Source organism: Meriones unguiculatus, chromosome 6 (assembly GCF_030254825.1).
Source record: "Meriones unguiculatus strain TT.TT164.6M chromosome 6, Bangor_MerUng_6.1, whole genome shotgun sequence".
NCBI classification, from domain to species: Eukaryota; Metazoa; Chordata; class Mammalia; order Rodentia; family Muridae; genus Meriones; species Meriones unguiculatus.
This window is the reverse complement of record NC_083354.1, coordinates 63,855,199-63,999,377: the sequence shown is the minus strand read 5'-3', so window position 1 is coordinate 63,999,377 and position 144,179 is coordinate 63,855,199. Positions and strand designations below refer to the sequence as shown.

The window sequence follows — 144,179 nt, the reverse complement described above, 5'->3', positions numbered from 1 at the left end:
GTCCTATGCATGCTCTCTGTTTGGTGGTTCAGTCCCTGTGAGCCCCTTTGAGTCCAGGTTAGTTGATTCTGTAGGTTTTCTTGTAATGTCCTTGAGCTCTTCAATCCTTCCTCCTCCTCTTCCTAAGGATTCCCCAAGCTCAGCCTAATGTTTGGCTATGGGTCATTGCATCTGTTTTCAACAGTTGCTGAGTGAAGCCTCTTATAAAACAGATATGCTAGGTGCCTGCCTGTAAAAGTCAAATATCATTAATAGTGAAAGGAGTGGGCTCTTTCTCATAGCATGGATCTCAACCTTATGCATTCCCTCAATTTCTGCTTCATATTTACCCCTGCACATCTAACAGGCAGGACAAATCATGGATAGGTTTCCCCCTACTGGAAGTCTTGTGTGGTTACAGAAGATGGCCATTTCAGGTTCCATATCCATATTGCTAGGAGTCTTAGGTAGGGTCACCCTCACAGATTCCAGGGTGCTTCCATTGTCCCAGTTTTCTAGCTTGTCCCATAGATGCCGCCCACCAGGTTCCAGTTCTCTTACCCAGTACTCTTTTCCTCTGTCCTCCCCAAATCTAATTCCTCCTACTCTCCTCCCCAACCCTTTCCTACCCAGTTTCTGCCCTTTATCTACCCCTGATGTCTATTGTATTTCCTCTTCTGAGTGAGATTCAAGCTTCCCCCTTGGGTCCTCTTAGTTAGCTTTGTTGATCTGTCAATTGTTGCATGATTATCCTATATTTGATGGCTAATATCTACTTATGAGCTTATACCCTGTTGTCTTTCTGGGTCTGGGTTACCTCACTCAGGATCATCTTTTCTAATTCTATTCATTATCTGTGAATTCCATGAGGTTTTTTTATTTTAATAGGTAAATAGTATTCATTGCAGAAATGCACCACCTTTTCTTTATCCATTCTTTGGTTGAGGAACTTAAAGGATGTTTCCAGTTGTGGGGCTATTACAAGTAAAGCTGCTTTGGACATAGCTGAACACGTGTCCTTATGGTTTGGTGGAGCATCCCTTGGGTATATGTCTAGGAGTGATAGAACTGGGTTGTGAGATCTAATTGTTAACAATTCTGAAAAACTACCACATTCATTTTCAAAGGGGTTCTACAAGTTTGCACAACCACCAGCAAAGGGGGAGTGTTCCCAGTGTTCCACATCCCCACCAGCATGAGCTGTGGCTTGAGTTCTTGATCTTAGGCATTCTGAAGGGTTTAACATGCAATCTTAGTTATTATAATTTGTGTTTTCCCGATGACTAAGGATATTGAACATTTCATTAACTGCCTCTCAGCCAGTAGAGATTCCTCTGTTTAATTCTATGTTTATATTGTACCTCATTTTTAATTGGGATACTTGGTGTATCGATGTTTAGTTTTTTGAGTTCTTCATACATATTGGATACCAGCAATCAATGCGATGGAGGGTATACAATGTGTTTTTATTTCAAAACACCACATCTATAAATATGTAAACATTTTAGGTATCAGTTAAAATACTTAAAAGATGTATAGGCATATACTCAAACCATTTATCCCTTTGGCTGTTTTTATGTAGAAAAAGGTAAGTGTAGTGGATTTGTTACAACCGGTACTGAAGATAGGCTTAAAGCAAGGTTTTATAATTAATGGAACAAGAATATGACATTTAATGTGTCCTCATTACTTAAAGATTTAGAAAAATATTTCTGAAGTGTGTTTTGTTGAACCCTAGTGCCTTGGAATGCACAGCACAGAAACATTTGTTTAAACGTGAAATAATGAATGCTGATTTGAAACTGAGCATCAGAAAGGGAAGGCACTCAAAAGTTCGACAGGAGAACAGCTGGTTTAATTTTATTTAGCTCAGGCTTGCCCAAAATGTGACTTTCCCCACATTGTTTCGGTCATTTATCCCTCTGAAATCACAACAATTATTTGTAATGCAAATTGTAGTCCTTAGTCGTGTGTTTTAAAATGGTATATTAGTGAGTAGTGGAAAGTCATCTATTGAAGTCATGTGTGTCTCTTGACTGTTAGTGCACAGGGAGGCATATGTGTTCACTGTCAAGAGGGCAGTCTCTGAGTTGAGAGGCCAGTAATCCACCTCGGTATGGTCACTGGGAGAGGAGGTATGAGATATGACCAGGAGGGTGAGGAAAGGCATCATGCTTCATGGGAGAAGCACAATAAAATCATGCTTTTTTTAAAGATGTAAGAAGAAAAAGCATTGCAGGCTAAGGAAATTTTTAAAAGCTCATTGTGAGGATCTCATTAAAATCATTTATTCGTCTTTGGGTTTAGGTTAGGGTTTTGAAACTGAAAGGACTAAGATTTAAACATCTTCATGTCAAAAGGAAACCTCTGCTCCATTTCATCCAGTCATCAAGTCATCCCAGAAGGCAGCATTTGTAATATTTCTGTTTTATGTGCAGGTTGACAGTGTTGAGGATTAAACTAAAGCCTCCTGCATGGCAGGTAAACACAACTGACTACATCTTCAGGTTGTAAGTTTTCTAATTTAAAAGTTGAGTTTGGTTTGTGATGTGCATGTGGTGTATGTGCAAAAGTGTGGGGGTTCACTGTGAATGCGCACACGTGTGGGGAGTTTTGCAGGGGTGTATGTGCACACATGTGGGACGGTTTATTGTGCTGAGGTATATCCCACTTATCCCTAAAATTCCCAATTCTTATTCCCTGAATAGGTGCTGGATTTGGTCAAAAGGCCTTTTCTGCATCTAATGTGATGAGATGATCATGTGGTTTCCTTCTTTCAGTTTGCTTACATAGTGGATTCCATGTTTTGCTTTTTGTTTATTGAGTTATCCTTAATCTCAGGGATGAAGCCGTCTTCATCATAGTGGATGATCATTTTATGAATTCTCTGGTGTAGTTGACAGGTATGTTGAGTCTTTTGCACCTATGTTCATACAGGAAATTATTTTGTAATTTACTTTGTTTGAGATATTTGTGGTTTGGGTAAATTGATACATTGGCCTCATAAAAGGAATTGCACAGTGTTCCTTCTGTTTCTAATTCTGAGATATATTGCGGAGTGTTGCCATGATAAGTTTGAAAGGATAGTAGACTTCTGTGCCAAAATAAACTTTTCTGGAGTTTTTGTTATTGTTGTTTAGAAACCTATTTTTCAAAATAGGGTTTTTCTGCCTAGATTTGTGTTGCCCTGGAATCAAATTGTAGACCAGCATGGATTTGAGTTCAGAGAGGTTTTGAGAAATTTAGTTACTGCTTCTATTTCCTAACAACTTATTGGTCTATTTCAACTGTTTAACTTGCCTTTATTTTACTTTGTTAAGTGCTATTTATCCAGAAAATTATTTTTTTTATAGATTTTCCAATTTGGTGAAAGGTTTTAAAATCATGTCTTAGGATTCAATGGGTTTCCATGCTGTCTGTGGTTACGTGCCCATTCTCAACTCCAATTTTGTTAGTTTTGATCCTGTCTCTCACCCTTTTAGTGAAACTGCGTAATGGTTTGTTATTCTTCTGATTTTCTCAAGCAACCAACTCATATACCCCAGGGATACATGTGAGACTATTTTTCACCATCCATGAGTCTCAGAGACCATCTGGAAGAGGGGTTGAAAGATTTTAAGATCCATAAGTCAGAGAGTTTGATGCAGAAGTCAGAAAGCAGTATCTCCTGTATCTGCAGTACTGAACTCAGGAACACACTCTGAGATCAAGACAGTGACTATTCTAGCAGGGGAGAGAAAGGGTATCACTGACCACACCCCAAAGTGAGAAGTTGCTGACAGTTTGGCTGTTTCTAGAGGAGGCATCAGGATACTAGGATTCCATTGTGAACCCTGAGATTGTGAACTGTGAAAACCTTTTTTATCTGGTGTGGAGTGGTTCAGGCATAGCACCCAGCTTTAATCTAAGAACTTTCTGTTTATTTTTAACAGATAGCTGTGGTGTGGTTCAGCCCTATCATGTAACTTTAATCCAAAACCTTTCTGTAATCAGGATTAAAGAAAGTTAACTCTGGAGGAATTCACCTGTTTAAGAAGGCCACCTGTAGAGATATTTTTAAAACTCAACTTTATTTGGGGTATTTAGGCCTCTACCTTTCTTCCACCAACACCCCAAAATTAAGTAGGATAGAAGAAGTGTTAGTGGGTAGAGTGTGCCCAGACAACCTTACTCCTCCCAGCAATTTAGGGTCAAGGGTTTCTTTTAGGACTCTATACCTATATCTGTCAATTACAAACACAGCTAAGAATCACCTCCATGCTGCTGTGCCCTGGAGAGTTTCTTTCTGTCTGATTCAAACCAGCACACCATCTCTGGCCTCTGGTCTCTCCAAACTGCTCCATGCCAAATGCCCAGACTGACCGTCACCAAAAACAGCACTTCTTCTCTTTCACAGCCTCATATTTATACTGAGTCCTAGAACACTCCCCTCTTTGTGCAGCAAGTGGAAGGCCCTTAGCAGCTGGCAAAGATCACACCCTGCACTTGACAACTAAGAGGTGTGGACAAACTATGGCCCAACTAAAATCCCACACATTTAATTAAAACAAAAATATGAGATTGCAAAGAAACCAAAATTTCCATTCCAGTAACCAGCTGTCATAGACTAACAGAAAAGAGGGCCTTTTGATTTCAAGGCTGTTTAAAGCAGTATGGAGAAGAAGGTGGAGAAGGTGCTTTTGGCCTTTTCCTCTGGGACTTGAGCTGAGTAGAAAGGCTTCTTCCTTCTGGGATATCGACAAGTCAGGAAGGTCAGCAGGGTGCTTTCATAGGGCTAGTTGGCTTTGACCTCAGCATCTGGCTCCTGAGTCTTTAGGGGTAGAATCTAATGATTTGGGACTCTTGTTTTTAAAACAACAGCCCTCTGATGCTGGCCCAAGTGCATTGCATTCAGGGTCTGCAAGCTGCTTTCCAGGAGTGGAGGCAGTGCCCTGTGACCCACACTGAACCTTCTGCTCCTACTCTAACTCCCAAGCCCTTCATCAGCATTCTCTAAAAGTTGGTGCTCATCTGATATCAGCACTGGAAGGGGTAGCTAGCAGCCCATCCAACAAGGAGATCTTAACTCGGTGAATGTAAGAGTAGATGTGTGTTCCTACCTACATCACCCATTGCACTATTGATTGTTGTTGTTTCTTAAGAAGGGCAAAGATAAAACCCCCAAACAGATACATTGATCTTGAGAATGAGGTCTGAGCATACAGATATTTGTCTTACTTGTGGAGCCTCCTATATTTGTGAGCAACCATCTCAGCCTGTTCTTAAGTAATTCAAAGACTGAAAGGATCATTTAGAAACATAGGGAAAGATTGAATTAAACATTTCAGGATGATCATGTTAGCATATGAAACTTATTTTTATATTATATACACAGTGGTAGGATATTTCCAAGAAAGAATGATATAAGATTACAAGTCTTCAGAAATTTTAAGAGTGGCATAAAATCGATATATAAATTTGGACACTTCTAGGTAGGCCCTGCAAGGGCTTAAGGAATCTTTGGCAATTCTGTCAGTGAGCATGTCCACAAACATGGCTTCAGAGGAAGATTTCAGGGTTGTTCATTACACATCTGCACTGAAGTTGTGTCTGGGTCATCATTTTGTTAATCCACAGATGACTTGATGTTTCTGGTCAGGTCAGGTTGAGGACCAAAGTCAACAATGAGTACCCAAGGTGTCAGGACATGAGGGTTCGAACCATAGTCTGGAAGTCTGTGAGGGTGATGTCACACATCAGACACCAGATTTGGTTGTTCTGTCTACCATTTCCTTTGAGATCTTGTTGTTCACTAACACAGAGAAGATCTCTTGTCTTGGATCTCTTGAAAACAGCTGGAGCCTATAACATATCTGGGTGGGGTCCACACACCCAGCATGACAAAGTTGCCCATATGGTTTCTCTGCTGTGGTCCAGACATGATGAAGGCCATGTATTCTGCTTGTGGTTCTAAACTGGAGCACAACTCCTGGGTTGGATGAAGAGAACCATTGAAGTTAAGCTGGACCCTGTGTTGTCGGTAAACATGAAGTTGGCAGGACTCATTTGATGTCACTTTATGGCCTTTGTCATTGTGTCATTCTTCAGACATCCACCTCATGCTGTTAAAGTGTGTCCATCCTCTTCGGAGTGGTGTGTTACCTAAGTCAGAGTTGAGGTCAATTTGTTGTCCTTCATTTGTAGTGTTCCAAATAAGACCAGGACACAGAGGGTTCCCTGGGTGCGGCCCACACACCTTTGTTCCCACAGTGTCCCATGTTCTCTGATGTTTATATGTGGTCCAGATTAATTAAAAGCCATGCTGTTGTCTTGACACACTTGAGGTGAGAATGTTGTCTGTGTTGTTAAAATGGCAGGTACAGCCCAGAAACCACACTGTACCAAAAGGATCGTCTAGGTTACTAATGATTGGTGTTCATGGCCATGGTCCGATGGCACTCATCAATGGTGAGTCCAGATTTCTGTTAACATTGCATGAAATTGGTCACTAATTAGGCTGTGGTTGGTTTAAGAAAATCAATTAACATAAAGATAATGCCTGGCTTTACACCAGGTCAGGGTCATGGTTTTGTCCATTTCAACTGGTCATTCAGATGAGGGTGGTCTATTTAAGGCCTGGCTCCTTAGTGGTGAAATTCATCCTGGGTAGGATAGAAAGGGTCAGCCCGCACACCCTTGTTGACAATATAGAATGAGGCTACTTGGTGTTCAAGGAGCTGCCAGGTTTCCTTGGATGTCATGCATGGTACTACACATGTGTTCATAATCAGGTCATTATCAATGTCTTGCTTCTTGGAGGATAAAATGTTTCCAGATGTCAGTTCATTGGAACAAGAACAAGTATGAGCCCATGGTTCTTCAGAATTACAGAGAGGCCGAGGGCCAGACCAATTGTTATTTTGGCCTAAGACATTTAGAGGTTAGGGAAGTCTCAGGCCCATTTATCTTCCCCTTTGGATCCAGGCCTCTTCTGGGATATGGATAGGCCCAGGCCCACTTCTCTTCTCCTTTGGGCCCAGGCCTCTTCAGGGTTAGGTATAGGCCGAGGCCCTTTTCTTTTCTCTTTAGGGCCCAGGCCTCTTTGGGGTTAGGGATAGGCACAGGCCCTTGTCTCTTCTCTTTTGGGCCCAGGCCTCTTCAGGGATAGGGAGAGGCCCAGGCCCTTGTCTCTTCTCTTTTGGGCCCAGGCCTCCTCGGGGTTAGGGATAGGCCCAGGCCCTCCTCTCTTCTCCTTTGGGCCCAGGCCTCTTCAGGGTTAGGGATAGGCCCAGGCCCTTGTCTCTTCTCTTTTGGGCCCAGGCCTCTTCAGGGTTAGGGATAGGCCCAGGCCGTTCTCTCTTCTCCTTTGGGCCCAGGTCTCTTCAGGGTTAGGAATAGGCCAAGGCCCCCTTCTCTTCTCCTTTGGGCCCAGACCTCTTCAGGGTTAGGGATAGGCCCAGGCCCACTTCTCTTCTCCATTTGGCCCAGGCATCTTCAGGGTTAGGAATAGGCCCAGGCCTTCTTCTCTTCGCTTTTGGGCCCAGGCCTCTTCAGGGTTACGGATAGGCCCAGGCTCACTTCTCTTCTCTTTTGGGCCCAGGCCTCTTCAGGGTTAGGCAAAGGCCCAGGCCCACATCTTTCCTTTTTAGCCCATGCCTCATTAATATTACTAATAAAGCCAAGCCCACATCTCTTTTTGGTAGAGCCCTGTGTTTTTCAGCTTTGTGGATAATTTCATGCCCACATTTTTTTAAGTCTTTACTTCTTAAAGTCACAAATTTTTCTAGGCATACCCTTTTCTTAATTTTCCTAAATTGTGTCTTTACTAAGAGGCATCAATGTAGCCCCTTATATTTGTATTTTTGCATCCTGTCATCCTTTCAGACAGAATACTTGTTTTTCCTAATGATTGAGGTTCTGCACCCTTATGAATCCTCATATAGATGTAAACACATTTCACCTTCATATATAGTCTATATTTTGGGGAAAAATAAAAGAAAAAGACATTAGATGATTAGAAGCTTTGTTTTCCTTGTATGTTATGTAACTATGCTTTTGTTTTTAATCGGATGTGTGAGATTTCCGTTGGGCTATACTTTGAGCCCAAATAGACAAATGGATAAGACAGACCACTGGCATTGCCTCTCAGCAACATCGTGCCAATATCACATGAGAGCTGAACCTAAAAATCTCAAATATCAAAATGCCCAGTACTTTAATTGTGGTAAATTTGGTTAATTTCCAAGGAAATTATAAGGCTGGAAAATTCAAAGTTCAAAAAAGCAAGAGTATTAACTCAGAGCAAACAGGCTGATTCTGGCTGCCATGTTCAAATGCCCAGATTCCCTGGAACTTTTTGGAGTTGTAAGAATGGAAAGCACTGGAGTAATGAGTGTATATCTAAATGGGATTTAGAAGGTCATCCCTCTTGCCACCATTAAACAGACAGAAGGGCCTGTCAGCTCGAAGTCTAAAAACAAACATATACAGTTTATAAAAACAACTAATTGAATTTTTCCATGTATTGTAAAGGTGTTCAAAATTAATAACAAATATCCTAAAAGCAAACATATACAGTTTCTGAAAATAACTAATTGGATTCTTCCATGTATTGTTAAGGGAACACCAATTCCTGAGCCACCAACATTGTATACTGATGAAAACAAGATGGGAATGGCAGGTTATAAATCAAACAAAATAAGCAAGGTAATCAAAATCCCATATTCTTCATTTCAAAAATCAGAATTGTATGTAAAATAATGGTATTATTAGATTTTCCTAAACCTCTTAATATATTTACTGACTCTCAATATGCAGAGTTGTTTTACATATAGAAAATGGATGAATTTGTTCCTGCTAACTCAGAGTTAACTGTTATTTATGCAATTGCGCCAAGCCATCAGAAGCAGAAACTATCCAATATTGATTACTCATATTCTGTCTTCCACAGGTTTGCCAGGTCCATTAGCACAAGGAAATGAAGAAATTGACCAGTTACTGATAGGAAATGTATAAGAAGCTTCAAAATTTCATAGAAAAGGAAAGCCATGTTAACAGTAAGACTTAAATGTCTAGAACTCTGGGAGTATAAATATGCAGCAGAGAAACAAAGGGTGTGGCATTGTGTGGCATTGAGTGTTGGTGTGTGCCGTGTAGCAGTTTGGAGAGACCAGAGGCTGGAAACCAGAAACTGGAGACCAGCGATGCTGTAGTGGTTTGAAGCAGAGAGAGGGACAGAAACCCTTCAGAGTGCAGCAGCATGAAGGAGACTGCTGTGCCTGTGGTTGGCAGAGATTGGTACATAAACCTTAATGAACCCCTTTACCCTAAATATCTGGGAGAAAATAAGAAGTCTTGGTCTCCTCTACATATGAAACATTTCTATCTGCTATTTAAGATTGGTTGGTTGAAAGAAGGAAGGAAGAGGCCTAACAACCCAAATAAAATAGAGTTTTAATACGGAGCACCACAGGTGGCATTCCACTACAGTTAGACGTGGCTGTGCATACAGGAAAACTTGGCTATCGTTTTCTGTCATCTCAAATGTTCTCAGAGCATCACAGACACTTACTACTGAGAGTCCAGATGAAACAAGTCATACATCCAATATTTAGGGGAGAGAAAGTTGGGAAAGATCCTCTCATTCCTCATGTGACTGTACATGGGATGGTTGGGCCCATGAACACATGTGTAAAGACTGATGATTCTAAGTTGTAAGACCCACAAGAGGGACTCAACAAGGCAGCACCATGATGCATTTCCTTCCTCCTGTGTTGAGATCCCATGATGAAATATCACAGCTAGTTAGAGAGACAATAGATGTTAGTCCTCCAATGTCTAGAGGATGCCTTGCTAATTAACTGGAGGCTTTGTCCATCTTCACATGACCTCTTTCTGCTGTGTGGGCATACTGTCCCATCTCTCCAGTTATGTTTGACCACGCTCTACCAGGGAGTCGCTGTGGTCCTTGCTACTGACCCTCTTCTCAGGTTCACATGTGTCCTGTATAATAGAAACCCTCAGACCTTGAACTATGCTGTTCTCACCCTTCTTTAAAGGTGTTTGACAAGTTCATACACTGATTTGAGTCACTTCTTCACCCACAGAATTTTCTGCACTGACTTACCTGAAAGGCATCCCTGCCGACCTTGTCCTGGTTCCACTCCAAGCCCTAGCCCACTCTAGGAGGCTCTGATGCTTACAGACCTGGGACACACCCACAATCATGATAATGACTTTCATGTGAGGTCACAGAGGCCAAGGCTATCTCTGTTTGGGAAAGCTGAAAGGCTGTCCAGGCACACAGTGTCTTTTGGACTAGTATTTGGGGACAATAGCTGAAGGCTTCTCTTATGATCATTTCCTATTAAGAGACTCACACCCAGTCCTCTTGTTCCTCCTAGGAACTTTACTTTTGGGTCAAGCAAGGTCAAAGCAATTGGTCATCGCTCAAGTGAGCAACATTTAAGACTTGATCTATCATTTCTGCTCTTCAGTTTATCAGCAACTTTCTCTTGTCATGAGACATGAAGTGTACTCTCTTCAGCATTCTGGGTACCAAAATGATTGAAAATTTGGCCTGCACAATGTCCATTCACCACCATTAAACACAGCTTGAAGTAGGCTTGCCCAGGTAGCAGGATATCATGAAGTTTCCCTCCCTGACCCTACAGAGGTAGTCTGTGACTTCTGAGGATGTCATTCCCTGGAGAACAGCATGACAGAGAGCTTCATCCTGTCCCACTTTGGGAACTGAAGTCCTGTGATAGGTGCTAGCGCTGCCTCAGCTGTTGTCACCTATTCTCACAGATACAGGTAGAGACTACTAGAAAAACACACCTGACACAATTTCTCTCCCACACATGAACACACAGATTCATCCACAAATACATTAATGCTTGTTTCCTAATGAAGTTATAAGGATGAAGTTAGATGAAGAGAGAGGGAAATCAGTGTCTGTGTCTGAGCAGGGTAGGGTCCGTGAGCTGAATGTCAAGATGGCTGTTTCCAGGAAAGTTCATGTGTAGGGCAGCCCGGGAGAAGGTCCTGGGAAGCACTTCCCTCCCACTTTGAGCTCCAGGTGTTGGCTGAGGTTGGGTAGTGGAAGTAGTTGGTCTTGAACTTTCTGTGTGCTCCAGCCTTGAGTCTTAGACCAGGTACTTACTTGACAGTTTCTTCCAGAGGCCTCTCTTGATATCTTGTGTATAGTGGCCTCACCCCTAGACAGTATATACATGGCACTCTGCAGACTTGCTTGTGCCCACTGAGTTTTCAGCTTCTTACAAGCTCTCCTGTTGTGTTACATAAGGAACACCTCAACAACTTCCTTGAGACTGAATCACAGCATTTCTGGTTTTGCTCCTACTATTCCTAGTGTTCTTATGTACCTGAAGGTACACACATGCACACACACACACAATTGCACCTAGATATATGCACTGTAAGTAATGTACAACTTAAATGGAAATGTGTAGAGTGTGCTGGCTAAGGTCGACTGCTCATACTGTACAGAGTTTGGGAGAGTGTTGGTAGTCAGTGATTGTACACACCTTCAAATACAGCATTTTAGAGGCATTAGCAGGTGAATCTCAGAGCATGAGAATAATTTAGGGGACAAAGAGAATTCCAGGGCAGCCATGGCTACACAGAGAAAACTTATCTAAGAAAACAAACAAGAAATGAAATGTATATAATGTACAGAGTTAGGTTTAGTGCTAGAGTGCAGAGTCCTATAGAGTGCCTGCCTTCAGTCATGCTGGGAACAACTCAAGGTGCAAATACAAGAGTCCTGCTGGGAAGAAGCTAACTCTCTAGAACCCCAGGCAGGAGGACTCTGTGTAGCATCTCCCAACTGCCCTGTGCACTATGGCTGCCAGAGCTGACAGTTGCCCGTCTTGGGGCACAACAGCAGAGCTTGATGCTCTACCAGTCTGTGCTATAGCACAGGTGCAGTCCAATGTCACTTTGGGACACTGGGCCTCATACACTATCACCCTCCACTTCCCACTATAGCACTCGGAGGTTAAATAAGGACTTCATCCCAGGAATCTGTATGTATTTGTCCCATCATACACACCAAACTTTCTTGTACACCTGCAATTCATTCTGATTTTTAGCCCACATTTGTACACAGAGTTCCTTCACATCAACACCACAGCCTTTACCTTGGCAATGAGCTATGCTATGAGGCAACAGAGGCCTGACCACACCTCTCTCCTGCTTCTTCCTATGTGCCTGAGTGTAGTGTGTGGAACGAACATGCTTTCCCACACTCTGCTGAGCACACAGCAAAGTGGGAGGCTGTACCTGTGGTGATGAGGTTCTCATCTTATTAACACAGCCTAAACATAGATTATTCTCTCATGTAACCATGTGAATATTTGTAGGGGAAGTTACGGGACATTTTTTCACACATATGAACATGGACCTGCAGCCATGAGCACACATACAATGTGAAAATATGTCTGTCAGTACAAAATGAGAAGGGAGAGGATTGCCATGCTATTACCTGTGATACTGACAGTGATGTTTATTTCCATATTGTATCAGGTATCTGAATAGAAATGAAAAGTTTGCTACTGGCCAGTACTAAAGTATCACAGTTCAGTGCTAGGGTACTTGGTTTATTTTCCCAGAACAAGCAATGTGTGCTGGACAGATGTGGACATGACAACCTCAGTTTATTATCCTTCCTCACCTATACTAGAGGATTGAATCCCAATCCAGATATACCTGTGTGGCATCATTCTGAAGCCTCTCTTCCTCAGAGAGGAATCAAATGATTCCTCTCCCTGTGGTCTTTAGAGGCCAGTCCACTGCTATGGAACTTCTGATCCCAGCTGTTTCCTGCTCTTCCTATGCTGAGGATCATCCCTCACGACTCAGTTCCCTCACAATCATGTCCTATTTATTCATGTCCCACACCATGTTTAGTCTTCCCACCTCACAAAGACTCCAGTGAAGAAGAGGCTCATACTGAGAGAGTAACTCACATGATGAAGTAGTGTCCATCCTAGGAAAAAACCCACAGCTATGCAGACACTGGGGCTTGCTGTGAATCTCAGCCCTCCTTGGTGGACCCCGAGTAGTCCTCAGGCCAAGACCACAACTGCTTCTGTGGCAGGGATGTACCCTGTGAAGTCACAGAGACCTCACCTCACTTCATTCTGAGAATCACAAAGGGCGTCCAGGCCTCTGCTAACTCCCAGCTTGATCCAGCCTTGTTGTCTACCAGCCTGTTACAAGCATCATTAGAAACAGTAGCTAGAAGTGTTTCTCAGAGACACCTCCCAGGAATCATGTATCTCCTGTCAGCCCCACCCCACACCCATCTTCCCATAGGCACAATTATCCTTGAGAGGAGGAACAGGGTGAACATGCTTCTTCATGCTCAAATGTCTGAACCTCACACTCTGCCTCACCATCTCAGATTCTCCGTTGCCATTGTGGTTTATTGCTGCCCCTTAGCCTGCAGGATGCCATCATCTCCCCCTGTATATGACTCCAATACTAACCATATCTTGTTTCCTACCTCAACTCTGTGCACCATTAATCTCAACTTGAGTTAGGCTGTGGGTTATTAGCTATTCATTACCTGGCATGTCCATGAACCTGGGTATTAGAGGGAAAAGTGGTGATGGTGGTGGTGGTAGTGGTGGCCTGCCTGGACTGAACTCAGATGGAGGGGTGTCCAGGACACTCACAACTTAGAGGCCTGGGAAGGTATCCCAGCTCTGAGGTAGGACAATATCCCAAGGGAATGCTGAGACACAGGAGCCCAGGAAACTCTCTGAGAGGAGGCATCCTCAACAGAGACACTGCAGCTCCCAGGACAGGGTTGCCCCAACCCTTATGAGCTGAGGAGTTTTGTAGCCTGAGTGCTGCTCCTTTTCTGATTCTTTTTCCTTCTCTTCTTCCAACAAGACAGTCACAACAGCACCTGTCTTAAAAGAAATTTATTGGATGGATGAGACCAGCAGTGGCTGTCTTTGCTCCTGTGAGAAGGCAGAAAGGAACTGGGCAGACATAGCCTTTGTATAGGATTCATTCAGGGGTGGGGCTTTCTAGGGCATGGCTGTCCAGAGTATGGATTTGTTGGACTTCAAGTCCTGAGCTTGGAAAGGACAAAACTATGAAAACAGAAAAAAGGATTAGCTGTGGGCTGGGGAGAGGGGAAGAGGAGTGCCTAAGGGGAGCTTAGAAGATTTTCACGGCAGTAAACCTGGTGAGCACATGGTGCTGGATCTTTCGGAAGCAGAATTCCAAATTGTCTAAGAAAGCACCAGATTGATTTCCAAAGGGGTTGTACAAGTTTACATCCCCACCAGCAATGAAGGAGGGTTCTTTTTTCTCCACATCCTCTCCAAAACATGTTCTCACTTGAGTTTGCTGAGACTCATAGCCAAACTTTGGGCAGAGTTCAGGGAATCTTATGAAAGAACAGGAAGATAAGAAGACCTTGAGGGGACTGGAACTCTACAAGGAGAGCAAAAGATAAAAAAATTCTGGGCACGGGGGTCTTTTCTGAGACTGATAATCCAACCTAGGACCATGAATGGAGATAACATCTGCACAGATGTAGCCAATGGCAGGTCAGACTCCAAGTGGGTTCCCTACTGATGGGAATAGGAACTCTCTTTGACATGAACTCAGTGGCTGACTCTTTGATCACCTATCCCTGATGAGGGAGTAGCCTTACCAGGCCACAGAGGATGACAGTGCAGCCCTTCCTGATGAGACTTAATAGGTAGGGTCAGAAGGAAGGAGAGGAAGACCTCCCGTATCAGTGGACTTGGAGATGGGCATGGGAAGAGATGAGGGAGGTGGCTACAGCAGCGATACAAAGTGAATAAACTGTAATTTATAAATTTATGAATAAATTTAAAAAATAAGAGACTAGAACATGGTTTGCATCTAAAAGGGGAGATTTCTTCTCTTGGTCAAAGCCATTACCTCACTCAAAATTATAACCACTATTATCTTAAAATATAAAGGTATAATATGGAAGATTTATAGAAATCAGGCCTGACTTTCCCTGCAAACTGTTTCTTCTGTGTGTTAGTGCACAGGAACTGCTCTGGTCTCCACACTCAGCTGCAGTCTCAGGGAGAGAGGGGTGTGACTCATACTCCAGTTTTCTGCTTAGGCTTTCATTGTAAAAGGCATCTGAACTTGAGATTGGAAGGCTGGCTCATTAGTTAAGAAAGCCTTACAACTGTCATAGTTCCAGTTCCAGGGTATCCAGCAACCTCTCCTGCTTCTGTAAGCCCCAGGCTTTTTCAAAGGTCACATCCACACATGGAGGCAAAACACTAACAAAGAGAAAATAAAAACAAATGAATAAAAAGAATTATCTGAAGTCAAGCACACGAGTACACGGGGCAAGTGAAGGGCTCTTCAGAGAGGAGACCTGGCTCACCCCTCCCATCCTGAGCGCAGCAGGGCAGCAAGCAGAGGCAGAGGGCACCCAGGTTCCACTAAGTGCTGTGGCTTTGCCTATGTCTTCCCATTGTTTGGCTAGCTAGGTCCATTGGCTCTGTGGAGACAAGGTCTATCCAGGTGAGAAAAACCTAAGCCTGGTTCTCCCACACTGTCCCCAGAGCCAGGGCACCGTGCCCTTTCTGAACTTGAAAAGTTAACACTTGAGGGGCAAGTGTCCCTTTACAACCTGATGGAGGCTATGGACCTTCTCCTTGGAGAACGCACATACCCATGTAGCTTTAATAATGCCAAGCACTTTCAGGAGCCTCCAGACTCCAGATTAAAGACCTCAGCCCTGGGATTTCATGTGCCATCCTGTCCTTATTCCACACAAGTGTGTCTCTATCCTCCTGATCTCCTCTTCTTTGTGATAAAGAATGCTGAGGCTGAGCCCCTTTTAGTCCATCCATCCCTTCTTTGCAGTCTTAAAGGTACACCTGATTTGTGGAACCTGGCTTCCCTCCCCAGACATTTCCAAGGCTCCTGCACTTGGTTCCTGTTTTCCTTTTTGTGTCTGCCAGGCTGTGACATTTTACAATGGAGCCCTCAGCTTAGTCATGGCTCTACTTCACTGTGGAGTCTCAAGGGGAGGTTGGACTGCTGAAGGGATGGTAAATCATTTTCTCTGTCTATCCCAGGGAGAAAGAATCCATTAGCCACATGCTGGCCAGGTGATCAGCTCCAGGCAGGTGTTACCTGCGACAGTGAGGGTAGAGAGGCAACAGAGCCCAGCACATGGTGCCTGTAGGTCTAGGCAGTGGGAGATGACAACAAAGGAGTTGTGTGTGTCCTTAAATGAGCATGTGGGTCTTCGCCCATTGCTGATCAAGGACTCATATCTTCACATGTCAGCAGGTCATTTGAGAGCCCACAGATGTTCCTGTCCTTCTCTACAGTGAACCACTGGTTAGGAATAGAGATTGCTCTTCCCTACCTGGGCTTGAGAGGAACCTGTGGATTCCTGACCTGGGGTCTAACTGTCGGTATCCCACATGCATTTTGGGTTATTGATTCTTACTGAACCCCTATGCCTTTTTCTGGGGTCACCAAGTATTCAAAGAGATCTGAGAAAGGGGAGGCACTCCCCATCCCCACTAGCTTCCATGCTCCTCCTTTCCTTGGCTAACTTACTGAAGCCCTTACCATGGCCCTCAGGTAATTGCCCAGCTTGTCTCTTCCCTACTGTAACTGGACCATGCCTTCCCCTGTACTGCTCTGAAATGTTCTTCCCCACCCTCAACCCTCCCTTATTCACCAGGGCTAGACTCCAGGCCCAGGCTCCTTTGTAGGAGTACCTAAGTTAACACACAGTGTCTCCCTAGATTGTTATGTGCTGTTTAGTCCTCTGCTTGTCTCTTCTGTATGTGTGTTTATAGGTGCTGTGTGTACTCATGTGCACCTTGAGTCCCCAACTAGACTGTGAACTCCCTGGGGGAAGGGGCTGTCATTTCTTCTTCACCCCCTATTGAGTCCAGCACAGGGCTGGGATCCCAGCTCTCAAGAATACACTTGTCAACAGGCTGATGAAACAAATGCTGGAGGTTGTCAGGGGTGGGGGGGTTGGAGATTGTGTGCAAGGGGAGAGTACACACGGGTTAGCTAGGTTGATTTAGGATGTGGGCTGACTCCCTGGCTCCATAATGGATGCTCAAGGCCTCTGGTCCTTCATATTGGAGTTGGTACTAGCAGGAGGGACACCCTACCAGACACAACACACACATCATGGCTATACAGGAGTGCACATGAGTGGATGTCCAGGTTGGATGTTCCTGGGGACCCCTGACATAAAAAAAAAAAAATGTGACTCAAATAAACGAGATTGACCTCACCTCATCCTCAGCAAAGTGAAACAATGACTCTTCGGGTGTCCACAGCTTTGTCCACAGTTTAGGCCAGGCCCTAGCAGTGGAACAGTTGGGGCAATCTTGCCCAGTGGTTGGCATACTACAATGCAGAGTGCTTGTCATCTGTCATTGTACCCAAATCTGCTCAGAGACTTAGGGTAGCAATTTTTCACTTTGATCTTCCTCCTGCTTGTCATCTCCTGGCTGACCAAAGCAGGACAGCTCCTATTTTTTGCTGTTGGGCCTCGAGATGAAAGGCCCCTCTGCCTGTTTAATGATGGCAAGAGGTGACATTCTGAATCCCATTTAGATATAAACTCATTACACCAATGCTTTCCCTTCTTACAATGCCTACAAATTCCGGGGAATCTGGCAATTGAACATTGTAGCCAGAAGCAGCTTCTTTGCTAGGAGTGAAATAACTGTATTTTTCTGAGTTAAGAAAATTGGCGGCTGTTGGAGCTACCACCAGGGCATTAGCCATGAGTCATACTGGGCAGACTGCTCAGACCCTGAATAATCATTTAGCCAATGTAGCTCATGCCTTAGTTGTACATAAAGGAATTAATGCTCAACTAAAAGGAAGCTTGATGGTGTTCAATCAGAGGATTGACCTCTTGCAGGAGCAAATTGATACCCTATGGCAAATCACTCAACCTGGCTGTCAATGAATGTATGCTGGACTTTGTGTCACTAGCATACAACATGAGAATTTTTCCTGTGCTGCAAATCTGTCTAAACAATTGTCGAGCTATATTTTAGGTAATTGGACTGGAGAATTCGATACTATGATGGAGCAGCTGAGAGTGGCCATTGTCACAGTAAATTCTACCAGAGTGGACGCAGGACTAGCCACAGGATTATCAACATGGATTGCTGCAGCGATGAATCATCTGAAGGAATGGGCAGGCATGGATGTAACACAATTTCTGTATCCATTTTTCAGTTGAGGGGCATCTGGGCTGTTTCCAGTTTCTGGCTATTACAAATAAAGCTGCTACAAACATGGTTGAGCAAATGTCCTTTTTGTGTACTTGAGCCTCTTTTGGATATATGCCTAAAAGTGGTATGGCTGGATCTTGAGGAAGCGCTATTCCTAGTTGTCTGAGAAAGCATCAGATTGATTTCCAGAATGGTTGTACAAGTTTACATTCCCACCAGCAGTGGAGAAGGGTTCCCCTTTCTCCACAACCTCTCCAGCATATGTTGTCTCTTGAGTTTTTGATCTTGGCCATTCTGATGGGTGTAAGCTGAAATATTAGGGTCGTTTTGATTTGCATATCCCTAATGGCTAATGAGGTTGATCATTTCTTTAAGTGCTACTCTGCCATTTGATATTCATCTACAGAGAGTTCTCTGTTTAGCTCTGTTCCCCATTTTTTAAGTGGATTACTTTTTTTGCTGCTTTTCAGCTTCTTTAGTTCTTTATATATACTGGATATCAGAAGAAGAAGAAAACAGGAATCAACCTAGGAACCTGCCACAGAGGGCCTCTGAAAGCCTCTTCCCTGCAGAATATCAAAGCAGATGCTGAGCCTGAGGGCCAACTGTAGCCAGAATGAATGGAATTTTATGTAAGAAGTAGGAAATAGCAAGAGCTGGAGAGGACAGGAACTCCACAAGGAGAGCAACAGAACAAGAAAATTTGAACACAGGGAACTTCACAGAGACTCATTCTCCAACCAAGGACTATTCATAGAGATAACCCAGAACCCCTGCACAGATATAGCCCATGGCAGTTCAGTGTCCAAGTTGGTTACATAGTAATGGGGAGAGGGACTGCCTCTGACATAATCTGATTGGCCTGCTCTTTGATCACCTCTGCCTGTGATGGGAGCAGCCTTACCAGGTCACAGAAGATGACAATGCAGCCACTTCTGATGAGAACTCATAGTCTAAGATCAGAAAGAGGAAGAGGAAGACTTCCCCTATCAGTGGACTTGGGGAGGGGCATGCATGCAGAAAGGGGAGGAAGGATGGGATAGGAAGGGAAGGAAGGAGGGGTTTATTGGAGGATACAAAATGAATAAAGTGTAATTAATAATAATAAAAAAATTAAAAAAAATAAAAAAATCTGCCATTTTGAGCTTTGAAGCTTCTAACCTAATAATTTCCTTGCAAATTATTAAATGAGGTGGTTCTTTTACCAGACTCCTCAACCAAATGCCATGCTCTTCATGCTGCAACACAACATTGTTCAATCACTACCTCATCAGATGGGATTTGTTCTCAAAAGTCAGCATAATGCCCTTCACCAAGCTGTTGATCTTTGCCAACATTTATCCCCCTTGTTATATTTTGTTGTTATATTTTCATGGCATCATTCTTTCACCACAATAATGATTTTAATTACTGACCAGCTTCTAACACAGCTGACACCAACCCTTTCCAGTCTTGGGGAATAAGTTTATATTTCATAGTCTCATTATTTAACATATATTTAACCAAATTTGAATGCATTCCATACCATGTGATAGACTTTTAAAATTGCTTTTGATCTAACATTTCTACTGGACTCCATGTCATCTCATTGTCAGCCTCACCACCATCATTAGCAGGCATATGTTGCACAAAGCCTGGGAAAGCTCATGCTACCTGTGTAGTCACAGGTACTTCCTCTAGTGGAGCCCTTGGCTCCAGAGCTGTTTTGGCCTGATGGGCTTCCCATTCTTACCGGACTCTTGCCCCCTTGCAGGTACTCTGAACACCTGGCTCATGGAGCAGTGCAGAGCAGCAAGAGAGGGTAAAATCCCATTTTTCAGTAGCGCTTTTTGCTTTCCAAGAGCTTCAATCTCTACCCATAAACTTTCCCGTTAAACAACCAGCTCTGTAATCCTTTCCATAACAGAATTTAGTGACACCTCTAGTCTTCCTATCTCATCTGTCATTCTTTAAATCTTTTAAAAAACAGAATATAGGAAGAAAACAAAGCAGCAACAGAATATTCTGTCTGGGGGCATTTTAGGAAAGAACTACACAACAGCCACTGCTATAAACCTTTTAGTGACATCTTGAAACCTTACATTCACTCTTTCAGAACTTGCCATCTCTTGTTTACAGCTCCACAACCAAGTTCCCCATCATTGTTAAGCCATGTCTGGGTGTCACTTGTTAGCCCATTTTATCCTAAACCATGTGGGTCACCACCTGTGGCAGAATGCCCCCTGCAGCAGTCTTTAAAAACTCTCCCTTATGTAGCATGCTTACACTTCTACCTCCTTTCCACTAACTCCCCCAAAGAGAGAAAAGAGGTGAGTAGGGAGAGGGGGTCCAGACCCCATTACTTCTCCCTGATAGTTAGAGTCAAGGGGTACTTTTAGGACTCTATAGAAATCTTAGGGCTCTATAGAAACCTGCAGACACAACTAGCAGTATCCTCCATGCTGCTGTATCCCAAAGCATTTCTCTCAGTCTGTCTGCTCCAAACTGTGACACCATCTCTGGTGTCTTTTCTAACCCAATGGCTACAAGCCACATGCCAATACCAAACATCACATTGTCTCTTTTTTGACCTCATTTATACTCAGAGTCCTAGACCACACTCCTGTCTGTGCCCCACAAGGAAGGCTATTAGCAACTGACAAAGATGATGCCCCACACATGACAATTAAAAGGTATGGACAAACTATAGCCCAACTGAAATCTCACACTTCAGATTAAAACAAAAGCATAGTAACATAACATACAGAGACACAAAAACTTCCATTACATCTACTGTTTCTCTTTCTTTTTTATCCAAAACCTGGGCCCAAGGAAGAAAGTATGTATGCCTTGGACTATAACTAACCATGAATAGGCCTGGGCCCAAAGAAGAAGAGTTTTGGCAAGGGTCTATCCCTTACCCTGAATTGGCCTATCCCCACCATTGAGGAGGCTTGGGACCAAAGAAGTGGTGAGGCCTTGGGCCAATCCCTAACCCTGAAGAGATGTGGGCCTAGGCCAATCCCTAAACCTGGAGAGGTATGGCCCCAAAGAAGAAGAGGTGTGGGACTGAGCCAATCCCTAACTATGTTGAGACCTGGGCCCAGAGAAGGGATGGGGGCATGTCTATAATTCTGAAGAAATAAGTGCCCAAAAGAGAGATATATGCCTGGGCCTAAAGATTAAGAGATGTGGATCTGGGCCAATCCATGTCCCTGAAAAGTCATGGGCTCAAGGAAAAAAATGTGTGTGCCTGGGCCTATCCCTAACACTGTATAGGCCTATGCCCAGAGAAGAAGTTTGTGCCTGGGCCCATCACTAATCCTGAAGAGTCCTAGGCACAAAAAAGCAATAGTGAATTTGGCCTGTCCCTAAACCTGAATGGGCCCAGACATAAAGAAGAAGTGATGTGGGCCTGGGCCTCTGCAATAAGAAATGTGGGCCCTGGCCTATCCCTAAACCTGAAGAAGACTGTGCTCAAAGAAGAAGAGGTTTGGCAAGGGCCTATCCCTAACCCTGAAGTTGCCTATCCCTAACACTGAGGAGGCCTGGGGCCAAAGAAGAAGAGGTGAGGCCTTAAGCCATTCCCTAACCCTGAAGAGACCCGGACCTAAGGAAGAAGAGATATTTGCCTGGACCATTCCCTAAACCTGAAGATGCCTGGGCCCAAAGAAGGAGAGGTGTGGAACTGAGCCAATACCTAACTATGTTGAGACCTGGGCCCAGAGATGGGATGGGGGCATGAGCATGTCCCTAAACTTGAAGGAATCTGTGTTTAAAAGAGAGATATATGCCTCGGCCTATCCTATTTCTGAAAAGAGCTGGGCCCAAGGAAGTAGAGATGTGGTATTGGGCCTGCCCCTAACTGAAAAGTGGCCTGGGACCAAAGATTAAGAGATGTGGGTCTGAGCCAATCCTTTACCCTGGAGAGTCATAGGCCCAGGGAAGAAGATATGTGTGCCTGGGCCTATCCATAACACTGTATAGGCCTGGGCCCAAAGAAGAATTGTGGGCTTGGGCCAACCCTTAACCCTGAAGAGACCTGGTCCCTTGAAAGAGGAGATGTGGGTCTTGGCCAACCCCTAACCCTAAAGATACCTGGAACCAAATAAGAATATGTGTGGGCCTGGGCCTATCCCTATGCCTAAACCAGCCTGATCCCAAAGCAGAGATCAGGATCTGGGCCAGTTCCAGACCCTGAATTGGCCTGGGCCCAAATAAGAGTTGTTGGCCTTGACCAATCAATAACCCTGAAGAACCCTAGGCCCAAAGAAGAAGAGATGTGGACTTGGGGCTATTTCTTACCCTGAACAAGCCTGGGCCCAAAGAAGAAGAAATGTGGGCCTTGGCCTATCCGTATATCTGAAGAGTCTGAAGCCTAAAGAAGAAAAAAGGTTGAGAATGGTAAAGACCTTGGTGAAAGCCCTATAGTCAATGGGACCATGGCCTGACCTCCAAACTCAACTTGCAGCCCTTGTTTCCAGGTGAGTGGAACTTCTGTGCCTCCACGAGGGTTTACCCTGCAATCATTTGGATCCCTTCACTAACTGTCTTACATATGACCTATGAACCCGCTGACAGTTCCTCACTGAACAACCATGGGTGACCAGTATCACACAGATCTAGCCATCTTCTGTGGACAAGAGCCTGAGTCCTACTCTCCAGAGACCTTTTTGCTACACAATGAGGCTTCCAGGAGGCAGAGCCTGAAATGGCTCTCACTTGACAGGATGACAGTTATTAGGAAGGTTGCAGAGAAAGAGAGTGTCTGCAAACAGCCCAGGACAGAGACAGGATGACTCAGTATGTGTCATGGTATACCCCCTTCCACTGAGTTCCCTGGAAACTCTGAGCACAAGACACACCACAGAGCTCCTAGCCTCCCCTGCCAGCTTCTGGTTACCATGTAGGGAAGGGTTGGGGGGACCCCCAGGTGTTGGAGATTGGTCTGATCCTAGTTACTGGCCCTCTGTGTCAACCTGCCTAAGTCATTAATCCTGATGGGCTAATTAAACGGCCTATACCTGGACATTGCAGAAAGGGTTAGGTATGGCTCCATTTCCCCTGTTTGTAGACTCCCACAAGGAATCACGAGAAGGACAGAGGGACAGGAAGAGAAGAAGGAGGATGCCAGGATGAGTTAGCCTATTTACAAGCAAAGGATCACATATCAAACCCCTGATAAAATTGATTATCGTTACATTCAAAGGTTGACTTGTGACAACACTGCACTTAAAAGTTCTATGTCTAATTAATGTAGGAGGCTTGACTAGTTCACACTATTCTGTATAGAGTTGTTATCTGGGAGAAAAGCTGCTGCCATCCCTGCTTCTGTGCTGCCTAAAACCTAGCATGATATCTACACTTTGATCAGCTCCCTTGTATGCTGAGGCAACCATGAAATAGGATGCTGAAATGGGAAGTTAGGAGTACATGTCTATAAACATTCACAACCTTTAATTCTAGCCTCTAGGTTCTTTTTCCTTCCTTTTTTCACTCCTTCCTTACTTTCTGCCTTCCTTTCTTCCCTCCTTCTTTCCTTTCCTTCTTTCTTTATTCCTTTTGGAGATACTAAATTCCCACATTATACTGGGGCTCCTGTAGCTGCAACCTCAGAGTCAAATGGGAACTTGTTGTAAATGGCAATCTTGGATCTACTTCAGACCTAGTGAATCAGAATCACTGGGGAGTGAGTCTAGCAGTCTGTTTATCAAGGCCTTTAAATCAAGCTAATGAATACTAAAGGACACAGCTGGAGGGAAAAGGTGAGTGTCCTAGGTTAAGGTTAGGAGTTCTTGTATCTCTAGCTCTGTGCAATTTCTATACATAATGACCTAGTCATTTCCTTTAAAGATTTTGTCCTGGTTTGCTTTGTCTTGTTTTGACAAAAGACAGATCAAAACCAACTTAGGTGTAGAAAGGTTTATTGTATCTTACAACTTTTAGAAAATCATCCACCAGTGAAGAATCCAGTGCAGGGACTCCAGCAGGAGCAGAGGCAGGAACCATGGAGGAAAGTGGCACACTGGCTTGCTCAGCTTGATTTTTTCTACAACCCAGGGCCATTGCTCAGGGGTGGCACCACGCACAGTGTGCTGTGCCCTCCCACATCAATCATCAAGTAAGAAAGTACTGCTTCAGGCGTGTCTATAGGCATTGAGGCAAGTTCTCAATTGAGGATCTTTCTTCGCAGATGACTCCAGGTTTTATTAATTATAAACTATGCAGAACTTGTTTAAAGTGCATTGGAAACTTTTGACTAAAAAATATGATAAATATTTGATGGGATATACTTACATTTCAACATTATACAGTATGTTCCTTTTTAGAGCATAAATTCAGTATTTTATTTCTTTTGCCTTCATTTATTTATTTTTTAAACATGGAAGCTTAGTTTTATGTTTATTTACTTTTTTATTAATTAAATTTTTTTCCCTTTGTATCCCAAACTTTTGCAACTTCCTCCCTCTCTCTATCCCACCCATACCCCTTCCTCAGTCCACTAATAGGAGAGGTCTTCCTCCTACTTCTTCAGATCCCAGTCTATCAGATATCAGGAGTGGCTGCATTGTCTTCCTCTCTGGCCTGGAAAGGATGCACCCCCCTGAGGGGGAGGTGATCTAAGAGCAGGCCAATCAGTTCATGTCAGTTCATGTCAGAGACATTCACTGTCCCATATCTATGGAACCCACGTGGACACCAAAGTGCCATGGGGTACATTAGTGCAGGCCATGAAGATTACCTACTTGGTTGGAATATCAGTCTCAAGAAAGAAAAAAAAAAAACCCTGTGCAAGATTTTTTGATTCTGTTGCTCTCCTTATGAAGCAATTAAAAACAAGGAAATCATGAAATCTGCAGGCAAATGGTGGGAACTGGAAAAGATCATGCTGTGTGAGGTATCCCAGAAACAGAAAGACACACAGGGTATACTCATAAGTGGATATTAGACATATAACATAGGATAAACATACTAAAATCTGTAAAATTATGAAAATTAATTAAGAAGGAGGTATATAATCAAGAAGGAGCATCTGGGTAAGATGCTCAATTCTCATTCAGAAAGGCAAAGAGGATGGACATCAGAAGAGGAGAAAACAGGGAACAGGACAAGAGCCTACCGCAGAGGGGCTCTGAAGGTCTTTTCCCTGCAGGGTATCAAAGCAGATGCTGAGATCTATAGCCAAACTTTTGATAGAGTGCGGGGAATCTTATGAAAGAAGTGGGAAAAGAGAGAAGCTCTAAGAGGAGAGTAACAGAATGATTTATTTATTTTTATTATTTTACATCATAATCGAAGCTTTCCTTTCCTCCTTTCTTCCAAATACCTCCTTCTCACCAAACCTCTCACCCATCCTCCATCTTCCCTTTTTCCAAGGAAAAGGGGAGGCTTCACATGGATATCAACCAGCCTTGGCATATCAAGTTACAGTAGACTAGGGCATCTTCACCTATTGTGGCTAAACAGAGCAACCCTGTTAGGGGAAAGGGATCCAAAGGCAGGCAACAGTCAGAGACAGACCCTCCTTGAGCTGTTAGGAATCCCACATGAAGACCCAGCTGCATAACTGTTACATATGTGCAGAATGCCTAAGTCTGTCCCAAGCATGCTCTCTCTTTGGTGGTTCAGTCTCTGTGAGACCCTATGAGCCCAAGATAATTGATTCTGTAGGTTTTCTTGTAGTGTTTTTGAACTCTTTGGCTTCTTCAATCCTTCCTCCTCCTCGTCCTAAGCATTCCCCAAGCTCAGCATAATGTTTGGCTGTGGGTCATTGCATCTGTTTCCATCAGTTGCTGAGTGAAGCCTCTTATAAAACAGATATACTAGGTGCCTGCCTGCAAATACAGTCAAATATCATTAATAGTACAAGAGGTGGGCTGTCTCTCATAGCATGGGTCTCAAGCTTGGCCATTGCCCCAGTTTCTGCTCCATAACTGCACATCTAACAGGCAGGACAAATCGTGGATAGATTTCCCCCTACTGGGAGTCTTGTGTGGTTACAGAAGATGGCCATTTCAAGTTCCATATCCCTATTGCTAGGAGTCTTAGGTAGGGTCACATTCACAGATTCCAGGATGCTTTCATTATCCAAGTTTTCTAGCTTGTCCCATAGATGCTGCCCAACTGGTTCCAGTTCTCTTACCCAGTACTCTTTTCTTCTGTCCTCCCCAAACCTAATTCTTCCTGCTCTCCTCCCCAACTCTTCCCCCTTTATCTACCCCTGATGTCGATACTATTTCCTCTTCTGAGTAAGATTCAAGATTTCCCCCTTGGGTCCTCTTCTTATTTAGCTTTGTTGGTCTCTCAGTTTTAGCATGGTTATCCTATATTTGATGGCTAATATCTACTTATGAGCATATACCCTGCTGTCTTTCTGGGTCTGGGTAACCTCACTCAGGATCATCTTTTCTAGTTCTATTCATCATCTGCAAATTCCATGAGGTTTTTGTTTTTAATAAGTGAATAGTATTAATTGCAGAAATGCACCACATTTTCTTTATTCATTCTTCGGTTGAGGAACTTCTAGGTTGTTTCCAGCTTGGGGCTATTACAAGTAAAGCTGCTTTGAATATAGTTGAGCACTTGTCCTTATGGTTTGGTGGAGCATTTTTGGGTATATGTCCAGGAGTTGTAGAACTGGGTTGTGAGATAGAAATGACTCCAATTCTGAAAAACTACCAGATTGATTTTCAAAGGGGTTGTACGAGTTTGCACTCCCACCAGCAATGGGGGAGTGTTCCCAGTGTTCCACATACCCACCACCATGAGCTGTGGCTTGAGTTATTGATCTTAGCCATTTTGAAGTGTTTAACATGCAATTTCAGTTATTATAATTTGCATTTTCCTGATGACTAAGGATATGGAACATTTTATTAACTGCTTCTCAGCCATTAGAGATTCCTCTGTTTAATTCTATGTTTAGATCTGTACCTCATTTTTAATTGGGATACTTGGTGTGTTGATGTTTAGTTTATTGAGTTCTTTATACATATTGGATACAAGCATTTAATGCAATGGATGGTATACAATGTGTTTTTATTTCAAAATACCACATCTATAAATATGTAAAGTTTTTAGGTGTCACTGAAAATACTTAAAAGATATATAGGCACATACTCAAGCCATTTATCCCTTTGGCTGTTTTTACGTAGAAGAAGGTAAGTTTAGTGGATTTGTCACAAAGGGTACTGAAGATAGGCTTAAAACAAGGTTGTATAATTAATGGAAAAAGAATATGACATTTAATGTGTCCTCATTACTTAAAGAATTAGACCAATATTTCTGCAATGTGTTTTGATGAACACTAGTGCCTTGGAATGCACAGCACAGAAACATTTGCTTAAATGTGAAATAATGAATGCTGATTTGAGACTGAGCATCAGAAAGGGAAGGTGCTCAAAAGTTCCACAGGAGAAAAGCTGGTTTAATTAGATTTAGCTCAGGCCTGCCCAAACTGTGACTTTCCACACATTGTTTGGTCATTTATCCCTCTGATATCACAACAATTTTTTGTGATGCTAAATGTAGTCCTTAATCGACTGTTTTAAAATGTTATATTAGTGAGTAGTGGAAAGTCATCTATTGAAATCATGTATGTCTCTTGACTGTCAGTGCACAGGTAGGCATATATGTTCACTGTCATAAGGGTAGTCTCTGAGTTGAGAGGCCTGCAATCCACCTCGGTAAGGTCACTGGGAGAAAAGGCATGAGATATGAACAGGAAGGTGAGGAAAGACATCATGCTTCATGGGTGAAGACAATAAAGTCATGCTTTTTTGAAGATGTAAGAAGAAAAAGCATTGAAGGCTAAGGAAATTTAAAAAAGCTCAGTGTGAGGATCTTATTAAAATCATTTATTGGTCTTTGGGTTTAGGTTAGGGTTTTGAAACTGAAAGGACTAAGACTTAAACATCTTCATGTCAAAAGGAAAACTCTGCTCCAATTCAAGTCATCAAGTCATCCCAGAAGGCAACATTTGTAATATTTCTGTTTTATGCAAAGGTTGACAGTGTTGAGGATTAAACTGAAGCCTCGTGCATGGCAGGTAAACACAACTGACTACATCTGCAGGTTGTATGTTTTCTACTTTAAAAGTTGAGTTTGGTTTGTGATGTGCATGTGGTGTATGTGCACAAGTGTGGGGGGTTTACTGTGAATGTGCACACGTGTGGGGAGTTTTATAGGGGTGTATGTGCACACATGTGGGAAGGTTTATTGTGCTGAGGTATATCCCTCTTATCCCTAAAATTCCCAATTCTTATTCCCCGAATAGTTGCTGGATTTGGTCAAAAGGCCTTTTCTGCATCTAATGTGATGAGATGATCATGTGGTTTCCTTCTTTCAGTTTGCTTACATAGTAGATTCCATGTTTTGCTTTTTGTTTATTGAGCTATCCTTAATATCAGGGATGAAGCCTACTTGATCATAGTGGATGATCTTTTTATGCATCCTCTGATGTAGTTGACAGGTATGTTGAGTCTTTTGCATCTATGTTCATAAAGAAAATTATTTTGTAATTTACTTTGTTTGAGATATTTGTGGTTTGGGAAAGTTGATACATTGGCCTCATAAAAGGAATTGCACAGTGTTGCTTCTGTTTCTAATTCTGGGATATATTGAGGAGTGTTGCCATTATCAGTTTGAAAGGATAGTAGACTTCTTGCCAAAATAAACTTTTCTGGAGTTTTTGTTGTTGTTTAGAGACCTATTTTTCAAGACAGGGTTTTTCTGCCTAGATTTGTCTTGCTCTGGAATCAAATTGTGCACCAGCATGGCTTTGAGTTCAGAGAGGTTTTGCGAAATTTAGTTACAGATGCTATTTCCTAACAGGTTACTGGTCTGTTTCAACTGCTTAACCTACCTTTATTTTACTTTGTTAAGTGCTATTTATCCAGAAAATGATTTCTTTTTCGATTCTCCAATTTGGTGAAAGGTTTTAAAAGCATGTCTTAGGATTCTATGGATTTCTTTCCTGTCTGTGGTTATGTGCCCATTCTCATCTCCAATTTTGTTAGTTTTGATCCTGTATGTCACCCTTTTAGTGAAACTGTGTACTAGTTTGTCATTCTTCTGATTTTCCAAAGTAACCAGCTCATATACCCCAGGGATATATGTGAGACTATTTTTCACCACCCATGAGTCTCAGAGACCATTTGGAATAGGGATAGAAAGATGTTAAGATCCAGAGATCAGAGAGTTTAGAATAAAGCAGCATTTCCTGTATCTGCAATACTGAACTCAGGAACTCACTCTGAGATCAAGGCAGTGACTATTCTAGCAGGGAAGAGAAAGGGTCTCACTGACCACTCCCCAAAGTGAGAAGCTGATGACAGTTTGGCTGCTTCTAGAGGAGGCTTCAGGATTACAGGATCCCATTGTGAAACCTGAGATGGTCAACTGTGAAAACCTTTTTTTCAGGTGTGGAGTGGTTCAGCCATAGCACCCACCTTTAATCTAAGAACTTTCTGTTTATTGTAAACACAGGGCTATGGTGTGGTTCAGCCCTATCATGTAAGTTTAATCCAAAAACCATTCTGTAAGCAGGATTAAAGAAAGTTAACTTTGGAGCAAATCACCTGTAGCAGAAACCCACCTGTAGAGATCTTTTTAAAACTCTACTTTATTTGAGGTATTTAGGCCTGTACCTTTCTTTCACCAACACCCCAAAATTAAGTAGGAGAAATAAAGTGTTAGTGGGTAGAGAGGGCCCAGACAACCTTACTTCTCCCAGAAAGTTAGTGTCAAGGGGTTCTTTTAGGGATCTTTACCTATTTCTGTCAACTACAGACACAGCTAGCAATCACCTCCATATTGCTGCACCCTGGAGAGTTTCTCTCTGTCTGTCTGATCCAAACCAGCACACCATCTCTGGCCTCTGGTCTCTCCACACTGCTCAATGCCAAAGCCAAGACTGACTGCCACCAAAAACAGCACTTCTTCTCTTTCACAGCCTCATATTTATACTGAGTCCTAGAACACTCCCCTCTGTGCAGCAAGTGCAAGGCCCTTAGCAGCTGGCAAAGATCACACCCTGCACTTGACAACTAATAGGTGTGGACAAACTATGGCCCAACTAAAATCCCACATATATAATTAAAACAAAAATATGAGATTGCAAAAAAACCAAAATTTCCATTCCAGTAACAAGCTGACATGGACTAACAGAAAAGAGGGCCTTTTGATTTCAAGGCTGTTTAAAGCAGTATGGAGAAGAAGGTGGAGAAGGTGCTTTTGGCTTTTGGCTTTTTCCTCTGGGACTTGAGCTAAGTAGAAAGGCTTCTTCCTTCTGGGATATCGACTAGTCAGTGGGGTTCTTTCCCAGGGATAGTAGACTTTTACCTCAGCATCTGGCTCCTGAGTCTTTAGGGGTAGAACCTAATGATTTGGGACTCTTGTTTTTAAAACAACAGCCCTCTGATGCTGGCTCAAGTGCATTGCATTCAGGGTCTGCAAGCTGCTTTCCAGGAGTGGAGGCAGTGCCCTGTGACCCACACTGAACCTTCTGCTCCTACTCTAACTCCCAAGCCCTTCATCAGCATTCTCTAAAAGTTGGTGCTCATCTGATATCAGCACTGGAAGGGGTAGCTAGCAGCCCATCCAACAAGGAGATCTTAACTCGGTGAATGTAAGAGTAGATGTGTGTTCCTACCTACATCACCCATTGCACTATTGATTGTTGTTGTTTCTTAAGAAGGGCAAAGATAAAACCCCCAAACAGATACATTGATCTTGAGAATGAGGTCTGAGCATACAGATATTTGTCTTACTCATGGAGCCTCCTATATTTGTGAGCAACCATCTCAGCCTGTTCTTAAGTAATTCAAAGATTGAAAGGATCATTTAGAAACATAGGGAAAGATTGAATTAAACATTTCAGGATGATCATGTTAGCATATGAAACTTATTTTTATATTATATACACAGTGGTAGGACATTTCTAAGAAAGAATGATATAAGATTACAAGTCTTCAGAAATTTTAAGAGTGGCATAGAAATCGATATATAAATTTGGACACTTCTAGGTAGGCCCTGCAAGGGCTTAAGGAATCTCTGGCAATTCTGTCAGTGAGCATGTCCACAAACATGGCTTCAGAGGGGGATTTCAGAGTTCACTTCAGTCCCTGGTCTTTGGTTCCAGTGGTCCCAGAGTTCACCTTGGGACTTGGCCTTTGATCCTTTGAGCCATCTGAGAGTTTACCTTAGGACGCAGGTGTTGTTTGCTGTGGTCCCAGAGTTTATCTTGGAAAAATACCTTTAGCTCCAGGGTTCCCAGAGGTCATTATAACAAGGATTTTGGCCTTAGCTGTCCCAGAGTTTATCTTTGAGCCAGAAATTTGGTTATAGCAGCTCTAGATTTCACCATGTCATAGGGGTTTTTGTTCTAGAGGTCCTAGCATTGATCATTGTTCAAAGGAAAGGCGTTGGTTCCAAAAGTTCTTAGAGATCACTACTGGACTGAGGATTTGACTCCTTCCCAATCAGTTCAGAGTTCAGGGTGAAACTGTCATTTTGACTGCAGCCCCTAGCAGGTTCACATGCCACTGGGGCTTTTACTCCATGTGGTTACTCTAGTAGTCAGTGTGTGGTGGTCCTGTTGTCACCCAGCCAAATGTAGGTCACCTCAGTAAGCCCACTTTGGAATCAATGCCAAGCCTCACCAGGCTCCATAGCTGAGTTTCATGAAGACACACAGATAAGACAGCAGGGAGTTGAAAGACCTGAAAACTGTAAGATAAATTCAACCAACATATGTGCAAAACACAAAAAGAAGTTTAATAAATAGCACAGCTACCCATTGCAATACTCATTCCAAACCTCCCAACTCCAAATGGAAACCAAAGTCATAAAGGAAGCTGAAAGTTCTGAGAAGTTTCTTACTTTTAATAGGAATTAATTACCATAAAGAATTCAAGCAAGAAGTTGGATGAGTTAAGTACATCTGTCCAAATCTTCTGAGGTAGTGTTCAACGTGAATGAAAATTTAACAAATTGGAGGCAAAAGTTCAATATAAGAAGGGAAAATTTAGCAAGAGAATTGAAATGTTAAAAACCAAATTGAAATACTGAAAGTGAAGGAAATTAACTAAAAACTGCATCAGAAAGCATCATCAACAGACAAGACCATGCAGAAGAATAAAAGGGATGCGAAGACGGGGTGGAGGGGCAGTTAAACAGACATGCATAAGGAGAAAAGGATCATGAACAAGTTTTCCATGCAGTTGGGGATACATTCAGGAGGTCAAACCTGAGAATTTGTGGTATAGAAGAAGGAGCAGAGATGAAGTCAAAAGGAATAGAGTGCTTAATGAAATTATACTAGAACTGTCTCAAACCCAGAGAGTGAAGTAAACATGCAAACACAAGAGGAATTAGAGTCCTCAGTCAGTATGGCCTGAGAAAAAAATAACCATACTTCATAGTCAAGATGTCAGACATACAAAGCAAAGAAGCAATATTAAAAGTATGAGAAAATATTAACTCAGCTTACAGAAACAGGGATATGTAAGTAACAGAACATTCATCTGCATCCATAAAAGCTAGAAAAGCATGAAATGATATATTTGCACTTCTGGAAAAGTTAACTTTCACAATTGATGAAGAATAAGAATATTTCAAGACAAATACAAATGGATGCTATTTATGACAGTCAAACCAACAAGCCAGGATATTAAAGGAATGCTAGAGAGCCATGGTTCTCAACTTTCCTATTGCTGAGACCCTTTAATATAGTTCCTTAAGTTGTGATAACTCCCCCAACCATAAAATTACTTTGTTGCTTTTATGAGAGAGGTTTCTCTGTGTAGCCTTGGCTGTCCTGGACTTGCTAGCCTCTGAACTCAATAGAGCTCCTCCTGCCTCTGCTTCCCTGTGTGCTGGGATTATAGGCATGCACCACCACACCCAGTGTGTGTTGCTACTTTATAACTAATTTTGCTAATGTTATGAATCATAATGTAAATATCTGATCCAAAGGATATCTGATATGTGATCCCTGTGAAAGGGTCATTCAACTCCCAAAAGGGTTGCAGTCTACAGGTTGAGAACTATAGAGGGAGGAAGAAGAATGACAGCTTCTGTGATAGTCCATGAAAGTATGTGCTCCATGAAATAAACAGATTAACAGCAAAAAAAAAAAAGACAAAGAATCAAATATGCCTATCATAGCAAAAAAAAAAAAAAAAAAAAATCCCAAAACTAATAGGGGAGAAAGAAAAGAAATAGCAGTTGTTGGAGTTGTTGGTATAATGTTCTTATAGAATGCATACATTTTATCTTTGTTCATTCAAATACTGATTTCTCTACCCCACTATCTGGTTTCAATCTGGACATTGCATTGTGATCTTCATTCTAAGCATCGTTCTAAGCATGTGTATTCTCTGTAATTCAATAAAACAACCCATCAATGCTGAGCAATGGGAAGAATAGGGTGGGGCCTCCTGGTCCAGAGGGGAGGAGAAAGAAGCAAGTGGGAGGAGTCAGAGAGGAGGGGTCTAGAGGAGAGGACTTGGAACCACAAGGAGAGATGAACCAGACCTAAGTTATGACTAAAAGCAAGTATAATGGGTGAAATCTGAATGGTAGGAAACTATGCGGGCTTGGAGGTTTAGGATGGAGTAATCGTTGCCCAGCATTGTGCTCTAGATTAATTAAATAAATCCTAGTCTCTGTGTGGTGATTTGGGCATACAGATGGTTTAGAAATAAACACTGTTTAACTAAAAGACAAATCAATAATAAACATTAGTAACCCATAACAAGCAGTAATCCAGCACACTAAAACATTCCCTAACAAATCTATAGGGAGTAGCAAACCTTTTTCATTAGTAACATTATATGAAAATGGTCGGTCAGCTAGGCAGTGGTGGTGCATGCCTTTAATACTAGCATTTGGGAGGTAGAAACAGGCAGATTTCTGAGAGTTAGAGGTCAGTCTGGACTATAGAGTGAATTTCAGGACAGCCAGGGCTATACAGAGAAACTTTGTCTCAAAAAAACCATCCACTCACCCAACCAACCAACCAAACCACCACCAACACCACTGCCAACAACAAAAAGGAAATGGACTCTTATCACCAATAAAAATATACAGACTTAATGAGTGGAATAAAGAAAAGGTCTGTTGGGTATATTGGTACCCAACTTTAACCCCAGCATTCTTCTGGAGGCAGAGTCAGGCTGAGATCTCTTTGAGTTCAAGGCTAGCCTCATCTATGTTGAGAGCTCTAGGCCAGCGAGGGCCACATAGTGAGACCCTGTCTCAAAAACAAAACAAGACATCAATATTCAACTACCTCTTTGTACCTTTGTGTAAATATCTGATGGTGGAGTAAAAGGAACTGACTGTACTTTGCAGAGATTTTGAATTAGTTCTTCCTTTTCTCCCCTCATGCCATTTCTTCATCCTTCATACTCAGTTTTCTCCAGTTCCAGGATAGAGTTTTCTGTAAGGCAGGGTGCTCAGCCTATGGTTTCTTCTGGCTTGCTTCATTGTTACTACTATTTAGTTTCCACCTCCCAAAATTTTATTAAAAATGTTCTATGTGCTGATGGTTACTTTTCTGTTTCTTAATTTGTATGTACTCATCATAATGTAAAAAAATCTCTTCAATATATATTTCTCATAATAAGAAACTAAGTTTACTTAAAGAATATAAAGAAATAAATGTACACACATTTTTTTGCATGAAATGAATGGTTTTCTACATCAGTTGTACAGTTTTTGTGTGGATACCAGTGAGGTGAGCATGACTTCAATTTGGTACTACCCAGAGATAGTTTATGCCAAAGGACTGTTCCCAATGAGCTCTCAGCTGTTGCCTTTGACTTTGAAGGTAACTTGGAGTCATTTTCTGAAGTGCTTCTCTGACATCTAGCCTTTCTACAGGTAATCTAATCTGTTATCCATAATGTAAAAGACCCCAAACCTCCAAATCACAGAAGATGCCATTTATTTATTTATTTAGTCAGAGGATTCCATAGTCTAGACTGGCCTAAAACTATCTGTGTTAGCCAAAAATAATCTTGAACGTCTGATCCTTTTGTCCCAGCCTCTGAGTGCCTCCTTACCTAGTTTTTGTTGGTGTTAGGACCTGAATTAGAAGTTTATTCATTCTATCAGTCAATCGAGCAACTGAGCCACATCCATGTACTCTCTCTGGTACAGGGCCCGGAACTCCCACGTGTTAGACAACTGTTTGACCACTAGACTTCACCAGGGCAAGTTTTGCCTGAACTGCTTTGAAATTGTCCAGTTGTTAAACCAAGGATCACTACATCTGTGAGGATAGCTGATAGTCTGAAAAATAAGCACTGAGGTAAATGGTAACAATCTTGGAAGAAACAGACAATTCCAGAAACATGTGAACTTAAATAATATCGTAGGAGAGAGTCAAGCAGAAAGAATTAGATGATGGGCTGAGGAGATGGTTCATCTGTAGAATGCTTGCTGGGCAAACCTGAGGACCCGAGTTTGGTTTGTCAGCTTCTATGTAAAAGTAGGGCAGGGCAAGACTCCTGAAATCTCAGCTCTTCAGGTGAAGAGCTGAAGACAGGCTGATTCCTGAGGCTAGCTGCCCGCCATTTCAGCTGCTTCAATGAGCCCCACGTTCAGTGACTGATCCTATCTCACAAAGTAGGTGGAGAGTGATTGTGAGTCTCTGGCCTTAACATGCATGCGTATACAGTGCACCCCAACACATGTACACACACACACACACACACACATACACACACACACACACAAATGGAAATGCAGGAAGGAGAACAGAACCATGGACAATTACAATTGCTGAAATTTAAAAATACTACCACAAGTCAGGAATCATGATGCCTGTCTGCCTGTGATGCCATCACTTTGGAGGTGGAGGCAAGTGGATCAGGATTTAAAAAAAACCCTGAGCTCCACAGTCAGCTCAAGGCACTTGGGTTTACAGTATGAGACTGTGTCTCAAAATCAAACCATGATAATTATATATTGTGTGATAATATATTATCAGAAACTAAATGTGATAGTACACACTATAATGTCAACCACTCAAGAATCTGAGCTAGGAGGATAACCCTTTTGAGGTCTGCCTTGACTACATAGAAAATTCAAAGCCAATGTGACAAATGCATGTGTGTGTGTGTGTGTGTGTGTGTGTGTGTGTGGGTGTATGTGTGTGTGTGTTGCAGGGGGTTGAGGGTATAATATAGTGGGGAAATGTAGCTTTGTGGTAGAATACTTGTCTGGCATACACAGGGTCTGGGTTCAATCCCAGCAGCAAACCTACCCACCTCCCACAAAATCAAGGTACAGAAATGTAGTAATCAGCACAATATTGAGAAAATATGAGGAAAAAAATAAGGTAAGAATGTAAGTTATTAATTTTCTTTCCCGAAAATGGGGATACTACAGAGAAAAAGTCCAAAAAAAAAACAATCAAATAAATAATAGAAAATGATTTCCTGTACTTGATGGGAGAGCTAAGTGTACAAATTGAAAAGGTCCCTTGAAGCCGGGAATGGTGCTGTGTGCCACCTAACACTTGGGAGGCAGAGGCAGATAGATCTCTGTGAGTCTGCAGCCAGCCTGGTCTACAAAGCAAGTCCAGGACAGCCTGCACAGAGACCCTGCCTCTGAAGACAAAACAAACAAACAAACAAACAAAACACACAAAAAAAAGAAAGAAAAGAAATGAAAATAGAAAGGCACATCGAGTATCTAGTACAATGGCTGTAGAAAGACCTATAGTTAGACACATTTAGGAAATTTATAATATTAAGAATGACAGAATCTTTTAAAAGCACCATAAAGATTTAGGTGTGGTGGCCAGTACCTGAAATCCTTGAACTTAAGGGGCTAGGTCAGAGGCCAGCATGGCTACATTATAATTTTAAGGTTAGGCTGGCTATAATGTGAGACCTTGTCAGAAACAATATCAAACAAACACTCCCCCCACAGACAAACAAACAACCCAACTAACCAGAAAAAAAAAAAAAAACACACCAGAAAGTAGGAACTGTTTCTATCAAAGACACAGGATTACAGTAGCACATTTAACTATACCCCTGGACTGCCTAATTTTTGTCAGCTTGACATAATCTAGAGTTATCTGGGAAGGGAGAACCTCAACTGAGAAAATGCCTCCTACACAAGTCTGTTTGGGTGTTTTTTACATTAATGATTAATGCGAAAGGACCCAGTTCACAGGGTAATGCTACCCCTGGACAGGTCATCTTGGGTTGCGTAACAAAGCAGGTGGAGCAAGCCACAGACAGCAAGCCCCTAAGCAGCATTCTTCCATGGCCCCCGCTTCAATTTCTGCCTCCAGGTTCCTGCTTTGAGTTCCTGCACTTGCTTCCCTTGATGATGGATTCTAACCTGTAAGCTGAAATAAGCCCTCCCAACTCCAAGCTTTATGTCATGGTGTATCCCACAAAAAAAGAAAGTAAACTAGATGTTGTATAATACTTTCCTCTGACACTAAAGTTGACCTGGACCAGCAGGTCATTTCTTCAGTGCAGAGTCCTAAGGAGAAGGACAGGTGATGAGAAAATAAAGAAAGATTGCAATCAGGAGGTCTTGCACAAGCTAAGGCTCATGGAAACTTAAGTACAGCATCAGGCCATATGTGATGACATACAGTTTTAATCCCAGCACTTGGGAGGCAGAGGCAGGGGATCTCAGAGTTTGAGGTTAGCCCAGTCTACTTAATGAGGTCCAGGACAGTGGAACTACACAGACCCTGACTCAAAACAAACAAGCCAGCAAACAAACAAAAACAAGTATAGCATCTTCCAGTTTGTAGAGGAAATGGGACTAAACAGAAAGCAATCATATGGTGGGATGGTCAGCAGGAAGGTAATCAAGAAATGTTTCACAAAGGAAACATGGATTTCTTGTTATGGGGTTCTCTTAGATCCAACGTAACTCAAACACTAGGTCAATACAGGTGACACAAATGTATTGTAATCAAGCTGCTACTGATTGATCAGGGCCACAGAACAGGCTCATGAGCTAAATTGCAACCCTGAGCCAGAATATCACAGAATACTTAAGCTTGCAAACTACAAGTATTTGTGCCAAATGATTGTTATATTTTCCCACCAATCAGGGTAGGAGGAGTTGGTTCCTGGGCCTGGGTACATGAACTTAGTTTGATCCTGCCAGCAAGATGGAGAAGCTGTCCTTGAGATGGATGGACTCAGACAACTGTCTCCTTACAACAGGAGCTGTTCAGCTATTGGGAGGTCCCCAGTTCCCCTAGGGCCTGGGACCTTGTACACTTTCCAGCCTGCTGAGCTGCCTGCGGGTAGAGGGTGTGCTCTGGGTCTCTAGCTCTGGGGAGCTGTCGCCTGTGCTGCAACAGGCTTTTGGTGAGTCCTTTCCCCTCCCCCATCTTTCTGTAAGTACCTACAATGAAACTAACTGGCTCATCAGTTAGACTTTTTAAGCTTAATTTTTAATTATGTGAATGTGTGTGGTCTGTTTGTGGGTTTGTACAAGTGAATTAAGGGTCCCATGGAGGCCAAAGGTATTGAATACCCTGGAGCTGGGGTTATAGGTAGTTGTGAGCTGCCTGATGTTGGAGGTGGGAATGGAACTCCTATCCTCTGCAGGAACAGTCCTCTGTAAGGGCAATAACCACTGTTAACCACTGAGCTATCTCTTCAACCCCCAATTTTTTTTTTTTTTACTGCATAGATCTGTCTTGCTTGGAACTTACCATGTAGACCTTGACCTCACAGAGATCTACTGCCTCCACCTCCCAAGTGTTGGGATTAAAGGTGTTTACCAGCACTCCTGGCCCCAGGTTGGACTTGGGCATTCTGTGATGTGATACCATTCTCGATTGCATTCTGTGGTTGGGTCTCTATTTGGGGTTGGTAAGTGTTCATGTCTCCCTAAGAATAGTGTCACAAAAAAATTAGAACATCCCTAAATGGTTCAAAATGAAATATATATGACTTACTCTTCTGGGGTCCTGACTAGCCATCTTAGTACAATATAGAGCCTTAACTGGTAGTTTCCATAATTGTGCAATTCGACTTTTAGTTCCTCCAGCACTTTCTGGGTTTCTCATTAAAGGGCTTCTGTGAGATCCTATACTAAAACAAAACAATTGATTGGAAAGATAGCCATCCCCCAGATTTGCCTAGCTGAAGGAGAGTTCTGATGTTCACCACACTCCTCCACTATGTGGCATGTGTATACCTTACCACAAGCTCATGCAAAATAAATAAAATGCAATAAAACTTTTTTTTATAAAAGGAAGAGGAGCATAAGGATGGGGTGGGAAAGGAAAGTTAGTAGAGGGTACTGGTTCTTGATTATTATGACATGATTGTAAAATAGTCCTTATAGGCAGCTCATCGGTTTGGCTATTCCTTGTCCAGCTAGAGCCCTTTGGGAAGTTTGTGGAACCTTTAAAAGGTGGAGCCTCCCTGGAGGAAATGAGTACTTGGTTACAGCCTGAAGGGTTTATAGCCTGGCCCAACTTCCTAGTTTCTTTCTCTCCTTCTTCCCTGAGGATGAAATGTGACCAGTAACCTCTGCTCCTTCTCCCACCCTTTCCCTGCCACAATGGAAGTTAGGACATCAACTGTCTTCATTAAGTCGCTTTTGTCAGGGTATCTTGTCCCAGCAAAAGGAATGCTGCAGCTTGTGTGGGCAAACATGAAGTAACTAAGCAGAGCTGCCAAGTCATGGCCAGTTCCTTCTACAGAGGCATGGAACAGGAAACCAGAATTGGGCAAGTGTGTCTTTTGTCTCATCTTCATTAAGGGGACTTTATGGAGAGGGTATCGGGGGACAACTAAAAAGAACCAAAGAGGTGAGTAGCTGTTTGGTCCTCAGAGGAGTGATTCCTCTGTGATAAGGAGTGATAGGAGTCTTTCAAAAATCTTATTAGGTATTCTTGAATGTGATCATTTCTACATGATGTAACTTTTCATTACCTTCAAGGTCTGCAATTTAGCATGGTGGCTAATGCAGAGAATCCCAACACTCAGGAGACTGAGTCCCCAAAATAAAATAAAAACAGATGGAAGAAATTAAAGCCTTCAGTTTGCTGCAGTTTTTTTGTAGAAATATGGGTAGTAGAAAAATTTCAAACTGGATGAGATAGATCAAGGTAGAGTGTGTAAAATATGTGATAAGGAAGGTCTGTCCAACTGTAGCTCAAGTGTTAAGCTGGATACTCCTGTGGGATACTGAAATACTGAGAATGCAGACAAGGCTTGAGGATTGCTCTATGTGTATAAAGGGTGGAAGAGGAAGCTGCAGTTGCACAATTGTGTCTTTTGGCTTATGCCTTTGGTTTAAGTAACGATTCATTTTTCAGAAGTTCTCTAAGCAGATGAACTCTACATATGGGTCCGATGTTGGAGGAAGATGAGACAGGCTGTTGTAGGCTAAATTGGTCATTTGCTACAAATTGTGTTGTATGATGATCAATGAGAATGAAAAGATCTCAGGTCTAGTAAGCCAGATGGTAATGTGCAGGTGAATCCTTAGACATGACATCCAGAAAGGAGGAAAAAAGTGGGGTTACTTCTGAAATTTCAAATGATGTGATAATTTATGCCAATGACTGGCTACAGGGTCTGTTTCACCAACTCCTCCAACTGTCAAAGCACCAGGGTGAATTTCTAATTTATTATAGTCTTACCTTCTGATGACACAACAGCAGAATTTGCAGTTTCCTTAAAGCAATATGATGGTTGCAAATGGTGGAAAATCCCCATTTTTCCCAGCATTCAGGAAATGGAGGCAGGAGAACTTGTGGATTATATGCGCAGTTCCTGTCTCAAATGTATATATGAAAGAAACAATCAAAGATCTGTTGTGGTTATTTAATATTTATTGTTGATATATCTTTTAGTTAAGTATCAGTTAGTCCTAAACCAAGTGTATACCCAAATCAGCACACAGAGACTGGGATTTCTTTAATTAATCTAGAGTACAATGCTGGGCAATAGTTATTCCATCCTAAACCTCCAAGCTGACATAGTGTCCTACCGTTCAGATTTCACCCATTATACTTGCTTTTAGTCATATCTTAGGTGCAGTTCATCTCTCCATGTAGTTTTGAGACCTATCCTGCAGACCTCTCTGCTCCTAGTCTCTGGCTTCCTTTCCTTCCCCTCCGGACCAGGATGTCTCATCCTCTCCTCTCCATTGCACAGCATTGGGGCTGGTTGTTTAATTGACAATATAGAGAACAAATGGTGGCATGTTTACACAAACCTGAGATAGGTTATGCTTAGAATAAGCATCACAATGCAATGTCCTAATTCAACCCAGATAGTGGGGTAGAGAAATCAACTTTTGAATGAATGAGGGTAAATTGTATACATTCCAAAAGAACATTATACCAACAAAGATCCCAGTAGGCAGTTCTTCTGTTAATGCCATGCCTGCTGCTGTCTTTGCAGTGTACAAGAAATTTCTTTTCTTTCTAAAATGAAATAAAACAACAAAGAATATAAAATGAAAATGCACTTATAGATTTTAGAGTGAAAATACCCACACTTGAACATAAGATCTAAAACAATATAATCAAATCAAATTACTTGATAAATATGATTGGAAAAATAAAATATGACATATATACACAGCAATATAATATTCTTTAACAAGGGAGTAGACGTACTGATGCATGCTGTATAACATGGATGAATCATGGAAATATTATGCTAAGTGAATATAACCAAATAGGAGGACCACATATTATAGTTTAGTTTTGTGAACTCTCCAGAGTATGCCAATTTAAATAGACAGAGCAAATTAGGTACCTATCACTCTTTGCTTCCTGACTGAAGACACAATTTGACCAGCTACCTCAAGAGTCTGGCACCATGATTTCCATGCTGTGATGACTGTACCCGGAAATGGTATTGTAGTTTCCTGCCTGAATAGTTTATATTCTGGGATGAGGAAGAGTTAAAAATCAGGCTGGTCAGGACAGTTTAGGCTTCTCTGAGACATAACCTGGAAAGTATCTGTTTCTCTAGATGATTCTCCTTAATATATATATATATATATATATATATTTTAATTATTTTTATTTTTATATTAATTACAGTTTATTTATTTTGTATCTCAGCTGTAGCCCCTCCCTCATTCCCTCCCAATCTCACCCTCCCTCCCTCATCTCCTCCCTGCCCCTCTCTAAGTCCATGATAGGGGAGGTCCATATTCCCTTCCATCTGACCCTAGCTTATCTGGTCTCTTCAGGACTGGCTGCAATGTCCTCCTCTGTGGCCTAGCAAGGCTGCTCCCCCCTCGAGGGGGGAAGGTTAAAGAGTGAACCACTGAGTTCATGTCAGAGACAGTCCCTCTTCCCTTTACTAGGGAAACCCACTTGGATGCTAAGTTGCTATGGGCTACGTCTGGGCAGGGGTTCTAGGTTATATGCATGCATGGTTCTTGATTGAAGAATCAGTCTCAGACAAGACTCTTGTGTACAGATATATTTGGTCCTTGTGATGCTCCCATCCTCTCCAGGTCTTCCTAACTCCCCCTTCTTTCATATGATTTCCTGCTTTCTGCCCAAGGTTTGGTTATGAGTTTCAGCATCTGCTTTGATACACTGCTAGGTAGAGTCTTTCAGAGGCCCTGTATGGTATGCTCCTGTCCTGTTTCTTGTTTTCTCCTACTTCCAATGCCCATCCCATTTGTCTCTCTAAGTGAGGATTGATCATTTTATCCTGTGTCCTCTTTCTTGTTTAGCTTCTTTAGGTGTACAGATTTTAGTATGTTTATCCTATCTTATAGGCTTAGTATCCACTTATAAGTGAATATATACCATCTGTGTCTTTCTTCTTCAGGATGATCTTTTCAAGATCCCACTTTTTTCCTGCAAATTTCATGATTTTCTTGTTTTTACTTGCTGAGTAGTATTCCATTGTGTAAATGTACCACAATTTCTGTATCCATTCCTCCGTTGAGGGATATCTGGGTTGTTTCTACGTTCTGGCTGTTATGAATAAAACTGCTAAAAACATGATTGAACAAATGTTCTTGTTGTGTACTTGAGCATATTTTGGATATATGCCTAGGAGTGGTATAGCTGGATTTTAAGGAAGCACTATTCCTAGTTTTCTGAGAAAGCGCCAGATTGATTTCTGAAGTGGTTGTACATTCCCACCAGCAATGGAGGAGGGTTCCTCTTTCTCCACAACCTCTCCAGCATGTGTTGTCACTTGAGTTTTTGATCTTGGCCATTCTGATGGGTGTAAGGTGAAATCTCAGGGTCATTTTGATTTGCATCTCCCTGATGGCTAAAGACATTGAGCAGTTCTTTGGGTGTTTCTCTGCCATTCTATATTCCTCCACAGAGAATTCTTTGTTTACCTCTGTACACCATTTTTTAATTGGATTGCTTGATTTGTTGTTCTTTAACTTCTTTATTTCTTTATATATTCTGGATATTGGTCCTCTGTCAGATATAGGTTTGGTGAAGATACTTTCCCAGTCTGTAGGCTGTCGTTTTGTTCTGATGACAGTGTCCTTTGCTCTACAGAAGCTTTTTAGTTTCATGAGGTCCCATTTATCGATTTTTGCTCTTAGAGCCTGTGCTGTTGATGTTTTGTTCAGGAAGTTGTCTCCTGTACCAATGAGTTCTAGGCTCTTCCCAACTTTTTCTTCTAACCGATTTAGTGTGTCTGGTTTTATGCTGAGGTCTTTGATCCACTTGGACTTCAGTTTTGTGCAGGGTGATAAATGTGGATCTATTTTCATTTTTCTGCATGTAGACATCCAGTTGGACCAGCACTATTTGTTGAAGATGCTCTCTTTTTTTTCCATTGAATGGTTTTGTCTTCTTTGTCAAAAATCAAGTATCCATAGGCGTGTGGGTTTATTTCTGGGTCTTCTATTTGGTTCCATTGATCCACCATTCTGTTTCTATGCCAATATATGCAGTGTTTATTACTACTGCCCTGTAGTACAGCTTGAGATCAGGGATGGAGATACCTCCAGATGATCTGTTGTTGTACAGGAACATTTTGGAGATTCTGGGCTTTTTGTTTTTCCATATGAAATTGAGAATTTTTCTTTCAAGGTCTGTAAAGAATTGTATTGGTATTTTGATGGGAATTGCATTGAATCTGTATATTGCTTTTGGTAGGATGGTCATTTTCACCATGTTAATCCTACTGATCCATGAGCATGGGAGATCTTTCCATCTTCTGATATTCTCTTCAATGTCTTTCTTTAGAGACTTGAAGTTTTTTTTTTTTTTTTTCAAACAGATCTTTCACTTGCTTGGTTAGAATCACACCGAGTTACTTATGTTTTTAGTGGCTGTCATGAAGGGTGTTGTTTCCCTAATTTCTTTCTTGGCCCTTTTATCTTTGGTATACAGTAGGGCTTGTGATTTTTTTGAGTTAATTTTGTATCCAGCCACTTTGTTGAAGGTGTTTATCAGCTGAAGGAGTTCTCTGGTTGAATTTTTGGGGTCACTTATGTGTACTATCATATCATCTCTGAATAGTGATATTAGACTTCTTCCCTTCTGATTTGTATTCCCTTGATCTGCTTTAGTTGTCTTATTGTTGTTACAAGGACGTCAAGTACAATGTTGAAGCAATATGGAGAGATTGGGCAGCCTTGCCTTGTCCCTGATTTCAGTTTAGTGTGATGTTGGCTATAGGCTTGCTCTATATTGCCTTTACTATGTTTAAGTATGTGCCTTTTTTAACTTAATGTTTGAGAGTCTCAAGTATATATATTTGATTAAAGATGTGTCATATCTTTTTATGTATGTTATATACATATATATTTTATTTTTTTTCAAAATTTATTGACTATACATTCTGTGAGTTTGTGTGTTAAAATTCTTTGTGTATTTTCTTTAAAGCTTTTAAATTTTATTCTTTGAGATTTCATACATGCATGTAATGTGTCTGAATCATACACACCGTGAGGCTTGCTCACACATCCCACACAGGTCCCTTTCTCATCCTCATTTTCCTCCATCTCTCTCTCTTTCTTTCTCTCTCTCTCTTTCCTTCCTTCCTTCCTTCCTTCCTTCCTTCCTTCCTTCCTTCCTTCCTTCCCTCCTTCCTTCTTTTTTTTTAACATAATCAACTGAGTTCAACTAGTGCCATCTGTATGGGTTTGGGGCCATCCTCTGTACCATAGAGAACCTACAACTGTCCACATCTCAGGGAGAAGAAAAAAGAAAAGACTCTGTCCCAAAGCACCGATAAACTGCCAATATGCTATTCAGTTGGGGCAGGACCTTCTGAGGCACTCCCTTGTCTGTGCTAGAATGTTGACGGGCTTCATCCTATAACGTCTTATGCAATTAAATACAGGTGCTGTTGAGTTCATGAGTTCAATGTCCATGTCATTAAAAACATTTTCAGCTTCTTCCTCATTCTCTAGCTCTTAGTTTCTTTTTGCCCTCTCATTTATGATGTTCTCTAAGCCTCATGGGGTGAGGTCGATATAGATATCTCTTTTAGGGATAATCATTCAAGAGTTACATATTCTGAGCACTTTGACCAGATATGAATATGTACATTGATATGTATATGAATTTTACATGAATCTATAATCTTCTGTCAGCTGCAAGAGGAACTCTTTTGACCAAGACTGAGAGCAGAGCTAATCCATGGGAATAAATATTAATACTCAGACAGCAGTTTGATTTACCTAAAGTAAAACATCAGTAAAAGCTCTGGTTGGCTTTGGAGGTCAGCTTGACACAGTCTAGAATTTTTCTAAGTGGCTTTTGGCTTTTGGTCATGGTATTTATCACACTGTCATAGAAGAAAAGCAATTAGAGCAGTTTCTCCCTAGGGTCTATGACCTCTCAGCTCCACGCATTTTGAAAATATTTATTTTTACAAAGGCTGTCACTCTGCAGCCTTAGCTGGCTTGGAACTTGCTATGTAGACTAGGCTTACCTCTAATTCATAGAACTCTTCCTGCCTCTGCCTTCTGTGTGCTGGGATTAAAGCCATGTGCTACTTACTACACACAGTTTAACCAAAGGCTTTTAACTCGGTTTACAGTACCAGGTATGAATTTCTCCCAGGTGGAGCAGGCCTCAAATCTAATGAGAAAGCCATTCACTACCCCTGTAACAGTCATGCCACTATGTCACCACTGTGCCTCTCTCACCAGAGATTCTATTGGTGGCTACATGGGAACCCAGAGTAAAGTTACTACCACTGTTAAAGATAAATAACCCCTAAAAGCAACATATAGAGAGAGTAATGGAATGGGTTGACATGTAATAAAGGAGAGTTAAGATGCTCCACTGCACAGGTGGACAGAGGGGAGAATGTACAGATTCACAAATGGCCTGAGACAGGGGTTCATGAGAACAGTTAGTTCTGTGACTTGTTTTGACCCAGAGACACTGAGGAAGTACATGACAAATTGGCCTTTCCCCGCCTCCGTGAGCCGATGGGGTTCACTGTCTCTTTATCTGTCTCATACACATCTGAGATGAAACACCATTCTTGTTTTGTTTTGTTTTTATTTTTTATGTTTTTTTAATTTTTTTTATTTTTTTTTACTATTAATTACACTTTATTTATTTTGTATTCCCCCATAAGCCCCTCCCTCTTTCCCTCCTGATCCCACCCTCCCTCCCCCTTCCTCATGCATGTCCCTCCCCAAGTCCACTGATAGGGGAGGTCCTCTTCTCCTTCCTTCTGATCTTAGTCTATCAGATCACCTCAGGAGTGGCTGCATTGTCATCTTCTGTGGCCTGGTAAGGCTGCTCCCCCTTCAGGGAAAGGGAAACACCATTCTTACATAATATCTTTAGATTTTTTTTTTCCTCACAATTACAGACACTCAATAGATATTCTGCAGACATCAATAACTTTGTTTTCTTTTAGTTTTTTCCTTCTCTGTGTGGTGTGTGGTGCATGTGTGTACACTATGAGCATTCAGAGGCTAGAGGTGAGGCTTGGTGCTATTTCTCAGGGATATCCACCTTGTTCATTCAGGCAGGCCTAAGGTTACCAGTTCATTGCCTTGCCTATCTGTCCAGACAGACCTAGAAATCCACCTGTTTGTCTTTCTGTACTGCTGGGATAAGAAGCATGCATCATCATGGCTGCTTCCTTTTAGGTGGATTTCAGGGGTTGAACTTGGGTCATCATGTTCTGGAGGCAAGCACTTTCACCTCCTGAGCCATTTACAAAGCCTAACTTTGTTCTTGCTTTTGTGCTCATGAAAATGTTTCTTTTGTTCAGTGCTCAGTGATATAACCCAGGAGTCCTTGAACTGTAGAAATAATGGTAGGACTCTTAGGTGGCAAAAAATGGATTGAAGGGAGCTGTGGATGAGGTGGTTTCGGTGAGAATGACTCATAGGTTTGTGTGTTTGAATACTTGGTCCCCAGTTGGTGGAACTGTTTGTGAAGGGCTAGAAGGTGACTTTGTGTGTCACAAGGATGGCCTTTGAGACTTCAAAAGCCTAACCACTCTCAGTGCACTCTCTGTTTCTTGCTCTCCTGCCTATGGTTTCAGATGTGAACTCTAGGCTGTTCCTGCCATTCTGCTTTCACTCCACCATCAAGAACTCTAACCATCTGGAGCCATGAACCCACTTAAATACTTTCTTCTATAAGTTGTATGCCACTAACTTGTATACCACCAACTACTGGAAGGATTGACTTAGCTGAACACTTTTCTAAGCCATTTAGCAGGGAGAGAATTAAGGAGCTGCCTGTTACAGACCACAAGAGAGTGGCAGCTTCTCTGTGTGGGATAAGAAAAGGAAACAACTCAGCATCTTCCTGATGCTATTGCCAGCCCAAACCATCCCAAGCAGGTGGTTCTAAAGCATGGGTATTCCTTACTCCAGACAGCTGCCGAGTATTTCTCAGAATCAGTCACACCCCAGCATTTCAGGCCATGAGTTCACCAACATAACTGTGTGGATACAAAATTAGTTGTGCACATAGGAAATGCCATGTGGAGGCTCAGTGTGCAACTACATGAGCACTGATATCCACTGAGGTGAACGTCGGGGTCTTTGTTTCTGCCCAATAAATGTGGCTTGTGCAAGAAGAAACATGGTGTTTTTCTCATGTTGCTGTTTTCAAATAATTGAATGTCTGCATTACCTTTTCCTGGAAAACTGAAAATAGAGTGAATTAGAAGTTTTGTAGGGCTAAGAAGATTGAGGAGAAATGGAAAGCCATCGAGTACTAACAGATGCAGTTCTTTCTTTTGGGAATAGTAAGTTGTTTGAAAATCACTGATTGTACCAGTCTGTGAATGTCCTAAAATCTATTAACTGCATAGAGGAGAATGTATAATGTGTACATTGTGTCCCAATAACATTGTAATATTAATAGTGAAAATGCTTGAAAGTAGGAATTTATGTGATAAACTGCATGATTGTGTCTTACCTGAACTACTAGAAAGGATGATAAGGTGTCTGAATGGAGAACCTACCCCTGATCCCTGCTCCGAGGAAAGAAAGTTCATGAATATCTACTTTTTGGCTGTTTGCAGGTGCTGGATAGAAACATTTTAATAACTGAGGCCTACTTACATATCTACTTTGAAACACTCTATTGTAGTGCTTCTCATCTTTCTTAATGCTGAGACCCTTTAATACAGCTCCTCCTGTTGTGACCCAGACATAAAGTTATCTTTGTTGCTACTTTACAAGTCCAACATTGCTACTGTATGAATCATAATGTAAATATCTGTGTTTTCTGATGGTCTTAGGCAACCCCTGTGAAAGGAGCCTTTGTCCACAAGGGTTCGAGGCCCACAGTTTGAAACCTATAGGCTCTCTGGGGAATGTCAAGAGATGCAGCCTTCATTGAAGACACAGTATATTTGATAACCGTTATGAATTATTTAAAAATCTTTTATGGGGTGTGATAAAAAGTTGATGATACAGCAAATGAATTGTAGACGATAGTGGATGTACTAAAGTGTAACTTTCTACTTGCTTCATTCTGAACTGATAGGGTTTTAAGAACGTATTGTCTAGATAGCTCAGCAGGTAAAGGTACCTCTGTGGAAGCCTGATAACAAGAGTTTGCTCCCTGGGATTCACCTGGCAGAAAGAGAGACCTGATATGCACTCTCACACACATACTTTCCAAATGTAATAAAAAGAATTCATTAAGTTTTCTAGGATTTGGGAGAGCAAGAACAAGTTCAAGGCTAGCCAAGACTATATAACAAGAGTGTCATAAGCTTGGGGACACTGGTGCTCTAAGCAGCTGGAAAAATGCTTTCATTATTATTAACCCTATTTTAGCAAAAAAGTAAAAATTAAGCCTTGCAAGAGGAGAGGATTTAAGATGTTCTCAGAGGATATTCACTTATTTGTTTATTATTCTCTTTTGGGAGAAGGGAGGTTTTTTTTAGCTCTGGCTGTCCTGGAACTCGCTCTATAGACCAGAATAGCCTTAATCTAGGCTTTTGCTCCTGAGTGATGGCATTTGGGGTGTGTACCACCACACTGGCTATTCCAGAGGCAGTAGAAACCCTCTTGCTTACTGCTACAAACTGTTGATGAAAAGTGTACATTTGATTCAACTGGGAAGCACAGCCTCATTGCAGGAAGGAATCAGGTTGAACTGAAAGTTCCAGTTCATCAGCTAACCAGTAGGAGGGGCTGGTTGGCTGAGATAAACAAGGCTTCACAAATGGGAAAAATTTTTATTTGGGTTACTCTAAAAAAACCCCAATTTTCGAATTATTTTACTAGATACAAGATGGAGATAAGATAGACCAAAAATTGGCTTTGTTTCTTGATTGCTGGAGAAATCACATATCATGTTTGAAAGTTTTTGCAAACCTCTATTTTCAAAGTTACCCAAGTTGGCTTGAATGGGTGTTTAGAGTAAACTTTATATGTGGCTTTGAAGAACAGGAGGTTCTTTGGGAACTTGAAATAGCCACTGACCAACAGATTATGATGGAACCACACAAGCTCAGTTTCACTTACTTATGACAACGAGTGGAGGCCATGCCTGTCCCCCAGGATGACCACTGGGGTGCTGGACTTGGACGTCATTGAGATGCCTGACCAGGCTTTTCCCTTGGGAAATCAGTTTTTGGTTTGTAAGCAGACTTTAATTTCTGTTACAGAGAGACATGGAATTCTGATATGTGAAACCTCATTGCAGGAAACCACCTGAGAAGAAGCAGGACCCTGACCTTACTGAAGGTAAAAGGAGCCCAGATGACCATAAGCAAAGCCAGTGCCTGACAGACACCCAAACCCTTAAGAGGATGCATGTGTTTGACTCAGCAATTCTTATTTCAGGAATTTACTCTGAGAAAATGTTTAAACTTGAGGAAAGGTTTTGTTTTTAGCATCTTGAACCCATCTTTGTTTATGAATAGAAAATGGCAGTGGCATAAATGCTCCATTGTAGGGGAGTGATTAGCCATTCAGAAGTCAATGAACTAAACAACATACAAGCAATAAAAGCTCAAAGCAGTGCAGGTAAAAGAGATTGCCTTGCAAGCCTGAGTTCAATCCCTGGGTTCCACTGTGGAGGGAAAAACCAGCCTCACAGACACACTGTGGCCTGGGGCGCCCACACTCACAAATCACAAACACTCACACACAACCTATTAGGGGGAAATCAAGGTTTCCTTCGTGGGTTCTTGGTCTTGTTAATTAAAAAAAAAGTTGAGATCAGAAGGAAGCTCAGGGATCATTTTATTAGAGTTTCAGAGAAAAACGATGAGGCAGGCAAGGTATAAATCACAGCAGCTTCCAGAAGGACAGACATGGAGAAGAGGAGAGAAAGTTACACCTTTGAGTTAGGACCCAAGGACACAGACAAATTCAGCAGTGGAGTTCAACAAGCAATGTGTGGGTTGGGAGTGGAGGTCTTCAGAGAAATGGAGTCTAGTGTGTCAGGAGCCCATGCTTAGGCTTTTGGTCAGTATTAAAAAAAAAAAAAAGAAAGAAATAGGAAAAAGGGAAAAGTTACAGGCTTATGGAATTTTATTTATTCATCATTTATTTTGGGTGTAGGTGTGTTTTGTTTGCATGCATGTCTGTGCAACCAAGGTACATTCCTGGTGTCCATGGAGGCCTGAAGAGGGTGCTATATCTGGTGCCAGGCCAGAAGAGGGTGCTAGATCTCCCTGAAACTGGAGTAGAGACCTTTGTGGGCTGCGACTTGGGTTTACTGGGAATGGAACCCAGGTCCTCTGGAAGAGCATCCAGTGTTTGTAACCCTGGACCCCCTAAGCTACAGTTTCCCTGTTAGAACTAAGAAAATCGGGCAGGTTCAGCAGTGCTGAGGGGTGAAAGCTCTGTAAATACAAACATTATCCTCTGAGGGAATAAGTATGCCTCCCAACTTAGCATATCTTCTGGTGAGTCAGATTTCCTGTGGAATGGTCTCTTGGCTTAATGATTGGCAAGTGACATTATCTGTAACATTCTAATCTTATCTAAGTTCTCAGATAGAACTCAGATAGAAATCCTGTTTGCTCAAGCCTTGACTGCAGGGCTGTCTCTAGTAGCTAGGAAACCAATAAATACACAGTGGGAAAATGAGAATTGTTTACTCTTGCAGGAAACCCAGAGACTTGTGTCTCTGTCTACTATTACCCTGCTATGTCCCTCTACTGCCCATGGCTGTGCTGGCTGAGGCAGCTCAGAGGTGGGGTACTTTCCTGGTATACAAAAGGTCCTGGGCTCACTGCTTAACACCCACCCTGGACTACTGAAGGGACTAAGGGCTTTGTTAGTTCAAGTGTGTTAGGCAAAATAGAGGACCTGGGCTCGATCCCTAACAGCCACCCCAGTACATTGCAGGTATATGTACATTTATGCATATGTCTATGTCTGTCTATATCTATGTCTATGTCTCTGTCTATGTCTATATCTATGTCTCTGTCTCTATGTCTATATCTATGTCTATGTCTTTGTATGTCCATGTCTATATCTATATAGGCTAATGGGACAATGCAACATTTTAACTTAGAGAAAAATAATTGATAAGATAAATTCTCTAGCAACTATAATAATAATTATGTTCTACTAATATAATAATAGAATAGGGAATAGTGTTGAGGAGGAGTTTCCAGAGATTAATAGAAAAGACAGCGACAGTGGAAGACTGGAAGTCTTTCCTGACCTGGGCTTCATTTCAACCAAAGGAGCATGCTGAAGAAGAGCTAGCTTTGTAAGAACACTGGGAGAGGCAAATATTGTGTGAAGTTTCATGCAGAGCTGTCCCTTTCCTCTCTTGGGTCTGGGTCACAGTCCAGGCAGCATTCTTAGCTGATTAGAATGTCTCCTTTAATAAACTATCTCCTTGCCTGTAAGCATCCCTGTGCTTCATACAACCCACGGTAAAGAGGTATAAGATCTTGGGAAGCTCAGTGGCTGCCTGCCAGACTAAAATCCTCCCTTGCATCTGGAGTTTGTAAGCAAGGGTGAGCAAAACCACTGAACTGGACCACCCATGGGTAAAAAAAAGTTTCTTTGGGAAATTAAAGTGCCAGGTGTTCACTTGTAGGCCAGGGAACAGTGGTACAGAAAAAGCCATGTCAATCTTAAGAGAATAGGGAGGAGAGGTGTGGCTCAAAACAGCCTGAGAGTTAGTGCAGGCTTTGGTGTTCCGTTAACAGGAACTAAATGTCTGTGCCCCAGGTAGGTGACTGTTAGGGACAGCTGGATAAAGGACGTGGTGATTTTCCTGGTAAACAGAAAGGTGCCTTTGAGGTTCCTGCGGGATGCTGAATTTACCCTCTGGTTTACTCAATAAACTTCTGTTTCCCTGGCCAGAGTCCTGCCTGAGATAGGACATGGTTATTGGTACCACCACTGTGGGGGCCACTGTAGACAAAACACAGCTTACACGCAGAGCACTAGCCCAGAAAAGAAGAGAAGGGTTTTAAAGAAAAGGGTGATTTTAACACATTTTCTCTACGAGGCTATGGGATTTTGTGTATATTTTTCTCTAAGATGCATGGCAAATATGTGCCCACATCACAACAATGGGGCCATTATTCACATTTGGAACAGGTCTTGGTGATACAAACTGTGTAGCATCCTATAGTCTGATGTGGTCTGTCTGTTTTTAAGCTCTTGGCCTTTAATTCAAACAACTGAAAACAAAGGCTCTAAGATTTTCAAAAGAAGCAAATAAGTTCATCTGGAGCAAAGTGAAGCTACAGATTAGAGCAGGATACACTGTCAAGATGGACAAATGGCTGTGTGAATCAGAGTTCTGACACACCCTGATTATTGCTTGGGCTTTCACTCATGGGGTTGAGGAAATGAGGGGTCGAGTACAAAGGAGACAGGTACTTTGTTTTGTCTGACAGGCTGAATTTAACCAAGCCTTTAGTCTCTGAGCATGTCCTTCACAGAACACATCTGACTTTCTTCATATGCATATGTAGTTATGCAAAAGATAAGATGCTCAATAGGGAACTTCCCATAAACGTGAGAAAGTAGTTTTACTTTCCTGCATATGCACCTCAAACCAGTGAGCAGGTGAGATCAGCCTGTCCATTTTCCCTTCCTAATGCATTGGTGCCACACCTGACTAGAGACTGCCTACACTTGACTGTCCAAAAGAAGAAAGAAAAAAATCCAAAAGCCCAGCAAGTGGCCCAATGAAAGTGGCAGGGTGTCTGTGGTATATGTAGGTTACTACAAGAAGGAGATGTGCACAACCCAAACCAAAGAGGGTCCCAGGATTAACACCTTCCTGTGGCATGTGCCTCAGCCACAAGTTCTAGACCAGCATGGAATACATAGCATAATTCTATCTCAGAATAACAAACAAAGAAACAAAGGGTGGGCAGAGCCTTTATGGATGGAAACAGGCCTATTTTTCTTGTTCATAGATGGTCCTCATGGCCTAGTCCACTTGCTTGAGACACAAGTGGATACAGCAATTATTTCTTCTTAGTCCCTTTGTTTTGACATATGGGGCAGGGGCATGAGTGTGTGTATCCCCATGTTCATGTGGAAGTGAGACGACAACTTGTGGGTGTCAGTTCTCTTCTTTCACATTCCTGGGATTAGCTGCAGGTGTTTTTACCCTCTGAGCCACCTCATGGGACCGAAATTCATGTTCTTTATAGCAAAGCATTGCTATCTCCATTATCTGTTTTTCTTTCTCTTTTAGAAGATGGCCGAGCACGGGGAGGCCGCTGAGGAGCCAGTTACTGAGTTTGATTATGATCATCTCCATGAGCTCTCTGCTCTTCTCGGTGTGGATGCAGTGCAGCTGGCCAAGAGCCAAGATGAAGAAGAGCACAAAGCACGAATGAAAATGAAGAAAGGTTTTAACTCACAGATGCGCAGTGAAGCCAGGAGATTAAAGACTTTTGTGACCTATGACCCATATAGCTCATGGACACCTCAAGACATGGCAGCTGCTAGGTTTTACCTTACTGAGGTGAAACCTGGGGTGCAGTGCTTTTGCTGTAGTTTTCACACCAGCCTCAGGAAATTTCCCATAGAAATCCACAAGAAAGTTCGTCCTGAATGTGAGTTACTGTTGGGCAAAGATGTCGGTAACATTGTCAAGTATGACATAAGGGTGAAGAGTCCAGAGAAGATGCTGAGAGGCAGTAAAACACAGTACCATGAAGAGGAGGCCAGGCTGGAGTCCTTTGAGAAGTGGCTGTTTTATGCCCATGGGACCTCGCCAGTGGACTCTCCACAGCCGGCTTTGTCTTTACAGGTAACTAACTGGGTCCCATTTTGTGAGGTTTTCTGTGGTGGTTAAGAGTTAGGTTCCATTGTGTGGGCAGTAAAATGTTGCTGTTCTTTACATATAGACCTTAAGAGTACCGGCAGTGGGCTCAGTGTGTAGCTGAGTGCAAGATCACCTAGTAGGACCTCCAAAGCCCTGGGCTGTGTCAATGGAGGATGGCCATGGCTAGGATGGGAGGTCGAGACTCAGGAGTGAGTCATTTAGGGCAGTGGGATGTGGCCAGGGATTCAGCCAGAGGGGACACGGAAGAGCAAGCATGCTGGGGTCTGTGTTGCTCTGGTTCAGTATGATCAGCTCCAAGACACACCTGGTGCCATCGCTTCCCTGCATCTGTAGGTGAAAGGGACACTGTGCAGTGCTTCTCCTGTGGTGGATGCCTGGGAAACTGGGAAGAAGGAGACAATCTCCTGGAAAGAGCATGCCAAGTGGTTCCCCAAGTAAGTGGATCGTATTTTATGATTAAACATTTTAATGTTTTACAGAGCAAAATAAAACTAGAGATAAAAGAGCCACATTGTTGGGGTATTCCCTTGAGTTCTGATCTTCCTCCTATCCTATACGTGGTCACCCCAGAACTTTTTAAGTCGTCACATAGTGATAAGTTTGAATCACATGAACTTAGCTTTTTCTTCTATTTATAAAGTTATTATTATCATTTTTTTGCTGGATTATTGAGTGATTTTATTAGCTTGATCCATAAAGGTTATTTTTAATACATTCTTAGTTTTTTTTAATCATCCTTATAACCACTACTTTTTTTGCCTTTCTTTGTCTAATTTTTATTTTTTATATTAATTGCAGTTTATTTATTTTGTATCTCAGCTGTAGCCCCTCCCCCATTCCCTCCCAATCTCACCCTCCTTCCCTCCTTTCCTCCCTGCCCCTCTCTAAGTCCATAGTAGGGGAGGTCCTCCTCCCCTTCCATCTGACCCTAGCTTATCAGGTCTCATCAGGACTGGCTGCAATGTCCTCCTCTGTGGCCTAACAAAGCTGCTCCTCCCTGGGTGGGTGGGTGGGGGTTGTCAAAGAGTCAGCCATTGAGTTCATGTCAGAGACAGTCCCTGTTCTCCTTACTATGGAAACCCACTTGGATGCTAAGCTGCTATGGGCTACGTCTGAGCAGGGGTTCTAGGTTATATCCGTGAATGGTCCTTGGTTGGAGAATCAGTCTCAGACAAGATGACTGTGTCCAGATATATTTGGTCCTTATGGCACATCCATCCTCTCCAGGTCATACTTACTCCCTCTTTTTAAATATGATTCCCTGGACTCTGCCCAAGGTTTGGTTATGAGTCTCAGCATCTGCTTTGATATACTGCTAGGTAGTCTTTCAGATGTCCTCTATGGTATGCTCCTGTCCTGTTTCTTGTTTTCTCCTACTTCCAATGTCCATCCCATTTGTCTTTCTAAGTGAGGTTTGATCATCTTACCCTGGAACCTCCTTCTTGTTTAACTTCTTTAAGTGTACAGATTTTAGTAGGTTTGTCCTATCTTATAGGCTTAGTATCCACTTATAAGTGAGTATATACCGTTTGTGTCTTTCTGCTTCTGGGATACCTAACTCGGGATGATCTTTTCTAGATCCCACTATTTGTCTGCAAATTTCATGATTTCCTTGTTTTTAATTGCTGAGTAGTATTCCATTGTGTAAATGTACCTCAATTTCTGTATCCATTCCTCTGTTGAGGGACATCTGGGTTGTTTCCAGGTTCTGGCTATTATGAATAAAGCTGCTACAAACATGGTTGAGCAAATGTCCTTGTTGTGTATTTGAGCATCTTTGGATATATGCCTAGGAGTGGTATAGCTGGATCTTGAGGAAGTGCTATTCCTAATTGTCTGAGAAAGCGCCAGATTGATTTCTGAAGTGGTTGTACAATTTACATTCCCACCAGCAATGGAAGAGGGTTCCTCTTTCTCCACATCCTCTCTACCATGTGTTGTCACTTGAGATTTTGATCTTAGCCATTCTGATGGGTGTTAGGTGAAATCTCAGGGTCGTTTTGATTTGCATATCCCTGATGGCCAAGGAAGTTGAGTGTTACTTTAGGTGTTTCTCTGCCATTCTACAGTCCTCTACACAGAATTCTCTCTTTAGCTCTTTTTTGTTTACTTGATTTGTTGCTTTTTAACTTCTTTATTTCTTTATATATTCTGGATATTGGTCCTCTGTCAGATATAGGGATGGTGAAGATCCTTTCCCAGTCTGTAGGCTGTCATTTTGTTTCTGTTGACAGTGTCCTTTGTTCTACAGAAGATTTTTAGTTTGATGAGATCCCATTTATTGATTGTTGCTCTTAGAGCCTGTGCTGTTGATGTTCTGTTCAGGACATCTGTGTTCTCTGACAAAGAGTTCTAGGCTATTCCCCACTTTTTCTTCTCACCAATTTAGTGTGTCTGGTTTTATATTGAGGTCTTTGATCCACTTGGACTTTAGTGTTGTGCAGGGTGATAAACATGGATCTATTTTCATTTTTCTGCATGTGGACATCCAGTTGGACCAGCACCATTTGTTGAAGATGCTGTTTGTAGTGCAGCTTGAGATCAGGGATAGGCATACCTCTAGATGATCTGTTGTTGTACAGGATCATTTTGGAGATTTTGGGTTTTTTATTTTTCATAGGAAGTGGAGAATTTTTCTTTCAAGGTCTGTAAAGAATTATGTTGGTATTTGGATAGGAATTGCATTGAATCTGTATATTGCTTTTGGCAGGTTGGCCATTTTCACTATGTTAATCCTACCGATCCATGAGTATGCGAGATCTTTCCATCTTCTGATATCCTCTTCAATTTCTTTCTTCAGAGATTTGAAGTTTTTTTTCAAACAGGTCTTTCACTTGCTTAGTTAGAATCACATTGAGGTAGTTTTATGTTTTTAGTGGTTATTGTGAAGGGTGTTGTTTCCCTAGTTTCTTTCTTGGCCCTTTTATCTTTGTTATACAGGAGCGCTTCTGAGTTTTTGAGTTAATTTTGTATCCGGTCACTTTGATGAAGGTGTTTGTCAGTTGAAGGAGTTCTCTGATTGAATTTTTAGGGTCACTCATGTATACTATCATATCATCTGTGAATAGTAATACTTTGACTTCTTCCTTTCTGATTTGGATCCCCTTGATCTCCTTTATTTGTCTTATTGCTCTAGCTAGGACTTCAAGTATAATGTTGAAGCGATATGGAGAGAGTGGGCAGCCTTGCCTTGGCCCTGATTTCAGTTGGATTGATTTAAGTTTCTCTTTGTTTAGTTTGATGTTGGCTGTACGCTTGCTCTACATTGCCTTTATTATGTTTAAGTATGTACCTTGTATCCCTGGTCTCTCCAAGACTTTAATCATGAATGGGTTTTGGATTTTATCAAATGCTTTTTCAACATCTAAGGAGATGATCATGTGGTTTTTCTCATTCAGTTTGTTTATATTGTGGATTACATTGATGTATTTCTGTATATTGAACCACCCTTGCATGCCTGGGATGAAGCCTACTTGGTCATGATGGATGATATTTTTTTGCATTCTTGGATTCAGTTTGCAAGTAATTTATTGAGTAGTTTTACATCAATGTTCATAAGAGAGATAGGTCTGAAATTCTCTTTTTTTGTTGGGTCTTTGTGTGGTTTAGGTATGAAGGTGACTGTGGCTTCATAGAATGAGTTTGGTAATGTTCCTTCTGTTTCTATTTTGTCAAATAGTTTGAAGAGAATTGGAGTTAGCTCTTCCCTGAAGGTCTGGTAGAATTCTGCACTGAAACCATACGGCCCTGTCTTTTTTTTGGAAGAGAGACTGTTGATGACTGCTTCTGTTTCCTTGGGGCATAGAGGACTTTTCAATCTTTCTGCCTGATTTCTATTTAACTTCGGTAAGTGCAATCTATCAAGAAAATTGTCCATTTCATTTAGATTTTCAAATTTTGTTGCATATAGGCTTTTTTAGTCAGACCTAATGATTGTTTGGGTTTCTTCAGTGCCTGTTGTTATGTCCCTCTTTTAGGTTATCTATGCCTTTTAGTTAGTTTGGCTAAGGGCTTGTCTATCTTGTTGGTCTTCTCAAAGAATCTGCTCTTGGTTTCATTGATTCTTTGAATTGTTTTATTTGTTTCTAATTTATTGATGACTGACCTGAGCTTGAATATTTCCAGCTGTCTACTACTCTGGTGTGTTTGCTTCTTTTATTTCCTAGGGCTTTCAGGTGAGCTATTAAGTTGCTTGTATAGGATGTTTCAAATTTCTTCTTGCAGGCACTTAGTGCTATGAGCTTTCCTCTCGGCGCTGCTTTTGTTGTGTCCCATAAGTTTGGATATGTTGTACCTTCATTTTCATTGAATTCTAGGAAGTCTTTAATTTCTTTCTTTATTTCTTCCCTGACCCAGCTGTCATTGAGTAGGGAGTTGTTCAGTTTTCATGAATGTGTAGGCTTTTTGCTATTTCTGTTGTTGTTGAGGTCCATCTTTATTCCATGGTGATCAGACAGGATACAAGAGATTATTTCAATCTTCTTGTATCTGCTGAGGCTTGCTTTGTGACCAACTATATGGTCTATTTTGGAGAAGGTTCCATGAGGTGTTCAAAGAAGGTATACTCTTTTGAATTTGGGTGAAAAGTTCTGTAGACATCTATTAGGTCCATTTGATTTAGGAGCTCTGTAGGTGCCCTTATTTTCCTGTTTAGCTTCTGTGTGGATGATCTGTCCCTTGGTGAGAGTGGAGTGTTGAAGTCTCCCACTATTAAGGTGTTGGGATGGATGAATGATTTTAGCTTTAATAATGTTTCATTTACAAATGTAGGTGGTCTTGTATTTAGGGCATAGAAGTTCAAAATTGTGATGTCCTCCTGGTGGAATTTTCCTTTGATGAAAATGAAGTACCCCTCCTCATCTTTTTTGATTAATTTTGGTTGAAAGTCTCTTTTATTAGATATTAGGATAGTTACCCCCAGCTTGTTTTCTGGGTCTATTTGCTTGAAAAACATTTTTCTAGCCCTTTACTCTGAGGTAGTGCTTATCTCTGTTGCAGAGGTGTGTTTCTTGGATGCAGCAGAATGTTGTATCCTGTTTCTGCAACCATCCTGTTAGTCTGTATCTTTTTATTGAAGATTTGAGTCCATTGATGTTGATGGATAATAGTGACCAATGACTGTTAGTTCCTTTTATTGTGGAATTGGTGGTCTTACTGTGATTCTTTGCTTGTTTTCTTGTAATTTTTGTTGGGAAATTATCTGTATCCTATGTTTTCTTGAGTGTAGTGTTTTCATTGGATTGGAGTTTTCCTTCTAATATCTTCTGTAGGGCTGGCTTCCTGTGTAGATATTGCTTAAATTTTGTTTTGTCATGGAATGGTTTGTTTTCTCCGTCTATGTTGATTGAAAGCTTTGCTGGGTATAGTAGTCTGGGTTGGCATCTGTGGTCCCATAAAGTCTGCATGACATCTGCCCAGGCCCTTCTGGCTTTCATAGTTTCTGATAAGAAGTCTTGTGTGTTTCTGATAGGTCTACATTTATATGTTACTTGGCCTTTTTCCCTTGCTGCTTTTAATATATTTTCTTTGTTCTGTAGATTCAGTGTTCTGACTATGATGTGACATGAGGAGTTTCTTTTCTGGTCTAGTCTATTTGGTGTTCTATAGGCCTCTTATATGTTTATGGACATCTCTTTTTTTAAGTTGGGAAATTTTTCTTCTATGATTTTCTTGAAGATATTTTCTTGACCTTGGAGCCTGGTATGGTATGGACTTTTTTGTCTGTTCCTATTATTCTTTGATTTCGCCCCTCTTCACAAGAAAATCATAACAATCAAAAAACTAGCATGACCAAAAAAAAAAAAAAAAAAAGGAGTGTGTTTTGTGTTGGCAAGTATTCCTGGGCATAGGCCTGCCCTGAAGTGTGTGGTTATACCCAGGGACACTGCACTGGAGACTGATTGTCCCCTCATCATCAGGGATCAGTTGGAAATAGCTTCTTGGTTAGGGTCCTTGTGTCCATTTCCCTGCTCAGTGCTGGGTCTCCATCTGGCTGGGACCTACTCATGTCTTGTGTTTGCAAGTATTTTTCCTGACAGTATTAGTGACATATAAAGTCCAATAATTTGAGAGGTTTTATCAAAAGGTTTTTGCAGTGTAGAACATCTCTGTTTATAGAGTTTTTTTAATAAAGAAAATTTTCTTTTATTTAAATTCATTTATATTACATCAAGGGTGACCCTTCCCTTCTCTCCTCTCAATCTCCTCTCCCCCTCCTTTCTTCTTCCACTCTCCCTTTACTTCCAGAAAATGAGAGTCCTCTTCCCTTTTATCAGCCCTCCCCAAGACATCAAGTCACATCAGGACTGAGCATATCCTCATCCACTGAGGCCAGGAAACGCAGTCCTGTCACGGGGAGCTGATCCAAACCAGGTGATAGAGTCCATATTAGAAGTTTTCTGTGTGTGTGTTTTATTGATTCTAATTCTGTTTTTATGCCTTGCACCATTTCCTTCATCTTTTTGAAGGTAGATTCCTGTCTCTGTATGATGGCCTCAATTATTTTGGTTTCTTTCCTCTCTATATTCCAGTAACTGTGCCACTACTTGTGCCTCTTTTTGTTTGGCTATATTTGACTGTGTTAGAAGTTTTCTGTGTGTGTGTTTGTGTGTGTGTGTTTTATTGTTTCTAATTCTGTTTTTATGCCTTGCACCATTTCCTTCATCTTTTTGGATGTAGATTCCTGTCTCTGTATGATGACTTCTATTTTTTTGTTCATTTTCTCTCTATATTCCAGTAATTGTGCCTCTTTTTGTTTGGCTCTATTTGACTGTGTTTCTTTGAGAGCTTTGTTCATTTCCTCTTTATTTGCCTCCACTTGTGTGGCCAATTCTTTGAGAAATGTGTTCATTTCCTCTTTAACTGTCTCTATTTGTATGGTATTTCTCTGAGAGATCTGTTTGTTTCCTCTTTATGTGCCTCTAATAACTGGATAAGCATAGCTTTACAGTCATTTTCCTGTGTTTTAGATGGGTTGGATAGCCATTGATTTGGGGGGTTGCTGGTGTAGCCCTAATGTCCTGATTTTTGTTGGATGTGTTCTTTCTCCGACCTCTGGCCATTTGCTTATCTGTAACTGTCACTGTTTGTTCCTGGATTCTGTAGTTCAGACTGAACAGTCTTTCTCTGGAATCTGGAGAATTCTTCAGGAAGATGAGAGAGGTCCAGTGGTTTCAGCATGTGCATTGGTGTTTCAGCTGTACCTGTGGGAGGAAAGTCCGAGGGTGCAGCAGGACAAGTTTGGGCAAGCGTGTGCGTTTGCACGTGGGTGGAAGTGTACCTTGAGGGACAGGGTGGTAGATAATGTAGAAGCCTTGAGTGTGTGGGAGGGGTGCTGCCTTGCAGGCACCAAAGGGGTTGCAGGCACTGAAAGTGTCACACACGCTGGTGATAATTGCTTATGTAAATTCCCTGAGTACCTCAGTGTCCTACAGGCTACTGGTATCTGGCTCTGTCTGAGCTCCAGATGTTATTTGCCTGAACTCCACTGGTGGACCCCGCAGAGCAGGGGCTTCAATGTCCCAAGAATCCCTCTGTTTCCCATAATGGATGGATGGGTGGGAGGGATCTGATGACCAGCTGCTATCTTAGAAGGACCCTGGATCTGGGACTCTGCAGGGACTTGAGGGCACACTCTCTCTCTAGCAGGTCAATTTGGCAAGCACCTTGGTACCCCTGCTCTCTACTCCCATGTTTGAACCTGCTGAGTCAAACATGGGAGGATGAGCTCCGTCAGCTCAGTGGTGCTGCAACCATTGAACTAGGGAGTCCAGCAGCAGCCTCAGAATGGGAGGCTGGTCCAGGTGCCTGCTGGGAAGTCCTGGGGGACCACAACAGTCGTCCACAGACCTAGGTGGCCTGGCGCCTGGTATACCTGGTTCTTTTGGTGGCTCTATGGCTGGTTATCCGCCACTGAGGGGTTGGGCGGCCCATACAGTCACTGGCTAGCTGGCCCTGCAGAGTCTGTACAGCTGCTTGCAGACCCAGGACCTGGGACCGGGAAGGATGGTACCTTGGATCTGGGACTCAGAAGGTGGGTATGGCTGGCAGCTGGGTGGCTGAGGAGCTAGGAGCTCTGCCTCTGCTGTCTCAGTCCCCAGGCAGAGTTCTGTGCTGAGAGTCTCTGGCACTGTGGGCCAACTCTGAGGGGAGGGAGGCCCGAAAAACGGAAGTGCAAGGGTTCAAAAGTTCAATTCTCCCGGTCCCCAGAGAAGTTCTTGGGTGACCTGAATCTAAAGGTCTCAACTCATGTGATGCCCCCTCTTGTTCAGGAAGCCTCAATGGCGATTTTCAGGATTTAGCTGCCCCTTCACTCACCAATTTTGGAGTTTCAGGTCCTCAGCCTCTCAGATACTATGCTGCTGGTTACCGCCATCTTGGATCCCCCTTGGGGTTTTGGGTTTTGTCAAAGGCATTTTCACCATCTAATGAGATGATCATGAGTTTTTTGTTTTTCCTTCAGTTTGTTTATATGGTGGATTATGTTGATGGATTTTCATATGTTGAACCATCCCTGCATTTCTAGGATGAAGTCTGCTTGATCATGGTGGATGATATTTTTGATGTGTTTTTTGATTCAGTTTAAGTATTTTATTAAGTATTTTTGAATCAATGTTCATAAAGGAGATTGATCTGAACTTCTCTGTTGGGTCTTTGTGTGGTTTCGGTATCAGCGTAACTGTGGCCTCATAGAATGAGTTTGGCAATGTTCTTTCTGTTTCTATTTTGTGAAGTAGTTTGAGGAGTATTGGTATTAGTTCTTCTTTGCAAGTCTGGTAGAATTTTGTGCTAAAACCATCTGGGCCAGGGCTCTTTTTGGTTGGGAGGCTTTTGATGATTGCTTCTATTTCCTTAGTGGTTATAGGTCTATTTAAATTGTTAACCTGATCTTGAGTTTACTTTGGTAAGTGGTATCTATCAAGAAAATCATCCATTTCATTTAGATTTTCTAATTTTGTGGCATACATGTGTGGAAGTATGATCTAATGTTTCTTTGGATTTCCTTGGTATCTGTTGTTATATCCCCTTTTTTATTTCTGATTTTATTAATTTGGATACTCTCCCTCTATCTTTTAGTTAGTTTGGCTAAGGGTTTGTCTATCTTGTTGATTTTCTCAAAGAATCAGCTCTTGGTTTTGTTGATTTTCTGTATTGTTCTCTTTGTTTCTAGGTTATTGATTTCATCCCTGAGTTGGATTATTTCCTGATGCTTACCCTTCTTGGGTGTGTTTGCTTCCATTTTTCTAGAGCCTTCAATTGTGCTATTAAGTTGCTCGTATAAGCTCTCTACATTTCTTTATGAAGGCACATAGTGCTGTGAACTTTCCTCTTAGTACTTCTTTCATTGTGTCCCATATGTTTAGGTATGTTGTGCTTTCATTTTCATTGAATTCTGGAAAGCGTTTAATTTCTTTATTTCCTCCTTGACCCAGTAGTCATTAGCTAGAGAGTTGTTCAATTTCTGTGAGTTTGTAGGCATTCTATTGTTTCTGTTATTGTTGAAGTCTAGCTTTAATCCATGGTAGTCTGATAGAATACAAGGTGTCATTTCAATTTTCGTATATTTGTTGAGGCTTGCTTTCTATCTGAGTATGTGGTCAGTTTTGAAGAAGATTCCAAGAGGTCCTGAGAAGAAGGCATATTCTTTTGTGTTTGAGTGAAATGTTCTGTGGATCTCTGTTAGGTCCAATTGACTCATAACATCAATTAGTTTCATTATTTCTCTGTTTAGTTGCTGTCTCAATGATCTGTCTTTGGTGAGAGAGATGTGTTGAAGTCCTCCCACTGTTAACATGTGATTTAAGCTTTAGTAATGTTTCTTTTATGATTGTGGGTGCTCTTGCATTTTGGGCATATATGTTCAGAAATGAAATATAATCTTGGTCGATTTTTCCTTGGATGAATATGAAGTGCCCTTCCTCATCTCTTTTAATTAATTTTGGATGAAAGTCTATTTTACTAGATATTAGAATAACCACTCCAGCTTGCTTCTGTGACCATTTACTTGGAAAACCTTTTTCCAGCCCTTTATTCTGAGGTAATGTCTATCATTGTTGCTGAGGTGTGTTTCTTGTTAGCAACTGAATGAGGAGTTCTGTTTACATATCCATTCTGTTAGCGTGTGTGTGAGTGTGTGTGTGTGTGTGTGTGTGTGTGTGTATTTTTAACAGGGAGTTGAGGCCATTGATGTTGAGAGAGATTGATGACCACTGGTTGGTGATTCCCATTATTTTGATGGTGGTGGTGGTTTTGGTGGTGGTGGTGTTTGTGGTGCTGTGTGTGTGTGTGTGTGTGTGTGTGTGTGTATGTGCCTCTTCCCTGTTTTGGTTTATTGTTGTGGGGTTATTTGTTTTCTGTGTTTTTCTGGGTATGATTAGCCTACTGGGGTTGCAGTTTTCCCTCTGTAGTTTTCCTTCTGTAGGGCTGGTTTGTGGTTAGGTATTGTTTAAATTTGTTTTTATCATAGAATATCTTGCTTTCTCCCTCTATGTTGATTAATGTTTTGCTGGACATATTAGTCACGGCTGACATATGTGGTGTCTTAGTGTCTGTAACATAGCTGCTCAAGCCCTTCTTGATTTTAGTGTATCTGGTGAGAATTCAGATTTAATTCTGAATTCACCTTTCAGCTTTCAATATTCTATTGTGTTCTGTACATTTACTGTTTTAATTATTATGTTATGGGAGAATATTTTCTCTGGTCCAGTCTATTTGGTGTTCTGTAGGCTTGTATATTATAGGCACCTCTTTCTTTAGGTTGGGGAAGTTTTCTTCTATGATTTTGTTGAAAATATTTTCTGGGCCTGGGAGCTTCAAGTCTTCTCCTTCGATTCCTATTATTCTTTTTTTTTTTCCAATGCAGTTTATTCAGGAACATTGAACAATCCTCGGAACCTGGGGAAAGCCAGCCCACAGCTTAAATAGCCTCTGGGTAGCCAACCCAGGCGTGCCACGGGGGCAATGCAGATAGGTCCACCTACATGGAAGCAAGCCAGATCCTCGGCCTTAGCCAAATGTGGAGTTGTTCGTGACAGAGAGCACTCACCATCGGGAAGGTGGAAGGTGGAAACCAGCTCCATCTTTAAGGCATAGCATTCCGCAGCTCTCTACAGTTCCCCCTTTTTGTTTTAGGCACATCAGGCAAGAGTAGAGGTCTGATCTCTGATATTAGAAATAAATTGGGACTTTGTACAGATGTTCATTTAGGTGTCATCCACCCAAAGAGCATCAGACCCGTCCGATACCTTTTTCTCAGAGGCGGGACCTGGGGCATCAACCCGCATGCAATCAGACATGCTCTTCTCTGGGTCCAAAGCAGCTGACCCTGAGTGCAGTGCTTAGCCTCGCATCCTGAGCGTATCATTTTAGCTTTTTATGGTATCCAAGCATGCTTGGGGAGAATGTCCTGCTTCAATGGCTGTAAAGGCCTGAATGATCATGGCTGCATCACACTGTTGTGAGACTCTAATCTTGCATATATACCACAGGCAAACCAAGGAGACCAACACCAGAAGGCCTGCTAACACTCCCATGCCCGCCCATTCCTTCAGATGATTCATGGCTGCAGCAATCCATGGTGATAATCCTGTGGCTAGTCCTGCATCCACTCTGGTAGAATTTACTGTGACAGTGGCCACTCTCAGCTGCTCCATCGTAGTATCGAATTCTCCAGTCCAATTACCTAAAATATAGCTCGACAATTGTTTAGACAGATTTGCAGCACAGGAAAAATTCTCATGTTGTATGCTAGTGACACAAAGTCCAGCATATTTTCATTGACAGCCAGGTTGAGCGATTTGCCATAGGGTATCAATTTGCTCCTGCAAGAGGTCAATCCTCTGATTGAACACCATCAAGCTTCCTTTTACTTGAGCATTAATTCCTTTATGTACAACTAAGGCATGAGCTACATCGGCTAAATTATTATTCAGGGTCTCAGCAGTCTGCCCAGTATGACTCATGGCTAATGCCCTGGTGGTAGCTCCAACAGCCGTCAATGAGATGGTAGTAACAATGGTGGCTGTAGTTCCAAGATCCCTTTTCTGTCTGAAGAGAGTCATAGCGTGAGGGGCATCAATGGGCACAGGCACCCAGTGAGGCATGCGAGTAACCAGGGCATACCTAAATTTACTAGCATTCCAGCATTGGGCAAAAAAGCAAGTATCATTACCACAATTACTTGGCTCTATCTGGTTAATAATGAATAAAAATGGGGGATATAGACAAACAGGTGTGGGCTTATAGGAAATATTATGAGAAGCCTTAACCCCTCGTTGGAACATCCTGCGTCAGTTCTAGAACTAGCAGTGGTGGTGTCCGAGGTCTGAGTAAGTTCAGGAGACCATTGCCCCCAGGGGCGAGACGTGCTCCATGCCAATTGACTAACTCCATGTTTTCCTCCAATTTTGAAAGTCATTTAAGGTTCTTAAATTATTTTTTTCCCTTTTTCTTAAATTTTTCATCAATTACACTTTATTCATTCTGCATCCCCCATAAGCCCCTCCCTCCTGTCCTCCCAATCCCACCCTCCCTCCTCCCTCAGCTTGCATGCCACTCCCCAAGTCCACTAATAGGGGAGGTTCTCCTCTCCTTTCTGATCTTAGTCTGTCAGTTTACATCAAAAGTGGCTGTATTGTCCTCTACTGTGGCCTGGTAAGGCTGCTCCCCCCCCCCCCAGAGGGAGGTGATCAAAGAGCAGGCCAATCAGATTATGTCAGAGGCAGTCCCTCTTCACATTACTATGTAACCCAATTGGACTCTGAACTGCCCTGGGCTACATCTGTGCAGGGGTTCTAGGTTATCTCCATGAATAGTCCTTGGTTGGAGTATGAGTCTCTGGGAAGTTCCCTATGTTCAAATTTTCTTGTTCTGTTGCTCTCCTTGTGGAGACCCTGTCCTATCCAGCTCTTACTATTTCCCAGTTCTTACCTAAAATTCCGTTCTCCTGCCCAACAGTTGCCCATCCGGCTCAGCATCTGCTTTGATAGTCTGAAGGGCAGAGGCTTTCAGAGGCCCTCTGTGGTAGGTTCCTAGGTTGTTTCCTGTATTCTTCTTCTTCTGATGTCCATCCTCTTTGACTTTCTGGATGGGGATTGGATGTTTTAGTTAGGGTCCTCTCTCTTGCTTAGTTTCTTTAGATGTACAGGTTTTAGTGGGTTTGTCCTATGTTGTATGTCTATATGAGTGAGTATATACCATGTGTGTCTTTTTGCTTCTGGGACAACTCACTCAGGATGATCCTTTCCAGATCCCACCATTTACCTGCAAATTTCATGATTTCCTTATTTTTCATTGCTGAGTAATATTCCATTGTGTAGATGTACCACAATTTCTGCATCCATTCTTCAGTTGAGGGGCATCTGGGTTGTTTCCAGGTTCTGGCTATTACAAATAAAGCTGCTACAAACATGGTTGAGCAAATGTCCTTTTTGTGTACTTGAGCCTCTTTTGGATATATGCCCAGTAGTGGTATGGCTGGATCTTGAGGAAGCGCTATTCCTAGTTGTCTGAGAAAGCGCCAGATTGATTTCCAGAGTGGTTGTACAAGTTTACATTCCCACCAGCAGTGGAGAAGGGTTCCCCTTTCTCCACAACCTCTCCAGCATGTGTTGTCACTTGAGTTTTTGATCTTGGCCATTCTCATGGGTGTAAGGTGAAATCTCAGGGTTGTTTTGATTTGCATTTCCCTAATGGCTAGTGAGGTTGAGCATTTCTTTAAGTGCTTCTCTGCCATTCGGTATTCCTCTACAGAGAATTCTCTGTTTAGCTCTGTTCCCCATTTTTTAAGTGGATTACTTGCTTTGCTGCTTTTCAGCTTCTTTAGTTCTTTATATATACTGGATATGAGTCCTCTGTCAGATAAAGGGTTGGTGAAGATTCTTTCCCAATCTGTAGGTGGTCGCTTTGTTTTGATGACGGTGTCCTTTGCTTTACAGAAGCTTTTCAGTTTCATGATTTCCCATTTATTGGTTGTTGCTCTTAGAGCCTGTGCTGTTGGTGTTCTGTTCAGGAAGTTTCCACCTGTACCAATGAGTTCTAGGGTATTTCCCACTTTTTTTTCAAGCCGATTTAATGTGTCTGGTTTTATGTTGAGGTCTTTGATCCACTTGGACTTCAGTTTTTTGCAGGGTGACAAGTATGGATCTATTTTCATTTTTCTACATGTAGACATCCAGTTAGACCAGCACCATTTGTTGAAGATGCTATCTTTTTTCCATTGTATGGTTTTGACATCTTTGTCAAAGATCAGGTGTCCATAAGTGTGTGGGTTTATTTCTGGGTCCTCTGTTTGGATCCATTGATCCACCATTCTGTTTCTATGCCAGTACCATGCAGTTTTTAAAACTGTTGCTCTATAGTACAACTTAAGATCAGGGATGGAGATACCTCCAGAAGATCTTTTATTGTAGAGGATTGTTTTAGCAATTCTGGGTTTCTTGTTATTCCATATGAAGTTGAGAATTTTCCTTTCCAGGTCTGTCAAGAATTGTGTTGGTAATTTGATGGGCATTGCATTGAATCTGTAGATTGCTTTTGGTAAGATGGCCATTTTTACTATGTTAATCCTACCAAGCCATGAGCATGGGAGACCTTTCCATCTTCTCATATCTTCTTCTAATTCTTTCTTCAGAGATTTGAAATTTTTTTCATACAAGTCTTTGACTTCCTTGGTTAGGGTTACTCCGAGGTACCTTATGTCAATTGTGGCTATTGTGAAGGGTGTTGTTTCCTTAATTTCTTTCTCAGCCCTTTTGTCTTTTGTATACAGGAGGGCTACTGATTTTTTTGAGTTAATTTTGTATCCTGCCACTTTGCTGAAGGTGTTTATCAGCTGTAGGAGTTCCCTGGTAGAGTTTTTGGGGTCACTCACGTATACTATCATATCATCTGCAAATAGTGATAATTTGACTTCTTCCTTTCCAATTTGTATCCCCTTGATCTCCTTCAAATGTCTTATTGCTCTAGCAAGGACTTCCAACACTATGTTGAAGAGATATGGAGAGAGTGGGCAGCCTTGTCTTGTCCCTGATTTCACTGGGATTGCTTTAAGTTTCTCTCCATTCAGTTTGATGTTGGCTATAGGCTTGCTGTATATCGCCTTTACTATGTTTAGATATGTGCCTTGTATCCCTGATCTCTCCAATACTTTGAACATGAGTTGATGTTGGATTTTGTCAAAGGGTTTTTCAGCATCTAGGGAGATTATCATGTGTTTTTTTTCTTTCAGTTTGTTAATATGGTGGATCATATTGATGGATTTCCGTATATTGAACCACCCCTGCATACCTGGGATGAAGCCTACTTGGTCATAGTGGATAATATCTTTGATGTGTTCTTGGATTCCGTTTGCAAGTATTTTATTAAGTATTTTTGCATCAATGTTCATAAGGGAGATTGGCCGGAAATTCTCTTTCTTTGTTGAGTCTTTGTGAGGTTTAGCTACCAAGGTGACTGTGGCTTCATAGAATGAATTTGGTAATATTCCTTCTGTTTCTATTTTGTGGAATAGTTTGAAGAGAATTGGTGTTAGCTCTTCTTTGAAGTTCTGGTAGAATTCTGTGCTGAAGCCATCTGGTCCTGGGCTTTTTTTGGATGGGAGACTTTTGATGACCGCTTCTATTTCTTTGGGGGATATAGGTTTATTTAGTTGATTTACCTGGTCCTGGTTCAGTTTTGGTAAGTCAAATCAATCAAGAAAATTGTCCATTTCATTTAGATTTTCAAATTTTGTGGCATATAGACTTTTGAAGTAAGTCCTAATGATTGTTTGGATTTCCTCAGTGTCTGTAGTTATATCCCCCTTTTCATTTCTGATTTTGTTGATTTGGGTGGTGTCTCTCTGCCTTTTAGTTAGCCTGGCTAAGGGTTTGTCTATCTTGTTGATTTTCTCAAAGAACCAGCTCTTGGTTTCATTGATTCTTTGAATTGTTTTATTTGTTTCCAATTGATTGATTTCAGCCCTGAGTTTGATTATTTCCAGCCGTCTACTCCTTCTTGGTGTGTCTGCTTCTTCTTTTTCTAGGGTTTTTAAGTGAGCCATTAGGGTGCTTGAATGGGCTGTCTCGAATTTCTTCTTGAAGGCACTTAGTGCTATGAACTTTCCTCTTAGCACTGCTTTCATTGTGTCCCACAAGTTTGGGTATGTTGTGTCTTCATTTTCATTGATTTCTAGAAAGACTTTAATTTCTTTCTTTATTTCTTCCCTGACCCAGCTGTCATTTAGTAACAAGTTGTTCAGTTTCCATGTGTGTGTAGGCTTTTTGTTATTTCTGTTATTGTTGAGGTCCAGCTTTATTCCATGGTGATCAGACAAGATACATGGGATTATTTCAATCTTCTTGTATCTGTTGAGGCTCCCTTTGTGACCCACTATGTGGTCTATTTTGGAGAAGGTTCCATGAGGTGCTGAGAAGAAGGTAAATTCTTTTGTGTTTGGGTGTAAAGTTCTGTAAATGTCTGTTAGGTCCATTTGATTCATGACCTCTGTCAGAGACATTGTTTCTTTGTTTAATTTCTGTTTGGTTGACCTGTCCTTTGTTGAGAGTGGGGTGTTGAAGTCTCCCACTATTAATGTGTGGGGATCTATATGTGCTTTCAATTTTATCAATGTTTCTTTCACAAATGTGGGTGCCCTTGTATTTGGGGCATAGATGTTCAGGATTGTGATGTCTTCCTGGTGGAATTTTCCCTTGATGAGTATGAAGTGTCCTTCCCCATCTCTTTTGATTAATTTTGGTTGAAAGTCTATTTTATCAGATATTAGAATGGCTACTCCTGCTTGCTTCTTGGGTCCGTTTGCTTGGAAAGTCGTCTTCCAACCCTTTACCCTCAGGTAATGTCTATCTTTGTGTCTTAGGTGTGTTTCTTGTATGCAACAGATTGCTGGGTTTTGTTTACGTATCCATTCTGCTAATCTGTGTCTTTTTATTGGAGAGTTGATTCCATTGATGTTGAGAGAGATTAATGACCAGTGGCTGTTATATCTCTTGAATTTGATGTTGGCTGTGGTCATCAGGTTGTGTGCTTGGTTGCTTTTTGTTTTACTGAAGTGAGGTTATTTATTTCCTGTGTTTTCTTCAATGTAGCTAGCTTTCTTGGGTTGTATTTTCCCTTCCAGTGTCTTCTGTAATGCTGGATTTGTGTGTAGGTATTGTTGAAATTTGTTTTTGTCATTGAATATCTTGTTTTCTCCATCTATGAGCACTGAGAGTTTTTCTGGGTATAGTAGCCTGGGCTGACATCTGTGTTCTCTTAGGGTCTGCATGATATCCGTCCAGGCCCTTCTGGCTTTCATAGTCTCTGTTGAAAAGTCAGGTGTGATTCTAATGGGTTTGCCATTATATGTTACTTGGCCTTTTTCCCTTGCAGCTTTTAGTATTTTTTCTTTGTTCTGTATACTTACTGTTTTGATTATTATGTGGCGGGAGGATTTTCTTTTCTGGTCAAATTTGTTGGGTGTTCTGTAGGCCTCATGTATTCTAATTGGCCTCTCCTTTAGCTTGGGGAAATTTTCTTCAATGATTTTGTTGAAAATATTTTCTGGGCCTTGAAGAAGGGAGTCTTCTTTTTCCTCTATACCTATTATTCTTAGGTTTTGTCTTTTCATATTGTCTTGCATTTCTTGGACAGTCTGTGTCAGGAATTTTTCGGATTTAACATTTTCTTTGACAGATACATCGATTTCTTCCATTGTATCTTCTACACCCGAGATTCTTTCTTCCATCTCTTTTAGTCTGTTGGTTATGCTTACCTCTGTAGTTCCTGTTTTCTTCCCTAGATTCTTCCTTTCCATTATTTCTTCCATTTGTGTTTTCTTTAATTTTTCCAATTCTATCTTCAGGTCTTGAGTTGTTTTGTTTACTTCCTTCACCTGTCTGATTGTACTTTCCTGTTTTTCTTTTAGTTCCTTCAACTCTGTTTCTATCATTTCATTCAGTGTTTTAAGCATTTCCTTTCTAAAGGCCATAAACTGTTTGGCTGCAGCTTCCTCTATTTCTTTATGGATGGCAATATTCTGTTTGAGTTTATCTTCCTTTATGTCTTTACGAATCTTATTTGTTTCCTCTGTTATCATCTTCATGAGCATACTTGTTAGGTCATCTTCTTGGATTTCAGTTATGGTGGGGTGTCCAGGGCTACTTGCCCCTGGGTAACTGGGTTCTGGAGATGCCATATTGCTCTGTCTTTTGTTGCTTGAGCTTTTACGCTGGCCTCTACCCATTGTGTTATCTTAGGAGTTTGGGGTTATTTTCTGGTGGTTCCTGGGGATCCTGTTTTGGAGAGAATCCCCTTTGCAGAAAGCTGGTTTTTCCTGAAGGATGTCTTCTCAGCTTTTTGGGTATAGTCCCTGGATGGCTGGTGTTTTTTCAGGAGTTGCTCACCTCAGGGATATAGACCTGAGTGGTAACTGTGGTCTTTGTTAGTCGAGAGGGTTCTCCTCTCACCCAGGGAAGTCCTGAGGGCAGCTGCCCTGTTTCTGGGTTTCTTGTTGCAAATTTAATGATCAGCTGCTGTGACCCAGTTGGACATCAGGCGCGCCTCAACTGTTTGTGCTTGTGTCTGGAGCACAGCTGAGTGCTGGCGCCTCAGCCCCACTAGACTGCTAGACTTTTTCTAGGGAAGGATTGGGTGATTTAGATCAGTACAGTTTCCTTCCTTCCCTGTGGATTCCCTAGTGTCTTTTTTTTGCCCTGGTGCACACTCCTCAGTGTCCGCCAGCTGGCTGGCCACAGAAATTTGCCTGTGCCTGGAGCACAGCTGTGTGATGGTGGCTCAGTCTCTGCCAGCTGTCTGGTGCGCAGAAACTGCCTGTGTCTGCCTTTGCGGCTTTTGGGAGCCCGAGTGGCTCCCTAAGCTGGGTAATTTTCCGGGGACCTTTTCAGGTTGGGGGTGAGCTGAGTGCTCTGAGATCAGACCCGCCGTTTCTATCTCCGGCGGCGAATCAGGCGCGCAGGCAGGCAGGGCTCTGTGCTGGAACCTGGGTCCCTGGCTCTGGCTCCGGGCTGGCTCCTGGGGTGCCTGTGGAACCCGCCTGAGTCTTTTCCAGGGGATGTCTGGGTGACCTAAGGCCGGTCCCAATCGTTTCCTGTACCCTGGGGTTATCTCTCGACTGAAAATTCCAGTCTCTGATAGTGTGTTGCCCAAGGTTCAGTCTGGGACCCTGACCAGAGACACTGGCTTGTGGCTCTGGGCTGGGGCTGGGGCTGGCGGCCGGCAGCCAAGTGTCTGGCGGAACCAGGATCTCTTCTGCGGTTTAGCCGGGTGAGTTAAAAGTTGATTGAATCCCCCACCGTGGGGTATCCTCTCACCTGGGAAACACAATGACTGTGTTTTATGGCCGAGAGTTCTGATTGCTGTTCACTGTGCTGATCCTGCTGTGCTGCTGCTCAGAATGAGAGTCCTCCTGGCGCCGCCATCTTGCCCCTCCCCCCCCTATTATTCTTAAGGTTGGTCTTTTGCTATTGTCTCAGATTTCATGGATGTTTTGTGTCAGGAATGTTTTATATTTAACATTTTCTTTGGCTCATGAATCGATTTCTTCAATAGTATCTTCTACAGCTGAGATTCTCTCTTCCATCTCTTGTATTCTGTTGGTGATGCTTTTGTCTGTAGTTTCTGTTTTCTTCCCTAGGTTTTCCATCTTCAGGATTGCCTCAGATTGTGTTTTCATTATGGCTCCTATTTCCCTTTTTAGGTGTTGGACAGTTTTATTCTTTTCCTTCTCCCATTTGGCTGTTTTTTTTTTTTTTCTGTGTTTCTTTGAGGGATTTATTCAATTCCTTTACCTGTTTGATTGTATTTTCCTGAATTTCTTTGAGGGATTTATTTACTTCTTTTAAGGCCTTAATCATTTGTTTTCACAACCTCAGATTTAAGATTGTTTTCTTGTGCTTCTGGTGTGATAGTATCTTCAGGGCTTGCTGTGGTAGGATAGTTGGGTTTTGGTGATGTCACGTGGACGTGGGATTTGTTGCTTGTGTTCTTGCCCTGATTCTTAGTCATTTGGTTGACTTTGGTATTAGCAGGCCTGGTGGTCTCTCTGATGGTAGCAGGTCTCTGGAGTTATAGGTGGAGATCTTGGTCCCAGATGGCCTCAGTCTTCTGGTTTTCCTGCTGCTCCCTGATCCATGCTGGTCTGCTACTCTCTGATCCTCGATGCTGCTCTCTGATCAATGCTGATCTCCAAGGCCACAGATTGGAGCAGGTCCCGGTAAATGGCACAGGCTGGGGAAACTGAGGTTTAGGGCTCATAGGGAATTGGAGCTCAAGCACTCTGGGCAGACCAAATCACTATTACTGGCAGGCCACTAGATGGGGAAGTGTGGGGGAGGTTTCACCTGTTGGTCCCTCATCTGTGCTGGTCTCTAGGACTGCAGATTGATGTGGGTCCTGGGAAATGGTACAGCCCCAGGAACTTGGAGTATATTTTAATTATATTTTTAATTATAGATGTGAATTTCTTCAAAGCAAGAAATTGTCAGAGGAAATTGCCTAGTATATTCAAAGCTACGAGGGATTTGTTCATGTGACAGTAATTTACAAGGGCCAACTCTTTCTACTAGCATATGTTTGTTACCTAATAATATGTGATTCATCAGGGTGATGTTCATTTTTGTTTGTTTGTTTGTTTTCCCAAATACTCTGTATTTTTCTTCCTTTCTCTTGTCATTGTCCTGCCTCTTCTCTGCAGAGAGGAAACAAAACTCTTGTCTTGTGAAGCTGGAACCACTTAAGACAGTTTCCATGCTGGCTTTGGGTTCCTTCTGCTGCCTCCTTCGTCTTCCCTCTGAGTGAGTCCACTCACTACTCTAGCTATCTCCTGCCACCTCCATCTCGATGTCTGATTCAGTCTTCTGTCTAGTACATGGCAGAGGCAGGGTACTCGAAGCTGGCTCCTGAACCTGGTTATTTACACCCTTAAACTAGTAAGGACATCCTAGTGGCAAACAGTGGGAACCTACCTCAAACTGAAGCCAAAGGAGACTGTATTGTGTGACTGGGCATGGGCTGACAGTTGGGGTGCAGTTTTCTTAGCGGGAGAGCTGCTTGGTTGGAGAGGTTCTTTTGATCTAGGCTCCCTTCCCATATCTAAGTTCCTCATGAGTCAAAATACACCCCTGTATGTAACTGCAGTTCTGTAGTTGAGCAGGGTGTATGATAAGAGTGACCCTGAGAAGCTTTCATTTCACTGATGTTTTGCACTGCATAAAAGTTTACAAGATCAATAGAAATCAAACCAAAATTAAGGGGCTGCTTTGCTCAAATTCTCCTGCTTGAATGAAAATTCACTTCAGTTTGGGAAGACCTTATGTTGCAGGCCACAGATAGATGTATATTTTGTAAGTCAGCCAATCAGGCAGTAACCTGAATTTCTTTCCACAGGGAGAACATTTTGTGAATTCCTGGGTCAGAAGAGAATTACCTACGGTATCAGGTAAAACCTCAGGCACATTCCAAAGGCTTTCTTTGGTTCTTTCTTTTTGTGCTTCTCTCTCTCTCTTTCTCTGTCTGTATTTCAGTCTCTGTCTCTCTTTCTCTTTGTTTCTCTCTCTCTCTCTCTCTCTCTCTCTCTCTCTCTCTCTCTCTCTTTCTATGTGCACACACTGCACATATACAGGTGCTTTTGGAAGCCAGACAAGGGCATCAGATCCCTTCAAGGTGGAGTAACAGGCATTTGTGAGCTGTCTGATGTGGGTGCTGGGAACCGAACTCAGGTCCCCTAAAAGAGTAGAAAGTGCTTTTAACCACTGAGCCATCTCTTCAGTCCTCATCATCTTTCTTCAAGAAATATTTTTATAAGTGATTTCTCCATCATGGTATGACTTTGGTTTGTTTTTTGTTTTCTTACTTTATGGCTGAGCAGTTAATGTGCTTCACGCTCCTGAGAAGGACTCAGGTTAGGTTTCCAGCACCTTGTAGTAGCTGACAACTCTACAAGTCTATTTCCAGAGGATCCAATACCGTCCTCTGACCTCCTTGGCCACTGCACACATGTGGTACAGTCAAACACGCAGACAGGACACCTACATCAAAAATAAAAATAAGTGAATCCTTAAAAGTAAATCTTTATGAAATTGACACCCAGTCAGGCACTGTGGCAAATGCCTATAATCCCAGCACTCAGGGAGGCAGAGGCTGGTGGATCTTTGAATTTGAAACCTGCCTGGTCTACAAAACTAGTCCAGGACAGACAAGTCTACACAAAGAAAATCTGTCTCTAAAACAAAGAAAAACAAAACCCAATTTACACTCAGTTATTTCCTTAATGTATATGTGTATGCATGGGTCCATGTGTGAAGGTTGGATGCTAGAGGACAACATAGTCCCGAGATAGCATCCAAATACAGGTGAAGGAAATGATCAGATAAAGAAGGAAGCCAAAGAAAGACACAAGTGCCAACCTGCTCCAAACAGAGAAACATACTTGTGAGAACTAAGAAAAACAGTAGAGCAGGCTAATCATTTCATGTCAGAGGCAGTCCCTGTTCCCATTACTATGGAACCCACTTGGACACTGAACTGCCATGAGCTACATCTGTGCAGGGGTTCTAGGTTATCTCAATGCATGGTCCTTGGTTGGAGTATGAGTCACAGGAAAGACCCCTGTGCTCAGATTTTTTTGGTTCTGTTGCTCTCCTCGTGGAGTTCCTGTGCTCTCCAGATCTCACTATTTCCCACTTCTTTCATAAGATGGCATGCACTCTGCCCAACAGTTGGCCATAAATCTCAGTATCTGCTTTGATAGTCTGCAGGGCAGAGCCTTTCAGAGGCCCTCTGTGGTTGGCTCCTAACTTGTTTCCTGTTTTCTTTTTCTTCTGATATCCATCCTCTTTGCATTTCGTGGATGGAGATTGAGCATTATAGCTAGAGTCCTCCCTCTTGATTAGTTTCTTTAGGTGTACAGATTCTAGTAGGTGCTCTTTGATCACCTCCCTCTGAGAGGAAAGCGGCCTTACCAGGCCACAAAGGAAGACAATGTAGCCACTGCTGATGAGATCTGATAGACTAGAATTAGAAGGGAGGAGAGGAGGACCTCCCCTATCAGTGGACTTGTGGAGGGGCATGTGTGGAGAAGAGGGAGGGAAGGTGGGATTGGGAGGGGAGGAAAGTGGGGTTTATGGGGGCATACAAAGTGAATAAAATGTAATTAATAAAAATTAAAAAATAATATATATAGGATACATTGTTGAAAAAAAAGAAAAACAGTAGAATCTATTCGCTATGAATAGATTGTGGCTTAATAGAAGGCAAAAGTCAATAAAAGGTTCTAGACACTAAAAATATTTTTCTGGACATTTTAGTTAGGGTCCTCTCTCTTGCTTAGTTTCTTTAGATGCACAGGTTTTAGTGGGTTTGTCCTATGTTGTATGTCTATATGAGTGAGTATATACCATGTGTGTCTTTTTGCTTCTGGGACAACTCACTCAGGATGATCCTTACTAGATCCCACCATTTATCTGCAAATTTCATGATTTCCTTATTTTTCATTGCTGAGTAATATTCCATTGTGTAGATGTACCACAATTTCTGCATCCATTCTTCAGTTGAGGGGCATCTGGGTTGTTTCCAGGTTCTGGCTATTACAAATAAAGCTGCTACAAACATGGTTGAGCAAATGTCCTTTTTGTGTACTTGAGCCTCTTTTGGATATATGCCCAGTAGTGGTATGGCTGGATCTTGAGGAAGCGCTATTCCTAGTTGTCTGAGAAAGCGCCAGATTGATTTCCAGAGTGGTTGTACAAGTTTACATTCCCACCAGCAGTGGAGAAGGGTTCCCCTTTCTCCACAACCTCTCCAGCATGTTTTGTCACTTGAGTTTTTGATCTTGGCCATTCTCATGGGTGTAAGGTGAAATCTCAGGGTTGTTTTGATTTGCATTTCCCTAATGGCTAGTGAGGTTGAGCATTTCTTTAAGTGCTTCTCTGCCATTCGGTATTCCTCTACAGAGAATTCTCTGTTTAGCTCTGTTCCCCATTTTTTAAGTGGATTACTTGCTTTGCTGCTTTTCAGCTTCTTTAGTTCTTTATATATACTGGATATGAGTCCTCTGTCAGATAAAGGGTTGGTGAAGATTCTTTCCCAATCTGTAGGTGGTCGCTTTGTTTTGATGACGGTGTCCTTTGCTTTACAGAAGCTTTTCAGTTTCATGAGGTCCCATTTATTGGTTGTTGCTCATGGGGAAATCAAAATTCTCTTATTGTGGTCAGAGTACATGTCAGTGGAATTGCTTTTGCAAAGCGCTTGCAAAATATGAATAAATGCATTTCTGTCTTTAAAAAAATATTTTTCTGGTTAAAGTGTAGTATTTCAAATTCCAAACAAATACTTAAAGCAAAAGAAAAAAAAGGGGGAATCTAGGATTATGTGTGAACAAAGCAAGCTTTCATCTTGAGAAACTTGTCAGACCGAGGTTAGGACACTTTAATTTTCAAGTCCTCACAGTGTGGAGAAGACCAGTGGCCCAGGGCCAGGATGAGTGTTCTTCCCAGTGTGGTGATCTCAAAGAACAAGCCATGAAAATGACTGTTTTTAAGAAAGCCACAGGAGAAATGACCTTTCTCAAATCTTTACACTGACTCTGGAAATAGGAATCTCCTCTCAATATTCTTCTATCCTGATGCTACATGACCAGGGGATAGTATTAAGTTACACTTTAACACAATGACCATGCACAGAAATGAATCGAATGGATGGAATACCCCAGTGTTTTCCACTCTGCTCCAGCAGTTCTAACATGGTCTTTCTTGTACCTCTTATTTCTTCCTGCTCTTCTAACCACCCTCAATTATTCTGACACAAACACAGATCATGACATCATTCCACCTATACACACAACTAACTTGAACTTTGTTATCAAAGCCTGCTCTTCTCACCCACATCTTTTTACAGAAGCTTACTGCAATGACAGCGTCTTTGCTAATGAAGACTTGAGGAAGGAGACTTTTAAGGACTGGCCCCACAAGTCACCTGAGGCTGTTGAAGTTCTCGTCAAAGCAGGCCTTTTCTACACAGGTCAGTCGGGGTTTTACCCTTTAATTTTACATTTCTATGTGTGAGTGTTGCCTGCATGTAAGCACGTTTGCCACATGCCTACCTGGTGCCCTCAGAGGCTAGCCAGGGTGTTGGATCCTGGAACTGGAGATATAGTTGCCATGAGCCAGCATGTGGTACTGGAAACTAACCTGACTCCTTTGCAAGAGCAGCCAGTGCTCTTTATGCTGAGCATCTCTTTAGCACCTGAAATAATCAGTATTTTGTGTCTGACAAGTAGTCTAATCCCGGACTTGCACTTTTCTTTATTTTCATTTGTCATAGATCTCTTTGGGGCCTCATAAGACCTTCAGCTTTCCATAGTTCCCTCGGTACTCAGCCTCTGAGCTTGAGGATCCTGAGGTCACTTCATCTGACAGGCCTATTCCACTGTCACAAAACTCACCACCTGGTCTTAATACATTGTCTTCTCTTGCCAGCCTTGCCTGAGTTTCACCAATGAAGTGCTCCTATTTCTAGGGGAGGAGAGCTGGCAATAATGTGAGCAGAGACAGGGATTCTTCATGATCTGCCTTTCATAGAGGCTCCTAAGTTTGCTCTTCCATCCTGCCCCAGCTACAAGTATATTCTTCCAATTTACTCAGTAAGCAATCTTGTTGGTTGCCTACGTCTGTGAATGTCCCATATGTCATCATTGTCCAGAACAGACAGAAATCTCTGCTCTCACGGAGCTCCTACTCCAGACCCTGATGGCAAATCTTTCAGGATGATGGTTTGGGAGAAGTTTCATCAAAGCACACGGTGCACGGGAACCTTCAGCAACTGTTGCTGACCACCCCACGGAAGGACCAAGAGTCCTGTGTGAACTCTTGCCTCCTTTGCGTGGTATTGCCACATAATCCAACTGGAGGAGCAAGCAGGATTTCACTAGTGAAATCTGGTGTCGAATTCTTGTGAGTTGACAGGTGTATGTGCTGTTGAGCTGACCCCATCTCCTTTTCCTAGGCATAAAGGACCTTGTCTGGTGTTTTTCCTGTGGAGGATGTATGGAGAAGTGGGAGGAAGGTGATGACCCATTAGCAGACCACACCAAGTTTTTCCCAAAGTGAGCAAAGTGAATTCTGTTGGCTTTGAACTCACTTCATCTGTTATTCCCTCACTGTCCAGGTTTCTTATCTGTGGGTAGTGTCCGCTCACTCTCTGGTTCCCACTGCGAAGAATACATCCATGTATCTTTCTTTCTTTCCCCCCTTGATACTCTCCCTGTCTAGCTTTTTTTCTCATTATAGTAAGATCTTAGTTTTTGTTGGATCTATGTACACACTTTTAAAAACAGGATCTGTGTAGCACAGACTGTCATAACAATTCTAGTAGGACTTGATCTCATGATCCTCCTGCCTCAGCCACCTAAGCCCACTGCTGAGAGCACATCATGCCTGCCAGTTCTAGGCTTTTCTGATTTTTTTGAGTACAAACTAGTTTTTCTTTTCACCTCCTTTTAGAATGCTTTGCAGATTTCTATTTCTATTGTCTAAGATTTCCTCGGTGGTTTTTTTCCAGTGTTGGTGGTAGAAGAACTTATTTGAGCACACCAGGCAATCACTTTACTATAGAGCTACTCTCACCCCTTTTCTGTCAGTCTTCAAATGTATTTTTATTCCTCTTCTACATAAGAAAACCCTAGAAAGGTCCACTTGCACAATGAAATTTGTTATTGTGTAGTAATTAGAATTTTCAAAGCTAAATATCAATATGCATAGATTGAAAAGTGGGTATTTCTGGGCAAGGTGGTTGACACATGAAGTCCTAGCTCTCAGGAAGCTGCATGAAGAAAAACGTAGTTTTGTTTTATATTAAATACTTTCATATGAATTACCCTAAATTTGATCTGTTTTAAAATCCAACACTTGTAATTAAGAAACAAGAGTCTTTTGATCTGGTTTCCCTTGGAAGACAGGAAAATCTGCAACTGTGTTGGTACCTCTGCAGTCTGTGTTCAGTTCCACCAGTGTGTTTTCTTTCCATCCAACACATACCTAAAAGTGTTCTAAATTGATTTAAGTTTAATTATTAACATTTAAATGTAAAGTCTTAAATAACCATCTTGTCTTGAGATAGGATGCTAATAGTATCTGAATCACTTAAAATATTCCTTAAAAATGTTTTCTTAGTGTACATTAATAAATACAATAACATTGCATATATATACATTATGTTTTACATATATGTTATATGTATTACAGTTTACTACAATCATGCTCACCACCATCCTCCCATTACCTTCTCTTATCTCTCTCTAGCTCTTCTCAGTTCTCTTCCTTCTAAAATCACATGTTTTGTGCTAGCCCAGGGCTATATAGCAAGATTTCTCCTGGTTTTAAATAAAAAAATAAATACATAGAACATTTCCATCTCATTTTAAGTTAGAACATGAGTGACAGCAGTGGTCACTTTTTTCTTTTACTTTTCAAAGTATTTGACTTTTGGGTGTTTTGTCTGCATGTATATCTGTGCACTGCTTGCATGCCTGGTGCCCTCAGAGGTCAGAACGAGGGCATCAAATATCCTAGAACTGAGTTACAGGAGGCTGTGAACTGCCTGATATGGGTGTTGGGAAGCAAGCCTGAGTCCTCCGCAGGAGTAGTGACTGTTCTCCCACGGAAACATTTTCAGGCCCCACTTTTTTTTTTTTTTTTTTTTTTTTTTTTTTTTTTTTTTTAGTTGTATGTAGAAAATAGTTGAGAATGCCAGGGCCTTCTTCTCAATTCCTGTGTGGCAAATTGGAAGAGAATTTGGTTGTACTTAAAACTTGTTCTAGAATCTATCAACAAACTTTGTTTTATTTTAATTAAAACTAGCATATGTAATGTGTATCTACTGTAGTTACGGATCTAGTTTAAAGGGCAATAACAATAAAGCCTAGGAGCTGAGTGCTAAAGTCAAGAAGTCAAGGTCTCTCAATGCCTCAGAGGCCACCTTGCCACTCCCTTGTCCTGAGGATGCTGCCCTCCTCATCCAGGGGGAAACATAGTCCTGATTTTCAGTTCACTGTCCTTTTACCAAACATACACACACACACACATCTACATGAACCTTCAACTTTGCCTGTTCTTCTTCAGTTCTTTGTTGTTTCTTTTTATTTTAGTTCTATGTCTGTTGTGTGTGTGTGAAAGGGGACAGGAGGTTGAATCCAGAGTGTCATGACTGAGAAGCAGCACATTGCCACTGAACTACTGCTCTAGCCCTCACATTGTTTAAGACAGAATTCTAGTATGTCTATAGAGTAAGTCCCAGAAAGCCAGGGATAAACAGAGAAACCCTGTTTCAGAAAAAAAAAAAAAAACAATTAAAAAATTTGCTGTGTAGCTGATCTTGATTTGCAGTATAGCTCAGATTTCCCTTGAACTCACATCTTCTTGCCTTACTCTCATGAATACTAGATGCATAGCCATGTGCTACCATAATTGACTAGCTTGCCTGCTATGTTTGTTGGAGGGCCAGTCAGCTGGTAGAGGGGTGTTTGAGACAGAGTGCCAGATAACCCGGAATGACCTCCAACTCAGTGTTTAGGGAGGATGGCCTTAAACTTATCCAACTGCCTCCATATCCCAAGTGCTGGATGACAGGCATGCTCCACCACACACAACATTTTTTTGTTTTTTAGCTTATTCATTTTTATTTTATACATTGGTGTTTCATCTGCATGTGTGAGAAAGTCAGATCCCATGGATCAAGAGCTATAGACAGTTGTAAGCTGTCATGTGGGTACTGAGAATTGAGCTCTGGCCTTCTGGAAGAGCAGCCAGTGCTCTTGACCATTGAGCCATCTCTTTAGCCCCAGATTTTGTTTAGATAGACAACAGCAAGATGAAAACTTACAATTGGCAACAATGACCATATCCTTTATTCCAAGTGTCTCTCTAGGACACCCCAGGGCTCTCAGTTGCTAATGGGAATCTGGAATGAACATAAATTCAGACCTTAACAAGAACAAAATTTCAGAGACTTACAACAAGGTCAAAGTGCAGACAATAAGTGACATTGATTGCTCATTCCTAAGGAGGACACTTCCTCCTGCAAACTCAGGGGCCATTGCAGAAGTGGAGTCCAAGAGGTCATAAGAGCCAGAGATTGTAGAGGACTTTGTCTTGGGTTTGTCTTGTTTTGTGCACAGCAGGGTCCTTCCCTCAGGAATTCAGTTGCTGTGGTTGCCTATCCATACAAGCGTGTGCCAAATACAGCCAAGCCAAGCCCCCCCCCCCAACGTAGGAGGGGAGCTGTTGACACTTGTTCAGCCCGTGGACCTTGAGGTTTCCTGAGGTCTGCTGGATGGCTCCGTGTCCACTCACACATGAGTGACACTAATTGAATTCAGTTAAAAGAGGATATGAAGCTGAGAGGCGACCTCACTTTAGGAGGAGTCTGGGGAAACTGAAGAAAGGCAATGGGGGTTGATATAATCCACATACATTGTACACACATCTGTGATTTCCAAAGAATAAAATACTTTTTAAAAAAGAACAGGCTTCCAAACCATGGCTCAGAAAGCTCTGCCACATTGATCAGCGATTATGGATGAATGAGAGCAACAGAGAGGGGTGTGCAGAGGAGATAATTGGCGAGGGAGAGAAGAGTGAGTCAGGAGAGGTGCTCAGGGGAATTTTGTAGTTCTGATTGACTAGTAATGAGATTGCTTCTTTATTACACAGGTTTCACAGAACAAAGACAGACTAATGACAGATTAACCTGTCTAAGAAGTGCAGATGATTTGTTTGATTTTTCATTACGAAGTGTTACAACTTCAGTCATGATTAGAAAACACAAACAGAACAGATTTATGCTTATTATAAGCCTTATAACTCCAAGTTATAGAATCTAAAGATTGTCTTATCCAAAGCAACCACATTTCTTATATAACAGCCTGCTTTTAGGCAGGCAGTATTTGTAGTTTTAAGGCACTCCACACAAACAGAAAACACCTGAACTTTTTTTTTTAATGAAGAGCAAATATTAATACCTAACTCCGTTTACTACTTGTGTCATCATCTACACTATAAAGTAGGAACAAGTTATTTTAGTCAATCTGTCTTATTTACTCAGTTCCCTTCCTCCAGGGGTGTACCCTGTATGACCCCCTATCTGTAAACTACATTTTCAGAGAGTTCTAAGCGTATTGTAAAGGGAGGCCTTGAATCTGTTACCTGGTTTTCTGGCCAGTCAGAGCTTGTCCTTGTCTTTGTTTTCCCTTTACCAATTACACTGTTTGAGTTTGCTTAAGGGCAGATATCCACAAAATATTCCTGTACTAACGGCTTCATGAAATAGTTTCTAGCTTACATCCTAATCTGTGCTCAGTGATCTCCAAAGCATAAGAAACCTTCACAACAGTGGCCAGATAATGTTATTTTTTTAAAAGGAAATAACTCAGACATAATTTTCTTGGGAAAAGACAGAAAAAAATCATAATGCTGAAAGCACCCCCCCCCCCCAATAAAACACATAGATCCTAAAAACCTACAAAATAGGGAAAGAATGAAAATGATTGCAGCATTTGGCTTTTCTTTGCTAGAGCTGTGTCAAACAGCTGTGCTGGCTTCATGACTTTTGCTGTTTCCAATGGATATGGCTGTGCCATCAGATGCTCCCAGAGCCTTGGTGTGAGGTTGACGTAGACGTCTCATGTATGGCTGAACACTCAATAACCAATTATTCTCTGTACAAAAGTGAGAAGCTTATGTAGCCAAGGATCAAAGCAGCAGCATTCGTTGCATAGGAACATAAATATTTAGAAGGAATTTTGACAGGATGTCCATTAAGCCAGATAGCATTCCTAGACCCTTCCCTGCTAAGACCTTTAGAGAGTTTCTGGGCCATGTGCTTTTTACCAGGCTTAATTTAGGTTTTTGTTTTCTTTCATTTTGCCTTTTTGAAATAGGGTCTCATTGTGGTGCCCTTTCTGTTCTGACTTTGCTATGTAGATCAGTCTGGGCTTTGACCCAGAGATCCACCTGTCTTTGACACCCAAGTGCTGAGATTTACAGGCCTGCCCCACCACACCCAGCTTGACCACGTTTGGAGCATCTGTGAAGCAGCCTCAATTCCAATACAAAAGCAGTTGGTTATCCCTTAAGATTTAGGCCACTTTTCACCATTGGCCTCATCTTGTCTGGCATGATGGTGATGTTGTAGAATGCAGGTGGCCTTCCTCCCCCAGCAGACTGCAAAGCCTCTTCCAGTACTGTGACAGGGAGATAGCAGGGAGGAAATTCTGAGTCAGTTCTAGCTTGATTCCTCTCTATCCTGAAAGCAACATGCTCTGTGTATTCAGAAATAGGTCTGTAGTTCTGTCCAACTTATTTTGTGAGACAGGTCTGTCATTAAACCTGGAGCTGGCCAATGAGACTCACTGGCTGGTTAGTGAGCCCCTACAGTCTTCCTGTCTCTCCTTCTCTAAGATTACACTGTCCCTATTGCCTCGCTGTTACACAGGTGCTGTAGATCTGAGCCCAGTCTCCATGTTTGTGCAGCAAGCATCAAATTTTTATTTAACTGTGTGATATCTATGTTTTTATTCTTAACGTGAATTTCATGTAGGTGGCACACTCAGATTTTGTGGGTTTGTTTCTGACAGTTTGACAAGAGTTGAAATGGTTAAAAATTATTGTTAACTAAATTTTTAATTGTACACTTTGCTTAGTATTTTTTAATGTCCTTTGTTGTTCTTTTTCCATGACTCTATAGTTTTCTCATATTTTAATCTGTGAAATTTTATTTATTTTTTACCTTGTTCACTTAGTTAATGTGTGTTTGTGTGTGCATTGTGTGTTCTACATAGGGCCAAAGGGAGACAGGGAGTCTCCTCTCCTTTATGTCACCCTCTTGTTCCCTTGAAGCAGGGTCTCTCTCTGAACCTACTAGCATCCAGTGAGCCCAAGTTATACTCTTGCCTCTGCTCCCACAGTGCTGTGTCACTATTTTATATTCTTTAAGATCATTTTAGCTGGTTTCACAGACAGGCACTAACTCTGTTCTCACCCCAACACATTTCCCAAATATCTTCACCATTACTTTACAAACCACATGCATTGTTATTGGAACCCAGAGACTGAAGGCTATACAGGATGCAAGACTGACAGAGTCACTGAAAATGTTCACTTTCTGCTTCATTCCTGGTCCTGAATCTTCATGTTCTCCATAAAGCTAATGCAGACACTTAACTGCATGGAACCATTTCACGACTTTATCTTCTCTGCATAATTGTGGATTTCTTCAAAACTTGAAGTCCTCTGCAGAAGTGATTCCAGCCCTTGAGAGCCACCATGCACTTCTGGAAGCCATGGTAATGAGCCCCATCCCTTCTCTGACTCAGCAACACAAGATTGTGGGGTTGAGCTATGATTGTCAACTGTAAATGTGTCATAATTAGATAGAGTTCACGAGAATCTAAGAAGCAACTGTCACATGATAGCTATAGATGGGGCATCATAGTGAACAGTGAGCCCTTCTCCCAGAAGAAGCAGACCCTTGAGACTCTTTTAGACTTCGACTTGATTAAAATGTAGACTAAACACATTCCATCTGCCCTTTTCCTACAGGGCAGTAGGCTTGACTTTCTGCTAGAACTTTTGAAACTTAAAGTCACGTGTCGTTTTCCTTGGTTGGACTTTTCCTTGAGACAGATTTTCTGATTTTCAGCTAAGGTTGATCTTGAATTTTCTGTGTAGCCAAACCTGACCTGGAACTTGTGATCTCTGCCTCGGCCTTAAAAATGCTATGGTTCCAACTGTCTGCACCCATATCCAGCTGATTTGACTTTTGATGTTGTTTCTTGTATTGAAACCAAGACACCCTTTGTGCTACACACACACTCTGAAGTGAGATATATTTCTGGCCTATGAATGTGCTTGGTGAACAAAACCAAATGCCAAGTAGTAAATCAGGAAATCTATTTTTGCAACATAAGACACAACTATGAATTCAATCGGCATACCAACTGCTGCATGCTGCAGTTGTTTGGTAGGTGTGCTATGATTGCCTTCCCACAAAGCAAAAGCAAATTTGGGAATCATGGCTCATGTCTACAATATAGCATTCTGGAAGCTGAGGCAAGAAGATGGTTCTGAGTTCAAGATCAGCCTGGATTATACTATAAAACTCCATCTCTAAAAATAAAACAAAAAACCAACAACAAACAAACTGGAAAAAAATGAAGAAAAAAAAGGTGAAAACTGAAAAGATAATCAACTCTGGGTTGAAGTGATATGTGTACAGTATTTGCGAATTTCAAAATGTCCAAATGTCATTGCAAGGGCTGTCCAAAATGACATTGCAAGGGCTGGAAACGTTCTTCAGTTGGTAGAATACATGCCACAAACAGAGTGAAGTTTAGAAGACTTTGGTTCTCAATGATAACATAATGTCTCACTATCATGCAAATTTTAATTTAATTAAGGATTTCTCTTTCAAAGGAAATCACAAGTGAAAGCAATCAGGAGGACCAAGTTCATCCCACCAAGGCCAGTAAGAACTTGAAAGCACATGGGATTCTGTGTATTTGTACATTGGACAGGAAAGTGTGTTTATAATTGTCCAAGGAGCTCCTAGAGGAGAGCACTGAGGTGAAGGGAGCTGTGGGTGAGAGAGTGCTCCTGTGGCATCTTGAGAGTGAATGCAAGACTACCAACAGCAGTCCTCATGCCAGATCCAAAGCAGCCAGTGTTAAAGGCATTGTGCAGCAGGCTGGTCTCCTGAGATCCTAAAGGGAAATTAGGGTGCCAGGATATCCAAGTCCTTGTCAAATGAGAGGCCTTAGACATAGTACCCCACATTCTGATGCTATGGAAAGATGAGAGGGTCTTAGGGTATGGAGGGGGATCATGGGAAGGAGAGGAGAGTCCTAATTCACTCTTTGCAGACAAGCAAAGCAATCAGAGAGATGTGAAGATACACCTTCCTCTGCCTCCCTTCTCTCCACAGGCTTGGCTCTGAGGGAAGCCTAGTGGTTTCAGGAGGCAAAGAGTCTGAGTGAGCAGCTGCGAGGCGCCTACACCAAAGCTACTTTCTGCCACATGAATTTGCCAGAGTTGTGCTATAGCCAAGGCACTGACCACTTGCTTGGCTGTGATGTGTCCATCATTTCAAAGCACATCAGCAGGCCAGTGCAAGGGGCCCTGATGATCCCCAAGGTCTTCGCCAATCTCAGCTTGGTCATATGTGTGGAGGGGGAAGTTGGCAGTGGGAAGACAACCTTCCTGAAGAAAATAGCTTTTCTTTGGGCATCAGGGTGCTTTCACCTGTTGAACAGGTTCAAGCTGGTCTTCTACCTCTCCCTTAGTTCCACCAGACCAGACCAGGGTCTGGCCAGTATCATCTGTGCCCAACTTCTAGATGCAGGAGGCTGTGTTAGTGAAGCATGCCTGAGCAACATCATTCAGCAGTTAAAACACCAGGTGCTGTTCCTGTTGGATGACTATAATGGGGTGGACTCCCTCCCCCAAGCTCTAGAGACACTGATTACCAAAAACTACTTGTCACTAATCTGCTTATTGATCACTGTCCATACAAACAGGGCCAGATCCATCCGTCCATACCTGGATACAATTCTAGAGATCAAAGAGTTTCCTTTCTATAATACAGTCTCTGTATTACGGAAGGTCTTCTCACAGAGTATAACACTTCTGCAAGAGTTTATGGTTTACTTTGGACAGAATGTGGATTTACAGGGAATTCACAAAACTCCTCTCTTCATGGCAGCAGTCTGTATTGACTGGTTTCAAAATCCTTCTGACCAGCCCTTTCATGATGTGGCAGTTTTCAAGTCCTATATGAATTACCTGTCCTTAAAGTACAAAGCTGCAGCTGAGGCCCTCAAGGCCACTGTGTCCTCATGTGGGCAGCTGGACTTGAGAGGGTGTTTTTCTTCATGCTTTGAGTTCAACAATGATGACCTCATAGAGGCCGGAGTGGATGAAGATGAAGACCTGACCACCTGCTTGATGAGCAAATTCACTGCCCAGAGGCTGAGACCAGTCTACCGGTTTTTAGGTCCTCTCTTCCAAGAATGTCTTGCTGCCATGAGGCTCACTGAACTCCTGGGTTCAGACAGACAGGAAGACCAAGACCTGGGAATTCATTATTTGAGACAAATTAACTTGCCCTTGAAGGCTCTGACCACCTACAACAACTTTTTGAAGGATGTCTCCAGCTATCCTTCATCAAAGGCTGGGCCAGAAGTTGTGTCTCATTTGCTTCAGTTGGTGGATGAAAAAGAGTCGCTGAAGAACATGTCTGAAGAAGAGGATCATGTAAAGCACCGACCAGAACCTTCCTTGATAACACAGTCAATTAAAAAATTGTGGCAGTTTTCTCCTGTAGCTTTTTCCTCGATTTTTTCAGAAAATTTGTTGGGCATTCCTCTAAACTTTGCTTATGAAAACAACAAAGTTTCTGCATGTTCTCCATTTTTTTTTTTTCAATTCCTTCGAGGGAGAACACTGGCTTTAAATGTATTGAATTTCCAGTACTTTTGGGACCACCCAGAAAGCCTGTTACTGTTGGCAAGTATAAAAGACTCCATGAATGGAAATAAAATGTCACCTAATGTAGGTTACTCAGTCATGAAAAAGTGTTATTAAACATTACAGCCACCAACTGTAGATGAGGACTATGCATCTGCCTTTGAACATGTGAAGGAATGGGAGGAAATTTTAGCTAAAAATGAAGAGAATTTATACAGTTTTTTGAATAACCAATGCAGCCATCTACCCAAAATAAAGTCTGGGTATTGGAAACTGTCACCCAAGCCACACAAGATCCCTAGATTGGAAGTTGTAGTGGCCAACATGGGCCCAGCAGACCAAGCACTGCTGCGGGTCCTAATGGAAGTCTTCCCAGCTTCACAGAATATTGAGCTCTGCTTGTCCAACAGCAGTGGCTTTCTTGAAAGCATCTGCCCAGCTCTGGAGCTGAATAAGACCTCTGTCACCAAGTGCTCCGTGTGCAGGCTGGAGCTCAGCACAGCAGAACAGGAGCTGCTTCTCACCCTGCCTGCCCTGAAGTCTCTTGAGGTCTCAGGGACGAACCAGTTACCAGGTATCCCTGAGTGTGCTTACACAAGCAGTCTGACTGAGTCTGTGTTTTCTCATCCTTAGTGTTAGATGAGTGAAACTTCTCAGACACAAGCCATGGATGTGCCTCGATAGGAGAGATCTGAATACTCTCACTGTTTGAGGCAGTGTATAAGGCCCTGGATCCTAGAATGGGTTTCAAGTAACTCAGAGAACACTAGGAAAATATTGACACCTTCGTTTCATCTCTCAATGTCCTCAGAAGGGTGCTTGAGTAGCTTGTTGTTGGTAAATGGGGCATTGTGTATCAGATGATACTGGAGAACCTTCTGCACTCTCGCTGCCCAGAGGAGGAAATGGCTTCTCCACAGAAGACATTTAATCTGCATAAATAATAATTATGTCTTCTTCTAAGCACTCTTTGATAGTTTTCAGGATACACTTTATAATGATGTCTTTTAAAATATATTTATTTAATTGTCTGTGTTCCTGTGCTTGTATGTTTAGTTGCCCTCAGAGGTAAGAAGAGAGTGTCAGATCTTTTGGAGCTGTGGTTACAGGTTGTTTCAGTTGCCTAATGTGGGTGTTGGGAACCTAACTGTGGTCCTCTGCAGAACAGCAGGAGCTCTTAATTGCCGAGCCATCTTTTCAGCTCCTAGACTTTACTATCTTTCATTCAGTTCATTTCTCAGTTTTTATACCATGGCAAATATTTAATTTTTAAATTTTGTTATTGTTAGTAGCAGAACTTTTTTTTTTTTAGCAACATGCTATATGCTCAAGTATTCTTTGCTCTGTCTATATTGTCCTTTTACTTTTTTTAAAAACTTTTTAATGACTTTTTTGTTTTCTTAATAATTTAATTCATATTTTATGTGCATTTGGTATGATGATATCAGTTCCTTTGAAATTGGCATCACAAACAGTTGTGAACTGCCATATGGGTGTTGGGAATTGAACCCTGGTCCTTTGGAAGAGCAGACAGCACTCTTAACCACGGTGCTATCTCTCCAGCCCCGTCCTTTTTCTTTTTAAGAATTACTTTTGAAACTATAAAATATATCATGTCCTTTTTTCCTATCTTCCATCCAAGCCTTTCCATATACCCGTCCTTGCTCTCTTTCAAATTCATGGCATGTTTTTAAAAACTAGTTGTTGATATTGATATTGACATATATACATACATGCATGTATATATATTTCTAATATACTTGTATACTAATTATGTGTATACATTTCTCAATACTTAAATACCGGCTCAGTCTGAATACTACTACTTGTATATATGACTTAAGGGCTGACCATTTGTTACTACATAACCAACTGGCATGCTCTTCCCTGGGAAGACTTTTTCCCATCATTAGTATCCCTTAGGTTTTTATAGTTCTTTGTGTAGGGTTGAGGCCTCATGAGCTTTCAGTCTTTCTTTTTCCTTTTTATTTCTTTTTTCCTTCCTTCTTTTTCTCTCTCTGTTTATTTTGTTTGCCTGTTTTATTGTTTTTACTGACATTTATTTCATTATATTTTTGACAATGTCATACACGAGTGCTGTATTTACATACTTTCTATGCCATGCTTTCTTCCCTCCAACACCTACTATTGTTCCACAGTTCCCTGTCAACCTAGTCTACATATCTGTATTTGTAAACACATATATAAATACAAACTGCCGAGTCTATTAGTGTTGCTTGTATACGTATGTGTTCAGGGCTGACCGCTTGGGATTGGATAACCTGCTGGGCATTTTCTGTGGAGAAGCTGAGTCCCCCCTCAGCGTCCACTAAGCACATGAAGCTCTTCATCCTGGGGTGGAACTACCCATATTGTTTTTATTTTTATTTTTTTTGTTCATATTTTATTTTAATTATTTCCAAAAAGTGAGACAGGTTTATTGTCTGCAAATACCACAGTAGTGAAAGACACTCAAGGACTTGAAAATTGGGATGTCCTCTGAAAATTGAGTTAGTGTGAGTCCAGTTAGTTTGGGCTAGCAATCTTTCCAAGAAGACATGGATGAAGCGTAAATGTATTTAGTTTAGCAAGAAGAAATAAAATAAAAATAAGTATACAGTTCTAAGGACGGGGCATGGTTCAGCAGGTAATGGTAACTGCTAGCAACCTACATGGTGGGAAGAGAACATTGATTGTCACAGTCTTTCTCTGAGCTCCGCCTATATATCATGGTACTCTCCTGCTACACACACACACACATTCACCCTCCCCCCCCACATGCATACACAAAATAAAGATGTAATAGGAATTTAAAGTTGCTCTGTTCTATATGGAGAATAAATGTAAATGGGGGGCTGACCACCACGGATGAAAAGAAAAATCAGAAGAATGCCTGTCTGAATTTGTTTAAAGATGAAGAGGTAATTTTAAGCACCATGAAGTACTGATGTTTTCTGGATGAAAGATTGCTTTTTAAATCTGTTTGTTTGTTTGTTTGCTTGTTTGTTTTTTATTCATTCACTTTACGTCTTGATTATAGCTCCCTCCTTTTTCTCCTCCTTCCCCCCATTCCCCTCTCTCTCCCTCTTCTCCCCTTCCCTATTTGTATGTATTTTATTTCAAATATTAAACATACAAATAGGGAAATGGAAAATGGAAGCCACCCACCTACTAACCCACCCCAGCTTATCAAGTCACATCAGAACTGAGTTTGTCCTCTTCCCCTGTGGCCTAGTGAGGCAGCCCAATCAGAAGGGAACTGACAAGAAGCAGGCAGCAAAGTCCAGGTCAGACACCCCAGGACCCGTATGACACTGAGCCACTGAGCTGCTTTCTTTCTTTCTTTCTTTCTTTCTTTCTTTCTTTCTTTCTTTCTTTCTTTCTTTCTTTCTTTCTTTCTTTCTTTCTTTCATCTTTTTTCTTTCATAGTGAAGTGTCATGGGCTACTACTTGGTAGGCTAAGTCTGGCCCACACTGTACTGACTCACAATATCTTTTTTTTTTTCAATGCAGTTTATTCAGAACCTTGAACAATCATCGGACCCTGGGGAAAGCCAGCCCACAGCTTAAATAGCCTCTGGGTAGCCAACCCCAGCGTGCCACGTGGGCAATGCAGATAGGTCCACATACATGGAAGCAAGCCAGATCCTCAGCCTTAGCCAAATGTGGAGTTGTTTGTGACAGAGAGCACTCATCATCGGGAAGGTGGAAGGTGGAAACCAGCTCCATCTTTAAGGCGCGGCATTACGCAGCTCTTTACAGTTCCCCCTTTTTGTTTTAGACACATCAGGCAAGAGTAGAGGTCTGATCTCTGATACTAGAAATAAATTGGGACTTTGTACCGATGTTCATTTAGGTGTCATCCACCCAAAGAGCATCAGACCCATCTGATACCTTTTTCTCAGAGGCGGGACCTGGGGCATCAACCCGCATGCAATCAGACATGCTCTTCGCTGGGTCTACAGCGGCTGACCCTGAGTGCAGTGCTTAGCCTCACATCCTGAGCATAACATTTTAGCTTTTTATGGTAGCCAACCAGCTTCAATGGCTGTAAAGGCCTGAATGATCATGGCCGCATTACACTGTTGTGAGACTCTAATCTTACATATACACCACAGGCAAACCAAGGAGACCAACACCAGAAGGCCTGCTAATGCTCCCATGCCCGCTCATTCCTTCAGATGATTCATGGCTTCAGCAATCCATGGTGATAATCCTGTGGCTAGTCCTGTGTCCACTCTGGTAGAATTTACTGTGATAATGGCCACTCTCAACTGCTCCATCGTAGTATCGAATTCTCCAGTCCAATTACCTAAAATATAGCTAGACAATTGTTTAGACAGATTTGCAGCACAGGAAAAATTCTCATGTTGTATGCTAGTGACACAAAGTCCAGCATACTTTCATTGACAGCCCTGTTGAGCCATTTGCCATAGGGTATCAATTTGCTCCTGCACGAGGTCAATCCTCTGATTGAACACCATCAAGCCTCCTTTTAGTTGAGCATTAATTCCTTTTTGTACATCTAAGGCGTGAGCTACATTGGCTAAAAGATTATTCAGGGTCTGAGCAGTCTGCATAGTATGACTCATGGCTAATGCCACGGTGGTAGCTCCAACAGCCGCCAATGAGATGGCAGTAACAGTGGCGGCTGTAGTTCCAAGATCACTTTTCTGTCTGAAGAGAGTCATAGTGTGAGGGGCATCAACGGGCACAGGCACCCAGCGAGGCATGCGAGTAACCAGGGCATACCTAAATTCACTACCATTCCAGCATTGGGCAAAAAAGCAAGTATCATCACCACAATTACTTGGCTCTATCTGGCTAATAATGAATAAAAATGGGGGATATAAACAAACAGGTGTGGGCTTATAGGAAGTATTATGAGAAGCCTTAACCCCCTCATTGGAACATCTTGCATCAGTTCTAGAACTAGCAGTGGTGGTGTCCGAGGTCTGAGTAGGTTCAGGGGACCATTGTCCCCAGGGGCGAGACGTGCTCCATGTAAATTGACTAACTCCATGTTTTGCTCCACTTTTGAAAGTCATTTAAGGTTCTTAAATTATTTCCCCCCACTTTTTTTTAAATTTTTCCTCAATTACACTTTATTCATTCTGCATCCCTCCATAAGTCCCTCCCTCCTCCCCTCCCAATCCCACCCTCCCTCCTCTCTCTGCATGCATGCCACTCCCCAAGTCCACTGATAGGGGAGCTTCTACTCTCCTTTCTGATCTTAGTCCATCAGTTCACATCAAAAGTGGCTGCATTGTCCTCTACTATGGCCTGGTAAGGCTGCTCCCCCCCCAGGGGGAGATGATCAAAGAGCAGGCCAATCAGATTATGTCAGAGGCACTCCCTCTTCACATTACTATGTAACCCAATTGGACTCTGAACTGCCCTGGTCTACATCTGTGCAGGGGTTCTGTTTTATCTCCAAGAATAGACCTTGGTTGGAGTATGAGTCTCTGGGAAGTTCCCTCTGTTCAAATTTTCTTGTTCTGTTGCTCTCCTTGTGGAGACCCTGTCCTCTCCAGCTCTTACTATTTCCCAGTTCTTACATAAAATTCCATTCACTCTGCCCAACAGTTGCCCATCAGGCTCAGCATCTGCTTTGGTAGTCCGTAGGGCAGAGGGTTTCAGAGGCCCTCTGTGGTAGGTTCCTAGGTTGTTTCCTGTTTTCTTCTTCTGAAGTCCATCCTCTTTGCCTTTCCAGATGGGGATTGGACATTTTAGTTAGGGTCCTCCCTCTTGCTTAGTTTCTTTAGATGCACAGGTTATAGTGGGTTTATCCTATGTTGTATGTCTATATGAGTGAGTATATACCATGTGTGTCTTTGTGCTTCTGGGACAACTCACTCAGGATGATCCTTTCCAGATCTCACCATTTACCTCCAAATTTCATGATTTCCTTACTTTTCATTGCTGAGTAATATTCCATTGTGTAGATGTACCACAATTTCTGCATCCATTCTTCAGTTGAGGGGCATCTGGGTTGTTTCCAGGTTCTGGCTATTACAAATAAAGCTGCTACAAACATGGTTGAGCAAATGTCCTTTTTGTGTACTTGAGCCTCTTTTGGATATATGCCTAGGAGTGGTATGGCTGGATCATGGGGAAGCACTATTCCTAGTTGTCTGAGAAAGCGCCAGATTGATTTCCAGAGTGGTTGTACAAGTTTACATTTCCATCAGCAGTGGAGAAGGGTTCCCCTTTCTCCACAACCTCTCAAGCATGTGTTGTCACTTGAGTTTTTGATCTTGGCCATTCTCATGGGTGTAAGGTGAAATCTCAGGGTTGTTTTGATTTGCATTTCCCTAATGGCTAGTGAGGCTGAGCATTTCTTTAAGTGCTTCTCTGCCATTCGGTATTCCTCTACAGAGAATTCTCTGTTTAGCTCTGTTCCCCATTTTTTAAGTGGATTACTTGGTTTGCTGCTTTTCAGATTCTTTAGTTCTTTACATATACTGGATATGAGTCCTCTGTCAGATAAAGGGTTGGTGAAGATTCTTTCCCAATCTGTAGGCAGTCGCTTTGTTTTGGTGATGGTCTCCTTTGCAGAAGCTTTTCAGTTTCATGAGGTCCCATTTATTGATCGTTGCTCTTAGAACCTGTGCTGTTGGTGTTCTGTTCAGGAAGTTTTCTCCTGTACCAATGAGTTCTAGGGTTTTCCCCACTTGTTTTTCTAGCCGATTTAATGTGTCAGGTTTTATGCTGAGGTCTTTGATCCACTTGGACTTCAGTTTTGTGCAGGGTGATAAGTATGGATCTATTTTCATTTTTCTACATGTAGACATCCAGTTGGACCAGCACCATTTGTTGAAGATGCTATCTTTTTTCCATTGTATGGTTTTGGCGCCTTTGTCAAAGATCAGGTGTCCATAAGTGTGTGGGTTTATTTCTGGGTCCTCTGTTCGGTTCCATTGATCCATTATTCTGTTATTATGCCAGTACCATGCAGTTTTTAAAACTGTTGCTCTATAGTACAACTTAAGATCAGGGATGGAGATACCTCCAGAAGATCTTTTATTGTAGAGTATTGTTTTAGCAATTCTGGGTTTCTTGTTATTCCATATGAAGTTGAGAATTTTTCGTTCCAGGTCTGGAAAGAATTGTGTTGGTAATTTGATAGGAATTGCATTGAATCTGTAGATTGCTTTTGGTTAAAAGGCCATTTTTACTATGTTAATCCTGCCAAGACATGAACATGGGAGCTCTTTCCATCTTCTCATATCTTCTTCTAATTCTTTCTTCAGAGACTTGAAATTTTTTTCATACAAGTCTTTGCCTTCCTTGGTTAGGGTTACTCCGAGGTACCTTATGTCATTTGTGGCTATTGTGAAGGGTGTTGTTTCCCTAATTTCTTTCTCAGCCCTTTTGTCTTTTGTATATAGGAGGGCTACTGATTTTTTTTGAGTTAATTTTGTATCCAGCCACTTTGCTGAAGGTGTTTATCAGCTGTAGGATTTCCCTGGTAGAGTTTTTGGGGTCACTCATGTATACTATCATATCATCTGCAAATAGTGATAATTTGACTTCTTCCTTTCCAATTTGTATCCCCTTGATCTCCTTCAAATGTCTTATTGCTCTAGCAAGGACTTCCACCACTATGTTGAAGAGATATGGAGAGAGTGGGCAGCCTTGTCTTGTCCCTGATTTCACTGGGATTGCTTTAAGTTTCTCTCTATTCAGTTTGATGTTGGCTATAGGTTTGCTGTATATCGCCTTTACTATGTTTAGATATTTGCCTTGTATCCCTGATCTCCCCAATACTTTAAACATGAATGGATGTTGGATTTTGTCAAATGCTTTTTCAGCATCTAGGGAGATTATCATGTGTTTTTTTTCTTTCAGTTTGTTAATATGGTGGATCACATTGATGGATTTCCGTATATTGAACCACCCCTGCATACCTGGGATGAAGCCTACTTGGTCATGGTGGATGATATCTTTGATGTGTTCTTGTATTCGGTTTGCAAGTATTTTGTTAAATATTTTTGCATCAATGTTCATAAGGGAGATTGGCCTGAAGTTCTCTTTTTTTGGTTGGGTCTTTGTGAGGTTTAGGTACCAAGGTGACTGTGGCTTCATAGAATGAGTTTGGTAATGTTGCTTTTGTTTCTATTTTGTGGAATAGTTTGAAGAGAACTGGAGTTAGCTCTTTTTTGAATGTTTGGTAGAATTCTGTGCTGAAACCATCAGGTTCTTGGCTTTTTTTGGATGGGAGACTTTTGATGACTGCTTCTATTTCCTTGGGAGATATAGGACTATTTAATTGATTTACCTGGTCCTGATTTAGCTCTGTTAAGTGGAATCGATCAAGAAAATTGTCCATTTCATTTAGATTTTCAAATTTTGTGGCATATAGACTTTTGAAGTAAGTCCTAATGATTGCTTGGATTTCCTCAGTGTCTGTAGTTATGTCCCCCTTTTCATTTCTGATTTTGTTGATTTGGATGGTGTCTCACTGCCTGTTAGTTAGCTTGGCTAAGGGTTTGTCTATCTTGTTGATTTTCTCAAAGAACCAGCTCTTGGTTTCATTGATTCTTTGAATTGTTTTATTTGTTTCTAATTGATTGATTTTAGCCCTGACTTTGATTATTTCCAGTCGTCTGCTCCTTCTTGGTGTGTCTGCTTCTTCTTTTTCTAGGGTTTTTAAGTGAGCCATTAAGTTGCTTGAATGTGCTATCTCAAATTTCTTCTTGAAGGCACTTAGTGCTATGAACTTTCCTCTTAGCACTGCTTTCATTCTGTCCCACAAGTTTGGGTATGTTGTGTCTTCATTTTCATTGAGTTCTAGGAAGATTTTAATTTCTTTCTTTATTTCTTCCCTGACCCAGCTGTCTTTTAGTAGCAAGTTGTTCAGTTTCCATGTATGTGTAGGCTTTTTGCTGTTTTTGTTGTTACTGAGGTCCAGCTTTATTCCATGGTGATCAGACAAGATACATGGGATTATTTCAATCTTCTTGTATCTGTTGGGGCTCCCTTTGTGACCCACTATGTGGTCTATTTTGGAGAAGGTTCCATGAGGTGCTGAGAAGAAGGTAAATTATTTTGTGTTTGGGTGTAAGGTTCTGTAAATGTCTGTTAGGTCCATTTGATTCATGACCTCTGTTAGAGATATTGTTTCTTTGTTTAATTTCTGTTTAGTTGACCTGTCCTTTGTTGAGAGTGGGGTGTTGAAGTCTCCCACTATTAGTGTGTGGGGATCTATGTGTGGTTTAAGTTTTATCAATGTTTCTTTCACATATGTGGGTGCCCTTGTATTTGGGGCATAGATGTTCAGGATTGGATGTCTTTTTGGTGGAATTTTCCCTTGATGAGTATGAAGTGTCCTTCCCCATCTCTTTTGATTAATTTTGGTTGAGAGACTATTTTATCAGATATTAGAATGGCTACTCCTGCTTGCTTCTTGAGTCCATTTGCTTCAAAAGCCGTCTTCCATCCCTTTATCCTCAGGTAATGTCTATCTTTGTGACTTAGATGTGTTTCTTGTATACAACAGATTGCTGGGTTTTGTTTACGCATCAGTTCTGCTAGTCTGTGTCTTTTTATTGGAGAATTATGTCCATTGATATTGAGAGAGATTAATGACCAGTGGCTGTTAGATCCTTTGAATTTGATGTTGGCTGTGGTCATACGGTTGTGTGCTTGGTTGCTTTTTGTTTTATTTCAGTGGGGTTATTTATTTTCTGTGTTTTCTTGAATGTATCTAGCTTTCTTGGGTTGTATTTTCCCTTCCAGTGTCTTCTGTAATGCTGGATTTGTTTGTAGGTATTGTTGAAATTTGTTTTTGTCATTGAATATCTTGTTTTCTCCATCTATGAGGACTGAGAGTTTTGCTGGGTATAGTAGCCTGGGCTGACATCTGTGTTCTCTTAGGGTCTTTATGATATCCATCCAGGCCCTTCTGGCTTTCATAGTCTCTGTTGAAAAGTCAGGTGTGATTCTAATGGGTTTGCCATTATATGTTACTTGGCCTTTTTCTCTTGCAGCTTTTAGTATTTTTTCTTTGTTCTGTATACTTACAGTTTTGATTATTATGTGGCGGGAGGATTTTCTTTTCTGGTCTAATTTATTGGGTGTTCTATAGGCCTCTTATATTCTTATTGGTCTCTCCTTTAAGTTGGGAAATTTTCTTCAATGATTTTGTTGAAGATATTTTCTGGGCCTTTGTGCAGGGAATCTTCTTTTTCCTCTTTTCCTGTTATTCTTAGGTTTTGTCTTTTTATGTTGTCCTGAATTTCTTGGATGGTCTGTGTCAGGAATTTTTTAGATTTAACATTTTCTTTGACAGATACATCTATTTCTTCCATTGTATCTTCCACACTTGAGATTCTTTCTTCCATTTCTTGTATCCTATTGGTTATGTTAACCTCTGTAGTTCCTGCCTTCTTCCCTAAGTTCTTTCTCTCCACAATTTCTTCCATTTGTGTTTTTTTTAATTTTTCCAATTCTATCTTCAGGTCTTGAGCTATTTTGTTGGTTTCCTTCCCCTGTCTGACTGTATTTTCATGTTTTTCCATCAATTCCTTCAGCTGTTTGTTTGAACAATCCACTGTTTCTTTTATTTCATTCAGTGATTTAAGCATTTCCTCTCTAAAGGCCATAGACTGTTTGGCTGCAGCTTCCTGTATTTCTTCACGGATGGCCATAATCTCCTTGTCTTTAATTTCCTCCATTTCTTTACGGATAGCCATGATCTGTTTGTTTTTATCTTCCTCTAATTCTTTTCGTATTTTATTTGTTTCCTCTGTTATCTTCTTCATGAGCGTAGATGTTAGGTCATCTCCTTGAATTTCATTTATGCTGGGGTGTCTAAGGCTATTTGCCCCTGGATAACTGGGTTCTGGAGATGCCACATTGCTCTGGCTTTTGTTGGTTGGACTTTTACGCTGTCCTCTACCCATTGGGCTATCTTAGTTGTTTGAATTTAGTTTCTGGTTGTTCCTGGACTCTTGTAGTGGAGAGAATCCCTTTGGCAGGAAGATGGTTTTTCCTGTTTCCAGCTTTTTGGGTATAGTCACTGGATGTCCGGTGTTTTTCAGGAGTTGCTACAGCTCACCTCAGGCATAGAGACCTGGGTAGTAACTGTGGTCCTTAATAATCGAGAGGTCTCTCCTCTCACTGGGAGAAGTCCTGGAGACAGTTGCCCTCCTTCTGGGTTTCTTGCTGTAAATTTAGTGATCAACTGCTGTAACCTGTGTGTCCCATGGTTTGGTCTGTTTTGTTAGGGATAACTGGTTGCCCGTTGGAGCAGTATCTGGGGGGGTTGATCTCAGGGTTCCCGGTTTTTTGTAGGTCTGAGGTTGGGGCTCTGTGCCCCAGAACCCAAGAGGTAATTTGTGGCAGGTGAGTACTGCTCTGGTGTCTTGGGGCGCACAGTTCTGCCTGTAAGGTGTATTTGGTACAATGCAGGCCTCTGGGCTGGTGGAGTGTGTGCCCGCCTGCTAATCTGCGGAAGCTGAGTTTCTGATCACTCTGTGCTCCCCGTTTGGGCCCAGATCTGTGATGGCTGGGCGTACTCACCTGTCTGCGATCTGCTGGCTGCTAGACTTTCCCTAGGTGACCCCAGCAGCACGGTTTCTTCCTTCCCTGTGGGGTCCTTTCTGGACAGGGGTTCCCAGTTCCTGTTGTACTGGGGCGCACAGCTTGTCTCTACCGCTGAGCTGAGCGCGCAGATCTCTGCGCGGCAGGAGCTCAGTTGTGTTGGCGGTGGGTACCCACCGTCCTAGCGACCTTCCGAGGATAGACTGGGTGACCCGTGATCAGTCTGGCAACTTTGCTTCCCAGTGGGGTCCCCCCGCAGCTGGGACTCCCAGCCTCAGGCACTCTTGTGCTCACAGATCAGCCTGGGAAAGTGATTGGGACACGGACGCTTGCGGCTCCAGCCTGGAGACACAAAGCCCGCGTTACCTGGGATTTCTTCCGGGTTCTGGCTGGGTAGCCATGAGTGGACCCGACCGATTCCCACACTGTGGGAGCCTTCCCTCACCTGGGAAACACGATTGATGTCGTTTCAGGGCACAAAGTTCAGTCTCCTCATCTCTGCAACGGCGAGTGCTGTCCTGCTTCTCAAATGCGGTGCTCTCCCGGCGCCGCCATCTTGCCTCCCCCCCCACCCATATTGTTTTTAACTGGTGTTGTCATTGTATAGGCCTTGCTTAGGCCACCACATTGTTGAGATTTTATGGTGTAGCTTTCTGGTCATATGTATAGAAGATATTATATGTATAGAAGAATATCTCATAGCAGATATTCTGATCCTCTGGCTCTTACAAGCATCCTGTCTCCTCTCCTACTATGTTCTCTGAGCCTTGGGTATAAGAGCAGTCTTATATATATCAATTGAGGTGGGCTCCACATGGTAGCTTGTTCTCTAGATTTTGTCCAGTTGTGGACTTCTGTTATAGTCTCTATCTTTTGTGAAAAAGAAGCTTCTTTGAAAGGTGATGGTGGCATACACCTTTAATCCCAACACTTGGGAGGTAGAAGCAGACAGAGTTCTGTGAATCTGAGACAGTCTGGTCCACAGAGTGAGTTCCAGGACAGCCAGGGTTATGCATTGAAACCCTGTCTCCAAAAACCACACACACACACACACACACACACACACACACACACACACACAAAAGGAAAATAAAAAGAAAAAGAAAGAAGAAGCTTCTTTGATTTCTTTGCTGTAGATCGACAGTTACAGTTCTCTGTGGATATAAGGACAAGTATTCAAAATGCAGGTAGAAATTACACTTGTTTAGCAAATGCCAAGAGTAGGCTGTCTTCTAGGGGCCATGACCTTACCAGCCACAGGAATTTAGCTAGGTTTATGGTAGCAGGCATGAATTTCCTATTCCTGAGCAGCCTTTACATTTTATTGGGGAGGTGTTGGTTACCTCCAAGATACAAAAAGCCATTAATATACCATAGGATATACCATCCACGCTGGTCATTGTTATGGTTCATAGGCTTTGTGGCTGGGTAAGACGGTGAATTGTTTTTCTCCCTTGACAGATTTCATAGCACCTTTGGGTACTGTGAGCGTTAATCTTGTTTGTTTGTTTGTTTTCTTTGTCTTAATCAGTGGTGAAAGAATTGTCTCAGAACTGTTTGTCTCAATTGGCCATTTAAGTTTAATAGTAAAATACTGGTTAATGATAACAATGCATCGTAAAACCTTCAGAAGAAAAGAAGAATGTTTCCTGGACCTTTGTGTGTGTGTGTGACAGTTTTAAGTTCTCTTCCCTGGGAAGAGTATTAATCCCTGTCTTAGCATCCTTAGTTGCCTGACGTTCTTCCTTGTGTCTGAGGCTTCATGAGCTTCAGCCTGTCCATGTTAGCATGTCCATTGGTGTGAATCTTGTTCAGGTCATGTTTAGGAAACCTTCTTAGTGAGACTTCATGGGTGTAGATTCTCTGACATTTCCAGAAGACAGAACCTCAGTAAAACTTGGCATTCCTCTGGCTCTTAGAATCTTTCCTATTCTTTTCCCCACAGTGATCTCTGAGCCTTAGGCCAACCAGTCATGTTGTAGATGTGTCAGTTGGGACTAGGCATCACAATTCTTAATTTCAATCAGTTTCGGTTTTCTGTAAGAGTCTTCCTCTGTTGCAAAGAGAAGTGTCTTTGATGAGGGTAGGGATAGTCTGTGGGCACAAGGACAGATATGTAGAATGTAGTTAGGGATTATGCTGGTTTAGTACAGTGGTATTTGGAGGTTGTTCTTCAACATCCAAGCTTTGCAAGCCCTGAGAACTTGGCTAGGTTTCCAGTACCAGTCATGTCTTCCCTCTTGTTGAGTGGACCTTACGTCCAATTAGAGATGGTTGGTTACCATTAAGGTATAAACGCCACCATTACACCGTTAGTGGTATTGTGTCACGCTGGTCATTGTTGTAGTTCATAGATATCATAGCTGTGAAGAATTGGTTGCTTCCCTCCCTTGGATGCTTGCATGCTGCCTTCTGGTAAAACAAAAGCTAGTCCTCAGGGAGGAGGCTCTCAGGTCAGTTCCAGCTCACATCTTGAGGTCCTGTGTCTGAAGCGCATGTTCTCTTCAGCAATAGAGATATATCGTCCACCTCTGGAAGGCAAACAATGCCATCAGAAATAGTCTATAATGTTTGGGGAGCTTCTTAGACAATCCTGACTGACAACACAAAAAAGGGCTTCTCATGCCTGGTGTCAGGATTTTTGTTAGATAACCTAGGGCTTTTGGGTGGAGCATTGTCAGCACGGATGGGAAATTTTCATTTAAATTATGTATATTTGTATGGTATTTATATATGTATGTATAGATTTATATATTACTTAAATGTATCATAGGTATATTTAAGTAAATAGTTAATAGTCCCTCCATCCTCCTTCTCTATTTGTCTCCTTCCTCTCCTCTGTGTTTAAAGTCCCGTGTTTTTACTCTTTTACATCGCTTGAATCCTGCGATTTCCCCTCTGTTGCTATTTCTCTCTCTATTGCTCTCCTCACAATGGCCTTTCCCCCCTGTTTTATGCTGCTACTCCAGATTATATACTCATATCTGAGATTTTGAGCCAGGAACCTCAGGTGACAGTTGTCTTTCTAGGTTTGGATTGCCTCACTTGTTTAGTTGGGCCAAGGGCCTGTCAATCTTGTTTATTTTCTCAAAAAAGCCACAATTATTTGTTGATTCCTGGTGTTGTTTTATTTTAGTTCATTAATTTCCACTTTGAGTTTTACTGTTTTTTGCCATTAACTGGATCTGGGTTTGGTTTCTTTTTATTTTTCCAAATGTTTGAGTTGTACCATTAAGTCATTGATCTGTACTTTATCTGCTTTTTTTTTAAATGTAGTACTTAGAGCTATAAAATTGTCATGTAGGATTATATTTAATGTGTCTCTAGGTTTTTGTGTTGTGTTGTATTTATTTAGTTATAGTTAATCTCTTTCATTTCTGTCTTGATTTTCTCTTTGACCCATTCATCATTCAGTAATGTGTTTAATCTCCATACTATGAGTATTTACTAGAGAAGTGTTGATTTTAAGTTTTATATATTATATTATGACCATACTGGATACACTGAGTTATTTAAATCTTTCAGAATTTGTACAGATTTGTTTTGTGTCCCAGAATATGATCTATTTTAGAGAAGCTTGTTTGCGTAGCTTAATAGACTGTATGTTCTTTGGTGTTTGGGTGAAATATTCTATAGGCATCTGTTAAGTTCATTTCATAGATGATGTCATTTAAAGTTGATTTTTCTATGCCTTTTATTCTATTGGTGAAACAAGGGTATTGAAATCAGCTAGTACCAATGCGTTGGTGTTAGTATGTGTCTTTAATTCCAGTAGTACACTTTTTATACAATTGGATGCATCAGAATTTGGTGCATATATGTTTACAATAATAATGTGTTTTGGTTAGCTGTTTTCTGATTAGAGTGAAGTATTTTTCCTCATTTCCTCTATATCATTTTTGTTTAAAGTTTATTTTGTCAGATATTAGCATAACAATGCTTCTTGACTCCTAGTGTCATTTAATTGGAGTATTTTGTGTATCCTTTACTCTATATAAGTGCCTATCTTTATTTTTTAATATTCATAGAAGCTTTTTTCTTTTTTAATAATAATTTTTATTTCTTTATATTAATCGCAGGTTATTTACTTTGTATCCCAGCTGTAGCCCCATCCCTCATTCCCTCCCAATCCTGCCATCCCTTCCTCATCTCCTCCCTGCCCCTTTCCAAGTCCACTGATAGGGCACTGATAGGGGAGGACCTCCTCCCCTTCCATCTGCCCTTAGCTTATTAGGTCTCTTCAGGGATGGCTACAATGTCCTCTTCTGTGACCTAGCAAGTCTGCTCCTCCATTCGGGGGGGCAGGAGGATGAAAAGCCAGCCATTGAGTTCATGTCAGAAATAGTTCCTCTTCCCCTTACTAGGGTACACATTTGGATACTGAGCTACCTTGGGCTATATCTGAGGAGGGGTTCTAGGCTATTTCCATACATGGTTCTTGGCTGTAGAAATAGTCTCATAAAAGACCCCTGTCCCCTGATATATTTGGTCCTTGTGGAGCTCTTGTCCTCTCAGACAATTAGGAATAGTGATTCCTCAAGATCCAGCTATACCACTGCTAGGCATATATCCAAAAGATGCTCAAGTACAAAACAAGGACATTTGTTCAACCATGTTTGTAGCAGCTTTATTTGTAAGAGCCAGAACTTGGAAACAACCTAGATGTCCCTCAGTTGAGGAATGGATAGAGAAATTGTGGTACTTTTATACAATGGAAAACTACTCAGCAATTAAAAATGAGGAAATCATGAAATTTGCAGGCAAATGGTGGGACCTAGAAATGAGTGAGGTATCCTGGGTGAGGTATCCCAAAAGTAGAAAGACACACATGGTATATATTCACTTATATAGACCTATAAGATACAATAAACATATTGAAATCTATACACCTAAAGAAGATAAACAAAAAAAGGGGAACCAGGGTAAGTTGATGAATCCTTACTTAGAAAGACAAATGGGATGGACATTGGATGTAGGAGAAAACAAGAAATAGGACAGGAAACTACCACAGAGGGGCTCTGAAAGACTCTATCTAGCAGTGTATCAAAGCAGATGCTGAGACTCATAACCAAACCTTGGGCAGAGTGCAGGGAATTGTATGAAAGAAGGGGAAGTTAGTAAGTTCCTATCTTTAAATCTAAGATATGTTGCTCATAAACAATAGATAGATGAATTTATGATGATGATGATGATGATGATGATGATGATGTTTTTAGAGACAGGGTTTCTTTGTTTGGCCTTGGTTATCTTGGAACCTGCTCTGTAGAACAGGCTAGCCTCATTCACAGAGATCCATCTGCCTCTGCTTCCTCAGTGCTGGAATTAAAGGTTGTGCTACCACTGCCTGACATGATTTTATTTCTTGATTCATTCAGCCAGCCTGAATCATTTGATTGGAGAATTGGGACCATTAATATTTGAAGGTATTATTGAAGTGCATATGTTGGTTGTAGTGATGTGTTGTTGATTTCTGGTGTTGTTTGTGCTCTCAGTGGTACTTTGTACTTTAGTAATCATACCTTCAAATTTCTTCATCTCTTAGCTCAGTTCACCCCTCTCTTCAGTCTGAAATAATGTCTCCCTTAATTTCTTTAGGCTGGTTTTTTGGATATAGTTTTCATAGGCTATTTATATCATAGAATTTCTCCCCAGTCACGTATGGTAGATAGTTTTACTATCAGTATTAACCTAGATTGTCTGTTGTGGTTTTTTAGGATTTGATATGCAGTGACACAGGATTTTCTGGCATTCAGTGTTTCCATTGAGAAATCACCTGGTATTCTGATGGGTGTTCCTGTATGTGTGACTTGTGTTTCTTCTCCTGATGTTTTCAAATTTTTTGTATACTTAATGTTTTCATTAAAATATGGCATGAAGCAGAGTGCAGGGAATCTTATTAAAGAAGGGTGAGGAAGACCTGGAGAAGCCAGGAGCTCCACAAGAGAGCAACAGAACCATAAATTCTGAACACAGGGGTCTTTTCTGAGACTGATACTCCAACCAAGGACCATTCATGGAGATAACCTAGAACCTCTGCACAGATGTAGCCTATGGCAGCTCAATCTCCAAGTGGGGTCCCTAGTAAAGAGAAAAGGGCCTGTTTCCGACATGAACTCAGTGGCTGGCTCTCTGATCACCTTCTCCTGAGAGGGTGCAGCCTTGCCAGGCAACAGAGGAAGACAATGCAGCCAGTCCTGATGAGACCTGATAGGCTAGGGTCAGATGGAAGGGAAGGAGGATCTCCCCTATCAGTGGGCTGGGGATTGGCTTGGAAGGAGAAGAGGGAGGGATGGTTAGATTGGGAGGGGATAAAGGAGGGGCGTTAGCTGGGATTCAAAGTAAATAAATTTTAATAAATAAGAAGAAAAGAAACAACAATAGCTGAAAGGTTAAAAAAGACATCAGCATTATTGTGTAGTTAGTAATTAAATTATTGAAATTAAAAGAAAATATGCCATGAAGAGTTTCTTTTCAGGCTTTTTTATTTGGTGTTCTCTGTGCTTCCCATATCTTCTGTATGGGTATGTCTTTTTTTTAATTTTGGCAAATTTTCTCCTATGATGTTGTTGGAGAGCTGGTCTATGTCATTGACCCGGGCTTTTTCTCCCTCATCTATTTCTCAAATTCGAAAGTTTGGTCTTTTCTTGGTGTCCCACATTTCCTGTATGTTTCTTTGCTGTGTTTTCCCCCATACTCTTTGCTAATTTTATGTACTTTATCTTCAAGTCAGTCCTCATACTGAATCATCCGCTTGATTCATTATACTTGTAAGTCTGTCCTTTGAGTTTTTTAGTTCAGTTATTGGGTTTTTCAATTTTATATATATTTATCTTGAGTCCTCCTCAGTGTTTCTATCTTTATTGAATTTTATTTTCAAATCCTGGATTTTCTTTGTCATTCCATCAGTTTTATGATTGTGAGGGTTGGATTGGGCCTACAAGTTGGATATGGCTCAGGTGGACACCGGAGCCTGGGCTGATATGCAAGATGTGCATTTTAGTCCAAGCTTGTGGGGGTTGGGGATGGTGGGGGGTGGAAAGCATCAAGAAAACTCACCCAGCTAGACCCTGGAGAAGATTGTGTAGGATGTGGCTGAAGGTTGGGGATGGAAAGGAAGGCAGGGTGGATTGTAAAAGAATTCCACAGTTTGGCAGTGACACAGGCAGAGGTGGCTGGAATAGGCCTAGGTACTGGATGTGGGATCCAAGCTAGATCTATGCGGTTTGGGGATGGATGAGAGAGGAGGGTTGGAGAGTTACCTGGACAGACTTTGGAAGAGGATGCACAGGATCAGGTTGGTGGAGAGGTTCTGAGTTACATTTTTATGTAAGTTGGAGTTAAGAATTAAACTATAATCTTTTGCATGTGCAAAACCAGTTGTTTCCCATGCTGATTGTTGGTTGGGGGAAATTTTATATATTTTGTGAGTCTAGAGACCAGCACAGGGCTTCTCCTATAGTCTATAATCAGCAGATGGCAGTATCTTCATGGCTGTGCTTCCTACACAGATGTTAGGAAGTGTGAGAAATTTCATTCTGAAAGCATGAAAATGGCTAAAGATGACAGCATAATTTAGAACTTCCACTGGGGACCTTGAGTGATGGGAAATATGTGCTGCTTTCCAGATCAACTCTTTTCTGACTTGGACAAGTTCCCGGGACTGAAAGAACTGTCTGTGAGACTAGACGGCAAAGCAGATGTGCTTTCAGTCCTTCCTAGAGAGTTCCCAAACCTCCACCACATGGAGAAGTTATCCATCCAAATTTCCACGGAGTCTGACCTCTCCAGACTAGGTAAGGATGGTGATTGGATCTCCAGGTCATGCCTCAGCTGGAAAAGATACTTGGCTAGTAATTGGTAGAACCATCATTAGTTAAACCTTCCCTGGGCTTCACAGTGTGAATTGTTCCCACATAGGAAGGTGTGGGAACAGTGCTCTTCCTCCTTAAGAGAGCAGAGATTTATTTCTTACCCGAGTCTTTAACATGTGGGGAACTATTCTCAGCCCTTCACAACCGCTGACTCAGTCTTCACAGCCCCTGTGTGAGAGAAGGTATGATGATTATTGCTGATTGTCAGCTGGGGAAATGAGGTCAGAGATGGCTCAGGGCTAAGGAAATGTGTCTCCAAACAGAAGGTTTGACTGCACAGCCTGAGCTTTACACTCCTAACACTTCCTCTCTAAAGCAGTGTGTGGACTCCTCTTCTTTTGCTGTCTGAGTGGCAAGTGCAGATCTGTCTACTGAGGGCAAAGGAATCTGACTGGGAGCACTGTAGGTGTTGCAGCTCTGAAGTGAAAGGCTTCCCCTACAGGAGTTCTGCTCCAGCTGCCTGGAGAGTTTCCCCAGTGCAAGTGTAATAGCTCTGCTTCTGCAGGGGAGGTTTCCCCAGCAAAAGTTCTGCTCAGCCAACAGGGTTTCAGTGTGTTCCAGAAGATATTCTGGCAGTCCAGAGCCAAGGAATACCACCAAGCCACACCATGTAACAAACCTCGCACAAGAGATTTATTGGGAAGGAAAACCTGGGAGGGTGGTTGCTTCTTCTCAAGCAAGAAGCAGCAGAGAACTGGGTGGAACACAGAGTTTATGTAGGGTCGCGTGGCGTGCAGTTGGAGTGGCAGAGCTTTCCAGGGAGGTCTGGGAGTGGAGGGATTCTGTGGCCTGATTGTTGGGATGAGATCAGGGATTGAGACAATTTTATTGCTTGTAGGCCTGGGACCTTGTGGGTTTACAATGTACACAAAGTTTACAAAGGGAGTACATGTCTTTTGAGTTGGCTTGAATAGCCAAGAAGCAGTTAGAACCTTTTCTCCATTTCTTTCATCCAGTCTCCTCTCCTGTTGACAGACAGCTGTGCAGCCATCTTTCTAGAACATGCCATTTAGCAAAATGACAAAAGCAACATCAGATCCTTAATTTTTTTTTCAGTTGACTTTTTTTTAATTAATTACACTTTATTCATTTTGTATCCCCCCATAAGCCCCTCCCTACTCCCCTCCTGATCCCACCCACCCTCCACTTTATGCATGCATGCCACCCCCCAAGTCCACTGATAGGGAAGGTTCTCCTCCCCTTTCTGATCTTAGTCTATCAGTTCACATCAAAAGTGGCTGCATTGTCCTCTACTGTGGAGATCCTTAATTTTTAAGGCACTGAACACTAAGGAGATGTAAGCTAGGAACTGACATGGCAGATTTGCATGTCAAAAAGTCACTAGAGTATGGAGGCTCCTGCCTATAGTAACAGCATTTGGAAGGGTTAGACAGGAAGACTATCACATCAAAGTCAGCCTCTCTCTGTAAATGTAGTTATTTCCATGCTAGTTGGAGATACAATATGAGACCCCTTCTGAAAAGAAACAAAAGCAAGCAAACAAAACATTTTCCAAGTTAAAGGTAAATGTGCTTAAGTCAGTCCTGTTGGCTTCAGTCCCATAGATCTGTGTGGTGAAAGGAAACATCGAGTTCTTCCAGTTTTCCCCTGAACTCCCAACATGTGCTTGGCACATGGATGATCTCCACACACCACATACACATAGACAAAATAAATAGGTTTACATGTTTTTAAAGTTGTGTTTCAGAGTTGTTCTCTTTTTTTATGTTACTTTGCACAGAATTCCTATTGTGTCAGTAAAGTGTGCAAACATAGAGACATCAGGATGCTGACACGGGGTGAAATATAGTGAACAGAAATAGTTTTCTTTTTCAGTTCTCTGTTTCCAGAGGGGGTCAAGAACTTGCCCTGGGTCATCTGCTCACTAGTCAGTTGCAGAAACTGAGCATAACCCCAATGAATGTAGTCTGACTTCTAGATACTGTGCCACTGTGTCTAGACTTGGATGAAAGAAATGGAGAAAAGGTTCTAACTGCTTCTTGGCTATTCAAGCCAACTCAAAAGCCATGTGGCACTGGGCCCCCGAGTCACAGCCTGTTAAATCAGTGTGGCTGGAACTGATGTTGAGGGTCCAATTCTGATAGAAATTTGTGTCCTTCTCTAATTAATGAAATTCTTTCATCTTTTGCAGTTAAATTGATTCAGAACTCTCCAAATCTTCATGTCTTCCATCTGAAATGTAATTTCCTGTTGAACTGTGAGTCTCTCTTGTGCGTGCTTGCAGCAAGCAAGCAACTCAGAGAGATTGAGTTTTCTGGACGATGCTTTGAAACCACATCATTTGGTATGAACTGGACAACTTTGACTACAGATTCTCCTGTGCACAGTCATTCAATACTCTAGGATTAAAATGCAACTGCTATCATGGGAACTGTGAGGATTCTTGATCTTCATTGAGGCTTTCACAAAAGTGAAACACATCTGTCTACAATTTAAATCTTTCATTTTCAGAGCAGTGTCTTCCACTTAGTCATAGTAATTCAACCTGAACATTATATCACCTTTCATCGCATTTGAAATACTCTTTATTTCAACAGTACTCTTCTTTTTCATAGGAAATGGGTCTGACCTAACTAAAATTTATTTTTTCTGTCCTAGTCACCGTCTTGCCAAATTTTGTTTCTCTGAAGATTCTGAATCTTAACGACCAACACTTTCCAGATAAGGAAACATCAAGAAAGTTTGGTAAGTTTGTAAAACAACATTTCTTAATTTTTTTCATCTTCTTCTCCTCTCCCTCCTCCTAGAGTGAACCCATAACCAAGCAAGTTGTGTATAGTTGTTCCTTGACACCCATGGCAGTTGGGTCTAAAGCCTGCTGCTGCTGTAAACACTAGAAGATCCTCTAGGATATAAAATGGTGCCATGTTTGCTCATGACTCCACACATCCTCCATGTACTTTATCTCATCTCTTCATTGCCTACAACACCTATCGCCCTGTAAATGTTATGCTGTGTTCTTCTGGGAATATTGAAGAGGGAGAAGAGTCTGTATGTGTTTGGTACAGACACAATGTTTAAAAATTCAGCCTGTGGTTGTGGAATGTGCCCATACTTTAGCACAATGACTCATCTATCCAATCTCCCCACAAAGCACACATGTACATACATGCGTACACAAACACACATTCACACACACAGAGTTGTTATCTCTACCTAAAAGAAACAAAAGGGATCAAGGAGAAACTCAGGCTCTCCTAATGCACAATGAATCTGAGAAGAACTGTGAAGAGAAAGCTCTCTATCCTATATTGACATTGTCTTGCTTTTTTTAAGAGTGTTTCCCATAAATGCTCATTGTTTGATGAGACTAGATCTCAGACTCAGCACAGAAATCTGAACACTTGCCTCCTCCTGACTGGGTCTTATGAGGCCTGAGGAGTGGCCTTTCACTGGGCCTTTTTTGTTTACATTCATTGACTTATTTCAAGTCTGTATTGGGTGGCTGTGCATGATCCACCAAAGTATGGGTCATGCATCAACCATGCTGGTCCTTTGGAGGACACCATAGTGATATTCAGTCTCACGTCTCCCATTCCCCTTCCTCACTTGTTGATTCTTCATTCATTAGTCCGGTGCCATCCTTTGCCACACCTTTTGCATACTCCACAAAGCTGAGAGGCCTTCCTTTTCAATAATTTCCAGGGGAAAAACACCCCCATAGTTTCTAAGAATGCTTTGTCTACCATCCCTTTAAAAATGACCTGGCTTGCCACAATTAAAACATCTCACATTTTGATTGTTCTTAAGACTGTTAGAAATTACTTCTGCTATCAGAGCAGCATTATAAACATGAGATCCAATATCAGCCATGTTTCTGGTCCATTCATCAATTGGTGCTAATCCTGCTTAAAAGGACTGCTCACACTTTTGCATTCTGAATTAGCATTTTTTCTGTTTTGGTTTTTTGAGAAAGGATTTCTCTGTGTAGCCATGGCTGTCTGGAACTCACTCTGCAGATCAGGGTGGCTTCATACTAACAGATCCACCTGCCTCAGCCTCCTAGATGCTAAGATTAGAGATATGTGCCAACACCACCCATCTCTGAAATAGCATTTCAAAAGCCAAAAATTCAATCAAAATTTGTCTGACTTGTGAATCTGATACTATTTTATTCACATTTGAAGTCAATCTTTGCAAAAGGGTCAGTATAGGCATATTTTTGGTCCTTGTAGATTTTAGTAAATGACTCCAACATCTTTCCTGATTCTTCAACTTTGTACCAAACATTTAAAGCTGCTAAGCAACATAGTGTCATGGTATGATTATCATATTCAAGCTACCTTTGTACCTCATCATATTGACCTTTACCTAGCAATGGATCCTGGGCAATATTAATACTTCTAGTCTTATATCATTGTTCTGTAGTCCTAGCTTCCTCTTTCTACCATGTTTGCCATTGTAACTGAGAACTGGCTTCCAATATTGCTGTTGCCAAATCTTTCCAGACAAAGGATAATTCTGTTCTAAGTTGCCAATAACTTTAATATTTACTTCACATAGGGTGAATGCATACCAAATAAAATGATTACTTCTTTAAATCTCAAATTTAATATGCCTATAAGATTCCATTTAACTTCCTCAACATTGGGGGTGTCTATCATCTTTTGTATAGTTGCTGTACAATCTAAGGTTGGTTTTCTAATAACCTTAAGCTGCCCCTCTTCAGTTTCATCTTGCAGTGGCACAATAAATTTTTATCTAAATGTCTCTCTCTTTGTCTGAGTATTGTTCTCATTTTTATTTATAAGTATCTCTAATTTTTCTTCTAAGGCTTGTATCCTATCAGTCCACTTTTGATATTTTTATTTTCCCTATATCTCTAAGTTTTCTTTTTTTCCTTTGAGAGGGTATAAAAATCTACTATGGCTAATAAGGATAAAATATTAATTGCTAGCTGGTAGTAATTATAATCTGAATTATGTCAATCTCAGTTAAGTCATTTATCTTTTCATTTACTTCTTCTGTTTTAAAGCTATCTAAAGCAGGATTATGCAGGGTTCTAGCACCTTGTATTATGGTATTTCCCATCTTAACTCTTTCTTGGAGAACTTCCAGGTGACTTAACAAATCTTACTTCTCAGTTTGTCTGCACTGGCATAATTTCCCTGTCCATGTGGTTGTGCCATGTGATGAAGCACTATATATATATATATATATGTACATGTACAAATTTCAATCACTCAATTTCACGAATAAAGATGCAGGAGCAAGATGCTTGGGTAAAAAATTTAAAAAGGCTGCTGTTTGATAGAGGCAGAGAAAGCATTCAGCTGACCTTCCTCCTCAATCTATGTGACAAAGGGAAACTCTCTTTCCCAATACCATCTCCAAAACCCCTCAAAACTCAGTGTCTTACTCTTCTACTTCCCATGTGTTTCTTTATCCATCCTTCTGCCTTTTCTTACTATTTTTTTCTACATTCACTCCCTATCAACTGGTTGCTTGCTCCACTTCTTGAACTTTTGTTGACTTTATTTAATCCTGTTCAGGCAAATTCTTGGATTAAATGTATTTACTAAGGATGAGCCCGACCACAACTAGAAACAGGATCTTTTGATAAACAACACAAGCTCGGGGTTCACAGTGAGATCAAATATCTTGGAACATTGACCCCTTTTCTCTTCTTCTTTGAGAGGGCAGTGATGAGGAGGGCCTCTGTTAGGTGGGGCCTCCTAGAGTGCAGAATGACTAGGTCACAGCTGCTCATAATGGAACAACTACAGAGGATGGCTTGCTGTGTCTCCCACAGCACTGGCTCTGGGTTCTCTCAGGAACCTGGAGGAACTGCTTCTTCCCACTGGGGACGGGATTCACCAAGTGGCCAGACTGATTGTCCAGCAGTGTCTGCAGCTTCAGTGTCTCTGAGTTCTTGCCTTTCACCACACCTTGGATGACGACAGTGTGATGGAAATTGGTGAGCTTCCCTCAGAGAAAAGGTTTCCCCTGTGTGTAAGCAGTGGTGCCCCTGGAGCTACCTGCTGCAAATGTCTAGACCTGAGAAAGGCTTCCAAAGCATTCCTCATTTGCACTATCATGCTGCTGCTTCTCATGCCCTTTTGAAAATTTAGATTTATCTTGGTCAATGCTCTCCTTTTTTTTTTCTTTAGAGGTGGTCAAGGTAGTGGGGTAAGGGAGGGGAGGTAGAGAAGTATTCAGGCTGCGGTTTATTTTCCCAGTTCTGGGGATTGAACTCAGTACTTCACATACACCAGAGCAGTGTTCCGCTACTGCACCACACCCCGGTAAAATCTATGTCTCCACCCTTGTTGCTTCAGATACCTGACCGTATCCCCTTTTAGTCAACTGGATACTGGAAATATGTAAACAAGTTGTAGCAATTTGAAATATAGAGCTGCATCCATTTTCCTGCACATGTTACTGAAACATTTGCCATCTAAGTCAGTGTGGCAATGAACCAGGTTAGGGCACAGAGCTTCCCCAGTGCCCAAAAACCCAAGTTGTATTCATTCTCCAATAGCGCCCTCCACTTCCATACACAAATGACCACTGCACTGCTCTCTCTCACCGTAGCTTTATTTACAGCTAGACTTTTCATATAAGGGAATTCTATACCATAGGCAATGCTTTGTCTTTTTTCACCAAAAATTGTGTTTGTACCTTATTTCAGAATAATACATCTGACCATAGTGCATTGATTTCACGGCTGTGTGTCTGTTCATTATTTGAACACAAGTGCCCTCTGTGTGTCTATTCAATGGGTACTTGAGTTGTTTCTAGTAGCTGGTTACTGTGAAGTGCTTCTAAGAGCATTCTTATAAAATATACACATTTGGGTATTTCTGGGGATGGAATTTCTGAGATACCTTACAAATATTGATTAAACCATGTTTTTTGCTTAGATGTGGTACATGCTTGTAAGTCTACACTTGAGGAGGTTCAAGGGTTCCTTGTCTGAATAGCAAGTTCAAGGCCAGGTTGGGTCACAGGAGACTGATCACAAACAAAGAAACAGGAGCAAAAGTCTCCATGGTGTTATGGTAGCTTTTACCCTCAACAGAGGTTGGTTGACATTCTGTCCCCAGTAAATATTGTCAATCCCTTGTAGTTTGGGTACTCTGATGATTCTCATAGGTAATAAAATCCAAAGCTTTACTGTTTGCCCCAGCCAGCGGAGCTTGTTATTCGGGGGATAGAAGAGGATCTGATCCTGTGAAAAAATGGATGAGAGAAAAGAACAGGTCCAAGCAAACAGGTGCTTGTCAAGGACTAACTTTACTGACCAAAATAAGCTTTTATAAAGGGTTTAGGATGAGGAAGTAGGGTGGGTGAAAAGTTACAGATTCTTCTCGGCCAGGGGCCTGAAACATTTTGTGATAAGCCACGGTTCTGTGAGCACATCTCTGCTGCTGCCAAGCAGTATGTTTACCGCAGGTAAGGGAACGGGCAAGTTGAGGCAAGTTGGTGAGTTTCCACAGGTGGTCCCTGACAACTGTTGTTATAAACAATTTTTTTTTCAATGCAGTTTATTCAGGAACCTTGAACAATCCTCGGAACCTGGGGAAAGCCAGCCCACAGCTTAAATAGCCTCTGGGTAGCCAACCCAGGTGTGCCACGTGGGCAATGCAGATAGGTCCACATACATGGAAGCAAGCCAGATCCTCAGCCTTAGCCAAATGTGGAATTGTTCCTGACAGAGAGCACTCACCATCAGGAAGGTGGAAGGCGGAAACTAGCTCCATCTTTAAGGCATAGCATTCCGCAGCTCTCTACAGTTCCCCCTTTTTGTTTTAGACACATCAGGCAAGAGTAGAGGTCTGATCTCTGATATTAGAAATAAATTGGGACTTTGTACCGATGTTCATTTAGGTGTCATCCACCCAAAGAGCATCAGACCCGTCCGATACCTTTTTCTCAGAGGCGGGACCTGGGGCATCAACCCGCATGCAATCAGACATGCTCTTCTCTGGGTCCAAAGCTGCTAACCCTGAGTGCAGTGCTTAGCCTCGCATCCTGAGTGTAACATTTTAGCTTTTTATGGTATCCAACCATGCTTGGGGCGAATGTCCTGCTTCAATGGCTGTAAAGGCCTGAATGATCATGGCTGCATCACACTGTTGTGAGACTCTAATCTTGCATATATACCACAGGCAAACCAAGGAGACCAACACCAGAAGGCCTGCTAACGCTCCCATGCCTGCCCATTCCTTCAAATGATTTATGGCTGCAGCAATCCATGATGATAATCCTGTGGCTAGTCCTGCGTCCACTCTGGTAGAATTTACTGTGATAATGGCCACTCTCAGCTGCTCCATCATAGTATCGAATTCTCCAGTCCAATTACTTAAAATATAGCTCGACAATTGTTTAGACAGATTTGCAGCACAGGAAAAATTCTCAATTTTTTACCAAAAAATTTTACCAATAAAGACTCAGGAGCCAGATGCCAGGATGAAAACCTACTAGCTCAGAGAGGCAGAGAAAGGACCCAGCTCACATTCCTTCTCAGCTCAGGTCTGGATGGCAAAAACCCAAAAGTTTTACTAGCTCAAGTGGCAGCTCAGGAAGCAAAGGCCAAAAATCCCAAGGCTGAGGGCTTGCTAGTTCAAAGCCCCAAAGCCATGGAGCTGAGGAGCTGAAGCCCAAGCTAAAGCCAGAGCTTGAGGTAATAGCTCTTTTCTATGTCTCCACACTGTCTTAAATACCCTTCAATGCAAAGTCCCTCCTATTCTTTAATCACTATGAGCTGGTTTATTGCTCTGCCTCTTGATATAAGGTTAACTTTATTAAATTTGATGTACAGAAAGCTCTTGAATTAAGGGTGTGTGTTAGGGCTTGGTGAACCACACCATAATCACTTGTTCACAATGAAAAATTCTTGGACTTAAGGTGTGTGATAGGACTTGTTATGCCCAATGGTAACTTTTGGGGGGTGTGGGTCAGGCCTGCTACTCTCAGCTCAACCAAACGAGATAAGAAACAGGGTTTTATAGTTCACAATTATGGGGTTCATAATGGAATCAAATATCCTGCACCACTTTAGTTGAGGAGTTGAGGAACATTTTTCAGATTGACCAGCATCTGAAAGAAAAGCATGAGAGGAAAAAGAAATGGATTACCTTTCTGAGACGCACCTCAGAAGCCAGATAGATCATACTTGGCTCATGGATACTGCACTAGGGCTCAAAAATTCTAAGAAGAAAAACACATTATCTTAAGATGAACCCATCTTCCTAAAGGTGGTCTCCTAGACAGGTCCCTGACCTGCCCCACATGATTAACCCTTAAAAGAGGAGCTAAGGGCATGATTCCATGTGAGATAGATTCCATTATTTACACCATAATTACTTCCAGAGGGTGTGTTTAAATCTCCAGGTGTGAAACTGGAGATGTACTCAGCAGTATTCATTTAGATTGTGTGAAGCCCTGAGGTCATGCCCAAGCACCACAAAAGTCAATCAGTCATTCAATCAATCAGTCAGTCATTCAACCTATTGATCTCTGCCACCTGTCTACCTTCCTTATGGCTCTAGTTTTCTTTTATATCTTCAAGCTATGTGCAAAGCACATGTAGAGTTGTAAGATCTTTCTGGTAGATCAATGTTTTTGTTTGTTTGTTTGTTTGTTTCTTTTTTACCAGTATTGGCACTTCCTCCTGGTTTCTGTTTCCCCTTTGCAGTTTGGCAAGGTCATTCCCTATTGGCCAGGCAGCTGTTTGGTGCTTTCAAAGAATGACCTCTAAAACATCATGTTGACCATTTCCTACTTTCATTGTCAGGGTTGGGAGTAGTACCAGTAACTTGTCACCATTATTGACAGCCTCAGGAGTCTCATTTCATAAATGTTTTGTTTTCTAGCCAAGGTAGCAACCAGTGGAGGCTTCCAGAAACTTGAGAACTTAAATCTTTCAGTAAATCATAATATTACAGAGGAAGGATACAGACATTTCTTTCAAGTCCTCAACAACCTGCCAAACCTGCAAGAGCTGAACATCAGCAGGAATCTCTCAGAATGCATCCAAGTTCAGGCCACCACTGTCAAGGCTCTGAGCCAGTGTGTGAGACTGCCCAGCCTCATCTGGCTCGGGATGGTCAGCTGGCTCCTGGATGAAGAGAACATGAAAGTGATGAACGCTATGAAGGAAAGACACCCTCAGTGCAAACGCTTGACTATCTTCTGGAAATGGGTATTGCCATTCTCTCCTGTCATTCAGAAGTGAAGGATGCAGCTGAAGGCTACTGACAGTTTTAAATATCTGATTTCCTAAAACATTTTACTGTAGCTAAGCAAGGTGGTACTCCTCTGTACTTTCAGCATTTAGGAGACTGAAGTGGGAGAATCAAGAGGTTTAGACCAGCCTGTGTTACATAGCAAGATCTTGTCTTAACTGATCAGCCTGCAATTTGATCACCTCCCCCGGAGCAGGAAGCAGCCTTACCAGGCCACAGAAGATGACAGTGCAGCCACTCCTGATGAGACCTAATAGACTAGGATCAGAAGAGAGGAGAGGGGGACCTCCCCTATCAGTGGACTTGGGGAGAAGCATGTGTGAAAAAGGGGGAGGTGGGATTAGAGGGGAGGATAGAGGGGATTTATGGGGGATACAAAGTGATTTAAGTATAATTAATAAAAGTTAAAAAATAAAGGCATAACTAACCATCATATGAAATCATATTTATTAAAGGTGTAGGCTGCTGATACTTTTCTAGAAGCCTGTCTTTTCCTCACTAAACTTAGCAACAATGATGAACAGTGCCTTGGCAGTCCTTGTATGTTCCTCCTGTCTAAAGATTACAGCTTTTGTCAAGTTCATGCAGAGACCACTCCATTGCAAGGTCAATAGGAACGGGCTGGGGAAAAGAACATCAGTGTATAAAAGCCAGAACATGTAAGGAGTATTTGATGGAGGTAAGAAACAGATGGTTTAGTATTGCATCAGTCTCACACATGATGAAGCAAGAGTCAACTTCACCACAGGATGCAGCTGACTTTCCAGGAGATGCTTAGTCTTTGCAGGGCTTTTGTATGTTCACCAGCCTTGGTGTGGCCATGCTTGCTGTCATCTCTCATTCATTGCCAATGTGAGGGGGGAAATGGGCTTAGAGAAAACTGCTTTCCTTCCAGAGGCTTTTGAAAAGTTTGCATGTGCTGTAATGGTCTTAAGGTTTCCTTTGTTTTTCCATTTTGTTGTTTAGAGACAGGTTTTCACTAGGTAGCCTTTGATAGCCTGGAACTGAATATGTGGACCGGGCCTACCTGGAACTCACAGAGATTTGTCTGCCTCTGCCTCCTAGGGCTAGGATTGTTAAAATCATATTTGCAGAAACATTAAGGACTCATGGATATATTAACTTGGCTTTGACAGTCATTTAGTATTCCATATGTATATAAAAATCTTACCTTGATACTTGTGTTGGCTTAACATAAATATATACTTTTAATTGGTCAATTTATACCTCAATAAATCTGGAGGAAATATATTTCCAAACAGCTCTAAAATTTTATTAAATCTTTTATTATATCTGTAAAGTTGAGTGAGAAAGTATTCTTACTTTCCATTCTACCCCTTTCTGTATTATTCTTTATCTTACAGTTCTCTGAGTGTTGTTTTTTTTTTTTTTTATGTGTAAAATAAAGATTCAGGACTTTGAGAGATGTTAAGAACATTTGTTAAGAGATTGTTAAGAACACTTGTTACTTTTACAGAGAACCCATGTTTGGTTCCAAGACAGTCTATCTCTATTTCTCTTTCTGTTCTCTCTCTCTGTTTCTTTTGAGACAGGGTTTCTCTGTGTAGTCATGGCTGTTATTAGACTCACTCTGTAGACCAAGTTTGAGAGACCTGTCTCTCAAACTCAGAGACACCTTGTCTCTATAGGATCAGCCATTATCTTGTTTATTATCTGATTTGATATGTAATACTTTATTGTCAGAAATGTTTAAATGTTATAACAGAATCCAGTGAGTAGACAGAAATGACAGGTCACTCTGTTCCAGGTAGCAAGGTGTAGTTATGCTAGACAATAAGGTGGACTGGCAGTTCTTTCAGTAAAGGAATCAATAAATCTGTAATTACTAATTGGCCTTTTATACCTTATTTTACTTCATTACTGGTAACTCCAGTGGGGCCCATCACTGGCCTCAGGAACCACCTGCTCCACCTTCCCTGAGGCATCACTCCTGTTTCCTCCTCAGAGAGCTGCAGCTCAGCCCCCTGCTGTTTCTCCTCTATGACCACATGTGTGGCAGAGGAAGTGGGGGTCTGAGTTCTCCTGACTTTGTCTCTGTTAAGTGCACTTCCTGGACCACCTCATCCAGCTCAATGGCTTTGAGTTCCAGGTCTACACCGCCTCCTCCATCTCTAGCTCTAGCCTGAGACTATAGATACATCTTCAATAGGCATTGAAATATCACATCTCCAAAGCTAACTCTCCTTCACCAAAGTACTCTTTTTTAATTAAATTTCATATTTTATCTTAATTACAGTTTATTCACTTTGTATCACAGCTGTAGTCCCCTCCCTCCTCTCCTCCCAATCCTGCCCTTCCTCCCTCATCTCCTCCTATGCCCCTCTCCACATCCAAGGATAAAGGAGATCCTCCTCCCCTTCCATTTGACCCTAGCTTTTCTGGTCTCCTCAGAACTGGGTGCATTGTCCTCCTCTGTGGCCTGGCAATGCTTCTCCCTCTTCCTTGGGAGGTGGACAAAGAGCCAGCTACTGAGTTCATGTAAGAGACTGTCTGTCCCCTTATTAGCTGCCATGGCCTACATCTGTGAAGGGGTTCTAGGTTATCTCCATGAATGGTCCTTGGTTGTAGTATCAGTCCCAGAAAAGACCCCTTAACCCAGATATTTTGGTTCTGTTGCTATCCTTGTGGAGATCCTGTCCTCTCCAGGTCTTACTATCTCCCTCTTCTTTCCCAAGATTCCTTGCACTCTGCCCAAAGTTTGTTTATGGGTCTCAGCACCTGCCCCAAAGTATCTTTCTGCAGGCTTTCATTTCCCCAAACTCCCACTTCACTGTCTGAAACCTCTGCTGCTAACGTTGCAGTTCACCACAACATGTACTACAGCGAGAAGCGTACCTAGCCAAGGTTCAAAGCAGCATAATTCTTTGCATATGAACATAAATAGTCAGAAGGAATTTTGACAGGATGTCCATTAAGCCAGATAGCATTAGTAGACCCTGCCCTGCTAAGACCTTTATAGACTTTCTGGGCCATGGGCTTTTGACCAGGGTTAGTTTGGGTTTTTGTTTTCTTTAGGTTTAATTTCTTTAGTTTAGGTTCTTTAGTTTAGTTTAGTTTCTTTAGTTTAGGGTTTGTTTTCTTTCATTTTGTCTCACTGAATTGCCCTTTCTGTTCTGACCTTGCTATGTAGATCAGTCTGGCCTTTGACCGAGAGATCCATCTGTCTTTGACACCCAAGTGCCGAGATTTACAGGCCTGCACCACCACACCCAGCTTGACCACGATGAGAGCATCTGTGAAGCAGCCTCAAGTCCAATTCAATAGCAGTCGGTTATCCCCAAAGATTCAGGCCACTCTTCACTGTTTGCCACATCTTGTCTGGCATGATGGTGATGTTGTAGAATACAGGAGGCCCTCGTCCCCCAGCAGACTTTAAAGCCTCTTCCAGTACTGTGACAGGGAGACAGCAGGGAGGAAATTCTGAGTCAGTTCCAGCTTGATTCCTCTCTGTCCTGAAAGCAACATGTTCTGTGTATTCAGAAATAGGTCTGTAGTTTTGTCCAACTTATTTTGTGAGACAGGTCTCTCACTAAACCTGGAGCTTGCCAATGAGACTTACTGGCTGGCTCGTGAGCCCCTAGGGTCTTCCTGTCTCTCCTTCTCTGGCACTAAGATTACACTGTCCCTATTCCCTTGCTGTTACACAGGTGCTGGAGATCTGAGCCCAGTCTCCATATTTGTGCAGCAAGCATTAAATTTTATTTAACTGTGTGATATCTATGTTTTTATTCTTACTGTGAATTTCATGTAGTTGGCACACTCAGATCTTGTGGATTTGTTTCTGACAGTTTGACAAGAATTAAAAATTATTGTTAACCAAATTCTTAATTGTACACTTTGTTGAATATTTTTTACTGTCCTTTGTTGTTCTTTTTTCATGACTATATAGAGTTTTCTCATTTTATAATCTGTGAATATTTATTTATTTTTACCTTGTTTACTTAGTTAATGTGTGTTTGTGTGTGCATTGTGTGTTCTACATAGGGCCAAAGGGAGACAGGGAGTCCCCTCTCCTTTATGTCACCCTCCTGTTCCCTTGAAGCAGGGTCTCTCTCTGAACCTGGAGCAAAGGTAGCATCCAACGAGCCCTAGTTATCCTCTCGCCTCTGCACCCACAGTGCTGTGTCACTATTTTCTATTCTTTAAGATTATTTTAGCTGATTTCACAGACAGGCACTTGAAAGAATCAGACCAAGTTTGTAACCTATGTTTCTTTCAATTGCCTTATAACTTATATTTTCAAGTTTTAGGCCCATGTTAATTAAAGCCTCTTAGTGCTTCTCCAGAGAGCAGAGGAATGAAAAGGTTCCTGACATCAGCCATCTGTGAGGGCAGAGATAATGAAGAGAACAAGCAGAGATCCCTACTAAATGGAGAATAAATCACAGGCTGCACCTGTGAGATGAACTTTGTTTGGAAACTGAGATGAGTTAATCACTTTCCCACTTTAACTGTAGCTTTATCTCATATGGCAGGAAATTCCAAACTGACTTGAAGAGGAGATATTTACAACAGGGCTGACCGGACATAAGGATGACCAGAACTAACCAATTATTTTAAAAGTTAAACACCTCATCCAATCGTGAATCGCCAAGATAGCAACCCCAGGAGATTCCCGCCTTTTGTCTTTTAAAAACCTAGGGTCTTTGTCTCCCAGTGCCACTCCTTGCTGACCAGCAGGGTTGACCCCATTACCCAATGGTAAGAATGAACCTCTTGCGATTTTGCATGGATGGATGATTAGTTTCCTGAGTTCTCTTCATACCTTCTTATATTTAGGCTCTTGCTGGGCCTAACACACTAACTCTGTTCTCACTCCAACACATTCCCCAAATATTCTCACCATTACTTTACAAACCACATGCGGTTTTTGGAACCCAGAGACTGAAGGTTATACAGGATGCAAGACTGACAGAGTCACTGAGAATGTTTACTTTCTGCCTCATTCCTGGTTCTCCATAAAGCTAATGTAGACATTTAACTGCATGGAATCATTTCATGACTTTTCTCTTCTCTGCGTAGTTGCATATTTCTTCAAAACCTGAAGTCCTCTGCAGAAGTAATTCCAGCCCTTTAGAGCCACCATGCACTTCTGGAAGCCATGGTAATGAGCCCTGTCCCTTCTCTGACTCAGCAACACTTCATTGTGGGGTTGAGCCATAATTGTCAACTTTAAATGTACCATAATTAGATAAAGTCCACGAGAATCTAAGAAGCAACTGTCACAGGATAGCTATAGATGGGGTGTCACAGTGAGCAGTGAGCCCTTCTCCCAGAAGAAGCAGACCCTTGAGACTCTTTTAGACTTCGACTTGATTAAAATGTAGACTAAACACATTCCATCTGCCCTTTTCCTACAGGGCAGTAGGCTTGACTTTCTGCTAGAACTTTTGAAACTTAAAGTCACGTGTCGTTTTCCTTGGTTGGACTTTTCCTTGAGACAGATTTTCTGATTTTCAGCTAAGGTTGATCTTGAATTTTCTGTGTAGCCAAACCTGACCTGGAACTTGGGATCTCTGTCTCAGCCTTAAAAATGCTATGGTTCCAACTGTGCACCCAAGTCAAGCTGATTTGACTTTTGATGTTGTTTCTTGTATTGAAACCAAGACCCCTTTTATGTTACACAAGCACTCTGAAGTGAGATATATTTCTGGCCTATGAATGTGCTTGGTGAACAAAACCAAATGCCAAGTAGTAAATCAGGAAATCTATTTCTGCAACAGAAGACACAACTGTCAATCCAATGGGCATATCAACTGCTGCATGCCACAGTTGTTTGGTAGGTTCATTTTCAGAACTGAGTCTTCTTCTTAGTCATAGTAATTCTGAGTAGTATGTCATCTTTCATCACTTTTGAAATACTCTTTGTTTCAGTGGTCCTCTGAGTCATAGGAAATTTATCTAACTCAACTCCCTTTCCTAGTCACCGTCTTGCCAAATTTTGTTTCTCTGAAGATGTTGAATCTTAAATGCAAACAATTTCCAGATAAGGAAATGTCGGAAAAGTTTGGTAAGTTTGTAAATCAACGTTTCTTAATATATTCTTTTTCTCCTTCTTGTTGTCATCGTAGTCATCATTGTGTGGTTGTTGTCCTTCGCCTCTTCTACCTCCTCCTCCTCTTCCTCCTTCAGTGAACCCACAACAAAGCAAGTTGTGAACAATTGTCCCTTGACTATTGGTTTAGGGTTTCTATTGCTGTGATGAAATACCATGACCAAAAGCAGCTTGGGGAGGAAGGGCTAAATCTCACAACTCTCAGGTCACACTGCATCACTGTGGGATGGCAGAGCAGGAACCTGAAGGCAGAAACTGAATCATAAGGGTGCCTCTTGCAGGATTTGTCCTTGTGGCTGGCTCAACCTGCTTTCTTATAGCACCTATGACCACCTGTCTAGGAGTGGCACCACCCACAGTGAGCTGGGTCCTCCCACATCAATCATCAGACAAGAAAATGCACCAGAGGCTGGCCATAAGACAGACTGGTGGAGGCATCTTCTCAACTGAGGTTTCCTCTTCCAAAATGACTCTAGTTTGTGTCAAGTCGACATAACACTGCCAGTACAACATCCATGGCAATTGGTTCCAGGGCACCCCTTCTGATGCCAACACTGGAAGATGCTTAAGTCTATGATACACAATGGTTAAGTATTTGCATATGACCCCAAATAGTTTAAGCCTTCTCTAGTTCCTACAATACCTAGTACAATATAAGAGCTATGTCAACAGCATATGTCAAGGACAGGGGGTAAAAGTCTATACATGCTCAACATGGACATAACTTTAAAAATATTTCATGTCTGGCAAAATGGTTCAGAGCACTACAAAAGTGTGATGTCAAGCTTGAAGCCTGGAATTTTATCCCTGTGACGTGCATAGTGGAAAGGCACGTTGTTCTCTGACCTACACATACACACACATAATTAATTAAATGTAATAAAAACATACAAGCTGTGGTGAGTGGACATGCCAATACAGAGGGTCAGCTGCATAAGCTACATGGGTCCTTAGGAAGACATCATAGAGTATTCAGTCTCACTGCCCAGATGCTCTCAAGGTGGGGCCCACTCATCCTCATGCTTGAGTTCATTAAATGCAATGTTCTTAAACTCACTGATACCTTAGGAGAGAATTCAGTCATGATGGCACTGTGTGACTTCATTTTCCAGCATCTATGCCAATGATAGGTTGTTTTGGTTTCAAATGTTTCTGGAGTTTATATGTATTTTTATTAAAGGTTAAGAAAACATTATATTATGACTCATAATTAACACAATGATAAGTATAGGCAGAGTTTTAATACTTTTCTAATGATTTATTTATTTTTGTTTCATGTGCGTTGGTGTTTTGACTGCATGTTTGTTGTGTGGAGGTGTTGGATCCTGTGGAACTTGAGTTACAGACAGGTGTGATCTGCCAGGTGGGTTTTGATCTGCTGGGAATTGAACCTGGGTTCTCTAGAAGAAAAGCCAGTGTTCTTAGCTGCTGAGCCATCTCCTTAGCCCCAAATTTAAATAGTTTTGACTTAAGATCTGATTGAGAAAGTAATCAGATTTTATGGTAAATACTGTAAAAGGTTAAATAAAGGGAGGGGAGAGAGTGCAGCTACGTGGTAGAGAGCTATGTCTTCATAATGCTTTTCAGCCTTTATTGTGCATAAAGAGAGCCTGAGTTTTCTTTCTTTGTAGAAGTGGATAGGTAATTCAATGTGTTAAAACAGCAGGAACAGGATCAGGATCAGGCACCAAGATGGCTGGCATGTATCACATGTCAATTATGCAAAACAGACATTGAGTATAATAAGAGCCAAGTCTCCTCGCTGCAGAAGGGAGAATTTACAAGCATTGACATGGCAGGGTAGGGCAGCCAAATGACTCAGCTGGTAAAGGGGTTATGCCAAGCCCAAGGACCAAGTTTAGATCCCTGGACTCACATGGAAGAAGGGGAAAAGCAGCACTTACAAGGTTGCCTTCTACCCCCACACATGCTCTGTGATATGTGGGTGCCCACACACCAACACTGACCTGATGTAAGTCAATGAATGTCAACCAAAAAGAGCCTCAGGGAGAGGCCACTCCTCAGGCCTCACCAGATCCTGTCAGGAGGAAGTGAGTGTTAGATTCCTGTGCCCAGACTGAGAGCTAATCCATCTCATGAAGTGTGTTTCCTCCTTCTTAAATTTAATTAATTAAATTTTAAGACATTTGTGTTATTCTGTTTGCTCGTGTGTTTCTGTGCACCACATGTGTGCCTGGTGGCCACAGAAGTCAGATGAGGGTTTTGAGTCCCCTGAATCCAGGCGATTATCAGCCACAGTGTGCAGGCTGGGAACTGTGCATGGGACTGCTACAAAGGCAACAAGTGCTCTTATGTTCGGGGCCTTCTCCGCAGCCTCACATATGTTCCCTTAAAAATAAATTACTGTATACACATTGTGATGATCTAAATTTGAGAAGCTTTGCTTATGAAGCTCTATCCTTACAGCAAATTGGGCAAGAAAAATATATGTCAGAAAGAGAAAAGCAAAGTGGAAATGTTGGTGTGGGCTCATAGTTTTTTGTGCATGTTTTTTTTTTTTTTTTTTTTTGCAGGGGTTCATTCTGTGTGTTTGTGTGTGGCTGTGCTGTGGCATGGGTGTGGCAGTCAGAGAACAACTGGTGGGAATGGGTTGGTTCTCTCTTTCTACCATCTGGATTCCTGGAGTCTAACTGGGGTGTCAGGCTTGGCTGCGGATGCCTCTCCCCCTGAGCTGTCTCACCTGCTCTGAGCCATGAACAGAGAGAGAGCTCTGAATACGTTTCAAGTCATCCATATCTCCAGTCGTACACACGCACGCTCCTCACACAGCCACCAGAGAGTCTGGAAGCTTGGCTGTAGTAACGAACACACAGGTGCTCAGATGTCCATTCTTTTTAACGGTTTGAAACCATTTTCTGTACAGAGAACTAGTGTGATTTATTTCAGTGGCTAGATATCTGAAGTAACCTGTTCATGACAGATCACCTAGAAGCTGAGAGTGGTGGTAACACATGCCTATGATGTGTTGGAAGTACTGGGAAGATGAGGCAGGAGGATTATGAGTTCTAGCCATTCTGGTCTGGACTACAAGCTTAGACTCTGTTCTGAGATTGCCAAGACCAACCAACCAACCAACCAACTAACCAACCAACCAGTTAATGCAAATTAATAGTCCTGTTTCCTGGGCACGCTCACATAACCACTGCCTGTGGTACACACTGAGATTGAAATTTTAGATCTGATTTGATGGTTTGAATGGATGTGGCAAGAGCAAGACCCATAGCTGAGTTTTCATGACTAGCACAGTAGAGCTGCCAACAGTGCACCCTGCTTTGCTTTCAGATGAACAAGGAGGCAAAACAAAGCTTATTCTGTGTGTGTGTGTGTGTGTGTGTGTGTGTGTGTGTGTGTGTACATGTATGTGTGGTGCCATGGTATCCAGCATGCTAGGCAAGACTTTTATCACTGAGCCAACTGCCTAAATCCCTGGACTTGAGTTCTTGAGTATCTTTTCCGTGGTAACTAAGGACTGTGTAGAAATGTTTTATTCCAGAACTGGGAAGGGGAAAGTTGAAGATAAATATGGAATATGGTTTATGCTGGAAAGGTTTTTAAATTTTCTGTGAGGCCACAAATGTTGAGACTTAGAGATCATAGGTGCAGAGTGTCACGCTAGGGAGGACTAATGTGTGGTGGAAGGCTGTCATGGTGGTAGATGGTGCTTTACTGAGAAGTATGGGTATCTGCAGAGTGATGGCTGGAGGTGGGATGGTAAGGGGAATGGGCGAAGGCACTGTGCAGCTAGGAGGGCGACCCGTAGGAGAGGCCCCCACTTTAGAGGACATTTTTATTTAATACAACATGATGTCTTGGAACTGTTACTGGTGGGGCCTGAGTACAGAATGCCTGGGTCACAGCTGCTCATGGTGGAACAGGAACAGAGGATGGCTTGCTGTGTCACCCACAGCACTGGCTCTGGGTTCTCTCAGGAACCTGGAGGAACTGCTTCTTTCCACTGGGGACGGGATTCACCAAGTGGCCAGACTGATTGTCCAGCAGTGTCTGCAGCTTCAGTGTCTCCGAGTTCTTGCCCTTCACGACACCTTGGACAACAACAGTGTGCTGGAAATTGGTGAGTTTCCCTTGTACTGCTCTTTCTCACCATCGTTTCATTTTCCACTGGACTTATCCCGTGGGGAAATCCTCTGCAATAGGGACTGCTTTACATATACATACCCCAAAGTTTTGTTTGTGCCTTATATTCATAGTAACACATGTGACCAGAATGCATTGATTTCACTGCTGTGCACCATTCTTATTTGACCACATGTGTGCTGTTTCTAGACGCTGGCTACTGTGGGTGCTTCTAAGAGCATGCTCATACAATGTATGCATTTAGGTATTCTGAGGCTGGAATTTCTGAGATCTCACATAGATTGATTAAAACTTGCTTGGTTGGATGTGGCACATGCCTGTAAGTCTACACTGGGGAGGTTCCAGGGTTCCTTGTCTAGATACCAAGCTCAATGGCAGGTTGGGTTACAGGAGACTTTGACCACAAACAAGGAAACAAGGAAACAAAGGAACACATCTCTTTATGGTGAGGAAACATGAGATGAGAGACAGAGGACTAAATCTCTGCACCTTTCCCCTTCACCACAGGTTGCTTCACAGTCTGTCTGTAGTAGATATTGTCAGTCCCTTACAGCGCAGGCACTCTAATGATTCTCATGTATAGGAAAATCCATAGCTTTAGTTGAGGAGCAGAGGGATGGATATCTTTCAGATTAACCAGCATCAGAAAGAAAAAGACAGAACAGAGCAAAAAGAAGTAGTCATACCTTTCTGTGATGCACCTCAGAACCCAGGCAGACCCCACCAAACCTCATGGAGGCTTAGCTTGTAGGGCTTAGCTTGCATTCAGGGTCAGGAATTCTCAGAAGAAATACACACTGTCTTAAGGTGAACCCACCTTCCTTAGGGCAGACTCCTAGCCAGGTCCCTGAAAGGAGGAGCTCAGTGCCTGGCTCCATCTTTGTACCAAAATTAATCCCAAAGAATGTGTTTAAATCTTCAGCTGTGAGTCTGGAGATGTACTCAGTAGTACTCATTTATATTGTGTGAGGTCCTGAGTTCATGCCTAAGCACCACAAAAGTGAATCAATCAATCAGTCAATCTCTGCCACCTTGTTCACACTCATAGCTCTAGTTTTTTTTAAATCTTCAAGCTAGGTGCACAGCACAGGTCAAGATGTAAGATCTTTCTGGAAGATTAGTGCTCTTTACCTGTGGTGGCACTTCATGCTCACTTGCTGTACATCAATATCAGCATCCAGCATTATCTTCATGACCTTTCCTTCATCTTGCTTTTGATCTTCCTATGACCCACCATTCAAGGCACATTCTTGATCAGTTAGGTTGGTGTAAATGGCACTGGACAAGCTCAGTCTTGGTGCCAGGGATGCAGGGGAAGCTGACTGTTGCTGAGAAAACATGGTATAGGCTAAATACATTATTATTAACTCCATCATTATTATGATGATATTATCTAACCTGCTATTACAATCAAATGAAAACACAGATACCTGTAAGGTTTTATAATTGCCTTGTACCACTTTGGGCTGGGCAGATAATTCCACCTTCACTATCTCAGCCTGCATCCCTTCCATCTGTTATAATCATTCCTAATTGGACCACCTCCCATCCATAATTCCATAAATACTTTCTTATCCTTCATTTGGAGTGCTCCTTTCCAAGCCATTCCCGGAGTCCTACCTTCCAGCCCATATGGTACTCTCTTCCCTTAACATATGGCTACCTTCTCTTTCCTCCTCTCTTCCTGACTGTTCGTTTTCTTCCCATGATTCTTCCCCCAAACGGGGGAAATGGAGCCATACCTAACACTTTCTGCAATGTCCAGGTATAGGCCGTTTAATTAGCCCATCAGGAATAATGACTTAGGCAGGTTGACACAGAGGGCCAGTAACTAGCATCAGACCAATCTCCAACACCTGGGGGTCCCCACAACTCCGCCCTACATGGTAACCAGAAGATGACCAGGGGAGGCTAGGAGTTCTGTGGTGTGTCTTCTGCTCAGAGTTTCCAGGGAACTCAGTGGAAGGGGGTCTACCATGACACATACTGAGTCGTCCTGTCTCTGTCCTGGGCTGTTTGCAGACACTCTCTTTCTCTGCAACCTTCCTAATAACTGTCATCCTGTCAAATGAGAGCCATTTCAGGCTCTGCCTCCTGGAAGCCTCATTGTGTAGCAAAAGGTCTCTGGAGAGTAGGACCCAGGCTCTGGTCACCCATGGTTGTTCAGTGAGGAACTGTCAGCGGGTTCATAGGTCGTATGTGTGACAGTTGGTGAAGGGATCCAAATGATTGCTGGGTAAACCCTCGTGGAGGCACAGAAGTTCCACTCACCTGGAAACAAGGGCTGCAAGTTGAGTTTGGAGGTCAGGCCATGGTCCCATTGACTATATGGCTTTCACCAAGGTCTTTACCATTCTCAAACTTTTTTCTTCTTTAGGCTTCAGACTCTTCAGGTAGAGGGATAGGCCAAGGCCCACATTTCTTCTTCTTTGGGCCCAGGCCACTTTATGGTTGGCGATTGTCCCAGGATCACATCTTTTTTCTTTAGGCCTAGGCTCCTTGCTTTAGGGAGAGGCTGAGGCCCAAATCTCTCCTTTGTGGCCAGGCCTCTTCAGTGTTATGGATAAGCTGAGGCCAATACCTCTTCCTTGCCCCCAGACCTCTTCAGGTTTGGTCATAGGCCTAGACCTACATCACTTTGTTGGTCACAGAATTCTTCAAGGGTAGGATAGTGCCAGGCATATATCTTTCTTTTGGGCACAGACTTCTTCAGGTTTAAGGACAGTCCTAGGCAACCATTTTTCTTCGGGCCCCGGCATCTTCAGGGATAGAATAGGCTTAGGCCCACATGTCTTCTTTGGCTCAGGCCTCATTATTCTGAGATAGACCTAGGCCCACATCTCTTCTTCCTTACACCCAATCCTCTTCAGGGATTGGGACAAACCCAGACCCACATCTCTTCAACATGAGGCCTGGGCCCCTAAATGTTATGGCCCCAGGCCTTGATCCATTCTTAGGGACAAGGCCTTTTAAGTGTTAGGGATAGGCCTGGCCCACATCACTTCTTCTTTGGGCCCAGCCTTGTTCAGTGTAAGAAATAGGCCCAGGTCCACATCTCTTCTTCTTTGGGCTTAGGGTTCTTCAGGGTTATTGATTGGTCAAGGCCAACAACTCTTATTTGGGCCCAGGCCAATTCAGGGTCTGGAACTGGCCCAGACCCTCATCTCTGCTTTGGGCTCAGGCTTGTTTAGGCATAGGGATAGGCCCAGGCCCACACATATTCTTATATGGTTCCAGGTATCTTTAGGGTTAGGGGTTGGCCAAGGCCCACATCTCCTCTTTCAAGGGACCAGGTCTCTTCAGGGTTAAGGATTGGCCCAAGCCCACACTTCTTCTTTGGGCCCAGGCTTCTTCAGTGTTAGAGATTGGCCCAGCCCCATCCCTCTTCATCTTTGGGCCCAGGCCACTTTGTGGTTGAGGATAGGCCCAGGCCCAAACCTCTTCTTTTTTGGGCCCAGGCCTCTTCAGGGTTAGTGATAGGCCCAGGCCCACAATTCTTCTTTGGGCCCAGGCCTATACAGTGTTATGGATAGGCCCAGGCACACATATTTTCTGCCTTCGGCCTATGACTCTCCAGGGTTAAGGATTGGCCCAGATCCACATCTCTTAATCTTTGGTCCCAGGCAACTTTTCAGTTAGGGGCAGGCCCAATACCACATCTCTACTTCCTTGGGCCCAGCTCTTTTCAGAAATAAGATAGGCCTAGGCATATATCTTTCTTTTAAACACAGATTCCTTCAAGTTTAGGGACATGCCCATGCCCCCATCCCTTCTCTGGGCCCAGGTCTCAACATAGTTAGGTATTGGCTCAGTTCCACAACTCTTCTTTTTTGGGGTCAGGCCTCTTCAGGTTTAGGGAATGGTCCAGGCACACATCTCTTCTTCCTTAGGTCCGGGTCTCTTCAGGGTTAGGGAATGGCTTAAGGCCTCACCTCTTCTTCTTTGGCCCCAGGCCTCCTCAGTGTTAGGGATAGGCAACTTCAGGGTTAGGGATAGGCCCTTGCCAAACCTCTTCTTCTTTGAGCACAGGCTTCTTCAGGTTTAGGGATAGGCCAGGGCCCACATTTCTTATTGCAGTGGCCCAGGACCACATCACTTCTTCTTTATGTCTGGGCCCATTCAGGTATAGGGACAGGCCAAGTTCACTATTGCTTTTTTGTGCCTAGGACTCTTCAGGATTAGTGATGGGCCCAGGCACAAAATTCTTCTCTGGAAACTTTTTCTATACAGTGTTATGGATAGGCCCAGGCACACATATCTTGTTCCTTGAGCCCATGACTCTTCAGGGTTATGGATTGGCCCAGATCCACATCTCTTAATCTTTAGGCCCAGGCATATATCTCTCTTTTGGGCACTTATTTCTTCAGAATTATAGACATGCCCCCATCCCTTCTCTGGGCCCAGGTCTCAACATAGTTAGGGATTGGATCAGTCCCACACCTCTTCTTCTTTGGGGCCATACCTCTCCAGGTTTAGAGATTGGCCTAGGCCCATATCTCTTCGGGGTTAGGGATTGGCCCAAGGCCTCACCACTTCTTTGGTCCCAGGCCTCCTCAATGTTGGAGATAGGCCAATTCAGGGTAAGGGATAGACCCTTGCCAAAACTCTTCTTCTTTGGGCCCAGGCCTCTTCATGGTTAGGTATAGTCTAAGGCATACATACTTTCTTCCTTGGGCCCAGGTTTTGGATAAAAAAGAAAGAGAAACAGTAGATGTAATGGAAGTTTTGGTGTCTCTGTGTGTTATGTTATTATGCTTTTGTTTTAATCTGAAGTGTGAGATTTCAGTTGGGCTATAGTTTGTCCATACCTTTTAATTGTCATATGTGGGGCATCATCTTTGTCAGTTGCTAATAGCCTTCCTTGTGGGGCACAGACAGGAGTGTGGTCTAGGACTCTGAGTATAAATGAGGTCAAAAAAGAGACAGTGTTATGTTTGGTATTGGCATGTGGCTTGTAGCCATTTGGTGACAAAAGAGACCAGAGACAGTGTCACAGTTTGGAGCAGACAGACTGAGAGAAATGCTTTGGCACACAGCATCATGGAGGATACTGCTAGCTGTGTCTGCAGGTTTCTATAGAGCCCTAAGATTTCTATAGAGTCCTAAAAGTACCCCTTGACTCTAACTATCAGGGAGAAGTAATGGGGTCTGGACCCCCTCTCCCTACTCACCTCTTTTCTCTCTTTGGGGGAGTTATTGGAAGGGAGGTAGAAGTCTAAGCATGCCACATAAGGGAGAGCTTTTAAAGACTGCTGCAGGGGGCATTCTGCCACAGGTGGTGACCCACATGGTTTAGGATAAAATGGGCTAACAAGTGAGACCCAGACATGGCTTAAGAATATTGGGGAACTTGATTGTGGAGCTGTAAACAGGAGATGGCAAGTTCTGAAAGAGTGAATGTGAGGTTTCAAGATGTCACTAAAAGGTTTATAGCAGTGGCTGTTGTGTAGTTCTTTCCTAAAATGCCCCCAGACAGAATTTTCTGTTGCTGCTTTGTTTTCTTCCTATATTCTGTTTTTTAAAAGATTTAAAGAATGACAGATGAGATAGGAAGAGTAGAGGTGTAACAACTCAATTCTGTTGTTATGGAAAGGATTACAGAGCTGGTTGTTCAACGGGAACATTTATGGGTAGAGATTGAAGCTCTTGGAAAGCAAAAAGCGCTACAGAAAAACGGATTTTACCCTCTCTTGCTGCTCTGCACTGCTCCATGAGCCAGGTGTTCAGAGTACCTGCAAGGGGGCAAGAGTCCCGTAAGAACAGGAAGCCCAGCAGGCCAAAACAGCTCTGGAGCCAAGGGCTCCACTAATGGAAGTACCTGTGACTACACAGGTAGCATGAGCTTTCCCAGGCTTTGTGCAACATATGCCTGTTAATGATGGTGGTGAAGCTGACAATGAGATGACATGGAGTCCAGTAGAAATGTTAGATCAAAAGCAATTTAAAAAGTCTATCATATGGTATGGAATGCATTCAAATTTGGTTAAACATATGTTAAATAATGAGACTATGAAATATAAACTTATTCCCCAAGAATGGAAAGGGTTGGTGTCAGCTGTGTTAGAAGCTGGTCAGTAATTAAAATCATTATTGTGGTGAAATAATGATGCCATGTAAATATAACAACAAAATATAACAAGGGGGATAAATGTTGGCAAAGATCAACAGCTTGGTGAAGGGCATTATGCTAACTTTTGAGAACAAATCCCATCTGATGAGGTAGTGATTGAACAATGTTGTGTTGCAGCATGAAGAGCATGGCATTTGGTTGAGGAGTCTGGTAAAAGAACCACCTCATTTAATAATTTGCAAGGAAATTATTAGGTTAGAAGCTTCAAAGCTCAAAATTGCAGAATTTTTTTATTTTTTTAATTTTATTATTATTATTAATTACACTTTATTCATTTTGTATCCCCCCATAAACCCCTCCCTTTTCCCCTCCCAATCCCATCCTTCCTCCCCTTTCTGCATGCATGCCCCTCCCCAAGTCCACTGATAGGGGAAGTCTTCCTCTCCTTCTTTCTGATCTTAGACTATCAGTTCTCATCAGAAGTGACTGCATTGTCATCTTCTGTGGCCTGGTAAGGCTGCTCCCATCACTGGCAGAGGTGATCAAAGAGCAGGCCAATCAGATTATGTCAGAGGCAGTCCCTCTTCCCATTACTATGTAACCCACTTGGACACTGAACTGCCATGGGCTACATCTGTGCAGGGGTTCTGGGTTATCTCTATGAATAGTCCTTGGTTGGAGTATGAGTCTCTGGGAAGTTCCCTGTGTTCAAATTTTCTTGTTCTGTTGCTCTCCTTGTGGAGTTCCTGTCCTTTCCAGCTCTTGCTATTTCCCACTTTTTACATAAAATTCCATTCTCTCTGCCGACAGTTGGCCATCAGGCTCAGCATCTGCTTTGATAGTCTACAGGGCAGAGGCTTTCAGAGGCCCTCTGTGGCAGGTTCCTAGGTTGTTTCCTGTTTTCTTCTTCTGGCTTTCAGAGGCCCTCTGTAGCAGGTTCCTACGTTGTTTCCTGTTTTCTTCTTCTTCTGATATCCAGTATATACAAAGAACTAAAGAAGCTGAAAAGCAGCAAACCAAGTAATCCACTTAAAAAATGGGGAACAGAGCTAAACAGAGAACTCTTTGTAGAGGAATATCAAATGTCAGAGTAGCACTTAAAGAAATGATTAACCTCATTAGCCATTAGGGATATGCAAATCAAAACAACCCTAATATTTCACCTTACACCCATCAGAATGGCCAAGATCAAAAACTCAAGAGACAACGTATGCTGGAGAGGTTTTGGAGAAAGGGGAACCCTTCTCCACTGCTGGTGGGAATGTAAACTTGTACAACCATTCTGGAAATCAATCTGGTGCTTTCTCAGACCACTAGGAACAGCGCAAGATCCAGCCATACCACTCCTAGGCATATATCCAAAAGAGGCTCAAGTACACAAAAAGGACATTTGCTCAACTATGTTTGTAGCAGCTTTATTTGTAATAGCCAGAAGCTGGAAACAGCCCAGATACCCATCAACTGAAGAATGGATGCAGAAATTGTGGTACATCTATACAATGGAGTATTGCTCAGCAATGAAAAATAAGGAAATCATGAAATTGGCAGGTAAATGGTGGGACCTGGAAAGGATCATCCTGAGTGAGTTGTCCCAGAAACAAAAAGACACACACGGTATATACTCACTCATATAAACATACAACATAGGATAAACCCACTAAAATCGGTACATCTAAACAAACTAAGCAAAAGAGAGGAACCTATCTAAAACCCTCAATCCCCATCCTGAAAGGCAAAGAGGATGGACATCAGAGGCAGAATTTTCTTAAGTCAGAAAAATACAGTTATTTCACTCCTAGCAAAGAAGCTGCTTCTGGCTACAATGTTCAATTGCCAGATTCCCCGGAATTTGTAGGCATTGTAAGAAGGGCAAGCATTGGAGTAATGAGTGTATATCTAAATGGGATTCAGAAGGTCACCTCTTGCCATCATTAAACAGGCAGAGGGGCCTTCCATCTCGAGGCCCAACAGCAAAAATTAGGAGCTGTCCTGCTTTGGTCAGCCAGGAGATGATAAGCAGGAGGAAGATCAAAGTGAAAAATTGCTATCCAAGGTCTCTGAGAAGATTTGGGCACAATGACAGATGACAAGCACTCTGCATTGTGGTATGCCAACCACTGGGCAAGATTGTCCCAACTGTTCCACTGCTAGGGCCCAGCCTAACCTGTGGACAAAGCTGTGGACACCTGAAGAGTCCTTGTTTCACTTTGCTGAGGATGAGGTGAGGTCAATCTCATTCTTCACTGAAATAGTCTCTCATCCTCTGTCCCTGATGGCTGGACTGCCTCTGCTTTTGGTGCCATGAGACCACAGGAACTAGGGACAGTGCCTAGGTGATGGACTAACTAGTCATCTCTGTCATTTTGATTGGTACATTTATTTAGTTTATAATTTATCCTTCTCAGGTCTCTGATCACATTGACGGCTAAGTTAAGCTAATGGTAGCTTTGCAGCTAAAGAACAGAAAATTAGATCCACTGTTCATTCATTGGTTGCTATGCCAGGTTCAAGGGACCCTCAGAGACCACCAGGAGACAACTCGATGCAATTGCAAGAGAGCTTTATTACGAGAGCGATCAAACTCGGGACCCAAGTCTCACTGGTGCAGCAGTAGAGAAGTGGGACCCTGAGTTCTAAGTGAACAGAATTTTTAAAGGGAAATTCTGTGAGCAGGGGGTTTCCATGGCAGGAAGCAGGAGGGAACAAGCCTTGGCGTTACAGAATTGGGTGAAGTTTAGCAGGGCAGGGTGACCTTTTCTGAGGCACACAATCACAATGGCTATTTTTCTAAACCATATCTGAAATATTGGGGAGAATTTTCCCATCGGATTCTCAACAAATTCCCATTTATTATTGCCAGGGAGTTTGTCTCTATTTTCTATGAAGCATTTATTCTGTTATATTTCCTGCAGGCTGTTGCTAGGAGAATTAACTTTGTTTTCTGCCAGGTGTACACTCTGTGATATTTCTTGGTACCTGAATTCAGTTCCCAGTCAAAATCTTTATTTCAAAATGGAGTTATATTCTGGCTAATTTAAATTCTTCATGGACAGTTCTTTAGCTAGTTAGAACTAGTAGAGGTACTAGATCATTTATTTAGAAAGGCAAACAGGTTTGCCTTGCTCACAGGCTTCATGTTAGTTGTCTGTGTCTTATGGTGAATATCTGGATAGAAAGATATGGAATTTATGTAGGGTCTGAGGATATAGGAGTTTAGGTTGTGAGAATCTAGAGTGTGTTGTTTGATGGTCTGGAAAAATGTTTCCAAGTTGGTAAATGCAAGAAAGATTGGAAGGCCTAAGTAGGTGTCTTAAGGTATGTGAATGTGAGTTATATAGATATAGAAAAGTGATTTAAGGCATATTAGAAATGGGAAATATTTCAGATTTCTCCCTCCTGTCTGCTATGGTTGTGCTTGTGTTGCTATAAGATTTCAGTAGTTCAGAGTTTTGACATTGAACTGTTATACCCAGTTCGCGAGCCCCCAAAATATCTCCAGGAATCGACTCCGTTGCAAAACACATGAGGGTCTTTTTATTGAAAATTACAAGCTGCAGCTCGGGCCTACACAGCACCCACCGCCAAAGCGGTGGGAGCTGAGCGCCCCGCGCCCAGGTTAATGGGGTGATTTATAGATTCTGGTCCATCCCAGCATGCCCAAGGCAGGGGCAATTCCTGCCTGGCAAGCATCTATTGGTCAAGGTGTTACATTTTGAATCGATTGGCTATAGGAAGGTTCCCAGAACATTAATGACCAGGTGTCCCTCCCTAGGGGGAGGGCCCACTTTCCTAGCAACTGTATCTCTAGTGGGTGGGGAAAGAATGCAGCGAGGTAGCTCTCCCTTCAGGAAACTTAATACTATACCGTGCCTACTCTACATAGTGTTAACAATCACTGCTTATCTTTTGGTTTCTCAGAACAACAGAGTTGATAAGTTGTTGGAACTTATTATCTAGTCATAAGCCTGAGCTTTTAATTTCCTTTGGTTGTCTTCTGAGATAGACTTAAAGGTGCATCTCATCATGTTAAAAATATCTGTCTAATGTGTATATCTGACCCAAAAGCCATAGCGTTTACTATGGTATTTTCAATATCTGCTATTTCTGAGGTAGACTTTGACATAGCATTTAGGAATGTCTTAAACCTATTCCTTCTAGTTGCTTTGTTAAGGAAAGTTCAAGTGTCCAGGGTTTAGCACCAAAGCCCTTAATGCATTTCTGCCTAACTTTCCAGTATGGGGGGAGAGAGGGGCTAAAGTAGATGCTGAGTGTATAGAAAGTGGCTGAGCTCCACTTGTGGCTGACTACCAACATCTGTGCCACAGAAAAAGTGTTAGTTTCAGATCTTGGACACATATGTTCATAAAAGTTACAAAAAAAAAAAAAAAACAATTAAGAAGAATTGGTACACATTCTGTTGGATGCAGTTTTATCTGTTACTCTCAGAATATTGTTACATTAGATTTAAAAAAGTATTTCTTTTGTAAACTAAAAATTCATATGAGTTTCAGGAAATCAAAAAGTCATGAGACCTGGATCTGGCATAGCTCAATGGACCCCAGATGAGTCTTCCCCTTGGACTTGGGATTCCTCACTTTTCCCATTTAATAGGAAAAAAATTTAACTTCTGACTCTAATCTGAATTTGTCCCAGCAGATTTTTCCTGGTTGACTCTATTCCAGGATCAGCTACTGACTGCCAGCTGAACTCTGAACCTGCTGGAGGCTGAAGTAAACCAGTCCAGTCAATGTGATGGCTCCATGTCTTTTCATATGGATCAACTAACCAGATGCTTCTTAGGACTGCTCCATTGCCCAGCCTTTGACTGGCATTTCAGCTGTCCTAGCCCCTGATGGCCATCCTATTGTCAGCACTGAAACAACTTCAGAAGAAGAGTCTTCAGTCCAAAATCCCACCTAACAGGCTGAAATGCTAAGTCAAAAGGGACTCCCTGGCAGTATTGCAGCCTTTAGAGACACTAAAGAGAAAAGATTCCAGAGGATGGTTTAAATCCTGGTATAATAGTTCTCCTTGGCTTCCTTCCTCTATATCCACCCTGAAGTGACCCCCCTACTCACTTTGATTTTTATCTTTGGGCCTTGTCTTTTAAATCACTTGAAGGCTTTAATAAAGTAATGTTTGGGAGCAAGGCAGTAATGGTAATGAGATCCCATTGTGGAAAGGTAAATCTTCAGGGGTCATATCTGGAAGACTGAAGACTGGGTCTTCAAATGATCATGGGAAGGGGGGAAATGAGAGACCAAAGAATTAAGAGTCAGTGGGTATTGTTTTAAAGTTTAAAGTGCCAGCCACCTGGGTAAAACAAAACAGAAACAAAAACAACTAAATTTAATGTATTTTCCCCCTCCCACTAATAGAGTTACTAGGAAACCAGTCCATATGACTAGGCCACAACTGTTTGTGGTCTTGGAGCCTAAAGTGGACCAATCATTTCAAAAGTCAATTTCCCTTACCCAATCATGTAATGCCAAAGCATGTAAGTACCTGCATGTAGTTTTGCCCTATAAAAATCTTGTTCCCCTAGATCGTGGTGCCACATTTCTAACCTGTTTCCACGGGGGTTTATGTCCCATGTTCGAACACATATACAATTAAAAATCCTCATGTATTTTCAGTGGAGTCTATTCCTGGTGTTTGGGGGTTTAAGAACTGGGCAAAACATGCTTACCTCCTGGGATTTACCACCATCCAAACAACTGTGACTTTCTGCTCCCAACCTCACACTGTGGCTGACATGTAGTGCTCAGTGAAGGGTTGTCATCCAGTCATCCATAATGCCCTCCCCAGGCCAGAGCTCAGGCTGATCCAGGCCTGAAACCTCAGTGAATCTCACAAACAAAAACTGAACTGGGTCAACAGAGGCTGGGCTACACCTGCTGCATCTCTCATGGTAGCTGTGGAAACAGAGGAAGAGGAGGAGGGGCCCTGCTGTCACCTTCAGGTTAGGCAATGTGAAAAGAACACACCAACCTTGCCTAGTGCACTCCTCACCCCTCACCCTAGTGCCAAGCACCAAAGACAATTGCCCAGAGTGACTTCCCACTCATGACCCTCCTTGGTTAATGACAGGTGGGTTGGGGCCATACCCTACATGCTAATGAGGCCTGATGGGGCTTTTGTGTGTCTGTAGGTGTCACCACCTGAATCAAGGTGCTATCAAGCACATACACTAGAGATGTGGCCAGTGACAGTCTTCACCTTAGGGCAAGGATGTAGGTGAGGCTCTGCTCTGAATTTGAATCAATTATATATGACATGTTCATTCTCACCACATTTCTCTGAGGACAGAGAGCAGGGTCTGTGGGGGTTACAGTCAAAAGACATGTGACTGGCCCAGTTTTCCACTGGAGATGGCTCACCTTGAATGATGGCTTTAGATGGCTAAACCCCTGAATCAAGTCTTGGTGGCCCACTGTTGTGGGCTTAAACAAGTTTTTGAGTTGATCCCAGGAGTGGGATATGGGACTACTTCCAACTGTCCACAGCAGAAACTATTGGTCTGGTGCAGGTTGAGAGGGCTCTTTGCTAGCTGCAGACAGTTTAAATCTGAGGACTGTGGAGATGGAATAAATGACAGGGCCCAGACAGAGAAGAGATCTCAGAGAAAGAAGAAGGCTGTTGGTGCTCCCCCTGCTGCTCCTGGATGCTTTGGATGCAGTTGGATGAGATAAGTTGAAAAAAATCCTGAAACAATGATTGGAATGCCCTAAGGAACCCAATGACCCTAACTGGCAGGAAATAGCTAAGGAGAACTCAATCCCCTCTCACCATTATTATTCTTTCTCTTCTACCTCGTGTTGGGGTGTTGGAAGAGATTGGCGTGAAGGGAGGAAGAGGCATAAGAAACCAAAATAAAATAGTATAAAAGGCTATGCTAAAACCCCTCCTCTTGGATCCAAGTGAGAATCACCTCAAAGCTTCTGAGCAAGTGATGTCCAGTTTGGGCAGAAGCTGCGATCTTTTTGCTAGACCCAAACAGCAGTGACTATCTGGACAAGGAGGCCTGAGCTAACCATGCTGTTGCTTGTGATCTGCTTTCTGTAGCATTTGGCTACTGTGCCACTTTTAAAACAAGTACATGTAGCTGTGCAGGGCCTTTAATCCCAACACTAGTGGTGTAGGTAGATCTATGTGAGTTTGAGGCTAGCCTGCTCTACAAAGAAAGTCCAGAGCAGCCAGGCTGTTACACAGAGAAATTGTGTCTTGGAAAAAATAAAAAAAAAAGAACAAAGTAATGAAAACCAAGTTCATGTGACCTTGAATAAAATAATCTCCAGAAGTGATGGAGGCTAAGATATATACTGAGATATAAGCCAGGACCCTCCCATAGCCTTGTCTCTTAAGGGCTGCTCCAAATAGCAACTGTTGAACAGAACATTTATTTGAGTCACATTTTTTTTTATGTCAGGGGTCCCTAGGAACATCCAACCTGGACGTCCACTCATGTGCACTCCTGTGTAGCCATGATGTTTGTGTTGTGTCTGGTAGGGTGTCCCTCCTGCTAGTACCAACTCCAATATGCAAGGAACAGAGGCCTTGAGCATCCATTATGGATCCAGGTAGTCAGCCCACATCCTTACACAACCTAGCTAACCGTGTGTACTCTTCCCTTGCACACAATCTCCAACCCCCCCACCCCTGACAACCTCCAGCATTTGTTTCATCAGCCTGTTGACAACTGTCTTCTTGAGAGCTGGGATCCCATCCCTGTGCTGGACTCAATAGGGGGTGAAGAAAAAAATGACGGCCCCTTGCCCTCATGGAGCTCACAGTCTAGTTGGGGACTCAAGGTGCACATGAGTACACACAGCACATATACACACACATACAGAAGAGACAAGCAGAGGACTAAAAAGCACATAACAA

At 42.1% G+C, this 144,179-nt stretch overlaps 1 pseudogene; it reads left to right on the top strand.

Moving 5' to 3' along the window:
• Nucleotides 1–50,274: 50,274 nt before the first annotated feature.
• On the top strand, nt 50,275–120,370 carry LOC132654689 (baculoviral IAP repeat-containing protein 1a-like; annotated as a pseudogene).
• Nucleotides 120,371–144,179: the final 23,809 nt, after the last annotated feature.